The sequence below is a fragment of the Diabrotica undecimpunctata genome, chromosome 3, assembly GCF_040954645.1.
Source record: "Diabrotica undecimpunctata isolate CICGRU chromosome 3, icDiaUnde3, whole genome shotgun sequence".
In the NCBI taxonomy this organism is placed as follows: Eukaryota; Metazoa; Arthropoda; class Insecta; order Coleoptera; family Chrysomelidae; genus Diabrotica; species Diabrotica undecimpunctata.
This window is the reverse complement of record NC_092805.1, coordinates 171,090,649-171,230,028: the sequence shown is the minus strand read 5'-3', so window position 1 is coordinate 171,230,028 and position 139,380 is coordinate 171,090,649. Positions and strand designations below refer to the sequence as shown.

The 139,380-nt window shown below is 33.9% G+C and overlaps 4 protein-coding genes across 9 annotated transcripts in view; 2 read left to right on the top strand and 2 right to left on the bottom strand.

Moving 5' to 3' along the window:
- Window positions 1–23,099, bottom strand: part of LOC140437825 (TBC1 domain family member 20) — a 32,944-nt gene extending 9,845 nt beyond the window's left edge. The window contains exons 1-8 of one of the 2 annotated variants that reach the window (XM_072527587.1): window positions 22,836–23,099; window positions 22,667–22,786; window positions 22,456–22,605; window positions 13,016–13,110; window positions 10,880–11,073; window positions 9,810–10,136; window positions 981–1,181; window positions 776–867 (exon numbers count right to left, since the gene is read on the bottom strand). In XM_072527587.1, coding sequence (XP_072383688.1) covers window positions 776–867; window positions 981–1,181; window positions 9,810–10,136; window positions 10,880–11,073; window positions 13,016–13,110; window positions 22,456–22,605; window positions 22,667–22,786; window positions 22,836–22,989 — 1,333 coding nt within the window. In that variant the 5' untranslated portion in view covers window positions 22,990–23,099. The remainder of the gene's footprint in view (window positions 1–775; window positions 868–980; window positions 1,182–9,809; window positions 10,137–10,879; window positions 11,074–13,015; window positions 13,111–22,455; window positions 22,606–22,666; window positions 22,787–22,835) is intronic. The other variant, XM_072527588.1, reaches the window with a different exon arrangement.
- A 19,301-nt stretch (window positions 23,100–42,400) lies between these two features.
- Window positions 42,401–74,182, top strand: PIG-Wa (Phosphatidylinositol glycan anchor biosynthesis class W a). Of its 4 annotated transcripts, none has more exons than XM_072527593.1 (2): window positions 42,401–42,643; window positions 71,206–74,182. In XM_072527593.1, coding segments are annotated over exons 1-2 (1,326 nt in total). In that variant the 5' UTR covers window positions 42,401–42,641; the 3' UTR covers window positions 72,530–74,182. The 4 variants fall into 4 exon arrangements, with proteins under 4 accessions (XP_072383694.1, XP_072383692.1, XP_072383693.1 ...); XM_072527591.1 differs by lacking the exon at window positions 42,401–42,643 and adding an exon at window positions 42,948–43,254; XM_072527592.1 differs by lacking the exon at window positions 42,401–42,643 and adding an exon at window positions 43,346–43,446.
- Window positions 74,183–75,828: 1,646 nt separating this feature from the next.
- Window positions 75,829–80,586, bottom strand: Eogt (EGF-domain O-GlcNAc transferase). 2 transcript variants are annotated; one of them, XM_072527586.1, is made up of 5 exons: window positions 79,773–80,586; window positions 79,163–79,493; window positions 77,932–78,207; window positions 77,777–77,879; window positions 75,829–77,527 (listed from the first exon to the last, which is right to left on the bottom strand). In XM_072527586.1, the coding sequence occupies exons 1-5, from the start codon at window positions 80,449–80,451 to the stop codon at window positions 77,330–77,332; spliced, it is 1,587 nt and encodes a 528-aa protein (XP_072383687.1). In that variant the 5' UTR covers window positions 80,452–80,586; the 3' UTR covers window positions 75,829–77,329. The 2 variants fall into 2 exon arrangements, with proteins under 2 accessions (XP_072383687.1, XP_072383686.1); XM_072527585.1 differs by having other exon boundaries at window positions 79,163–79,496; window positions 79,773–80,583.
- Window positions 80,587–80,730: 144 nt separating this feature from the next.
- Window positions 80,731–134,663, top strand: LOC140437823 (DNA-dependent protein kinase catalytic subunit-like). The gene is made up of 27 exons (XM_072527584.1): window positions 80,731–81,129; window positions 81,185–81,541; window positions 81,603–81,905; window positions 83,826–84,034; window positions 84,329–84,764; window positions 85,286–86,086; window positions 91,013–91,429; window positions 91,655–91,854; window positions 96,653–98,553; window positions 99,929–100,484; window positions 100,792–101,059; window positions 102,488–102,787; window positions 102,945–103,126; window positions 103,382–103,691; window positions 107,812–107,979; window positions 108,179–108,506; window positions 108,694–109,104; window positions 109,202–109,610; window positions 110,770–111,137; window positions 111,408–112,444; window positions 117,594–118,060; window positions 121,208–121,419; window positions 125,450–125,715; window positions 125,877–126,100; window positions 126,245–126,445; window positions 131,654–131,922; window positions 133,850–134,663. The coding sequence occupies exons 1-27, from the start codon at window positions 80,988–80,990 to the stop codon at window positions 134,556–134,558; spliced, it is 11,451 nt and encodes a 3,816-aa protein (XP_072383685.1). The 5' UTR covers window positions 80,731–80,987; the 3' UTR covers window positions 134,559–134,663.
- Window positions 134,664–139,380: the final 4,717 nt, after the last annotated feature.

Below are 139,380 nucleotides of genomic sequence, written 5' to 3'. Positions count from 1 at the left end.
AACTAAACAAGAACAAGTCCTGATTTTAGCCTCCTGTCTCCCTCTGTTTAAAATATTATACACTGAACACACATATAGACAAGCCGGTATGGTTAATTCTCTTTCCCTCGCCAATCTAACAGTGTAGATATTTAGAACACTCGTGGCTACCAACGTGACAAAGAAGATATGACAATAAACGAACTTCTTTGTGAGTTTACATAGCCTACTTAAAAATATCGTCCCAACTGCACCACAGCGTCTAATTTCGAAGAAAGCTTTATATGAAGCTAAGCTAAAATGATCTACCAAGCCCTCAAATTACCTTCAATTTGATGTTCTACAATTCTAATGATCTTTATTTTAATGATTACCCAATTTAAGCCTAATGTTAATTCATTGACGACAAGATTGAAATTCAACATATATTGGGCAAACACACCAATATATGCATAGAAGGGTCGTTGCACACAAACATAGTGTACAAACCAACAAATCAAACACAACAACCTTAGCCAATCATTCTACAGATTACAAAAATTATGCAATCTGTCTCTCTCTCTCTCTCTCTCTCTCTCTCTCTCTCTCTCTCTCTCTCTCTCTCTGTCTCGTAGTTTTTTAACACGCTACCTCTTCTTCCCTCTAGCAGAAAAATAAAGTAAATGCAGTGGGTGAATTCTGCAAAATATCTTAAAACTAATAGAAAAGCCATCTCATTTGCCCGATGCCCAATTTTCAAATTTCAAAGAAAGCCCTGCACGAAGCCAAGCTAAACCGACAATCACTCTTTAATTACCTTTAACGAAACGTTCTATGGATTGATGATGTTGTGTCACGAATTTCGGTATCCACTTATCGCAAAAACGTTCAAAAAACGACTTTTGCCACCTACAAGATACATTCTTTAATGCAAACGAATGGAAAATGTATTTTTCACTCGTTTCGACAATACGATATACAAATACTGATGATGTAAAGGAGTAAAAAAAAGTAATACTAACCTTTTGAATGGATGGCGTCCTTCGGTGAACCGCAAGTAATAAATATAGCCGAGCAGGACGGTGGCGGCGGCAAACAGCAATCCGTACTTTCCCTTGAATATACACCAAGCGGGCAGATTCCCGTTTATCCTATGCCAGATGCTTTTGTTCCTGTTCAGCCTCTTCCTCATCAGCTGTTCTTCTCGTTTTCGTTGTTCCAGCCTAAAACATACGGGCGTTTTCGGTCGTTTTAGTGAAATATTTTGTTAAGGGATTGAACTTACGAGGCTTTACTACTACACTTACGCTACAGAGCCATGCTTGAGAGCAAACTACGAGAGGAAGGTGCGATAGAGAAGAAGGCGGAAAGTCACTAAGCTAGCAAAGTATGAATGTAGATTTTTTACACTTAATGTATACATGTAACATAAAGGCATTCGTGATATCGTTGGTTTCATTCGAGGAGTACGAAAGTTTTAAATTCTGTTGTACCTTAATTATACAGAACTTCCACAAATTCTTGTCAACAGATGTCGACGAAAATCCTAAAAAAAAAGAGAGCTTGTATCGTCGCCGTTAACAATTGCTACTCAGTGGTATACAATTTGAATCTAGAAGTAAACATAGAAAAAACAGAATAGACAAAATCAAACATGATCGATGTAGAAGAAGCAATATTGGATAGAAAGACCAAAGAAGAAAAGCAATATCAATGTTGAAAGGAGTTTTATGACATATAATAGATTGATCACTGGAGGAAGCAGAGGGAAAGTCAGGACGGGAAAAGAAACATAGAAAATCATACATAGAATACAAACAAAAGTTAATATGGCTTAAACCTGTACAGAGAATGGCCAATCGGACTCCCAAAAAGTATAAGAGGGGAATGGAAGAAGGAGAGCATAATTAAAGGGCTGAAGAAAAGATATATTTTTTAAGAATTGAACAATAACCCTGTGAAACTTTCATTGATAGACTGAGTCCTTCACCTAATAGACTGTATCAATATCTCTTAATTTAAGAATATTTAACGACTTGCGCACTTTACGAATGAAACCGACGATATGTTGTGTACAAGTACCTGAACAAAATTTTAGCACCGACCATCAAGTTATTTTATACACATAACACATTGAATTTAGTAACTTTGAAAGTGTAATTTTTTATTTGTTCTGTACAAATCGAATTCGTATCCAATATTAATATGTATTTAAGCAGTTTATCAATATGATTTCACCTACAATATATACACAGCCATGAGAAAGTTCACCAACACCATTATATGTATATATAAGATATTTAGAATGTTCAAACGCAAGCAAACGCTAACTTGTCCTGAGATATGACTCACCTACTCTCTCTACAGTCTTCGATCTTTCGGCCAATAAATATGGGATCGAAAAGATAATCTGGTGTTAAAACATGTTGATGATTACGAGTGGTTTTTTCTTAGCAATGAATATATTATGGTTATACACTAATACGAGGAAAAACTAATAAGTTTTCGGCGAAATAATAAAAAAAATGAGTTTTTTTTAGTTGAAAAACTGCACCTAATTCCCAATGTGTTCTTGCTTTGCTTCAGTACAAGTTTTCTAATGTTACTGTCTCTGAAAGTTCCTAACTTTGACATCTCTAGAAAGTCTTTAAAATCCGCATTTACTTCGGTAATATTTCTGCATATAATTGAAAACGTTTTCCATTCGCAAATTTCTTCAAATTTTATAAATAAGGTGAATTTTTGTACAAATCGTACATCGAATAGCCCTAATTTCGAGGTGTGTCTTTTAAATAACCAGCCAAAATTGCTGCAAAAAAAAACACTTCTCTATTTGTAACCTTTTATTTCGAATGTAGTCACTCTCACTTCTATAAGTAAATATATATACAGCCATAGCATTCGATTTCGTTAGTTGTTTTTGTATTTCGCCGGAAATAGAGTAAGTATAAAAAGGGCAACTGATTGTTGTTTGATGTCACATAAAACTTGCAAAACCCGCTTTTAGTCCCATAATTTATTGAAGGAAGTATATGACAATGCATGCTTATGGTGTTCACTTGTTTTTGAATGGTTTAAGCCCTTTCAAGACGACACAGATGAAGGTGAAAGTAAATCACGACCATGTCGTGTTTGGTTCAGTTAAGACCGTCAATTTCGATTTCTTAAACTCCAGCTTTTCTTAGTAGACCAGTGTTGGACTGTCCGTCTTATTCGCTGGATCTGATATCGTGTGACTTCTATTTGTTTCTTAAGGTAAAATCTGGATTAATAGGGCACGAAACGGCACACGTCCTCAAGTAGCCGAGAAAAGCATTGTTAGCACTGTTTCAAACATCGAAAGATTAGCACTTAATCCTTAATATCTGGCAATATTCAATATACGTTATGACAAATATTGTTATTTTTCTTTATTTATTTAAAACGCTAAATAACGTAATCGAGGACCCGAAGTTAAACAGAAAATTGTAGTGGTGGACAGTCATCCAAGTTAGTATTCAAATTTCTTCATTCGTGAAGTCTTTTTCACAATTCTTTCCTTCTAATGCACTAGCATCGCTAGATAATCAGTGATCTGCTTAGGCAGTATTTTTTATGAATTAGACAAAAGAGCGACCTTAATCATTCAGCAACTTTTATCCTGATGTTAGGTGGAGAGATATCGAAGATAAAGTAGAGCATAGTGGTAGTTGTGTGTCTCAAACATTCAGTAAAGATTCTTTCTGATTCGTTACCAACTATGGCTATGTCTAGTATGTGCTGGTGCAGCGTATTCTTCTTCTTCACGTACCATAGCAGAAATATCGGACGTTATCGATCACCATTGCGAAAGCTTCCCGATCTTCTGCCAAATGCAATAATAATTGCCCTGCATTTGATATCTGAATTCATTAACGAATGTTTTTTAAACAAGAAATCAGGATCAGTTGTAGGATTCTATATCGATTTCCCCTCACTAAATGTCCCAAATAAGACAGTTCCGATGTTTAACGGTCTTTAGGAATTTTCTATTTTTGTTGACCCTCCTTAGTACTTCTTCGTTAGTTTTTCTTGCTGTCCCAGGTATCTGCAGCATTCGTATATGAATCCACATTTCCAATGCTTAAATTCTGTTCACATTTGATACTTTTAATGTCCATACTTCTGCTCTATACAAAAGTACAGATTAAATATATCACTTAATCATTCTTTGCCTTAGTTCTAAACTGAGATGATTATTGCAAAAAAATGCAAATGTGTGCTTATTCTTCTTTCTTCTCCAAAGGAGATGAAATACATGTGTTGTACTCCAACATACCAAACAACTGTTATTCTATGTATACTTAGAATAGTCCTAGATTACAGGATAGTCTAGTAGTAACTGGTAGAGTCGCTCTACAGCTAGCATAAGAGATAGTCGTTAGCTTCCTAAATCAAACAGCTGCGTAAAACAAAATATTTGCCTGAACAAATTCATATTTAGAATTTCCTTATACATAACTGTGCCAACCAACCTAGAGAAACATTTGTAAAAGTAAAATCTATAAAATATTCTGAAAATTGTTTAGCCAGATATTTTTTATTTACACTCTAAATTTAACTTCAAACATATTAAAGGAATCTCGCCTTTGTGGTGCTGAAATTTTGTTCATAGTTTACAAAAAAACGTTAAATACAAAGCTTCAATTTTTTAAATGTTTTTTGAAAAGATATTGTATTCAAAGAAGTATTTTGCGAAATAATATACACTATTTACACATTTATGATTTGATATAAACATTTTTTTACAAAATGTATTTTTTATTGATTGATTTTATTTACATTTGTACAATATATCTTCGGCTAATAAAAATTTCAGATGGAAACAAATTTACGAATAGCAAACGAAATGGAGTTTTTAGAAATATATACAAACAAGAATCTTTGAGATGCTTTTAAATGGATCAATTGAGACGAGATTACTAAATTTGTGAAAACAAAAAAAATCAAATAAATTAACAAAATAACTGAATGATGCACTTTACGAAAAGATAAACCAGCTTAATAGATAGAAAGGCGTAAAGAAATAGTTTTTGAAACTTGTAAAAATATATAAATTCCTAGACAAAATAAATACAAATGAAATTTTTTAATCTCTGCCTACGACCTAATACTTTGTTAGGATAGTTCCATAAACAGTCAATGGAGTTGAGGTCAGGTCTGTTAGGTGGCTACACCATTAACTAACTCTATACGAACGCTGAAGCAGTAGTCGTCTCTAAATACTGCACATTCCCCACCAAACCGAACACTTAAACAAATGTTGTTACTTAAAAATCTCTCTGCTGCGGTTTTTTGATGGATTTTTGCTTATAGAACAATGTCAAAAGAACTATGGTACTACTTTGAACAAAGTATTCTGATGCTACCTCGACGCTGGTCAGTGCGATACTTCAGAGTCCATTCAATGCCAGGATCGTCCGAGCGTGATTTTGAAACTAGTCTAAAATGACCAGAAGTTTTGTAAGTTTACAATTGACACTCCTGCTTTTAGAAATGGATTGTCTCAGAAACCAGCTGTCCTTTTCAACGGTACACCGCTTTTGCCCCTAAAGGGATTTTCCATTTTGGTTGGCGCTACAGCCCTTCGTGAGCTTTGGCCTGCCTCAAAACATTCTTTCTTCCTTCCCTGTCGAGTGTCAGTCTTCTCCATCTCCTGCATTAATAGTTTTTGAAAAAGGGTTACAAATGTTTGACCGCCACATTTACATATTTCTGCGGGTAGGTTATTTACTCCGGGTGACTTGTTTCTGGCTAGACACTGCATTGATTTATTCATTTCTTCTAAAGTTGACAAAGTTGGTAGCTCAGTTTCCTTCTGTTCTAGTTCTATACCATCTCTACCTTCAGCTCTACTTTCTCCAATAAGTAGAATACTAAAGTGTTCCTGCCACATTTTCATTACTTCTACTTTGTCGTCCAAAAGTATTCAATTATGAGCCTTGACTTGGGTTCGCTTGTGGCTCGAATGGTAATATTTCGTTAAATTGACGTCAATTGAGCTGGTATTTCTAGTCTGAGACTTCGCAGGAGAAAGTTCTCTTGCCCGACACAATAATAGGAAACGTTCTGAGAATATATAGGACAACTGTGAATAAGATATAACCAAAATATACACCAGCGGATCAACTGAGAACGTGACATAGCATATAAGGAACGTCTTAACGTTCCTGGGAACCGATGCAATCTCTTCTGGTTAGCTGCTTCCTACACTCTATGCCTATGACAGAATGCTTATCATTTATCTACTGAGAATACCTTAATCAGTTATCATTATTTCCTAATTAGTATAAAGTGGTAGCTTAGCTTCATCTAGAAGTTTGACTTAAAAAATCGATTAAATGATTAAGAAACACAGCATAAAAAATGTATGATACACATAAAAATAAAAACCACAAAAATATTATTTACCACCACCGCTAAGTGTTACACTACAATTATAAGTAGTCATCGAGCCATAAAAATTAAATATTCAATATTTGTTCCAATAAACCGTATAAAGGCACAAGAATTAGGTATATATAATACGCGCAGATATAGAGTGCAAGTTCCTGCACTTCGACTTTATTAAATTTACTTCTAAAAATTGTCTTTCACAACTTGCATTTGATTGAGGTAAAGCTAATACAGACAATGCAAAGTCACTCAAATTAGCCAATAGAGGATTATAGTCAAAATGTTTATTTGACCCACTTTAAAATATAATTCATCAACATTTTTGAATTCCATTAAAATAACCTGGTATTGTTGAAGTTTTCTCCAGTCGTCATCGATCTTTTGCATTGTCTGTAGGCCTTGAGGAATACAAATTCGAATCAATTTTGACATTAGTGGTAAAATATGTTGGCAACTGTTAAAGCTATTTTTTTTTAGAAGGTGTATCTTGCCCATGACTCAATCTGCAAAATCATTTCCCTTTTTAATTCCATACAAACTGTTATCAAGAAACGTCTGCATCGTTCAAGAAAAATCCTGTTTCAATTCATCGTCTAAATCATCAATATTTTGCGTCGCCCCAATTTCTAGAATTATGTTGTTAATGTTGACAAATGTTGTAATATCTTGCGGATAAATTGTTACAACATTAGTTTGTCTCACATATTGTGGGTCCAATGTTCAAGAAAGGAGATAAAGAAGACCCCAACAATTATAGAGGTATAAATCTACTGAATACCGCACTTAAGTTTACCACAAAAGTCCTAACCAACAAAATCAATAAACTAACAACTTTATCAGATGAACAACAAGGACTCAGATCCGGAAGATCCTGCGTAGACGCCGTATTTGTACTAAGACAAATCACATAAAAGGCCATCGCATTCAAGTCGAAGACGTCTTACACCTACTGTATAAAAGAAACATACCAATCAATATTATACAAACCATCGAAAACATCTGCTTCCATAATCGAATACAGGCAAAGATAAATGGAAAACTAACACAGTGTATATCAGTACAAAGTGGAGTCAGACAGGGTGACTCGTTGTCCATTTCTCTTTAATATAATAATGGACGAAATAATACAAGCAGTATGTAAAGGTCATGGCTACAGAATGGGGAAAAAAGAAATCCAAATATTATGTTTGCACACGACGCCGTATTAACCGCCGAGACAGAAGACGAGCTGCAAAAATTAACACACATCTTCAATACAACAGCCAAGAAATACAATATGATAATATGAGCAGAAAAAACCAAATGTATGACAACATCTAAATACCCACTATGATGTTAAATCGAAACTGATGGGAAAATAATAAAGCAGGAAGCAAGGTTTACATATCTTGAAATAGATATAACTAGTTACGGAGATGTTGAAGAATAAGCACGACAAAAAAGCTTAAAAGCAAGTAAAGCGGCGGGATCTCTTAATGACACAAGCTGGAAGAACAAACACCTAAGACAAGACACAAAAACAAGAATCTATAGAGCAACAATTAGACCTATATTAACATACACGGCGGAAACAAGACCTGAGACATAACGAGACGACTACTAGAAACAACAGAGATGAAAATACTCCGACGAATATCAGGGAAAAATCTGTTAGGGAGAGAAGCGAAAAGATAAGAAGAGCCTGCAATATAGAAGACATTAATGGCTGGAAAAAAGATGGTGCGATAATTTAAACAATTTAGGAGGCTAATATTGAAGAAGAAACAGGCTTGAAAGCCTACATACAAGAAGGAAGAAGAAGAACATATTGTGGGTCCATGTAAGTAAATAATAGATCTTTATACATTGTGATCACTTCGCTGTGCAAATTTGTGATAACTACTTTATCGCTTTGGAAAAATTTATTTAATTCCTCAAATTTTGGTAAAACCCATTCCAAAAATAGGCAAACAGTGCCCATTCTAAATCATCCATTAATTTTAATTTTATTTTGCTTAGGTTGCGTTAAAATGTTGAAGTTTAGCGTCCGAGAAATGTTTGTTTTCATTTCAACGTTTGTATATCTTACACGAGATACTTACTCGAGATAAAAACTTAAAAGAGAATGATCATAGAATCAACTGAAATTATCATATAATTCGAGCGGAAACATTCGGGTTTCAATCGGGAGACTAGGAAGAAATATACTTTTGATCTCTCTCTAATAAGTGGAAACAATGCTAATATATCTGTATCTCTTGCAAATTTTCTAATACTAGACCGATTAAGTAAGCGAAATAGATAAAACGAAAACAAACCACAAAACCGAATGAAATAGCTAACAATGAACTGAGAATATTGAGAAAAATTGAGTCTGGAACACAACGAATTTCAATTAGGATGCATGTAAAGAAATAAAAACACAGTCAGAAAAGAAGAGTCGAAGAAACGAAGAAAATAATTATTTGGCATTGTTTCAAAATGGCAAGTAAGAGAAACATATCTTAAGCTGACTCCCATTGAAAAAATAACTTTTTCAAGCTTCTAATAACATACTGACACAAGAGCTTTAAACAGACGTATCACATTTCGTCGATATAAAATATTACAACTAATCCTTAAAGGCAAAATAGAGGGCCGTAGAGGTGTAGGAAGAAAACGAGTTTCTTGGTTAAAAAACATTCGTGAATGGACTCAGATATCAAATGCAGGACAATTATTCCATATTGCATAAGATCGAGAAGCCTTCGCAATGGTGATCGCCAACGTCGGATAGTTCTGATATGGCATGCGAAGAAGAAGAATATCACATGTCGTATATTGTCATTTAAGAAAAATGTTAATGACGACATATATTTGACAGTTTGATCACTATAAATTGAACAAATAAATCCACCGTTTTCCATAAAAGTTGGGTACTACCAAATTATGAGGCGTAATGCATAATTCATACTTTTTTAGGCGCCATTTTGGAAAGACTCGATAGAATAAGCTGTCGAATAAAGCATTAGTTGCCATAAGAGGCCATTTACATTTTTTTAAATGTCTCCCATCGGTTATTTTAAATTCTTACGTCACTACAATATAATAACAATGTGGAGGTGCCTTTATAAGGTGGACTAAGACGGGCAAAATAAACTGTTGTAATGTTCTTACAATATATGTCTGCGAATATTGAATTATTACGGCTGATGAAGCGAAATAGGGCGAGGTTTAAAACAACGACAAGTTTTATAAAAATGTAACACGTTTATTAAGCTAAAATCATGGTAAAAGCAGTTAAATTAAGTAAAATCACTTTTTTCTCTAAATAATAAAAACTACACTACTTATATTTAGTCCTATGCTTGCGTAACAGCAATGTACTAAGCATCAGCAAGTAAAAGCGAATACTGAAAAGATTTTTAAAGAAGTACAAAACCTTCTCTACTATCAAAAATACTCCAAAGGGTACATACTCTTTTTCCACCCGTCTCTTCACCAACTGTTCCAACTTCTCCGGCGGGAACTTCCTGTAGTACTCTGAAGCCTTCTCCAGGATGGCTTCGAAGTTTAGATTGTCGGGTATCTGGGATAGCAGGCAGTGAATGCTCGCCATATCACAGCCTTCTGCGAACACTTCTTGTCTTCTGTAAATGACAAGAGATGCGGAGACGTAGAGTGACATGTCCTGGGGCGAGGCCAGGAAAAAGTCATATAATCGCACCACGTCTTTGTATTGGTTGAGGGAGTGGCCGAACCACGTCAGGTACCAAGGAAGCGCGAACATTGTACCTACTGAAGCACTAAAACAGAAGATATATATCATGATTGAAGCTCACAATAAAATTAGACAAGAAATCATCACAAAACTTCTTACTTCTGAAGCAGATCATAAATAAATATTAGGAAAATATTCAACAGTGTCTTACTTCTTTTCTATAACTATATAGGATCTTCGAGTAACTGTAGGTCAGAAAGTAGTATATATAGTAGTATATAGACATAAATTACATTAGCAATTGCCTGAGCATTTTTCCTTGTTATAAACATCTCTGTTTCTTCGTATAGAGGTCGCTACAGGCGTACACTGGTATATTGTGTTATAAGCCAATTAAGTTTAAGCTTTATGCTGCGATTTCATTAGTATAAATAATACAGTTGGAAATATAGTCTATTAAATATGCGATTTTCAAAAAGAAGAAGCATTGCTTGTTGCAGTATTGTTGGACGAAGAAAGACAGTTCAATCGAATTCGAAGATATATAACATGATTCGGATAAAAAAACACCAGCTATAAACGTAAATTACTGCGTTCTGAACGCTAAACTAATTATATCGCCGCGATTGCCATCAGAACCTTTCTTTTAATCGCCAGCAGGTGGCGACAAGTATGTACTGACTCCCTTGTTTGTTTCTGAGGCGTCCAATCGCGGTAGCCATCTTGAACGCGTATGTGTGTTTTCCGCATTACGACTACAATTTTTTTAACATAAAATTTCGTAAACACACAAATTATCTATACTAGTTATTAATTTTCAAGACTTACCTTTCTAAAAAATTATAGAGATCATGATCGACCTTCGACAAAAGGGCATAAATGTAATTTAACCTATAGGAAGTTTTCTCCATGGTGGGCTCCATACAATCTCTCAAATGAGTCGTGCTAAGGTTTTCCATGATTCTAAAAGCTACTACTTCCCCTACCACTAATAAAAATGTTATGGCGACGTCGTGATAACCCTAAAAGATATTTTTCGATAAGCAAACCTATAGAAACTAGATATAATGGCAAAAAAAAGTATGGATGAGGATTTACTAAATGAGTTGTAAAAATAAAGCTACTCTAGTTTGTGGAGAACACAACGCTGAGAACTATTATAGGCAATATGAAGAACTCTAAAAGAAATAATCTGGCTAATGTGGTAAATTCCAAGCGATCGAAATGGAAGAAATATCCGAACATACACAAATAATTGAGATAACAACCGGAGAGTTAAGCGATGCCCTCAAAAGATCGAAAAACGGTAAAGCAGCAGGACCTGGAGACATCCCAATTGAGTTGGTAAAGTATGGACCAAAAATATTACATGAGATGTTGGTTCAACTATTTAACAAATGCTTAAAAGGACAAAATATACCTGATGATCAGAATGTTGGATACATCAACTCAATATTCAAAAAAGGGGATAAACGCAAACGCTCTAATTTTAGGGGAATAACTGTTATCAGCTCAGTGGGGAGGTTGTATGGTCGAATAATAAAAGAACGAATAGAATCAGAGACATAAAAGAACAAAATGGATTTCGTGCAGGAAGATCGTGCACTAATGGTATATTCGTTCTGCAGCAGGTATATCTGTCTATCTACCTACCTATTGTTTGTAGATTTAGAGAAGGCATACGATACGGTACCTTTGAAGAAACTGTTCTAAACATTGACGAAAGTAGGTCTCAGTAGAGAGTATGTGGATGCTGTCGCAAATATATACAAAAATGCAAGAAGTGTCGTTAAAGAAGGAAAATTTATATCTGAATCATTTCCAATAACAAAGGGGCTTAAAGATTGTCTATCTCCGACCTTATTTAAAATGTATATTCAATCATCGCTAGAGCAGTGGAGGAAACAAATATCCGGAAAAATAAAGTCTAACAACTTTATTTTTCGCAGATGATCAGGTAGTCTTAGCGAATGATGAAGAAGAGATGGACTACATGTTTAGAAAACTAAAGAATGAATATGAAAAATGGGGCCTCAATATAAATATGTCAAAGACAGGGTATCTTAAAATAGGAGATGATGAAGAAGATCCAGAGTTAAAAATTAGAAATACAAAAACATGCAATGAATATAAATATCTCGGATCTATAATATCTAAAGAGGGCACTACCAAAAGAGACATCGAAAACAGAACGCAGCAGGGAAAAAAAGCGGTGAACATTCTAACCTCTCTACTATGGTTTAAACATATTAGACAAGAAACGAAATTGACAATCTATCGAAAAAACATAGAAAAATAATAGAAGTAGTATAAATGGATTTTCTAATGAGAGCGTGTGGTGTATCCAAAAAGATCATATCAGGAATGAAGATATTAGAAGGAGGACAAATATTGTATATTCCAGTGTAGACAGAATTGAAACGAGACAAGTAGTGTGGAATGGTCACGCGAAGCGAATGGCCAAAGTAAGCTTTAAATTACGTAAGACAACAAAGAAGAAGAAGAGGAAGGCCTTCAGTTACCTGGGAAGAACATGTACGGTACATAACGAGAGATAGAACAATCAAAGAAGACGAATGGATGGACAGAAAACGATGGCGGTCAAAATGCGAGAAGCGGCAGAGGCTGTAGCAACCTCACTGTGGGTAACTCACTCATATGTGAGTAAAATTGACATTATAAAGAGAATAAATAGTAAAAATTCACAAAAAAGTTATGGAATGGGAACTAATGATAAGAAGTGGTGTGAAAGACATGATAAACTTTGAAAGAGGCCGAGATAGAGGAAACTGCCCTTTAGAGACAAGAAGAGCCTCGAACTCTCTATGATACTGGTATATATTGTAAGTTTAACTGAGCTAGCGCAGTAAAAGCTTTATCAAATTCAGGACGCAGTAAAACTGCTAAAAAATTTTTATTATTTTTTTGTATCTCATAATTGTTTAAATGCGAAAATAAATTTACCTGGTAATATCGTAGATGTGGATATTTTATAATGACACGTAATATAAGAACTGTTAGTTGGTCTTGCAGAGCTAGCCTCTGCTTGTATGGAATGCCTGAAAGTAAAGTATACTTATAAAATCAAATTTCTATGTACTCCAGCCATCAAAAAACTCGATTTACCAAGAATCTGTACACCGTAGAAAAAAATATTGCAAATAAAAAATGTAGCTGAGATAATTTTAAACAAGAATGTTTATAAGCATTTTTTGTGTAAAATGAACCGTTCTCTTAAAAACAACGCTTGAAGAGACCGTCAATGTTCAATCTATAATATAAAACTGAATCGCAAAATGTGTTGGTAAGCGAATAACTCAACGACGCATGGACAAATCTTAACAATTATTTTTTTAAAATGTTCCTTGAAGTCTAAGGATGGTTTTTATGGCAAGAAAAATTCAAATAATTTCCGGGAAAACCCTAAAACAGCCCTTTTCTGTTTCCCATACAAATATTTTTTAACTAAATGTAGAGTCAATTTGAACTTTATTGCTATTCAATAAAGTTTATATTAAATTACAAGCACTCACTGTTGTCTAAACAATGTAGGTGTGTTACTAACGTCGAAGAGTCAATTTGCACTTTATTGTCGGTGCACAAAGTTCAAATTCAATCAAATGTATGTGTGTGCGCGTTCGTGTGTGTACGCTTTCCTTTGTGTGCGTGTTCGCGTTGGAGGATCTAATGCTTTCACACAAAAGTGATAATATCGTAAACCCGACCAAATTGAAAAGTCAAAAAATGTAAGAGCTATAGATTTGATTGGCCTCGCAATATTCTTTCTTTTGTTTTAGTTTCGGAACGCGACATACATTGCATCAGTTTTCACGTCGTTGCATCTGTCAAACAAACCGCGTTAAAAAGCGTTTATTATCTTTAATAATTAATTTATTAATAATTTAATACACTCTATACATATACAACATTGTTTTGGCTTAAAGAACTTGACTCCAAGTCATATCAAATTTAAAAAAAGTTGAAAAAAAACTAAAACGTAGTGTTATATCATCTTTGATTATATTCTCTTTCGCAGACAAAGAACAACCAAACAAACAACAACAACCTGTCAATTTGCCGGTGTACACACACGTGTTGATTTTCTGTTACCTTATCTACTGTTTTCTTTTGTCAACTTAATAAACGAAACAAATTCTCCAGTTTTCTTCGATTTATTTTTGATTGATTGTTTTATATCGTGTTTTGTGCCTTAGTGTTTTAATACCTGTGATTAATAATTATTAAGTATATTCGATATGCTTCCTATAAGACGAAGTAATTTAGGTAGAAGAACCCGAAATGCTACAAACCAAACAAATTACCGATCTAATCATACTGTACAAGAACGTGACGACCGAAATGAACGTGAAAGAATTCGTATAGCAAGAACGCGGGAAGCGAGAGCGAGAGATTCAATTAATAATCGCGCAAGTTTGAATCGAGCTGCTTTCAATTACGATTTAACAATTGACTACAGTAACTACCAATGTGTTACTATTGGATCTATGAACTTGGTTTGCCCTCATTGTAAGGCATTGAAATACAAAAATGAAGCCAATGGATTGTGTTGGGCAAATGGGAAAGTGAAATTGATACCATTGGATCCACCACCAGAGCCATTGTACTCATTGGTTTCAGGAATAGGACCAGATTCCATACACTTTTTGTCAAATATCCAACAATATAACAATTGCTTTCAAATGACGTCATTTAGTAAAATGAACGTAGTTCAGTAGAAAATTCCATGCCAACTTTTAAGGTATGTACCAATCTGGAGACATATTCTCTAAACAACTCATTGACATTGGTAATGGCAAATTTCCTATAGATACCTTGACTGGTTGCATTAATTATCCTCAAAGTTTTTGTCAGTTAACTCGATCAGAAGATGAAGTTATTCAAAAGGTGTTTCCAGATGTTGCTCAAAATTACAGAAACCATGATTGGTTTAGCGAACGGGCTATATTGGCTGAAAAAAACATAGCTTTAAATGAATTAAATTTCAAAATTCAAGAACAAATTACAGGCGAATTGAGAATATATAAATCAGTTGATTCGGTTACTAACCAAGATGATGTCGTCAACTATCCGCCTGAATTTTTAAACTCGCTGGATTTACCAGGATTGCCACCTCACAATCTTCAATTAAAGGTCGGATCGGTAGTTATAATGTTGAGAAATATCAACCAACCGCGTCTTTGCAACGGCACACGGTTAGCGATAAAAAAATTATTGAACAACGTGATAGAAGCAACTATACTGAAAGGAAAGTATAAAGGAGAAGACGTTTTGATACCACGCATCCCAATGATTACGACTGATGTACCATTTGAATTTAAACGACTACAGTTTCCGGTGCGGCTTGCTTTTGCTATGACCATTAATAAGTCCCAGGGGCAATCATTAGGTGTTTGTGGTATTAATCTAGAAAACCCATATTTCCCACATGATCAGTTGTATGTTACCTGTTCCCGTGTTGAAAAACAATCAAATTTGTTTGTATATTCACCAGGTAATCAAACAAAAAACATTGTATATCATAAAGCACTACAATAAAAATAAAACAGATTTTTATTAATAATTATGATTCACTTGATTTACAATAAAGCGATTACTGAAAATACTTATATACGTTTTATTTCATTATTCTTTATTACATGGGTTATTAACTCTATGTTAATAATACTAATAATAAATAATTAATTAGGTCGCTATGTTTTATAAATATTTGTCACCTTTCTTCCTTCTTCTTCCTTTGCCCTATCCGTTTCGGACGTTGGCTATTAACAAGGCTATTTTGACTTTGTTTACGGCACCTCTGAACAGTTCGGTCGATGTTAGTCCGAACCATTGTCGCAGGTTATGCATCCATGAGTGTCGTCTTCTTCCCGGTCCCCTCCTACTGTCGATTCTTCCTTGGACTATTAACTGTAGCAGCCGGTACTTAGTATGCCTCATGACATGTCCGAAATACTCAAGCTTCCGTTTCTTTACGGTGAAGATTATTTCTTTGCTTTTGCCTATTCTGTGCATTACTTCCACGTTAGTGATGTGGTCTGTCCAGGATATCCGAAGAATACGGCGATATATCCACAGCTCAAAGGAATCTAGTTTCTTCATGGTGGCTTCCGTTGTGGTCCATGCCTCTGCTCCATAGAACAAGACCGGGAAGACATAACACTTGACCAGTCTTAATTTTAGTTCCATTGAGATTTTGCTTGTGAACCACTTTTTCATATTGTTGAACGCGTTTCGCGCTTTTTCAATTCGTGATCTTATTTCTGTTGACTGGTCCCATTTTGTGTTGACTGTGGTTCCAAGGTATGTGTATGTCTCCACTTGTTCTATTTTTCGGTTGTTTAATGTCAATTGCATCGGAGGTTGTTGTGTTCTGCTGATGAGCATGCATTTAGTTTTGGTTGTATTGAGTTCTAAACCATATTCTGTCACCTTTAGGTTCCCACTACCACTTTAGATTATTTTTCTCTTAGTTTGAAGCCCTCTGGCAGACATCCGGGGGTTTTAGTGGGTCCAAAAGGGTGGCCAAAGTTCGTAGAAGCTAAGATACTTAGGTCACCCGAGCTGACCCTCACCCACCGCCCTATCATCATGGTGACGGTTCTGTTCAGGAGAATTAAAGAAATAAACTGTCACATTCCAAATCTATTTGACAAAACGAAGTCTGTCGGATTCGCTAGTGTTCAATAAAATTTGTATCAGCTCGACGGTAAAAATTCGATATCTTTTGATTCAAGTGACTTATCGACAAAAATCAAGATGCGTTTTAAAGGTAAAGAGTTCAGCTTTCGTACGCAGTTTTTTATTTTCGACTTTTTTGCGTTTTTACCTCCCTGCATTATTGCCAATATGATCGCCAATGTTCGATAATCGGACAGGGTACTGAAAGAAGAAGACCACCCTGCGAGTGGGGTGTGTTGGGGGGGAAGTCCGGGGGTAAACGTGGTAAACTTTTATGCATCTTTTTTGAGGTCCCAAAATTAATATTCTCTGCAAAATTCAGCTCGTTCGTATGATTTTTAGGGATCAACTCTCAGATGATTTGACTTTTCTTCGAGTAAAAAATCTTTATATCGCATTGTCAAATCTACCAAAATTTATTTTTATATATACGGACTAGAGTAAAATATGCAAGAACACTATCCCTCATTGTAGGGAATGAAATAATGTGAGAACTTCAGCATTTTTTTTAAATATAAATATGACTTTTTACTGTATTATATTTTATATACAGTCCATCCGCTAGATCTTTGCACAAGTATGACGATATTCACGAATTATTTTTTATATTACGTCTCTTTCCTACTCACAGAAACTTTGTCTTTTATGAGGGAGGTGGTCCAAATGTTCGAAACATACCTCGGTCCTAGAAGGTGGGCGCCTTCCAGATTCTAACAGTGAAGAAATCTTTAAATTTATGATTGTATAGGATGCTTAATTAAATATTTAAAATAAATTTTTTTACCCAGGTCAAAAGTGTTCTATTTTTTCAATTTATTATACATAGATTTCTTTATTTGTTTTGGTTTATTTCCTTTAATACGAATGATGACAATGTGCAAAGATACAGCAGATCTGTAGCAAAACTTGTTATCAGATGATGTTAAACTGCTCGATTAACTCAAATTTACACGAATTAAAATTTCAAAGTTACCCAACAACAATATTTATAGTTTTTATAAAAATATTTACAAAAAATAAATAGTAAAGTATTACATTACATAATTTCTCTCTTTTAATCTTAAACATATGGTTAAATTTTTTAAGAAAACATCTATACAGTACTGTTGATGTTTACTTTGCAAAAAGGCATCATGTTCTAATTTTAACTCTGTTATATCGAAAATCTTATCGGCTGCAACAATTTTGCACATGTTGATGTAAAAAATGTAGTATGTAATGTAAAAATTATCTAATAAAATATGTCGTTTATTAGACAAAATTCGTGATTTATGAGACAAAAACATCGATATGCCAAATTCCTTTAATCACATACATTAGATAACAATACAAACGAACTCTAAATAAAAGTAAAAGGACGGACCACGTCTTAATTTTTAAAGATTTAAATGCCCGTGCAGGCCATCAATCAATACCAGGAGTAGAACAACATTAAGAAAAAGGACAATTCGCTGCCTTTAACAACCTAAATCTAGCAAACACGTTTCTCCAAAACATATAAATAAAAACACTTGAAACACAATAGAACAACGATCTCTAATAAATCATATCATAAATAATAAATGATCCAAAACCTTATAAAAGATATAAATCTCTACCGAGGCATCTACTCAGACAATTTCTTTAGTATCTATAATGATATAAATAGCTAAATGGAAGAAAAATGCAAACAAAACAGTCCAAGTGGTGTATAAAGTGCACATGCTACAAATACGCAGCATAAGGGATCTATATTCAAATAGATAAGTCAACATCTATCAGAAGTTCCAAAAAACAATGATATTAACACAGAATTGGAAAGGAAGCAATAGAGAAAAACACAAACGAACAAAAAAACTATGACTGTAAAAAAAAGTACTACAAACAGCGATATATGGGAAACGGTTTCCTTACAGAACTACTACAGAATACCTAAAGACCTATACATATATTCGGTTTTTTATAACGTCTTACGACGTTGTCTGACTCCCAAACGCCACTGTATTCTGTCTTGAGTTAGGTCTTCGTCCAGATTTCGAGCGCTAATCGCTTTCCTAACTCCCAGGTTCCAGCTCTGTGGTGGTCTTCCTCGTTTCCTCTTCTCTGGGGGTTGCCACATCATCGTTTTTTTAGGCAAATTTTTCGTCCCCCATTCGGCTCACATGTCTATACCATATGAGCTGTTTTCTCTCAATATCCTCAACTATAGTGCCCTCTATACCCATTTGTTGTTTTATCACTTCATTCCGTATTCCTATGTCCTAAAGACATATACAATCAAAAGAGATATACTAGACAGGTAATATGACAAGCTCACCAAGAATCCTGAGGTAAGTTTATTACTGAAATCGTATATGATATACACAGAAGACAGACATTACCAAGTCATGACATAATATTTAAATCAGTCAGAAAAGAAAATCAAAGGATAAAACAATAAAAAGCAATCAGATTATGACACCAATAATGTAATTGAAGAAGTCCATGAAATACTGATAGATGAGCTACAAACCACACTTGAAAATATGAAACATAGAAAAGCTGCAGGGATAGATGGGATCAATACGGAATGAATTAAATATGAGGGCACTTTTTACCACTTACGACTTTTCCAACATTTTAATATGTGCTGGAAGTAATATGAAATTCCAGACCCATGGGAAACAATGGAGATAATCTCTTTATTCAAAAAGAATAAAAGATGCAACTGAAGAAACAATAAAGGCATTTGTTTACTAAATAAATAATAGTCTCCCATTTTATACCGCTTCGCGGCTTTGGGAGTATAGCAGGGTAGTCTGCTATATCTGCTATATGCTATGTAGTATGTTTACTAAATACTTACACAAAAAGTACAAAAATCTAAATGTATAAAACTGTGACTGTACCTTGATGCATGCAGAGATCTAATAAGAAATGAAGATATATATGTAATGAGCTAAATATATACTCTACAAATAATTATAGCTAATAAAGATAAATGGCCAAAAAAAAGGCCAAAAGGCAAAAGAGCGGAAGATCATGTACGTCAGCAGCTGAGTTTAAGGAGGTGCAATTGCACCCCCTGTCCGGAAAGCAAGTACCTAGCTATACATGTATAGTTCTATATTTTATATTGGTTAATAATATGTGTAGATGCAAATGCATCCCCCTGAAAAGCAGATGTACCACCCTGAAATTAGAAAACCTTGAAAAAGATGGTCATAATACCCTTGTGACAACAGAACTTCAATAATACCATGTATTGAAGAAAAGCACTTAATTTAAGTAGAGAGTTTTGTTCACCAGATCAATTTTTCTATTTTTTGAGATCCAAAATTATTGATAAATTCTTCAACACAGTCTTTAATACTTTTTAAATCCAGATTATATAACAATTCTTGGGTTCATCGTGTTTCTTCAAAAAGTTATATATATTTTTTTTTTGGCGGCTCTGTAGATGTTTTAGTTAAATATTATTAGAATTCCATGTTGTGCAATAATACAATAACAAAACCTCTTAATTAAACTGTATTTTTGCAGAAAAAAACACATGTAAAATACTTATATAACGAGTAACTTCAAAATAGCATCCTTGTCTGGTAATTGATAGTATGAGAATGATGACTGCCAACCTCTTTATTTATTTTACATTTTTCAATGCAGAAACTTCGTTTTTAAGACCTTTATTGTAATTAAAATGCAACTAATCATTCAATAAGTTAATACAAACAATATGTATGAAATCTAAACTAGAACTGATGTGTAAGTTCAACTTTTTAATGTCAGCATCATATTTTACAACTTTGAACTATTATGATATCGATTTTTTCCATTTATCTAAAACTATAATGTGTTTTGACATTGTTTAAATAAAACATCACAGTTCAGCATAAAGGCATAAAAAATTTAACCAATATGAACAATGTTTAATTTTGTAACTTATTCTTCAGCTCCATTCCCTCATAAAGAAGCTATTTCACTGTCAATAATTGTTTGTGTACAATCTAATAATTATTTTTTGTAAATGTAAACCATCTCGATAATGTTGTGTTAAAATTGTCCCTGAATAGGGTATATAGCAACTTTACTTTGGTCTGTCAATAGGAAAAATTGCATAATTGAATATAACACAGTCGGACGATTTTCACATTTGGTCCCATTGAAGATAGCTATAATAGAGCTGTCAATTAAAGTTCATAGAACGAAATGTTGGTTCTTGACTGTGTTGCCATGTTTGTTTAATAAATCGGAAAATAGCATGTGATTTATAATTAATAAAAATCCAATAGAATGTTAACAAACTAACAGTAAAAAAGAAATTCTTTCAAAAAATAATAAGAATAGTATTCAGGTACTTTCCACAGATATCTGGTGACTAGTGGTTTGAGGATTGCCAAATCTATTAGCTTATTATCAAAGGCAAATGCCAAAAAATGTTGTAATAATTAACTGCAATTTATATGAGAAGAAACGAGTATTTATTCGTTCGTGTTGTATATAAAAAAATAAAAAAAGTGCATAATTCATATAATAATATAATAAAAATGTATTTTTAAAAGCTTCTCTATTTGTAATTGAAGCCTACAACATATACATTATAAAGACATGACAACACAGTCAAACATCAAAAATTTGTTTTGTGAATTTAATTCACAGCTCCTTTGTAGCTATCTTCAATGGGACCAAATGTGAAAATCGTCCACACAGTCTTAAAGTCTAAACAACAAATATAAGAGATATAATTACATGTGCCTTACAGTCATTATTGATGGAGTCCTAACCTTAACAACCTTCCATATTCCAGTCATAGGCATATTTGTATTATATGTCTATGATTCCAGTAGAAATCATTGGCAGAAATCTTCATGCAAAATTTATGAGCCAAAAAAAGCATAATAATAAGTTTTCATCCACAAAAATCAATATTTACACAACATCTGAGGTAAAATGAATAAATGACTGTAGTTGAGTTGGAAAATATGTGAATATAACAAAATTATCAGTCTTAAATTCAATTAAAAAACAATCAAACAGTATTTAGATGATTATAAACATCAAAAATAACTAAGACATATCTACATGTGCCCTACAGTCACTATAGAAGGTATCCTAACCTCAACAACGTTCCATATTCCAGTAGAAAATAGAAAATATTGGCAAAAATCTTTATGCAAAAATTATGAGCCAAAAATGCATAATAATAAATCCGTAAAATAGTTTCATTTTATTCAGCATAATAATAAGTTTCCATCCACAAAAATCAATATTTATGAGGTAAAATGTGTAAATAGCTGGAGTAGAATTAGAAAATATGTGACTATATCAAAAGTATGTCTTAAATTTCAATAAAAGGTAATCAAATAATATACAGATGATATGAACTTAAAGTTGCATAAAAGAGAGAAACCCTGTAGTTGGAGAAACATCTTTGTGGATTTTTGTCTGGGTCTTATTAACTTAATCCCTAATATTTTCTACAGTAATAAAAAAGTTCAAAACATTGATTTGAATGTATTAATGATATCTACATAATTATCAAATCAGATCTAAAATATGCCTCATCATATTTAAAATTACTTATCTCTGTTATTATATTTATTATGTTTTTATAATGGCTGTTTTCAAAATATCTAATGTAATCTTACATTAAGATAGGTTATGTTGCATTATCTCTACACTGGACCAATGATTTATATCAAAGGTTGATAATATCAGACTTTGTACATTGAAATATATATGCTTACCTGGAGGAAATCTCTTTAAAGACCTATTAACGTCTAACACTACCTGCTGATATTCACTATGACTAGATAATTCTTCTAGAGAGGGTATTTTTTCATTAGAAGTTGGATCTACTTCCAGTAATAATGGCCATACTTTGCATCTCAAATCATCTAAAATAATCATTTTATAATTTCAATCACCAATTATTATTTCTGAATAAAAATATATTACCTGCTACTAAACCATATTGTGTTACAGCAAATTTCTTCCAAGTTTTTATTGTAGTGTATTCATTGTTTAAAGCTTCTTCTATTAACAATCTTTTTTCAGTTTCTTCTTCGGTTTCCAATGCTAAAAGACAACCTTTAGACTAATTTAATAAATTTAAAACTAATATTACCTCTGTCAAACTTTAATTCTGATCTTGTATCTTCCATATCATCATCCAAATCATGGTTATATTCGTCAGACTTCTTTTCAAAGGACGATTCATTATTGAACAAAGAAGTAGTTTCATCCTCTACACTGCTAATTTCATCTTCAAAGTGCTCCATTATTACTTTATTGTATACAAAATACACTCTAAAACATCCTGAAACCGATTCTAAACAATATTACTATTATAACCTCGTCCCGCACTAAACGTCAATAAATGCCAAAATTAAACAGCTGATTGTCAATGTCAATTTCTGCTTTCGCATTCATGAGATTTTCTTTAGGCAATTATTAATTGAAATTCTGTAATGTGTATATTTTTATAAAATTTATAAAAATAATCGGTAATATAATTTGATGGTAACGATGTTCAATGTTTACAAAGATAACTTATAATATTCAAATTATATTTATACTGGACTTGTGGATGATACTATTTACTATGCTAAATGATTATTTTTTTTTATGAAAAAATTAATATTTTCTGCAGGTGCGCCATGGATTACATCTATATTTTTATGTTCAATTTGGTTTGCATTAAATCAACAATTGAGAGTATTCAATTTTGACATGATGTGGTTGGCTTGAATTGAATACAAAGGCATGTTGAATATCATCGAGTTTCGCCAAATGTATGCAATTTACAATTCTTTTCTGCCTGGGTTACAAAGTTACAATACCACAGAATAAATATAATAAGATAATAATTAATAACAATCAAAATGCCCACTCTCAGATGCCGCCTTTGAAGTGTGTCAGCACGCGATCGCCATATTTTAAACGGAAACACAGATTCGGATAGAGAAATTTATGACAAACTACGACAAAACCATAATTTAATTTTTTAGAGATTATTAATTCAGTAAATTTGAAATAATTTAATCTATTCTTCAACTAAAAGTACGACATAAAATATTGCATATTATGTCTATGGTTGCCGTAAATCAACTAAACCGGGTTCATTTATCTATGCAGAAAAGGTAAACTTTCCCTGAACAGCACTGGTTCCGTTTAAAACATGGCTGATTCCGTCTACGCGAACGAGATGCGCGTACTTATCTTGACAAGCAGAGTGGGCTTCCAAACCAACATAAAAGTCAAACTACACATAATATATGTTTTATGTATATTGGATATTTATAACATTCAGATTTAAGTCCTATGACCAGAGTATATGATGAGTATATGACTCTCACTCCCTTTAAAGGAGACCCAGTTGTTTTATGTTCTCTAGAAAAATTATAGGATTCATTTTATATATATTTGTTTTACCCTTCCCCTGTATATTTGTATACGCTTCTGCTTTAGCTGTTAACTTTTAGCTGTTAGCTTTTGAAGATATGTACCCGCGCACTTTTCTTGTCACTGTAAATAGTTTTTCTTGTCATTTATATTTTTTTTCAAACTTTTCGAGGTTTTAAGTATTTCAAATGCAGTACATCTGATAATACTAGTTATATTTGTCCAAATTGTATTAGGATACTCTTTGTGTGCTCATAAGTGCTACACGAATTCGTCAAGAACTCTGAAATATACAATATAAACGTTATTATTGTGACGTCATGTCCAAACATTTTAAACGGCCTACCTACAGACATCCCGATCCCGACAAGGCCACCCAACTGTCGTGACCAACAACGTTGGGTCCGACGGTTGGTGTGTGTGTAGGCTTGTTCCCTTGTTCGTTGTTCGACCAACAAAAATAGCATAGCACACTACCACCTAGCATTGAAACTTCCGTGTTAAGGAATAAAACAATGATTGGCGCATCACCTAGTGATCGGGCGCATAACTATATATACATGGCGCTAAATTCAAAAGTTTAGTAATATTACCTATACTAAAATCACAATCAAGATGCACTAGAAATAAACAAACCAAGACACGTTAAATGTTACAAGGAACACTCTCAAAGACTGATTTCCAATGTATATACATTGTATAAATCCCAAATCATGATTTACAATGTTTATACATTGTAAATCATTATTCGGGAGTGTTCCTCGTAACATTCAAGTGTCTTGGTTTGTTTATTTCTAATGCATCTTGATTGTGATTTTAGTATAGGATTGTGAACTCATTTTAAAGTAAAGGAAAATCGATATAATCCTAAAATAACAAGAAAAATCCTTATCCTATACGATAATAAATATTTTTCGTATACTTTTTGGGTTTTCTTGTTATGTTGGGACTATATTTATTTTCCATTACATTAAAATGCCAAAGTGGTTAAAAAAATTACAGAATAAAATATAGAATAAAATCTTTACTTATAAAAATGTTACAAGAAATGTTATATGTGTTACAAGAAATATTAATAATACAAGCCATGTGTAGTATAATTTAGTTTTCTTAATGTTGTGACAAGAACGGGTCAGTATTTAAATAATTGTTTTGTCATTCTTATCAAGTTTTATGTGAATAAAAGCCTAATTCTGCAAAAGACATTTTACTACAATTTTATTCGCATAAATTTACAATGGGGAAGTACTTTAGACCAGATAAACTAGAGGCTGGTCCAAACTGTCAAACTTCCACCAAAGAATTCAAACATTAGTAAGTATATAACATTCAAGAATTTTTTAGAAAGCAATGAATCTAAAGATAAATCCCTAGAAGGTAAAGATAAGTACATGCTTTTAAAAAATTAATCTACGATTACATAAGCGAAGCAATCAATCTGGAAAACCAATTGCTTTTTTCACACATACCCTCACAGATTCTGAATAAAAACATTATGCAATTGAAAAAAAAGCAAATGAGTTGAAGTATTTAAAAAAATGCAGACATTATCTGGTAGAAAAGCAATTCTAACCAATTACAGATTAAATCACTATTTGGTTTATATAGAATGACGGTATATATCAAATCTAACAAGGAGAACTAGCTTTACTTCACAAGAATTTATTAATTATCTACACTCTAAAGGAATATATTCAAGTAGAACAACACCATATAATCATGAAGAAAATGGTTAAGTCGAAAAATACAATGAGTTATATGGAAATTGGTGAATCTAGCATAGAAAACCAAAAATTTAGAATTCACTTAATGGAAAACTGCTTTACCATGTGCTCTGCACTATATAAGAAGTTTACTGTTGAATTGTTATATTATTGAATGAAGATAATGATGAAGGTCCAAATAACACACTAGAGAATTCCACTACTAAATAAATACCAGATGAGACAGAAAATTTACCTGTTCAAAAACCTGATGATAATGATGAACCAAGATTGGAAAATTCAGATTTTCATTCTAGCTGTAAATCAGCTGGAGCTAAAAATAAACCAAAATAGTTGCAATATTTTGTTCAAAAATAGGGACGGGTGAATGTAGTATAATTTAGTGTTCTAAATGTGACAGGAACTTATCAGTATTTAAATATTTTTTTTGTAATTCTAATGTCAAATTAAAGCCTAATAAGCAACAGACAGCCATCAGACATTCTGAGTTTTTTGTAGTACTTTCATCCTAATGCAATAACACACACTATCAGTGGTCAGTGAAAACTCTTACAGTCTGGCGTTCTACTCACAGAAAGAGAGAACTCAAGGACCCTGCTAAGTTGGAAACAGAACAATTAAATGATTTAGTTCTAGAAAGAAGTTTATATACATTTATACTCATACTATATGTTATATATTTATATGATAATACTTTTATTCTTATAATCAGAATCATAATATGAGTTCCAGAAAAATATTCTGGTTATCAACAAAATTATGATTTTGATTAGATTAGCAAAATATTGCTTCTTGCAAAAAGAAAACCCAAGAATGAGGAATAACCGAATGATAGCAAATAGAAAAAACGAACAAAAAAAAAGAACAATGGATAAGGTAAATAATTTATTTCTAAGGTATGCTTAAAGTTTTCACCCAGAATGTAAGCTTTGCTAAAACCTGATATAGTAACTTTATTTGCTCAGTATAAACTCCAAACAACAGAGGATAATAATGTTTTTATGCCTGAAATGACAAACACAATTACAATCAACAGATTTTTTCACCAGTATGTCATCTTAAGATCAGACATCCCATCCCTGTCATCAACAGAATAGGAAAGATCCCTGTCAACACATTCAAATTTATTTATTCATAACTCTGAACGCCTTACCGCTGTCTATGTGGATGCAGGCTAATATACGGGACAAGCCTATTAAGTGTTACAACTTAGTGGTTAAGTACACAGTATTTTAAGATAATAAAATTAAATAATGTGAAATAAAAATATATTATGTACACAAACACATGCATGTACACATACATATATATATATATATTGTTATGATGTGTTTTTTTTTTGTTTGAATGATGAGCAATGAGTATTTTTAATAATATATAGGGTTTTTATCGCGGTTCTCAAAGAATTAGCTTGTAAGTACTTTTTTAAATTATCTTTATTATAACTATTATGAAACACACATATATATCTAACTTAGCCAATGTAAATTTAAAATAAACTATCTTTAAATTGATATTCTTATAAAACTAATTAAATTCTATAGACAATGTAAAATTTAAACAAACTATCTTCAAAATTGAAATTGTTATGACACTAACTAAATTATATTAACAAAATTTTGTACCTTTCTTTCACTGAATGCCTAAATGAACTGTTTTCTACTATATATATATTCTAATCACCACTGAATGTCTTCGTACTTCAGTTATCCTTGTTTTTGTGAAATTATTTTTTTTCAATTATCAGCTTCTACCAATTTAAGATATAGTTTTCTTCACCAGCATTTATACACCACCAACCAAACACCATTTATATTTATTCTTCTTTTCAATATACCAATATCCAATTATTATAAGTTGATTTATACTAATCTCCAACCATAATATAAGTTAATTTCTTCCAATATACTTTTTTTAATCTTCAATAATTATTTGTGTATAATTATAAATGTGCATTAAATTATATGCATAATTTTTAATCTTCATTTAACTCACTATATTAAACAATTTGACTATTTGTACCTGATTCACTGACTCCAACTAACTTTCATATTTCTTACTAAACTTTTCTGACTGACTTCTTGAAAATTCTGAACAATTTACTTCACTAAATGTGTCTAATAACTTTCATAATAAACTGGCCTGACTTCTGACTAAAAACTTCCAAAAACTGCCAAAAACTCTTCTGACTGCACTATCTACAACTTTTCTGACTAAAAACTTTCAAAAACTGCCAAAAACTCTTCTGACTGCACTATCTACAACTTTTCTGACTAAAAACTTTCAAAAACTCCTTTTCTGAATAAAAAACTGCCAAAAACTCTTCTGACTGCACTATCTAAAACTTTTCTGACTAAAAACTTCCAAAAACTGCCAAAAACTCTTCTGACTGCACTATCTACAACTTTTCTGACTAAAAACTTTCAAAAACTGCCAAAAACTCTTCTGACTGCACTATCTACAACTTTTCTGACTAAAAACTTTCAAAAACTGCCATCTTGAATCCAAATCACGGGTATTTATATCTTTTGGACATTCTAGAACCATCTCGTAAGAGATCATGTTCCAATTTGTTCTATTTCATACTTGTATGAATTTTCTGGAACAAACCATTTCGCAAACATGGCCATCTCCGGAGATCCAGAGAATTCCATTCTTTTCTATTAATAATTTTGTTTACATTTAGGCTTTTCAGATCAGAATATATAATTAAATTAGTAACTTAACATTCTAATTTAATAAAATACACATTTCAAACAATATATTATTATAACCCACTTTATATTCGTAAATATTTTTAAACGTCACTTCAGAGTATAAATATCTGTCAATCTCCGAGAGTATTTTTGGTTGCCTAAGCACATGGCTCACTTATATATATTTACAATATTAAAATACAACTTTTTACAATTATTATGCTAATTTATTAAAAATGCCCTCACATAAATATATTTTTATTAAATTCTCTAGTATATAACTTATTTAAAACAACCAAATATCTAATATTATGTAGTATATAACGTATAAATTATTTTCTATAAACCCTAATCGTCACAATACCCCAAAAATAATATTTAAAATAAATAATTTACTTATTATTTTTTCAAATATTAATTTTCTCATACCTTATTAAATTTAATAAATCAAATTTTTTTTTATTTATTTAAAATGTGTTAAATACATCCCTGTTCGCTGTCTATGTCAAAACAGAGAACAACGGATCACAGTTCGGCTATTCTATAGTCAAACTGTCATGTCAAATGGAGAATGGATTTTATCAGAGAATAAAATATAACCTTAATTAAAAATATAATGGATATTGTGTTCTGTTTATTTATAGACAAAATCTAGGAATTGTTTCCATTCAAAAGGCTTTCATCCATATAAATTGGTAAGTTTTACACTTTTTATACAGACATTTACACAATCAATTCTGTATCTAACCCCAAATTATGATTTTTAGGGTACCAAACAATTTCCATATGTACACAATTCAACAAGTATGATGTCAAATTTATTCACAACAATGAAATCTACCATCTATTTAACAAATCAAGTCTATTGAATAAAATGGATATATCAGTAATCTGTTATAGTAACAGTAAGTATTTGTATATTAGTGTTAAAAGGTATAGAAAAAATTATTCAATCTCTTCATGATACTTAAAGATGTCATTGATATGAAACAGGCCTCTTAGTCTGTTCTCTGCATCTATTAACACATAACTATTTAGTCCATTCTGATTTTCAATTGTATATGGACCTTCAAACATTGGTTGTAATTTCTTACAACGGTTTTCTTTAACATTACTTTTTCTAAGTGAACGAATTAACACTAGGTCTCCTTTTTGAAATGTGATTGGTTTTTTTATATTTCGATTTTGTCTTCTGATATATTTTTCAGCTTTCCTCCTAATTCGGTTATTCACTTTCTGCATTACTTGTTCTAACATATCCTGATTATATTCACTAATCCACTTTCTGTTTCCTATATGGCCAAACATTAAATATTCTGGTACTTCTTCTGTATTCAACTTATGTGTATTATTTAAAAAATACTCTACTTGTGGTATATGTTGCTGCCAAGTTTCATGTTGGTTTTGGCACAGTATCCTTAAATATTTTATAACTTCTTTAATATATCTTTCTGCAGGATTTGCCTGAGGATGTCTGATACTTGTAAAATGAATGTTGATTCCCTTTTTCTCACAAAATGTCCGAAATTTTTGGTTGTTAAAATATGTAGCATTATCTATTATGCAATTTCTAAATGGTCCTATTTCTTCGAAAAATTGATTAATATATAATTTTAATGTTTTAACATTTGTTCTGGAGCAGGGATATAGTTTAATAAATTTTGTATATAAATCAACTATCACTAGTATATGCTTTTTTCCTGTTGGACTGAGAACTAAATTTGAAATAAAATCCATGGAAACTGTATTTAATTTTTCATATACAACATTAGATTTATATGTGTTCTGGTTTTTGAAATTCTTTTCTTTGTTTAGTTGACATATTGGGCATTGGGTAGTAATTTCTTTTGCTATACTTATGTCATTCTTTGCAAAATAATTGTCCCTAAATAGCATCCATAGCTTTCTTGAACCAATATGCATATAATCGTTATGTAAATTTTTCAATATTTTCTTTGCTAAAGTTCTAGTTATTACATATACTTCTATGCCATTTATTATTTTATAATATACTCCATCTTTCCTAAGGACTTTTTGTTTTTCACTCAAATTGATCTGATCTCTTATAATTTCTTCTTTAGAATATAATCCAGTACTTTCTACTAATTGATTTAGTCCAATTTTTATTGTTCGCTGCCCTTTTTGTGGTGTATTTTCTAACCTTGATAAAGCATCTGCCACTATATTGGATTTTCCAGAAATGTATTTGATTTCAAAGCAGTATTCACTAAGTATTAGACTCCACCGATGTATTCTACTGTTTCCATATTTGTTATTTAATATAGACGTTAAAGCTTGGTGATCTGTTTCTATTGTAAATTCATTACCCAACAAATAAAATCTTAATTTTGTGACACAGTGTATTATACTTGCTAGTTCTAATTCTGAAACTGAGTAACCCTTTTCATGTGGCTTTGTGATTCTTGAAATGAATTGTATTGGGTATTCGACCCCATCATGTATTTGTAATAATACCCCTGATAATCTCTCTATTGATGCATCTGTTCTTAATATGAATGGCTGTGTGTAGTCAGGATAGTATATTTTCAAATTTGACAGAAAAATGTTTTTAATTTCTTGGAATGCTAGTTCTCTTCTCTGATCCCATCTCCATTTTACACCTTTTCTCAGTAGTTCAAGTAATGGAATTTCTTTTATACTTAGATCTGGTATCATCCTTTTATAATAATTAATTATTCCAATAAATCCTCTTAAAGTTCTTAAATTGTGTGGTGTTTTATATTCCTGAATGACTTGTGTCCGTTCTGGATCCATTTCGATTCCCTTAGTGTTAAGTTTATAACCTAGATATATGACTTCTTTTTGAAAAAATGTACATTTTTCTTGATTTATTTTTAGTCCAACTTTGTCTAATCTATTTATTATAATTTTTAGGTGTTGCTCATGATCTTCAGCCGTTTTAGAAAAAATTAATATATCATCAATGTAGTGAATTACAAAATGTTCATATTGATCCAAAATATCATGAAGACATCTACATAGAGCACTGCAAGATGATTGAAGTCCAAATGGTACTACTTTGAATTGATATACTACTCCATCTATCTGAAATCCTGTATACTGTCTACTTTTTCTTTCTAGAGGTATTAACCAAAAGCTATGCTGTAAATCAATTTTAGTGAAAAATGACATTCCTGTAATTCTTCCTAATATTCCATCTATACTCATTGGTGCTTCAAATTGCTTTTCAGTAATCTTGTTAATATTCCTTGCATCCAAACATAACCTGATTTCACCTGATCTTTTTCGTACTACTACTATGGGGTTGATAAAACATGTGTCTGCCTTCTCAATGATCCCATCTTCTAACATATTATTAATTGTTTTGTTTACTTCTTCTTTGTATTTATATGGTATTGGGTATGATTTTGTTTTAAAATCTTTTTCTTCTTTAACTTTTATACTATGGATATAATTTTGTGCAATTCTATTTTCTTTATTGACAAGTCCCTTGTGTTGCTGCAATATGGAAATGACTATTGATTTATATTCTTCAGGGCAATTTAAAACTTTCATCATATCTTCTTCTTTACAAATAACATTATTCTTCAATATGTACTCATTATTCCTTGCTTCCAATTTTACGCACTCCGCCTCGTAGGCATCCATCTGCTTAAAACTTCCATTCCTTAAATATTCACTACAATAATTATTCTTTACATTCTTTTGGGACATTTCCCTATCATCAAAATACATTTCTTCTTCATAAACATCATTATTTTCTTTTAATAATATCCTATCAACTCTTATTCCTTCTTCCACCTCATCTTTCTGCATAAATTTAATTATTTGCCCTTCCAAAGTTACCATTTTTTTTTCAAAATCTATCTTTACTTTCTTCTTTTCTAATTCATCATTTCCCATTAATATATCAACACATAAATCCTTGACAATAAATCCTTGCATATTAATTTCTTTATTAAGAATATTAATTTTAAAATTGGCTAGTTTATCAATTTCACCCAACTTCTTATTATTTGCACCAATAATTTTAATTTTTGGAATCTTTATTATATCGGATAGTTTTAATGTATTAAAAATAAAATTCTCCGAGACTAAAGTACTTTCTGAACCAGTATCTATCATAATTTTAATTATTTTATTTTTGGCCAAAGCATTTATATAAATTAAATTAATAGATTCAATAATTTTCTCTTCATCTAAAGAAATAAATTCAGAAGGTTTTTCATAATAGCAATGGCCTAACTTGTAATTCAGAAAGTTTACTGCACAAAATTTTGATTATTAGAATTGTCAGATTGTATCTGACCACTTGGATCTGATGTACTATGTCTTTCCCTACTATGACTTCTACTCACATTTTCTTGCCTTGTACGATTTCGTTCCCTGTCTTCGCAGCTCCTATTCCTTCGAACACAATTTACCTGTCTGTTATAGTTAGGTCCTCTGTATTTCTTCCTATTGTTAAAATCTTGTCTATTATTATTAGTACTGTTATTAAAATGTTGTCTATTATAATTAGTATTATTAAAATTTTGTCTATTATAACTAGTATTATTATTAAAGTTCTGTCTATTTGGATTAGTGTAGTATTATTAAAATTTTGTAAATTATCAACATACTAGTATTATTGTTATATGATTGTCTATATTGTTGATTATCATTTTTATTATATTGAAAAGTATTGTTGTTTTTTCTGTTGTTATTATTACTTGTCATATTGCCTCTTTGTATTCTTTGAATAAAATTAATAAAACTATCTATTGTTTGAATATTTTGTACAGTTTACGGTTTGCACAACATCAGCATCAAAATGTCTAGATACATTTAAGACTGTTTCATCCTCTCTAAGTGGTGGTTCTAAATATTTTGCAACTGTTATCAATTTCAATGCATAATCTACCATAGTTTATTTAAATTTACATTGACTAGGTTAGATATATATGTGTGTTTCATAATAGTTATAATAAAGATAATTTAAAAAAGTACTTACAAGCTAATTCTTTGAGAACCGCGATAAAAACCCTATATATATTATATTATTAAAAATACTCATTGCTCATCATTCAAACAAAAACACATCATAACAATTTTGGCGCCCAACGCGGTGGCTCTCTATTTAAAGAATTAGTTTGGGAAGATAAGTGCTCTCATATAATTAAATTAATTATCAGTAGAAGGAAAAATTATAGAATTTATTTTAATTATATTTGAACAAGTAAAGTCTCAAATGTCTCAAGGAAAGAAAGGTACAAGAAGCAAAAAGAATGAAGAAGATGTGGAAGTAGAAACACAACCTATACAAGAGGAGAGTTTAGTTCAAGTTCCACAAGATACTGCAGAAATGAATCCAGAAAGAGAGGAAAATGTCAATATGGCAGCTTTGATGTCATTAATGATGCAGATGAACAAGACAATGGAAGAGAATTCAAAGAAATCAAAGAAGACATGAAAAAAATGGAACAGAAAATGAAGAGAATACGAAAAAATTGGAAGAGAATTCAAAAGAAGTCAAAGAAGACATGAAAAAAATGGAACAGAAATTGGAAGAGAATTATAGAAATTAGAAAAGAAAATAGAAGATAATAATAATAAAATTGTAAAACAAATGGATAAAAACTTGAAGCTGCAGAGAAAAAAGTAGCAAATGAAATAAAAAGTATACGGAATGACTACAAGAAAAGGATAGACAATGAGAGGACAGAAGTAAAGAGGATTATTCAAGATAATAAGATAGATATAGAACAGAAAATAGAGTTACAGAAATGTAACTTAGAAGTAAAAATTAACGAAGACAGGAGAAACACAGAAGAAAAATTAGACGATATACAACAAAATATCCAAATAAATTGTAATCAAATAAGAAATGTGGAACAGAGAATAGATGATATTTCACAAATGAGAGACATAGGGAGACCTTACTTAAATTTAACAAATGAGACTGGGATTAAATTCTCTGGTAATATAAAAAATTTGCATCCTAGAGTATACATAAATAGTTTAAAACATAAATTAAGATTTGTGAATAATATTAATGATATTAAAGATTATATTAGAGTGACATTAAATGACAATGCAGCAACTTGGTTTGCTAGTATTGAAAATGATTTAGATAACTTTCAAACATTTGAAAATAAATTTTTAAATTATTATTGGGGGTGAATTAGAGCAAGCAAAGTTTAGAGAAATTCTATATTTTGGAAAGTATAATCAAAATTTAAAATCAAATATGGTAGATTATGCATTGAAATTGATAACAGTTGCAAAATATTTAGAACCACCACTTAGAGAGGATGAAACAGTCTTAAATGTATCTAGACATTTTGATGCTGATGTTGTGCAAACCGTAACTGTACAAAATATTCAAACAATAGATAGTTTTATTAATTTTATTCAAAGAATACAAAGAGGCAATATGACAAGTAATAATAACAACAGAAAAAACAACAATACTTTTCAATATAATAAAATGATAATCAACAATATAGACAATCATATAACAATAATACTAGGTATGTTGATAATTTACAAAATTTTAATAATACTAACACTAATCCAAATAGACAGAACTTTAATAATAATACTAGTTATAATAGACAAAATTTTAATAATACTAATTATAATAGACAACATTTTAATAACAGTACTAATAATAATAGACAAGATTTTAACAATAGAAGAAATACAGAGCGACCTAACTATAACAGACAGGTAAATTGTGTTCGAAGGAATAGGAGCTGCGAAGACAGGGAACGAAATCGTACAAGGCAAGAAAATGTGAGTAGAAGTCATAGTAGGGAAAGACATAGTACATCAGATCCAAGTGGTCAGATACAATCTGACAATTCTAATAATCAAAATTTTGTGCAGTAAACTTTCTGAATTACAAGTTAGGCCATTGCTATTATGAAAAACCTTCTGAATTTATTTCTTTAGATGAAGAGAAAATTATTGAATCTATTAATTTAATTTATATAAATGCTTTGGCCAAAAATAAAATAATTAAAATTATGATAGATACTGGTTCAGAAAGTACTTTAGTCTCGGAGAATTTTATTTTTAATACATTAAAACTATCAGATATAATAAAGATTCCAAAAATTAAAATATTGGTGCAAATAATAAGAAGTTGGGTGAAATTGATAAACTAGCCAATTTTAAAATTAATATTCTTAATAAAGAAATTAATATGCAAGGATTTATTGTCAAGGATTTATGTGTTGATATATTAATGGGAAATGATGAATTAGAAAAGAAGAAAGTAAAGATAGATTTTGAAAAAAAAATGGTAACTTTGGAAGGGCAAATAATTAAATTTATGCAGAAAGATGAGGTGGAAGAAGGAATAAGAGTTGATAGGATATTATTAAAAGAAAATAATGATGTTTATGAAGAAGAAATGTATTTTGATGATAGGGAAATGTCCCAAAAGAATGTAAAGAATAATTATTGTAGTGAATATTTAAGGAATGGAAGTTTTAAGCAGATGGATGCCTACGAGGCGGAGTGCGTAAAATTGGAAGCAAGGAATAATGAGTACATATTGAAGAATAATGTTATTTGTAAAGAAGAAGATATGATGAAAGTTTTAAATTGCCCTGAAGAATATAAATCAATAGTCATTTCCATATTGCAGCAACACAAGGGACTTGTCAATAAAGAAAATAGAATTGCACAAAATTATATCCATAGTATAAAAGTTAAAGAAGAAAAAGATTTTAAAACAAAATCATACCCAATACCATATAAATACAAAGAAGAAGTAAACAAAACAATTAATAATATGTTAGAAGATGGGATCATTGAGAAGGCAGACACATGTTTTATCAACCCCATAGTAGTAGTACGAAAAAGATCAGGTGAAATCAGGTTATGTTTGGATGCAAGGAATATTAACAAGATTACTGAAAAGCAATTTGAAGCACCAATGAGTATAGATGGAATATTAGGAAGAATTACAGGAATGTCATTTTTCACTAAAATTGATTTACAGCATAGCTTTATACCTCTAGAAAGAAAAAGTAGACAGTATACAGGATTTCAGATAGATGGAGTAGTATATCAATTCAAAGTAGTACCATTTGGACTTCAATCATCTTGCAGTGCTCTATGTAGATGTCTGTCATGATATTTTGGATCAATATGAACATTTTGTAATTCACTACATTGATGATATATTAATTTTTTCTAAACGGCTGAAGATCATGAGCAACACCTAAAAATTATAATAAATAGATTAGACAAAGTTGGACTAAAAATCAAATCAAGAAAAATGTACATTTTTTCAAAAAGAAGTCATATATCTAGGTTATAAACTTAACACTAAGGAATCGAAATGGATCCAGAACGGACACAAGTCATTCAGGAATATAAAACACCACACAATTTAAGAACTTTAAGAGGATTATATTGGAATAATTAATTATTATAAAAGGATGATACCAGATCTAAGTATAAAAGAAATTCCATTACTTGAACTACTGAGAAAAGGTGTAAAATGGAGATGGGATCAGAGAAGAGAACTAGCATTCCAAGAAATTAAAAACATTTTTCTGTCAAATTTGAAAATATACTATCCTGACTACACACAGCCATTCATATTAAGAACAGATGCATCAATAGAGAGATTATCAGGGGTATTATTACAAATACATGATGGGGTCGAATACCCAATACAATTCATTTCAAGAATCACAAAGCCACATGAAAAGGGTTACTCAGTTTCAGAATTAGAACTAGCAAGTATAATACACTGTGTCACAAAATTAAGATTTTATTTGTTGGGTAATGAATTTACAATAGAAACAGATCACCAAGCTTTAACGTCTATATTAAATAACAAATATGAGAAACAGTAGAATACATCGGTGGAGTCTAATACTTAGTGAATACTGCTTTGAATCAAATACATTTCTGGAAAATCCAATATAGTGGCAGATGCTTTATCAAGGTTAGAAAATACACCACAAAAAGGGCAGCGAACAATAAAAATTGGACTAAATCAATTAGTAAGAAAGTACTCTGGATTATATTCTAAAGAAGAAATTATAAGAGATCAGATCAATTTGAGTGAAAAACAAAAAGTCCTTAGGAAAGATGGAGTATATTATAAAATAATAAATGGCATAGAAGTATATGTAATAACTAGAACTTTAGCAAAGAAAATATTGAAAAATTTACATAACGATTATATGCATATTGGTTCAAGAAAGCTATGGATGCTATTTAGGGACAATTATTTTGCAAAGAATGACATAAGTATAGCAAAAGAATTACTACCCAATGCCCAATATGTCAACTAAACAAAGAAAAGAATTTCAAAAACCAGAACACATATAAATCTAATGTTGTATATGAAAAATTAAATACAGTTTCCATGGATTTTATTTCAAATTTAGTTCTCAGTCCAACAGGAAAAAAGCATAATACTAGTGATAGTTGATTTATATACAAAATTTATTAACTATATCCCTGCCTCCAGAACAAATGTTAAAACATTAAAATTATATATTATATCAATTTTTCGAAGAAATAGGACCATTTAGAAATTGCATAATAGATAATGCTACATATTTTAACAACCAAAAATTTCGGACATTTTGTGAGAAAAAGCGGAATCAACATTCATTTTACAAGTATCAGACATCCTCAGGCAAATCCTGCAGAAAGATATATTAAAGAAGTTATAAAATATTTAAGGATACTGTGCCAAAACCAACATGAAACTTGGCAGCAACATATACCACAAGTAGAGTATTTTTTAAATAATACACATAAGTTGAATACAGAAGAAGTACCAGAATATTTAATGTTTGGCCATATAGGAAACAGAAAGTGGATTAGTGAATATAATCAGGATATGTTAGAACAAGTAATGCAGAAAGTGAATAACCGAATTAGGAGGAAAGCTGAAAAATATATCAGAAGACAAAATCGAAATATAAAAAAACCAATCACATTTCAAAAAGGAGACCTAGTGTTAATTCGTTCACTTAGAAAAAGTAATGTTAAAGAAAACCGTTGTAAGAAATTACAACCAATGTTTGAAGGTCCATATACAATTGAAAATCAGAATGGACTAAATAGTTATGTGTTAATAGATGCAGAGAACAGACTAAGAGGCCTGTTTCATATCAATGACATCTTTAAGAATCATGAAGAGATTGAATAATTTTTTCTATACCTTTTAACACTAATATACAAATACTTACTGTTACTATAACAGATTACTGATATATCCATTTTATTCAATAGACTTGATTTGTTAAATAGATGGTAGATTTCATTGTTGTGAATAAATTTGACATCATACTTGTTGAATTGTGTACATATGGAAATTGTTTGGTACCCTAAAAATCATAATTTGGGGTTAGATACAGAATTGATTGTGTAAATGTCTGTATAAAAAGTGTAAAACTTACCAATTTATATGGATGAAAGCCTTTTGAATGGAAACAATTCCTAGATTTTGTCTATAAATAAACAGAACACAATATCCATTATATTTTTAATTAAGGTTATATTTTATTCTCTGATAAAATCCATTCTCCATTTGACATGACAGTTTGACTATAGAATAGCCGAACTGTGATCCGTTGTTCTCTGTTTTGACATAGACAGCGAACAGGGATGTATTTAACACATTTTAAATAAATAAAAAAAAATTTGATTTATTAAATTTAATAAGGTATGAGAAAATTAATATTTGAAAAAATAATAAGTAAATTATTTATTTTAAATATTATTTTTGGGGTATTGTGACGATTAGGGTTTATAGAAAATAATTTATACGTTATATACTACATAATATTAGATATTTGGTTGTTTTAAATAAGTTATATACTAGAGAATTTAATAAAAATATATTTATGTGAGGGCATTTTTAATAAATTAGCATAATAATTGTAAAAAGTTGTATTTTAATATTGTAAATATATATAAGTGAGCCATGTGCTTAGGCAACCAAAAATACTCTCGGAGATTGACAGATATTTATACTCTGAAGTGACGTTTAAAAATATTTACGAATATAAAGTGGGTTATAATAATATATTGTTTGAAATGTGTATTTTATTAAATTAGAATGTTAAGTTACTAATTTAATTATATATTCTGATCTGAAAAGCCTAAATGTAAACAAAATTATTAATAGAAAAGAATGGAATTCTCTGGATCTCCGGAGATGGCCATGTTTGCGAAATGGTTTGTTCCAGAAAATTCATACAAGTATGAAATAGAACAAATTGGAACATGATCTCTTACGAGATGGTTCTAGAATGTCCAAAAGATATAAATACCCGTGATTTGGATTCAAGATGGCAGTTTTTGAAAGTTTTTAGTCAGAAAAGTTGTAGATAGTGCAGTCAGAAGAGTTTTTGGCAGTTTTTGAAAGTTTTTAGTCAGAAAAGTTGTAGATAGTGCAGTCAGAAGAGTTTTTGGCAGTTTTTGGAAGTTTTTAGTCAGAAAAGTTTTAGATAGTGCAGTCAGAAGAGTTTTTGGCAGTTTTTTATTCAGAAAAGGAGTTTTTGAAAGTTTTTAGTCAGAAAAGTTGTAGATAGTGCAGTCAGAAGAGTTTTTGGCAGTTTTTGAAAGTTTTTAGTCAGAAAAGTTGTAGATAGTGCAGTCAGAAGAGTTTTTGGCAGTTTTTGGAAGTTTTTAGTCAGAAGTCAGGCCAGTTTATTATGAAAGTTATTAGACACATTTAGTGAAGTAAATTGTTCAGAATTTTCAAGAAGTCAGTCAGAAAAGTTTAGTAAGAAATATGAAAGTTAGTTGGAGTCAGTGAATCAGGTACAAATAGTCAAATTGTTTAATATAGTGAGTTAAATGAAGATTAAAAATTATGCATATAATTTAATGCACATTTATAATTATACACAAATAATTATTGAAGATTAAAAAAAGTATATTGGAAGAAATTAACTTATATTATGGTTGGAGATTAGTATAAATCAACTTATAATAATTGGATATTGGTATATTGAAAAGAAGAATAAATATAAATGGTGTTTGGTTGGTGGTGTATAAATGCTGGTGAAGAAAACTATATCTTAAATTGGTAGAAGCTGATAATTGAAAAAAAATAATTTCACAAAAACAAGGATAACTGAAGTACGAAGACATTCAGTGGTGATTAGAATATATATATAGTAGAAAACAGTTCATTTAGGCATTCAGTGAAAGAAAGGTACAAAATTTTGTTAATATAATTTAGTTAGTGTCATAACAATTTCAATTTTGAAGATAGTTTGTTTAAATTTTACATTGTCTATAGAATTTAATTAGTTTTATAAGAATATCAATTTAAAGATAGTTTATTTTAAATTTACATTGGCTAAGTTAGATATATATGTGTGTTTCATAATAGTTATAATAAAGATAATTTAAAAAAGTACTTACAAGCTAATTCTTTGAGAACCGCGATAAAAACCCTATATATTATTAAAAATACTCATTGCTCATCATTCAAACAAAAAAAAAACACATCATAACAATATATATATATATATATATATATATATATATATATATATATATATATATATATATATATATATATATATATATATAATTAAAGATGTAATGACATTTTAAAACCTATAAACCCAACAGTTAGTTCTATGATTCTAAAATCCAGCACAAACAATAAAGATGGAAAAATAACATAACAAAAATAAAAAAATATGTAAAGTATTACCTAGTTACAATAAAAACATGAAGTATTTTACACAGTTAAGTTTCCAAACTCTATGGTACCAGTAACTCTTCTACTAATATTTATATATTTATTGAGGGACATATTAAATACATTTACATTTAGGTTGTTTAACAAAGATAAGTATCTATTCAGTGGGCTATTAGCACCATAGGTTGTTTTACAAAATGGAACATTAAAAGTACATAGATGAGGCAAACCATGGTAGGTATTATAATATGGTACTCTAAGACCAATCTCACTCACAAGAGAGGGACAGATCCCTCCTCATACTTAAAGCAGGCAAGCTCATAGACCTCTCCATGATAGTGTAGTCATGGTCTGCTAATCTAATCCAACTTTGAAAGGCGCACACCTGTAGAAATTTATGCCGAACCCTCTCTAAGGTGATGCTTTTTAAGATAGTTGTTGAACCACCACCTACAAATAATTCAAATACTAAGCTAAGTAAGACTGGTTTTATAATATATAATTTTAGGTTAAATTTATAAACTAATTTTATAGTAAAAGGTCAGATATAATGTGAATAAGAATATAGGTCAGTGGTATAATAGTTCTTACCTGGTCCTGGTAAAAACAAACTCGGAACGGCTGTTCTCGTAATACCGCTATTTCCAACATTGACTATATCTTCCTCTTTAAAATGACTAGCGCATACACGAAAATTGTTATAAACAGTTTCTTTTGCAGCATTCTCTAATTAGGGCTCTTAACAGCATTCACCCATTTATCAAACATATCCATATAATGTCCTGGACTTAAAAAAGTAGTATCAAAGAATATAGACGCTTAAGCGTCTATATTCTTTGGTAGTATCCATGCAATCTGGAACACATCTTTTTTGTTCAGTTCTTCGTCTCTACATTGTTATTCCATGTAATGTGTTCGATTCCATAATAAAAAATCGTCGAAAATTGTACGATTTTGCACTATTTATACAAAAAATTTTAAATTATAAAATAAATTATAAAAAATAAAACAAATACAAATATGGCGCCGTATTTGTCTAAACTCAACTTTGACTTGATCACAGCACACTCACTCCGTGCAGGAACGAGACTAGCAGCGCCACCAAGCGAATGGGCGCCTAATCCGAACATGATTTGACCTTGGCTATCCCTGTTACCAATCTAGGTGTAATTTATCTATGCAAAAATAGTTTCACGTTCCGACTCGACAGGTTGGTTCCATAATTAGTGTTTTGTGGCGTTAAAATAGTTTTTTTACGTCAAATGAGTCACAACAATATTTGTTAACATAACCCCACTAAACATTTTAATTTTTAATGTATGAGAACTGATATGCCACATTCAACAAAATATGAATTTCCGAAAATAAGATGATGTCTTGAAAATTCGAACAGAATATATTTTTGAGGCAGCAAACCTTGAGTTTGAATACTGGAAAGTAATATGTAAGTGACTACTAGGCTAATATGTTTGCAACAGTTCAATATTTTGTGTAAAGTTTAGTGGATGATCTAAACGATGTTATTTATATACGTTAGGTAGCCGTGTAGATAATTACGGTAATAATTATGAAATATTGATTCCCCTCCAAGTAATAAAAACCGAATTTGAACTTTGATCTTCTTAATAAAGTAACGGTCGGAATAATCATCAAAAATTTTATGCAAATTATGAATTAAATCACAAAATTAATAACTACACTTTATCAACAACATTTATTTTATTTATACCAATGAAAATCTTGTACATTAATAATTATAATATGCACTGCCTTATCAGTTACTGTATATTTAGTTATAGGTATATGAAATATATCCATATCCTGTTTACCTGTACCTAACAGTATGTTGTCATTCTTGCTGTTGATCAGTACAAGACAGTTGAACACTTGAAATTTCACATTAATTTATAAATAGATAATAATGACAAAATCCACTTTTACTTACAATTATCTCATAAGAGGATGGTATTGATATACTTAATATTTAATATTTAAAAAAAATCTTTTTGTATTTGGAATAAAGGGAGCCAAAATGAGACTTCCTGAGTTTTTTTGGTAAGTTATAAAACTGTTATACAATTTGTGCTTCAAACTTTTGTCACATTATTTTACATATCTTTATGTCAATTCAAAAATTGTAGTTTAAATGTCAAAATAGGGTAAGAGTTTTTGAAAATAATTTAAATGTAACAATATTTAATTCTGGTTTGAATGATGTGGAGTGAAAATGCACATAAAACGATCCCGGTATGAAATAGAAAGGGTAAAATTTTTGCAATTCAAAAAATATTTTGTAGAGGTTTCAATGCAAATGTGTTTTCTTTAAGTAAGTGTTTTTAAAGTAATGAGTACAATAGATATCTCTTTATATTTTGTAATTTATTTTGTATATTTTTAATGTAATTTATAGTGTTTGTCGGTCAAAATTTCAGTCCTTAAACACAAGCATTAAGACCAAAGTTGAAGAAAAATGTAGTTATTTTTGGTGATTTTTTTTAAAACTTTAACATCCTATAAAATTATCGGCAACAATGTAATTTTTAACGAATTTATTAATGTTTAAAGGGTTTTCACCCATGTATTTATTAGTTTAACCCCTTAATGTATGATTCTGTCACAAGCACACCTTACTGGTCATTTTGTACACTGTACTGGCTGGGAGATTCCTGCTTATATTTGAACGAAGGATCCTGAGAAGAATATTTGGTGGCATCTGTGAAATTGATGTTTGGAGCATCTGGAACATCTAGCAAGATCACAGCAGAACAACCCTCCTAGAAGAATCCTTATGTCACAACCTGTGGGAAGTAGAAAAAGGGGTAGACCAAAACTCAGATGGAGGGATGGTGTAGATGAGGATGGTAGACAAATAGGCACAGCAAACTGGCAACAGTTGGCAATGGATAGAACTGACTGGCGTAATAGACTTGGGAAGGTCGAGGCTCTTTTATAGGGCTGTAGCACCAATGATGATGATGATGACTGGCTGGGAGATGGGTGACTTTAAATTTTTCAAGTCCCTGTGAATCTGTTATTTGATTAGAAACATATAAATAACTAAATAGCGGTACCTAAATACCTTTTTATCCAGCCAGTGTTGAGTCAGCAAAAGAATATTTATTGTCCAATAACTTGCAGTTGGAACCATTGATAATTTATATGGATTCAAAAAAAAACAGTGAACAACAGTCAAAATTTTACCTTATGTAACCTAAAAAACATTTTTGACTGAAACTTCAAAGTTAATGTCTCATAAGTGGTTAAACATATGTACTTAGTAGCAGCACTGATGGTGGAATATTGATTCCGAACGTGTTCTGTGATGTAGCCCAAAAAGGTTTTTTTAAATAAATATACCTTTTTATAAAGGATTTTATTAGATAAATTATTCATTGTATAAAAATAGATTTTTTCATGCAATTACTATTTTTGTTGTAAAAATAGTAATATAAAATTTTTCATGTATAAATTCTAAAAACAGTGGAACTTGGTTATAGCGTCATTGATGGGTAAAAAAATTACGCTATATCAGAGTAACGTTATAAAAAAGGTAAAAAATGAAGTATTAACGAGGTAAACTTTTATTGCAGCATTATTTATTATTACAGCTGCAGCGGATAAAAAAATTAAGAAACAAAACAGATCATGTATATGAAACCTTCATTTTTCAAAAAGTCAGTTATTTTCTTCTGCACAACCCTTTCGAAAAAATAAAGTTTTTCTGTAGTTTAAAGTTTTCTTTAATAACCTATAATAGCCATATTAAAAAAATAAAAAGTTAATTGCTAAATTAAACACAATTTCACGGTAGCGAAAATTTCTTAAACTGGCTGTTCTGAAACAGAAAATTGGACTGTTCAGATGGCACTGATAAATGAAAAATTGTAGAACTGTCAAGGTCACAACTGTACACAGAAGGGATAATCGGGCTTTCTCGCATTCTTAGAAGGAACAATGCCACAAAGCCGGAAACGCATTGCACTTTATTTTTCATAAAATAAAAAGTGACAACCTACTGTACAATTTTATGACGCTATAGACGAGGCTTACTTTATTTTTAACCGATAAAACCTGGTTTTTAATAATATTATCGAATAGTTTTTGGCCGGACCTCTTAAAAATTGACGTTACAATCGAGATGACGTAACTACCGACGCCGTTATATGCAAGTTCCACTGTAATACTTTTGATTAAAAAAAATTAAAAAATGGCTATTTTCAAACGCATAAATATATCTCAGTCAATTTTTTACGTAAAACCTTTTATTAACTGTTTTAATATAAATTATATAAGTTTTGACGTGACAACGTCTTAAATTAGGTTGTGGCTCGGAGTCATTCATGAAAAAGTGTAACGCCCGCTCACGTCTGTTACGATGAGTCACCGAACGAGAGAGAGGCCCGCCGGACCGGCGAATGCCTTGCGTCTCTCTCCCACTCAAACATGATCGGTCCGCAGCGCGCGCAGCACTAGAGAATTAGACGCGTTGAATCGGTGCGTGGTTGTGTCTCTGTCTTTCTCGAGCGTTCTTGGCATTCAAGACACATTACAGCAGAAACACTTCCTTTCATTTCATATTTCTCCTATCATCGTCCTATCCTCAACAAAATCACTCAAATAGAAATTAGTTAAGTTTAAGTTTACATGTACAATGTTTTAGTAAACAAAATATATTTCTATAGTTTGCGAAAAGTTTTAAAATTTGTGCAATTCTTATTTTCATTCAATTCCTTGTTCCTATTGTGCAATTTAATAATATTCATATCAATAAATATTCTACCGAGAAAAAGACGTTGTCACGTAAAATCTTCGCCCGTAAAACCGACTTTACAGGCAACCGATTTTTTTTGAAAGCAATGTCTTTATCTATAGTCCAGTCATCAGATATTTTATCCTAAAAAAGAGACAAACAAGCTGGATTTAGCTTTGGATATCAATTTTGTGACCTAAAAAATATGCAAAAAAGTTTGTCACTTCTATACCCGAGCTTCCCCCTAAATTCCATCCCCGTAGGGGGAAAGACGGAAAATATCGATTTCCCAGGAATTTGGACGCTGTAAAAAAAATTTTTTCAAATAAGAACTATAGCTGAGATACTTTTGAACAGAGATGTTTGTTAGCCATTTTTGTGTAGAATTAAACGTTCTCTCGGAAGAAACACTTGAAGTAACCGGCGATTTTGAATGTCAGTTACGCGCGTGAAATCAATTTTTTTTAATAAAATTTGTGTCAACCCGACTTTAAAAATTCCATATCTTTTGATCAGAGTGTCCTATCCACAAAAATCGAAATGCCTTTTACAAGCGAAGAGTGCAGCTTTCGTATGCAATTTTTGCATTTTGTCGCAAATGAAGTCAGTTTATATAAAGCAGTATTTTCCATTTTTAGAGCCTAATCTTCAAAACTTTTAGCATTATTACTTTATTTATTACAACTTTATTACTAGTAGACCAAGTAAGCGAAGATATATTTTACATCTTTATGTATAATATTTTACTGCTCAGCTCTGTTAATCGGAATATAATATAATATATGGTATTTATACAGTGAATTTATTAACAAACATGTTTTAATGATTTTTGTTTAATTTTTTGTGACATAAGTTTACCAAATAATCAAAGTTACGCCTTTGCAGGCACATATTATATTGTTATTAGAAAAATAAGGTTCCATCTACACATTATATCATTGAAAAATGATTCATATTATCTAAACACTGTTATCGACAAAGAAATTATGTAGTTACTTGGTCGGCGATATCTGTGAATACGATCAAATACATACTTGTCATCTTATATTACATATTTGTTGATAGTTAAAAATTAAATGATCTGGTATTATTTAATATCTTAGTAGGAATTACATTAAGGTAAATGGTCTTGGAATGCTCTTCCTTTTAGTCTGTTTATTACTGGTTTCAGGTTGTTATCTTCTTAATTAGTCTTCTATATTCTCCTTGTTCTGTCTTTATTGGGCTGTGTATTCTCATAATTTTTCTTTCAATAGTTCTTAGTTTTTCTTCATCTTTTTCGTAAGACACATTACTTCCGTTCTGTATGCTATCACCAGCCTAATTGTTGCTCTATATTTTCTGATATTTCCAAAACACACCGTTCTTATTCCTCCTTGTGTGCGTGGTAGTCATGCGTTGGATGTATGATTTGGGGTGGTTCATGCAAATTACGATATATTACCTCCGATTGTCAGCGTTATTGCAGTCCAATAGTCCAGCCGATCAGCAGTTTCGACACAAATTGCAGACAGGTCGTCATCAATTAACTTCTTATAAATACTGTAAATTTCAGTTTTAAAGTCAGTTGTAATTTAATTAAATAAAGTGCTGTTACTCTATTAGTTGTACCTTGAAAAGGGCCTTTTTAATAAGTACCTTCGGTAGTGACAAACCTTAAGTGGCGCATTCAGTAGATTAGTGGGATAGTCTCCAGGATTTTTAAAAAGTTTACCCGCTACCGAACCAAAATCTAGGGAAAACTGCAGCCCTTTAACCCACGGATTCCATGCAATTTGACATAGAAACATATTTATGAAGAAAGCCGAAAAGAAACTTAAAGAAGAAAGGAAATTTGTACCAAAAAGGAAAGCATCCAAGCATCTTCTTATACCTATAAGCAAATTTCATCTTATTTCTAATTCTAATATTATTTCGCAAGTATCATGTTTTAGAATAAGCGATTCTCTTTCAACAATTTTTGAATCTAGCATAGAATCTAGTGAAAATATCAAACCAGATTTACATTTAGTTGACAATAATCATATTCTTAAGTCCACAAATTCGTTTGAAATACCTTCTATAATTATGACACCAGCATCCAGTTCAAATAATTCTAATATGGCACGCATTTTTTATGCTAACAAATATTTTTCTATGTACCAGTGCACGACGGCAATCCAAATGAACTTCAAAATTTTATTGATATTGTTTCCATGTTTCTAAAACATTTCTGGGATCATACCGAAAATTCTGAAAATTTTTAAAATCATATGCTTACACGAGAAATTATGAACAAAGCTAAAGAAAGAGCCAGAGAAATTATTTCTGTATACGTTGTTGTTTTGAGAGAACGATTCTTCCTACACAAAAAGTGGTAATTAACATTTTTGTTAAAAAATATCTCAAAATTTACACTTTTTGGTTGAAATGTTTTTTTTTCTTTTCTTCTTGTAGCACTACAACCCGGGGTGGGTTTTGGCTAACTGCACAACTTGCTTCCTTCTTGAACGGTCGTCCATAATAGTTGGGTCAGTGTGTAACCCCATTGTTCTTAGATGTGACCATATATTGTCTCTCCATCGCATTCGTGGACGTCCTAAGGGCCTTCTTCCTGTGGGGTTTCCTCCCATATTAACTTGGCAAGGCGGTCATTAGGGAGTCTATGGACATGGCCAGCCCATCTTAGACGGGATTTAATTTAATCTCTTGGACTATATCGCTCGCTCTATACATCTGCTTGACCTCAGCATTTGTTCTCATTCGGTATTGGTTGGTATTAATGTCGTGATAAGGCCCAAAGATTCTTCTGAGAATTTTCTTCTCAAAACATCTAAGTTTTCTTTCAGTTTCTTTGGTCAGGATCCACGTTTCACACCCATACATGAGCACCGGTCTAATCACCGTTTTATATATTCTAATCTTTGATGTTCGTGTTAGGCTTTTAGATTTAATAGTATTGTGGAGGCTGCATATACATCCGTTTTCTGCCTGAATTCTTCCTTTAATCTCTTCCGCGATATCGTTATCTGCAGTGATTGTTGCTCCGAGATATTTAAAACTCTCCACTCTTTCAAAGTTATATGAGTCTATTGTAACATTTTACGCTATTCTATCTCGTCCCTTTTGTCTGTTGATGTACATGCATTTGGTTTTCTCTTCGTTTACCCTTAAACCAGTTTTCTTTGCCTCTACCTCCAATTTATTAAAAGTCTCCTTCACATTGGTGACTATGTTTCCCACAATGTCAATGCCATCTGCGTATGCTAGTAGTAATTTTGGTCCATTTACTGTCAGTAATTCTGTTTTAAATTTGGCTGCTCTTACTACTTTTTCCAGGATGATATTAAAGAGGAGAGGTGACAGCGCATCTCCTTGTTTCAGACCACTGCTTATTTCGAAAGATTCTGAGAGTTTGTTACCTATCCGTACTCTGGATCTACAGCTATTCACACATAACTTAACAAGCTGGATAAGTTTTTTTGGAACTGAAAGTTCTGCCATTGCATTCCACATCTGATCCCTTTTAATGCTGTCGTACGCTTTGCCGGAAATCTATGAAGAGATTATGGATAGTTCTATTGAATTCCTATCCTTTTTCAAGCAGCTGTCTTAGAGTAAAGATTTGATCTATGGTCGATCTATGTTTTCTGAAGCCGGCTTGGTATTCCCCCATGAAATTTTCTAGAAACCGTGTCAACCTACTTAATAGGATGTTTGATAAGATTTTATATGCCGCATTAAGTAGGGAGATGTCTCTATAATTAGAGCACTTGGTTTTGTCTCCCTTTTTATGGATGGGGATTATTACACTTTCGTGCCATTTGTTGGTATTTTCTCTTCGTTCCATATAAGTGTGTATTTGTCTATATAGAGTTTCTCCTCCGTACTTAAGGAATTCAGCCAGTATATTGTCAGATCTTGGAGCTTTTCCGTTCTTCAATTTGTTAATTGCTTGCAATGTGTCATCTATTTTGAGGTCCTCTATCGGTAGGTCCACCGCAAAATATATTCCTAGTTGCCTATTCCTTTCCATTTCTTCATATTTCCATTGTTCGTACTTCCCTTTTTTCTCTCTAATTAATTTTCTTGTTTCTCGGTGTGAAGTTGCATAGTTTTCTTTACTTTCTGCTGTTCCTTGTTGAAGCATAATGTTTCGCTTTATCTGTCTGTCGTGTAATTTTTCTTGACATTCTCTATCAAACCATTGCCTTGTTCTCTTCCCGCTTTTTCCTATTATTAGTTCCGCTGGCTCCATAATTGATTTTTCCATTTGTTGCCACAGCCTTTCGACATCATTGCTCTGGTCTACTGTATTTAGATGCTGTTTAATTTCTTGCTTGTAATTTTCTCGGATTTCTTCATTTTGCATTTTCTCGATGTTACACTGTCCCAATGCTTCGTTGGCCTTAGGTTTCTCTGAAGATATTCTCAACCTGATTTTTGCTCTTACTAGGCTCTGAGGCTTCTTACATCCAGCACATTACTTCATGTCTAGCATCGATAATTACGTGGTCAATTTGGTTTCTCTTGGAGTGGTCATTAGAGACCCAAGTCTGTTTATGAATGTTTTTATGTTGGAACATAGACTTTACAAGCATATTGTTAGCCGATGCTAGCACTACGAGCCTTTGTCCATTGTCGTTTGAGATATTGTGGAGGTTGTGTTGTCCTATTGTCGGTTTTAGGTTAAGTTCTTTGCCAATTTTTGCGTTGAAGTCTCCACAGATTATCTGCATGTCTTGTTTGGGGATTTTCTCAAGCGTTCTTTCGAGTTGTTCATAGAAGTAATCTTTAATATGTTCGTCTTTATCTTTATATTTTCCTTTCAGTCTAATATAACAAAGTCTTTCACTAATGAGAGTGAAACTTATAATACTGTTCAGGTATTCTTCTCGTACTACGAACCTGTGCCAAATTCGTGTTTGCCTGTCTGGTTTCCTTTAAAATATTTTTTTTTTCGACGGCGTATAATAGATTCTTGGTAAATTGATGTTTTTTCCCTACGAAGGGGGTTTAGGGAAGAATTGAAATTTTCAGCAAAATTCAGCTTATGATTTTTAGAAATCAAATCCCTGACTACTGGACCATTCTTAGTTTCAAATTTTTAATATAGCCCATTCTTTAGTGTTTTTTATAATGTATAATCAAAGAATTGAATATTGATGTGACCTATTTTCAAATATTTGGCTCTTATCTATTGAGATAAAAGAGATTTGGTACTTCATGTTAGCTCTTGCTATATTTTTAACATTCAAATTTGGTTTACTTTTGGAGATTATGTTCTGATTTGATTAATTCTTTATCAATAAAATGTTTTATTTGAACAATACGAGCCTAATTCAACTGAAATCAACACAAATAAAAACTTTACGTTTCCTGTGTCCTCTTACCGTCGTATTTTATCTAGAAATGCTAATATTCATAGAAATCTGTATTTGTAAAAATTTACGTCAGTAATAGTCGACAAACAAGTAATGTAACACTGAACAAATTAACATCATTTACATATCAAGATATTGACCTGTATTATTAGCTTCTAGCTAAACTAACAAATACCTGATTTCCTTATTAAGTTTATTTATTTAAGATTATATATCCTCGGGCAATTTATTAAATAATTTTGCGCGTATACAATTCATTTTTATTTTCATTTACGAGTAGTCACTGAAGGTGAAAATTAGTGTACCAGCCATCGAGCAAAAAGACAAAAGAGGGAATCTAATCGTTATGAAAAGGCGACCAAAAAAATCGGTTGCCTGTAAAGTCGGTTTAACGGGCGAAGATTTTACGTGGCAACGTCTTTTTCTCGGTAGAATATTTATTGATATGAATATTATTAAATTGCACAATAGTTGTTTGCAGTTGAAACGCGCTGTTTCTTCTCAATCGACTGAATTACGATTGATTGCAGAGTGATTTAAACTAATAATTTACTTAACACTATCAACATTTGTCAATAGTATGACATAACCTATAAACTCAGTTTCTCAACTTTTGTGTCAATCTAACAATTAATCAATCAATCATAGTTTACGATAATGAAATATTAGTGTACAATTATTTACCTTTATTGTTGTAGTTGTTGTAAATGACGAATCTAAGCACTCCACATTTTCACTACAGACACAGCTGACGATACTTTAACCACACCTGTGAACTTGTATTATGACGCTTTCTCGGTTTTCCAACGCCAAGAACGCTCGAGAAAGACAGAGACACAAGCACGCACCGATTCAACGCGCCTAATTCTCTAGTGCTGCGCGCGCAGCGGACCGATCATGTTTGAGTGGGAGAGAGACGCAAGGCATTCGCCGGTCCGGCGGGCCTCTCTCTCGTTCGGTGACTCATCGTAACAGACGTGAGCGGGCGTTACACTTTTTCATGAGTGACTCCGAGCCACAACCTAATTTAAGACGTTGTCACGTCAAAAAGTGGCCTCTGATGGCGGATATATCCGGAAATCCGAATGCGCCAAATTTAAATTTTCCGACACGCAACAGTAGCTATAAAATAGTTTTCAGAATGTGTCTTAGACGAGAAAATTTTAATTAAATATTAACGATAACAGTCTAAAATGTGAAACAATTGTTAAAAAACTTCAATATAAATAAGATTTCATGTGACAGTTGGGACAAATAATAACATAACCCAACTAAATTTGATTTCTTAAACAAAGAAAGACTCTCTTTCCTTGTTTAATTTGGCCTCTCAAGATGGTACTTCCTGTCTAACAATATTTTTGCCCCCACTACCTTTACATTCCCTCTTTTATCTTTTTGCTCGATGGTACCAGCTCTCAGTGTCGCTAAACTTCAAAGGTTATCTAGTATCGAAGTGTGCTTTTTGCTATTTTGGGGTAAACACCACCCTTATATGAAAAAATTATTAAAGTCCAAATTTACGTGTTTTCAAAATTCCATTCATGTTTAAATATGTTGGATAAAGTTCCTTTCAAGTGTTTTAATATAATTGATGCAATTAAATTATTTGTCCACCCTTATAATCCTTAAAAACTGCCCCTTTACGTCCGGAAAAATAGAGAAAAAAATTTTTAACAGCTTAAAATGATCTTTTGGTGCATTCACAATGTATTAAACTTCACAAAACTTCAATTAAACGACGTCCAAGTTGAGAAAGTTCACAAAATGACATATTTGGGAACTGTGATAACGGACCAACTAGATCCAGACATAGAAATAAATACTTTTATGAAAATGAAGTCATTTCTTTGCAATAATCATCTTAGTTTAGAACTAAGACAAAGAATGGTTAAGTGCTATATTTGGTCCGTACTTTTGTATAGTGCAGAAGTGTGGACGCTAAAAGTATCGATCATGAACAAAATTAAAGTATTGGAAATGTGGGTTGCTAGACGAATGCTGAAGATACCTTGGACAGCAAGGAAAACTAATGAAAAGGTACTAAGGAGCGTCAACAAAGATAGAGAACTGCTAAAGACTGTTAAACATCGAAAAATGTCTTATCTGGGACATATAGTAAGGGCAAGTCGATATAAAATATTACAACTGATCTTTAAAGGCAAGATAGAGGGCCGTAGAGGTGTAGGAAGAAAACAAGTTTCTTGGTTAAAAAACATTTGTGAATGGACTCAGATATCAAATACAGGACAATTATTCCATATTGCAGAAGATAGAGAAGCCTTCGCAATGGGGATCGCCAACGTTGTATAATTCTGATATGGCACGCGAAGAAGAAGATCACTCATTAAGAAACTGCATCTCCTATAGGACAAGGCCATTAATTTTTGAGACCAAAAAAATAGTAACAAGATGGAACCCATTGTAAAAGGAAAAAAATGTAACAAAAATTAAAGGAAATATAATTCACAGGCGATCTGATAAAGTGGAAGGAAGTTTTTAAGGGTAAAAACGGTTTATCAAGATTTCCGGAAAACTACAAGTTCTGTGGAAACAATTTGAATAGCAAAGTCATAGGTAATAAAAAGATCTAAAACTTTCGTGTTTACACTTTTTTCACACAACCCTCAAAATGTATGCGAAAAAATTGAAATAACCGAGTTTTTGGTTTTTTTTTACAAAAAAAAATTACATGTCTCGTTCCATTACCATTACATTCTTCATGTATGGTATGAGGTCCTATGCTTGGTTTGTACGTCATTTCTTGTCCAACCTCAGCATTTTGTGCCTAATAATCAACTCGTCATTATTGGGACATTGTTTGTTTTAATTTTTCATAGAATTCTTCTTTTTCTGTGTCTGTTTTATCCTCCGTGGGAGCATATCCATTTATGAGACTGTAGTTAAAGAATGTTTTGCGTATTTTTAACAAAGGTCTCGAAACACACGTAGGGCGTCCATACCTCTTGATGTACAATGGAAAATGAATAGAATAGATAATGTAAGTCTTTTTAGAAAAAAATATTTAAATAGATAAACGTACCGACTTGACATTTTCTGGATGTTTGGAATAGGCACAACTTAACTTGCCCTAAAGGGATATTGTTCGGTAAATTCTTTAAACGGATCGTGCGGAGTGTTTGAAGGCATTAGTTTGAATATTTGCAAGCAAAAACTATAATGGCCAAGTTAGTCAAAACAGACACCTGGGTCGTCGAAGTAAACAGAATTCTCCTACACCTAAAGGGATATTTTTTGATACTTATACGGTAGAATATTTAAAGGGATTATATAGAATAAACAGAGCGTAACGGCATTTCATGATATCACCTAAGCGGTAACTTTAGCGGCTTATGTAAAAGATATTATAACGGGTACGTTAACCTCTCTGCGTGGTATAACGAGAATTTTATTAACATGGCCAAAAATTAGTGCTTTTAAATAAAAGTCTTTTGAAAATCGGGACAAAACCGTGTACTCATTTATTCACTTCATCATCATTAATCTGGCTTTACAACATTGTGTGGGTCCTAGCCTCCTGAAGAATTTCTCCAGTCGTCCCTATCCATCACCTTTCTCCGCCAAGCACGTATTCCCATATTTCTCATGTCTTCATCGATGTTATCAAGGAACCTTGTTCTGGGTCCTCCTCTTCTTCTCTGACCAATGTGTCTATCAAGGAGCGTTTTTCTAGCTGGGTCATTTTATTCCATTCCCAATACATGCCCTATCCACCTCAGACGGTCTATCTTAATATGTTTTACGATATCAGGTTCCTGGTATATTCTATAAAGTTCGAAGTCGAATCGTCTTCTCCACACTCCATTGTCATTCACACTGCTCCATAGATTCGCCTTAGTACTTTTCTTTCGAAACATCCTAACACGTTTTCATTATTTTTTGTTAAAGTCCAGGTCTCTGAACCATATTATGTTAGGACTGGGCGTATTAATATTTTGCAGAGTTTTATTTTTGTATTTCTCGATATAATTGTGGATTTAACTCCAGGTGTGTTGACTGCCAAGGCGTTGTCAAGGAAACGGATCCAGGAAGCCACGATATGAAAATTAAAGTAATGAATCAAATATGCTGAAAAACTTTATTTTTAACATTTTCACGTGCTTTCCACTCATTGTTTTTTGTAAAAAATTGTTTCGAGATATCTTGTGGTCGGGCGTCCCCGATCAGAATGGGTATTTTGACGCTCAACCACGAGATATCTCAAAACAATTTTTACATGCGCTTTAGAGATTCCGGTAGTTTTCGGCCGTTGTCGCCGTCGAACCTCTGGTAGGATAGCCGAGTCTGCAGAACCAGGTGTTTAGTATCTCTGTTGAGTTGGCTACGATACAGCTGTGCGTCTTTTGTGTGTTTTATTGGTGAATTCGTTTTAGTTTTCGCGTTTTTTTATAAATAATGTCCAGAAAACTAGGCTTAACCTCAGAGGAACTCGAGAACTATGCGAACATAAATGAGTCTGAATGGGAAGAGTTCCTGAAGGATAATTCAGATGATGACTCGGACTATGAACTATCAAATGAGCAAGGTTCAACAAGTTCAATAAGTTTAACAGCAAGCGACGAGAGCACTTTGTCACAATTACAATTGGAACAACCTACTCTAGAGCCAACTGCTGAAATATCCAAGGAAGAAGAATGGTGTAATGTTGAGAATCACCCACCAACTTTTGATTTTTTTACACAAGATGTCGCGCTAAAACATCAAGGTGAACTGACTATGGACAATCTGGTTAACTTATTTTTTTTTCTGATGCATTTTTGAACATGTTGGTTCAACAAACAAATTTGTATGCATATCCCACGAGTAATCTCGTGCTCGGCGTCACGAAAAACATCTACAAAAACGAGATAACTCGTGGTTGGCGTTTAAGAACAGACAGCCAACCACGAGTTATCTCGTGCTTGGCAGTCAACGAGTTAAGGAAGAGATTGAGCCCAAAATAGCATCTCTTGGCCGTACAAATTCTGCGGTTTATCTCTGCGATAGTTATTTTATTTTCAGTGTTAAGGAGCGCTCCCAGGTATACAAATTCGTTCACTGCTTCGATGACGTTGTTTTCTATAACAAGTGGTCGTAGGATTTGGTGTTGCGTGCTTATTATCATATACTTCGTTTTGTTGGTGTTTATTATTAAACCCATTTTAATAGCTGATTCTTTTAATGTTACATAAGCCTCTCGTACAGCGTTTTCTGTTCTCCCAACAATATTGATATTATCAGCATAGGCCAGGATTTGCACTGATTTATTATACACTACCGAACATAAAATTAGGGTCACCCCGTAATTTGAATTTATTTTAGAAATTATTATTCTGTTTTAACTATTTTCGGTTGTAACATAGTTTACTAATGGATTTCTTGAAAAAAAATTGTTGTCGTTGTTGTTTCGACAAGCGTTTGAGATAAAAAGGGCCCCTTAGCCTAATTCCTAAAAACCGTTATTAGCACAGTTTTTGTTTCTATGGTTTTAACGTCAATGGTAAATTGTGTGTGTATTGTTATTATTGTCAGTGTATTGCAATGAGCATAAATTCTGTTGTGGGGCAAGAATTGTCTTCTTCTTCTTCCTATGCCGTCCCCATTAACGGAGGTTGGCGACCACATTTTTAAAAGCTTCTCTGTCTTTTGCAACGTGGAATAATTTGTCTACAGTCATGTTTGTCCAGTCTCGAATATTTCGCAGCCATGACTTCCTCTTTCTATCTATTCCCTTTTTGCCATCGACTCTACCCTGCATGATGACCTGCAGAAGGCTATATTTATTATTTCTTAGTATGTGTCCAAGGTACATGTGTCCATGCGTACTTTTATCAAGACAAGAATTGTGGCGGCAAGAATTGTGCGTTAGAAGATGGCCACGGTCAGCGCGAAACTGCGAGAAACGTTGGTGTAAGTCTCTCGAGTGTGCAACGAGTATGGCAACGGTACGAAGAGACCGATCTGCTTACCTGGTTCAGGTCGAGGCAGGATTACAACAGCTAGAGATGACCGCTTTGTCGTTTCTAGTGCTTTGAGAAACCGAACGGTCACAGCAGTTTCTCTTCGAAATCATCTGCAAGAAGTGAGAAATATAAACATAAGTGAATGGACAGTTAGGAGACGACTTCATTCTGCTGGTTTATCTTCTCGAACTAGAGTAACTGGACCGCCGTTTTCCCGTGAACACCGAATTGCTAGATTGAATTTTGCACGAGAACACTTGGCTTGGACAATGCAGGATTGGAGTCGTGTATTGTTTTCCGATGAATCGAGATTCTGTCTTACGGGCTCAGACAAACGTGTAAGAGTGTGGCAACGTCCAGGAGAGATATGCTAAAGCATGTGTTGCCGAGCGTCTTCCATTTGGTGGAGGGTCAGTTATGGCATAGGGAGGCATATCGTTTGATGCTTGCACGGAGTTAGTCTTTATCGACAATGAGACATTGACAGCGAATAGGTACCTGACACAGATTCTGGAAGACCATGTTTTACGGTTTATGGTTATTCTTTGAGACGACGCAACATTTATGCATGATAATGCACGGCCCCACACTGCTAGGATAGTTACTGAGTATCTTGACGAGGTTCAAATCACACGATTTATTTGGCCTGCTCGCAGTCCAGATATCAATCCCATAGAACATGTTTGGGATAAGATGAAGAGACGTTTACGGAGTCATGTCCCGGCCCCCAGAAATTCGAGAGAGCTTCGCGACATATTGGTGCAAGAATGGAATAATCTTCCGCATAATGTGATCCAAAATCTGATCCAAAGCATGCCTCGTCGTTTGCAAGCTGTTATCACTGCTAGAGGAGGGAATTCTCGCTACTGAAGTTCTTAAAATTTCTTTTTTTCAACAAAAAGCACTTCAAATTAAAATTGTTTCTTTTGAATATTTAGTATATCAAAGGAAACTTCTTCATTTCCATTATTTTTAATAAACTTTAAACGACAAAAACGTTGTTTTCTTTAAGCAATCCGTTAGTAAACTATGTTACAACCGAAAATAGTTAAAACAGAATAATAATTTCTAAAATAAATTCAAATTACGGGGTGACCCTAATTTTATGCTCGGTATTGTATATTGAACCAGTGGTTGTGATTTGTGACATACGTATTACTTTTTCTAGAGCCAGATTGAACAGTATACAGGAGAGAGGGTCTCCCTGGCGCAGCCCGTAGACAGTTCCTTTAACTGAAATTCACAGAAAACGTGCTCATTTAATAAAGCACTCTGATGTCCATGTTCACAATACGCGAAACTGTCACTACCTACGAACAAATCGCTGTAGATTAAGTCTTTCAGAAAAAAATAGTCTTAATTATAATTATTACAATATTTTACCAAAAAGTATAAAACAGCTAAGCTGTAATAGTTTCGATAAAGTTATAAAAAAATATCTACTAAAACATTTTTTTTACTGCTCAGAAGAATATATGACTCATTGCAGAACATCGACTGAACTGCTTACCGTAACTTTGCCATAAATGTTTTTCTGTTTTTTTTACCAAAAAGTATAAAACAGCTAAGCTGTAATAGTTTCGATAAAGTTATAAAAAAATATCTACTAAAACATTGTTTTTACTGCTCAGAAGAATATATGACTCATTGCAGAACATCGACTGAACTGCTTACCGTAACTTTGCCATAAATGTTTTTCTGTTTATTATATGTTCTTGTTTGTATATATTATTTAAGTTACGTTTTATATTCGTTTTTTTTAATACTATGTATGTTATTTTTGACCTGCTACAAACAATATTTGTATTGTTATGTAGTTAAATCTCTACTCTACTATTCCTCCTGAATTCGTACTCTACATTCAACTTTTTCAAGAGTTAGTTTTGTTCATTTATTCACTTCTTTATCAACAATAATGACGACTCCATATCTACGCTGGTTGTCAGTGCTTCCAGAGTAGTTTAACGTACCGATGTTTCTCAGAAAGCATCCTGAGTTAGGCCATCATGTTTCACTTACTCCTAATATATTTACTTTTAATCTCCTCATTTCAAAACATGAATTTTACCAGATTGATACATACTTTTCACGTTCCACGTACCAATTTTCATATACTCTTATATGAAGAGTTAAAATAAATTCTTGTACATAACTGAGACAAAAAAATTTCGATATTTATAATTTTTCTGCTCTGTATAAAAACCGTTGTAATATTTTGCCATAAAAATTGTACTATCATATATTTCCCAATCGAGATAAATTTTTTGCCTAAAATGGTTATTTTATTAGTTAGGCCTGTGACTTATTGCGTGAAATATTTAAGTGGGTTTATTATTGTTTATATTGTTTTGTAAATTGTAAAATAAATTTATAGTTTACGTTACTTCAGTTATTCATTACCCACATTTTTATGGTAGTACTTATCATTCAGAATGACCCGATAAATGATATGCGTTTAATAAGTACCTTGTTCAAGGTTTCAACAATGCCTCATTAAAAATTTAATATAAATATACAGTAAAAAACATACGAGTAGTTTACCGGTTTAAAAACGAAATTATACGAAATATACAGGGGTTAAGATAATTAAAAAATATTTTATTTATTACAAAAGCGTTATTTTGATCAGGGGCGTCGTTAAACGCACAGAATGCACATTAAAAAAAGTACCATGATAATATTGAAATTAATTTAGCTTTGGAAGTTATTGGATGTCAAGAAAGTCCCATAAAATTTCATAGAGTCGGTAATCCGAAATAAATTCAAAGTTCCAAAATTAATTTAATGCGAAATCCTCGCATTAAATTAATAATAATAGCTTCCGAACTAATATTAGAAATATTTTTCGTAACAAAAATACCTGTGCAGTAACTTCGCTTAAAGAAACCTCGTACTGATGTAAAATTAAAGACAAATATGTGAATGATTGTCCAAAGAAATTCCGTTCATATTTTTCTTCTAACTGGTTAGTTAGAACTCACGCAATAATACAAAAACTTAATTCGAAAGTCCCCCGGCTTTTATTTTATAACAAGTAAAATTATGAAACAACTACCTAGGAAAGAAATTGTGTACCTGATTAAATTAATGCTCTCACTGGAAAATTGCAAAAATTATTCTAATTTCCAAACCAGGTAAACCACCAGATGTTAAAATTATACTGACCCATTAGCTTGCAGCCAATAATATCAAAAATTTTATAAAATCTGATACTGTCAAAAATATAATCACTCATATCAGATCGTGAACTAATCTCGGCTCACCAGTTTGGGTTCAGACACCAACACACAACCATAGAATAGGTTTATCGAATATACAGAACTATGATTGGAAGACGAAATGTACTGCTCTGTCGCCTTCCCATTTTTATTTCGTAAGCTTTCGATAAAGTTTGGCACTCCGGCGTCCTATACAAGTTAAAAAAAAAGCTTCCCCTCACTTTGGCAGTGCTTTGGAGCCAGTGTTATACTTATTGTACACAGTGGACTTATCAAGAATCATACCATGACAGCCACCTGCGCAAGCGACGCAACTGTGATGTCAGTTTCAACTACTGCTTCAAGAACAGCTTCAACTACTGCAGACCTTCTTCTCTTCTTTGCGTGCTGTGCTTCTTTTCAAGCGTTGGCTATCGTCGTATTAACAAGCTGATGAAATTTTTCTCGGTCGGGAGCCAGATGAAACACTTCCTCGATCGTTTGGGGCAGGACAGTTGTTTTCTTCAGCGTTTTCCTTCAATTTTGCGTTGAACCGGAGTAAACGATATTTAGATCCTCTCATTATATTACCGAATTATTGGTCCTTTCTAGTTTTGGTGATCCTGCATACCAATCTCAACAAAATGCAAATTTGGTTAAAGCGATGGCGTTTTAATACAAACGAATCAAAAAGGTATGTTAAAACATTTGCGGTTTGTTAAAATCTTGTCTTCGCGTTCGTATTTGTTTGCCCGTCAGTATTTTTCGCCAGTCATCAGCTTCCGCAGCAAGAAACTGTCATATACCTTGAACCAAAATTAAATTGGAAGACACACATTTTATTGAAACGCAAACGATCATTCTGGCTATGACTTTGTTGTTTGCTATACGGAATAGCTGTGTTGAGGTCTTTCTATATCATGCTCTCAGGTTAGCAAGCCAGGATGTTCTACTTCGTCCTGGGGCCCTTTTCCCTTCAATTTTACCTTGCAAAATGCATTGGAATAGCTCATATCTACCTTAATTTTTCATGATATGTCCCAAGTACTGCTGCTTACGGCCCTTCACGATGTTGATCAAATCCGCGGTTGTGTTCATCTTCCGTAATACTTATTCATTGGTGACTTTGTCTGTCTATGGTATTTTCAGGATCCTTCTGTATAGCCATAGCCCAAAATCCTGAAGTTTTGGTAAAGCTTCCGCCTTCAATGTCCACGTTTCTACTCTATACAGAAGCACTGAGTACGCGTAACATTTAAGGAGCTTTATTTTTGTTTCTAGTGTGAGGTCATGGCTCTTGAACACAGAGCTCGTATTCAAGAATGCACTTCAAGAAGGGCTATCTATGGTATTGGAAAACACTATTTTATCATCTACATATCGCAGGTTATTGAGCTTGACTCCATTTATTGAGATGCCTTCATCAATATCTTTTAGAGCCTCTTCAAAAATGTGCTCCGAGTACAGATGGTATATCAGTGGTGAAATTATGCATCCCTGTCTCACTCCCCTTAAGATTTTGACCTGATCTGTATATTCTCCATCTATTCGGAGCACCGCTGATTGATTCCAATACAGGTTAGCTATTATTTTTAGGTCTCTTCTGTCAATCCCTGTCCTCTTCAGCACTTCCATCAGTTGTCCATGCCTGACTCTATCGAAAGCCTTCTTGTAGTCAATCAGGCATGCAAAAACATCACAGTTGACATCTCTACATTTCTCAAACAATACCTGCACGCTCAATAAAGCTTCCCTCGTACCAACGGCGTTCACAAATGGGCGCAATTTGTTCCTCGCATTTCCGGTAATTGTATATTTTCCTGCCTTGTATATTTCATTAAATATTTCAGTTATTATTTTTATTTGTTCTGCACCTTATAGCTTCAGCAGTTCTGCAAGAATTTCATCAAGTCCCAGGGCCTTTCCATCCTTTATTTCTAAGGTCGTGGAAAAGTTTCTCCAAGTATTCTTCCCATACTTTCTTTTTATCTTCTTTGGTTATGGCAAGATTGCCTTCATCATCTGTTATTTTTCCGCTCTTGCGTTTTCGGAACTTTCCAGCTATTTCCTTCACCTTTCGATGGACATTGAAGTTATCATATCGACTCTGATACTCCTCTTTTTCTTGACATTGTTCCGTCTTTTGTTTGTCTTTGGCTTCTCTTATCTTTTTTTGACGATGGTATGTATTCTCTTATATTCTTGGAGATTTTCTTTGTTTTTTTTCTCTGATCCATAAGTTCAAGTATTTCATCGGTCATCCACGATTTCTCTGTATCTTTCTTCAAACTGTTTCTTGTATGATGGTCAGACTTTCCTCTATAATTCCTGCATTTCTGCATTTTAGCATCTTTGTATTGAGGTTTTCACTCACCTTCAGTCGAACATTGGGATCTTTCAGTTTTCTAACATCATACTTCTTCATCGACTTACTTCTACTACTAACCTTCTTCATTCTGACTTTGAAATTACCTACAACTGGTACATGATCAGAATTTATGTCTGCCCCTACCTTTTATTTACTAGCATGTAATCAATCTGATTTCTTACAATCCTTCCCACATAATCCTGTGGAGATTTTGAGGTGTACAATTTCCTGGGATGTAGCTTAAGCCAGGTGTTCATTATTATTAATTGATTTGCTTCCGCAAAAATCTCCAATGGATCTCCCCGATCGTTCCGGTTTTCTAGTCCAAATGGTCCAACTGCAGATGATGTTTTGCTGGCCCCAACTTTGGCGTTGAAGTCACCCAAGACAGTTGTTAGGTCTTGCTTTTTTAACCTTTTCACGGCTTGATTCAAATTACACAAGGTCTCTTGTTCTCAAATTACGCAAGCTATACTGGCTGATTGACCACAAATCATCACTTTCTTTAAATAATAAAACCCTTGTCTACAAAGTATTGAACTCCACCATCATATATCATATCGTGGTATCATACCAATGGTAAAAGAAGAAATTAGTAAATTCGCTCAAAAATATAAAGACAGATTAACAGAACACTCCAACATGTTAGTGAAAAACTTAATGCGACAACTAGTTAGACGCCGGCTGAGACGAAATATACCCAGTGATCTACCAGCAAGATTTTAAATACTATGCTCTAGTTAAAACTGCTCATTTTCTCCAAGACACCTACTTAAGTAATCACATTTACTTATTGTAATCTTTACAGATTTAATAAATTGGGAAGTCAAAATAAAAAAAATGTTCATAGACTTTTGTTCTTTCTAAAAATTTCATCATAAGTCAAAATAAATATAACTTGTAACTGAATCTACAAGGTTTAGAATCAACAATCATCCTTTAATTCTATACCTAGTTTTCACGAATGACCATCATTTAATTCTCTCATGTAGCTATTTCTGATCATTCCCATCGTCCTTTGCCAACTCTCTCTATTCTTCTCGTAGATTTCGGTCATTCATCGCTCTTCGTATGTTCTTATTCCATGATCTGCGTCGCCTACCCCGTTTTTTCTTTATTGTGGTCTTTAATGAAATATTCTTATAGATCATCGTTCGTCAAGCATTCCTAATAAATACCAGTACCACTTAAATCACTGTTTTTCTGTTTTCATTCGAGTTCTCACTTTCTCGTTATTTCTCCTTTTTATCTTTGATATTCTTTGCCTTTTTTTATATAATCAATTTCTACCGTTAACGTAGCTTTTACCTTTCAATTTCTCCACTTGATTTACGTTTATGTCATCCTCAATCAGCACTTGAGAGACGAAAATGCCACTGAACCTCTAAAAATCATACAAGCTACAAATCTGAACAAGCTAAATTTTGCTGAGAATATCAGTTTTTGGACCCCAAAAAAGATGCAAAAAATTTTGCCACTCGTATCCCGGGTTTTCCCCTAAAACGAAAAATTGGATCCATACCGCACAATATTGTGCACTCTAAATACAAACAGGGAAGGCTTATGTCCTGCAGTGGACTTAAAACGTGCTGATGATGACTATCTTGGTTTAGGAGAAATATTTTAGGTATACTTCTTTCATTATCTACAGAAATATTATGTTGTTTAGTTTTTGTGGCAGTATTCTGAAATAGTTAGATCAGTTTGGATTTAAATAATTAGCTCCCCTTTGACTTTTGTCAGTCTTGTGGTGTAGCTGTTAATTTTTGTCTTGGTCTATGATTGATTTTCGGTCTAAAGTGGGTCAAATATATTACAAACCGAAAGGAAGTAGAAGTTTGATACCGAAACTGGTAACAAATGTGTAACACATGAAATGAATAACAAAATTACTCTTAATTACAATTTTTTTGAAGGCTCCGTATCTGTCGTAAATAAATCCCACCGTATGTAATAGATAAAATGATTTCGGATAAATCAATTTCATAATTTCCGTAATAATAGTCATCTACACGTAAAGTAAACAATAAACAATTAACTATATCCCGGAAAGTATGACATAGCAAAAAATGATTTAAAACACACTATTATCTAATCTTTTCTTTGAACAGCATTATTTCAATATTGACGGTTCGTTTAATGTAAAACGGTACCTGCCTACCTAAAATTTCGACACTGGTTGCAGAATATACACGGCAAGGTATAATATACAGGTTGAACGAATTTAAAACGGAACATACGAAATCAATGTATTTCGGCTCAACTCCGCTCTAGGTGGTTGGCCAACAAAAGGTTGTCAAATAATTATATTATAAAAATCCAATACTTCAGCGGGCTGCTGGATTCTGAATTCTTTCAAGAACAAGTCAAAACTCCACCCAAATAGGTTGCCTAGAATCACTGAAAAAACTAGACTACACAAGCAGTTATTATGCTGTCAAACCACTTATCGCTTCCTTATAGTCCAAGAGATAGAGCCGAAATTTTGAACTGATCAGTAATATGACATTTCTCTATTGGAATATGTTCATTGTAACTGGGTTAAGACTTTGCCTTACAGGCGGACGCCCCTCGTGGTACAGGGGGTGGCTATACAGGGATAAAGTTGTCATTTTTTTCGGAAAAATTAACGATCGATAATATGGCTGAAAATTTGCCCAGAGGTATATTTAAGAAAAAAATGTGATTTGTAAAGTGAATATGACTTTAGTTTGAAAAAAAAAACATTATCATAATATCATTTTAAATCTACAAAATATTCTATAAAAGATTCAGACGATGACGTAGAGTTTTATCAAATGTTTTAGAAAAGTTTTTCTAATTTTTTTTTCTTATCGGAAAAATCGTTTGAAAATTTTTGGAAAAAAATCATGGTATAACTGACAGAAAATCGAAAGGATTCTACAAATTAGATTTTACCTCAAAAAATTACGAAAATTTTCATTTACGGAAATTTTTTTGGAAAATTTTGAGGAAAACTCTACTTGACGCTTTTCAGAATAGTAACAGAGGTGAGTATACAAATTTTCAAATCAATCGGTATAAAAATATCATAATAAAATCAGTTTGAAAATTCTTACCGAGACCTAAAATGCGCAGGCAAGTGGTACATTTGACCCCGTTTTATGGCTCTCTGTACCAACCCAGCTGTCCGCTCTTTTGGATTTAGAATTTTTAGGCGCTTAATAATGAGCCATAAAAATGGCGGACATATTACTTATCGTTAATTTTTCCCCAAAAAATTGCAATTTCACCCCTGTCCGCCACCCCTTATGTATCCACTCTCGCGTCCGCCCTTTGTGATTTCGTCTAGTTATACCAAGATCTTACTCTGGGCAAATTTTCAGCCATATTATCGATCGTTAATTTTTCCGAAAAAAATTACAACTTCATCCCTGTCCACCACCTGTACCATGAGAGGCGTCCGCCTGTAAGGCAAAGTCTTAACCCAGTTACAATGAATATATTCCAATAGAGAAATGTCATATTACTGATCAGTTCAAAATTTCGGCTCTATCTCTCCGACTATTAGGCAAGCTCCTCTTTCCTTTAAAGGAGACAGATAGTTGAACGATATTTTATACAATGTCTATCACCTGGTATGATGGATTTATTTTTGTCCAAGTTTTATATTGGTCCACTATTTCAAATGCAGTTCAAACAGACATATATTAAATTGTATGTTCCGTTTTAAATTCGTTCAATCTGTATGTACCATTATGAATGTACGATGTAAATTTTTTTCTATAAGTTGGAAACTAACCTTAAATATTGACCACAATTGAAATTTATATCTAAAAGCTGTCAGAGGTTACCGTCAAAAAATAAAATGTATGATATTAGCAATCAAACATAATGAAGAGATGAAGTCGTGTAAAACATTTTGAATTTAAAATGTCCTATCTCCTAAGTTGGACCAACAAATCTGCACCATATGTAAATAAGTCGATAAATCAAAAATGTAAACTTTACAGTATGGCCATTTTAAACATTTTAATAGTTTTGAAGAATAAAAAATTTAAGTTCAATTTCGTTTTCATAGAAATTGGGAAGGTAATCATACAACGAATAATGTACATAATTATGAGCTGTGAGTATATAACTTAAGCTTAAAAAAATTTAACTTACCCACTTATTCACGATTCACGATAAATTTCTGTGTTGTTATTGAGTTACCGACATATTGTACTTACTGTACATAAATTCTAGGACAAAAAATTAAACATTTTTTTATACTTACGCGGATGGATTAATATAAAACTAGCCTTTGATAGAAAAAACAAGTTTTTTTGGAATTAAATCGATTTAATTCTCAACATAGTCCCCTTTTAGCTCGATACACTTAGTAAAACGATGTTTCAATTGTTTTATCCCATCCGAATAGTACTTTTGCTCGAGCTCTTCAAAATAAGCCGACGTTTCAGCGACGACTTCATCATTTGTTGCGAAACGGCGTCCTCCGAACCATTTTTTTAGGTTTGGAAACAGGAAAAAATCGCTGGCGGCAAGATCTGGGAATACGGTGGGTGTTCAACTAATTCATAGCCCAATTCGTGTAATTTTGCCATGGCGACATCCGATCAGTGAGCCGGTGCATTGTCTTGGTGAAAGAAGGGCAAACCGGGACGTTTTCGACGCAATTCGGCATCGAATCGATCCAATAATGCTGCGCAGTATTCACCATTGATTGTTTTTCCTTTTTCCAAGTAGTCGATGTGGATGATGCCCTTCGCATCCCAGAAAACAGTCGCCATCACTTTGCCAGCCAAATGTGCACTCTTTGCCTTCTTCGGCGGCCCTTCGCCGCGTTTGCGCCACTGTTTCGACTGTTCTTTGGTTTCCGGTGTGTAATAATGCACCCAGGTTTCATCAACGGTGATAAATCGGCGAAAAAAATCCTTCGGATCGCGCCATATCATCGCCAAAAGCGTCCCCGAAGTGGTCACACGTTTTTGCATTTGATCGATCGTCAGCAAACGTGGCACCCATCGCGCGGATAGCTTTTTCATGTCCAAATTATGGTGAATGATGTTGTGTACGCGTTCGTAGGAAATGTTTAGGACCTCTAATAACTCGCGGAGCTTAATTCGACGATCTGCCATAATCATGTCATGGACTTTGTTGATCATTTCCGGCGTTCTGACTTCATTTGGCCACGAACAAATTCAGCTTTCCAAAAGTTTAGTGTTGCTAACGAAGGTGTGAATTTCACCATAAACTTCGTCCAGGTCGGCTTTGGTTTGAACATTCGTATTACCCTTGTTGTGGAGGAATTTTCACCGAACGATACTCGACTTTTTCCATTTCTCCGAAAACACAAAATTTGCTTGCTTTTGACGGCTGTAAAAACCAAACTAATTGTTTTTAAAGGCTACTTTAATATCAATCTATCCTCGTGTTACTGATTATCTGCATCAAACTCTTCCAAATCGGGGTCCAAGTCTTGCATATCTGCAGTGGGCAAATTTCGGTAAAAATTATGAAAAACTTCATCGATGAGTGGCAAAAGATCAAGTAGATCTTTCTTTTTCTCCTTACTAATTGGAAGAAGCTTTTCTGTAATTTGGGGCAATGTGCTTGGTACAACGTGTTTTCCTCTTCTTCGGAAATTTACAGATTTAAAAGGATTGAAGACGTCTAAACTATGTTTATATTTCACTATTCCAATATTACTAGTATATTGGAACCACTGCACTGGCTGCCACAGGAACTTTTCTCCATCAGTGTTAACTTTTTTATTGATTAATGCTCCTTTTCTTGTTTCATGATCACTAATTTGAATGGTTTCTTCCTGTTGCAGGATCTTACCATCTGATACCAGTCATTAGAGTGATTGATCTTAATGTGTGTTCTCTCTTTTCTTTCTCTATAAGAGCATGATTTGTATCACACTCCATGTAAGTATGCCCACTGACCAAAAACTTGTGATTTATAATTTTGAAATTTGGTAGTTTTGTGAAAGCGAAAGTGAACATGAAAGCTACTTGCTGGTTCTTATTTTGGCCTCTGCAAGTATCTGAGTAGAAAGTTACCTCTTCCACATCAAGATGGTCCGATAAAAGGTGGTAAAAACGCTTATAAAAGACAGTGTTTGCTGTTAAAAACTGGGTTGGAAGGCACTGTTGAAGATCAAACTCTTTTTGCTCTTTGCTCTTGCTCTTTTTTTAGTGTCTGAAGACGCAACCTCCTTATCCACCTGTTTCGACTTGTAGGCATTGTCTGCGATCTGATGGTGTTTATCCCTCTCTTTACTCAAATTCTCTTTCTCCTCTTCCTCCTCAAGAACTTTTAATTGTGTTTCGAAAATAAAACATTTAGAATAAGTATCCTGTTTAGGTTTTTTAAATGAAAGGTTTAAACTGTAGAAGCAATTCTTGTACAAGGTTAATGAAACGGGTTTGTCTACTGTTTTTTTTTGTACATGTCATAAATTTTAGCAATATATATAACACTAGACAAGTACTTTTTAGATGTCCTATTTCTGCAATAGTTGCTTTCATATTTAGGAAACGACGAAATGTGATCTTTGGCGTTTTGAATTTCTTCCGCAGAGCGTTTATTACCTGAAGGCGCAATTCCACTTCTATCAAGGGAAATTATTCCAGAAAATGCATTTTTTTTTCTTTTCGCCCCCTATCTCAATCAATCCTTTAGTTTCGCCAATGGTTGCAATGAAGCAAGTTTTACAAATTGGCTTTTGTATGCCAGCAATAATGATGCTGTATTTATTGGAATATTCTCTGTTTTTTTCTTGGTCCTAGCTTTTCTGTTTTCTATGGATTTATGTTAACTAGAGAACCAATATAGAACTTTGATTAGACCCGTAGTAACCTATGGTTGTGAAACCTGGGTAATGACGAAAAAAGAGGAAGCCCAATTCAAGACATTCGAGAGAAAGATACTGAGAAAACAAGAGAGACAAGAAGACACGAAAACGACAAAGAAGATGTTACAGTGGAAGCCGGTAGGAATGCGGAAAAAAGGAAGGCCCCGGACGAGATGGTTGGATGACGTAGAAGACGACCTGAAAACCATGAATATAAGACAATGGAGGAGAAGAGCCCAAGAGAGATCTGAATGGAAGGACATAGCCAGACCCATCCAGGGTTATAATGCCAAAAGAAGAAGAAGAAGAGAAGCAATATAGTTGGCCCTTCTATCCGGACTTCCCAAGTTCCAATAATTTTGAAAACATTTACCCCGGTCTTCGTCTGAAAACCTTTCATTACATCTCACACTACATAATTTTAATGGCCTCATATTTGTAGGCTTTACTACCTTTTCTTTTTCAGTAGTGTAACTTTTACCAGCATTTCTGAGTTCTTTACTTTCTTGTCTCTGCTTTCGTGTCCTTCCTTGTTTCTTCTTTTTTTTTCTGTACTATTTGGCTCGTTTTCCACTGAATTAATTTTTCCATTTTTTTTAATTTCTACAAACTTGGAGGTAACACCTTGGAGTTGCACCTGAAGCGTCCGCGAACATTTTTTCTCCATTTACGTGTGCATAATTAACTCCCTGACGTACCTTCCAGCAAGTCAGCCAACCTTCACTTGCAATAAATTCGCCTCCGTCTATAATTTTGCTGTGAGTACATAAAGCATTTTCCCTTAGAATCGGGCCCCTTCGGCGTTCTTGAAGGAATCACAACCAAGGAGCGTCATCTACTATCTTGAATTTCGTTTTTTTAGTGCATCTAGTTTTTAGATTTTTATCTGATTCCGTTTGGGCGCAAAAATCCTCGATTGATTGCCGATCCCTTCGCCAGCCATTAACTGTACACCCCACATTCAACTCTTAACAAATTTTCTTTACCGATTCACCTTTGCCGATCCGTTTAAGCACACTTAGACGTTTTTCCATCATGACAACCACACGTTTACGCTTCTCACTCATTTTCGCACAAGACGAATTCAATCTTCTTCGAAAGCAAAAACAGAACTGACATGACAACCGGGGGCGAGAGACGATCATCAAGCGATCGTCTCGTACACAAAACAATAGGAAGGGGGAGTGACCGGTTAATACGACGGCCGGTTAATGAGGGACCGGTTAAGAGAGAGTCTACTGTACCTAGTTATTTACCGACTGAATATTATGTACACAGATGGTCAAGTTCAAATATTCACGGGCTCCTACCAAGTAAGCTCTTGCAAATTTGAATTGAGATTGAGATATCTTGTTTTTACGAAAATTTGACTTATCCACTTATTCACGGATGGTACAGAAATACACTTTCACAAAATTTTATTGCAATCGGTTCAGTGGTTTTTGAATATTAGCTTCATGAAAAAAAAAGTTTATTTTTTGGATGATGCTTTATTACTTCACAAGAAGTCTTACATGATTAAAATATGTTTTTCTCTTTCAGGAACACAACTATTCCACAAACACTATCCAGTGGTACCATTCCGATACGAAATAGAGCCGGCTTTGAGACCATAGCTGTGATATTACCATCGTTTTTCTATGCATTAATAATCGTAGTATTGGAAACGTTTTTCTCGCTGAAGACATCATCTAAATTTGTCTTAGAATTAGCTACCATAATTTTACCAATAACATTAGGAATGACGCTCTTATCAGAATATTCAAATGTAATGATAGGAGTGCTGAGTATTTTGAGTGTCCTGTTGTTAGGTGTCTCTTACAAAAAAAGAACGAACACCAAGAAGTCTGATACATTCCATACGAGTTTTATTACCAATTCTAGATCTACTATTAACATTTTATCTGTGATAGCTATATTAGCCGTTGATTTCGACATATTTCCGTCTAGATTTACAAAAATGGACACCCTGGGATACAGCCTGATGGATACCGGCGTTGGCCTGTACGTCTTCGCTAACGGCATTGTGTCACCGGAGTCTCAAGGGGTAAAAAACCCCATTTCCAAGTCGATAAAAGGTTCCTTACCGCTGTTTTTAATAGGCAGTGCCCGATTCGTACTCACCAAACTCTTCCACTACCACGTCCCCGAAGGAGAGTACGGAGTACACTGGAATTTTTTTATAACTTTAGCTGTTACCAAACTGTTCACTTCTTTCCTTCTCAACGTTTTTAGTATTAAGAGTATTTACGTGAATGCTACAATGCTAACGTTAGCACACCAGATATTATTAGTGTGCGGACTTCAACAATTCGTCTTTGAAGATTTTGAAAGAGACAACTTTGTTAAGGCTAACAAAGAAGGGTTGGTCTCTTCCATTGGCTTTATTTCTTTGTATCTCTTTTCCGTTCATTTTGGTTATGTACTAGATTTAAAAAATAAAAACCAAAAATTCTTTACGGTGTTTAAAAAATTTGTGATAGCTATTTTACTATTCCTAACGTTATCTGTGTTGTTTCAACAAACTTTTGGAATATCGAGACGTGTAGCTAATGCCGCTTACGTCTTTTGGATTCTATTTATAGGTATATTTATGACAGGATTGTTTTACATCCTTCAAACCGTCCAAATCGCTATTTTTGGACCGACTAGGGTAGTACTTGTCTCGTATATTTTCGAAGCAGTCAACCATAACGGTTTAATATTTTTTCTGATCGCCAATGTGTTGACTGGTCTTATTAATATGTCTATGAATACTAGGAAAGTTGATATGTTTCCCTCCTTGTTAATTGTTATGGGTTATATGACTATCAATTGTCTAGTTGTCTCGGGTTTGTATTCCAAAGGATTTAAATTGAAACTTTGACAGATGCCGCAAGTAAAACAGAAATTTGGATAAAGTGAATTGATGAAACGACGTGCCTTGAAATCGCTGTAATAAACTTCTCCACAAAATTAATGCATCGTTAGCAATTAATTCGTTATTAAGTTTTTGTGTAGAATGTCTTTCATCTTTACCTACCTTATCCGTAATCTGCTTGACAGGTGACAGATTACGACTGTTGAACAGTTATTTGAAGATCTCATATACCACCCGTATAAAAAACTAGATATTTTTTCCCAAGATTAGTAATGGTCCATAACCAAACGAGGCTCCTGCAAATCAATCAGTTTATTAACCATTAGCTTTAAGCTTTACACAAGTTCCTGTTTCGTCGTTCGTTCGTTAATGATATCTGGCAGTTAAAGGCTTTATCTCGATCTCCTGATGTCTAATTCAGCTTCATTTAAACGTCATTATTTAAGTTAAATCATTTTTCCTGCGAGACTAAACCTCCAAGTTATCTGTGAGTAACTTCATGGTATACTTTATTGCAAAAATTCGTTATAATTCTTGGCTTTCACAGAGTTAAACATGTTATTTTCTTGAGGATGGTTTTCCTAGGCGGTTCTTTTGCGGTTATTCATGAAATTTTTCATTTAAAGATCTCGGTTTGGATTTTTTAGAGCCATAAAAGAAAATTGGTGTATGTTATATATGTATACATTCAATTTGGTTAAAATATAAAAATTTTAATTACCTAAGAGGATTTTCCTTAGTAACTTCTTTTCATATCATCAATCAGCTATTGATTGGCACTAATGTACAGTGCTAGTTAAAAGTCATGAAAATACCTATTCAATCATACCAATTTTTCTACTGATTTTGACGAATAAATTAAATAAATAATTTCGTTGAAATGTGTCGGGGGAAATTGCCCTACATTCATCAGCAATTTGTTGTTTCAAAATGTCATTACTGTCGGGTGCTGCAACGTAAACCTGAGATTTTAAGTATCCCCACAAAAAAATCTAACGGTGTGAGGTCCGGTGACCGAGCTGGCCATTCTATCGTACCTTGTCATCCAATCCATCTGTCCCAATTATCCTCATCTAGTTATATCTAATTCGGAACACTGCTTTTGCACAAGACTGCTTTTTTATATCTGTATAAAAATGATCAAAGGCTTCCTGATGGAACAAATCTTTCAAACATTTCATTTATTTCGGGAATAACAAATGCTTCTAGCTCTTTTAATACTGTTTGAAAACTACCCTTTTGTGCATCTGTAAGTTTCAAAGTGTTTATAACCTCAACTTCTTCTTCATCTATTAAATTAAAAACATAGCAACTTTCATTTTGTCTTACTTTGTGTTATTTTTAGAAGCAATCAAGTAATTTTCTAAGTTTTACTTAATTTTCTGAATTGTTCGGCTATATTATCCTCAAATTTGTATTTTATATTTTACTTGTATTTTTATGTCCCACTAATATTATTTGACTTCATAAGGAAACATTGTAACACAACAAGTGTGATTTTTATTTTACGATTGACTGCGCCATGTTGTATTATTAATAAACGTAGATATTATATTTTTATTAAATCTTTTATTTAAGAACTTCTACATTCTGTCAGTCATGCCACGAAAGTATCATTATTACTATTACCTCCAACAAAGTGTACATCAAACACAAATCTCAGAAAAATACTTAAAGCTAAATACAAATTTAATAATAACAATATAATATGTTATAAAATAGTTTTCTTCATAAAATTTATTTTTCGCTTCCTTAAGGGGCCAGATGAAAAGCTGTGCGTCGTAATATGATAAATAATATCCTTTGTGCAAAAACCCAACCAGGAAATGATATATCTTTCCAGTCATGGGTATAATGTGGTGATAGACTCACATTTCAAATGTGTTCGTACATTTACTCTCTACTCTTTTCAGTGTCCACGAAAAAAACTACTTCCTAGATCTTGAATTTGAAGGACTTTTTGAAGAAACCGAGTGTAATATCTCATATTAACTGTTTACTTTTTCCTCGTTGTTCCTAGTATTTTAAGATCACACAATTTGTATACATTTTCTTTATGTTCCTATAAAGTTTATAAAAACATTGGACTGTCTTCGAAACAGGGTAAACGGTAATTTATATTAGATATTTAAAACAACTTTGGTTTGTCAATTAAAACAAAATTGCAATTATGCACTTACCACGATGTTATTGTAAGTTTATTCTTCTTTTTTCAACAACCTTCATCGAAACATGTTAATTATTAATAATTTATTTATAAAACAATGTACTGACGAGTTAATGATTAAAAATAAGTGTTTTTTTATTGTATTATTTTGTATTTTTGTTAGTAATATTGTTATTTATTAAAAAAATGTAAAAATAGACAAAAATGTTAATAAATCACTTTCATACTAGCTTTTTAGTTTTATTCTTTAGTGCATCGATTCCAAAGTGATCTATGTGGACCCTCAAGGGTCGATTTCTACTTGCAGGGGATCAACGACGACAAAAAAGGACGTGAAAAGGCCATTAAAATTCATAAGTGGCATTTATTGCGTATATATTATTACGTATTATTGCTTATTAGCATGCATCGGGGGATAAATGGACAAGTAAGTAAAATAAGTCATCAGAGGAGGTACTTCATCTTCTTCCTTCATTTCTACATGTCCCGTCCAACGAATGTTATGATATCCAGATCGTGGAATGCTTTGTATGTCTTTTTTCTTTCAAAAGTAACTAATTGTTGGCCTGTTTGATATTTCGTCCTAAAATAACAAGTATAACTTTGCAGTTACACGTAGCTATCACGTTACAAAGGCGTCCAACGTGGGGATGAACTATTTAATACAGTTCAGTCGAGAGAAAGATACTTATCGATATATCAATTTTAAACGAATGCAATCTTTTAAGTCTTGTATCTTACTTATGGAACGTCCTTTATAAGTATGGTCTGTTATTATTATCGATTGTTTTGTATTGATGTAAAACATAATACAAAAACTCTAACGGAGCGTTTTTTATCAGCAATACGTCCTAGAATTGACTAGCAATGTAGTTCTTCCAATTTCTCCCTCTGATTTTCCGGATAAGAGCATAATAGTAATGTTTTTATGAAACAACCAAGAACAACACGTCTACCAATGAAACAGTCGAGTTCAGTGGCCGTTTGGAATTTTGTACATCCAGAACAGGTGCATTTGGTGTCCAACGTGGATCTGAACTATATTCAAACGTTTCCTGTGATATTAAACCAATAAAAGTGTTGTGAAGTGGTAAAACACGCCCTTATTTTTTCGTAACATCAGAAAATAAAACAAACGTTATATATATTTTGTATTCTTATATTTTTGTTAACAAATATAAAATTGTTATGTATATAAAAATAAAAACGTCAAAATATCAAAAAGAAAAATGTCAATTAATCACATTTTTAGAGATTACGTGGTTATTTCAGGTCTTGTTTACACAAAGTGATGGAATGTTTAAAAATATGGCAAAACTACGAAAAAAGAAATAAAAACCAAACATTAGAACAACAAATTGTTAAAGTACTACTTCGGAGGTACTCTTTGTTAGGTTGGTCGTTCAAGAACAACTAAGAAAGCGATTTGTTTGAGCTAACAACCACCTTACGCGTGATTTTAAATTGTTCGACATTTCTTGGGGTAAATTTATAAAGAAAACCCTTCATTTTTTACAAGATACTGCTTGGTTTTAATATTTCTTTTAAAATATGGCAAACCACTGAGATAAAATACTGTGGCACGTTTCAAAATCAACCAAGTACGAGGGCGGTCCGATAAGAACTTTCTGCATAGATTTCGCCACTATCGTAAGACAAATTTGCGTTTACTAGCTTGTACATTCTCGTAGACAGCTAATGTCAAAATTTTAGACAAATCAGACTTATAGTTTTGTTTTGACTGCTTGTAGAAGCGATCGTGTCCGAGAATTTTAGAAAAATGGAAAAGAGCAATATCAATTAGTCCAATTGGACGACCAACTGCTACTCCTTCCCATTATATTAGCCAGATTTGGTCCCGTGCGACCTCTTTTTGTTTCCAAACTTAAAAGTCATTCACTGGACAGCAAATTGGAGTTGAATGAGGAAGCCATTGCAGCTACGGACACCTAATGTGCAGACTTCGAGAAAACAGTCTCCAGAAAGGAGACTATGTTGCGAAATCGTCACTTTTCCAAAATTTTTGTTTTTCTTTTGTAGGCTAGGTACTTATCAGACCGCCCTCGTATTTGTAATATGTCAATTTGATTTCATCTCGTTTAATACCGTTAAAAGTGTTACGACATCTAAAATACTTTGAATGCTTCTGCAGCAATCAATATCACTATTAATGAGCAATTATGACAAAAATAAAGTACTTCATACAGAAATTGTTTAGTGGGCTGAACTATAAGTAAAGAAGCTATTAGGGATGATTAAGGCAATATTTAAATTCGTTGTGAAGAAGTTGACTCCTATGCTGAGCTTTGTAGTTATTTATTCATGAACAAGTTGCTTAATGTGATGAACTTGAAGATAAAATTCTTCACGTTCTTCTTAAGCTTCATAATAACGACGAAAATTAGGTTAAAATCCTTCATGTAGAAATTCAACTGTCAGATGAATGTGAAGTTACAGTTCTTAGTAAAAAAGTTGCCTAGTGAGCTGACCTTGATTTTCATGAATAATCTGATAATAAAAGGGAGTTAAAATATGTGGTGAACTTTCAACTGAACTTGCTCTTGAAGAGGTTCGTTAGAATGAAGAATCTTGGGTTAAAAATCTTCAGGAACAAGTCAAACAACTGGGTGCACATTATGTTAAAGTTCTTCATGAAGTTTGTCAGTATCTGTAACATTTGAAAGATCTTCGGCATCTGCTGGACTATTCTCAAGGTGCTCTTGATACTTTGGATGACTTCTAACATGTTCAGCAGCTTTGTTTATAATTCTGACAAATTCTGTCTTGTCCATTTTATAATTAACAAACTTTGCAGGCGAACCTCCAGAATAAGAACCCTGGAAATGAACTTATTGTTTAAACTGAAAACAAAATAATGTTTTCTATGCAGAATTATATAAATATTGATGTTACTAAATAAGTTTTTGATTGTTTTGTCAAATTACACAATAAAATTTTTAAATGAAGTTTTGTTGACAAGTTTTTTAATGATTTCTTTACCAAAGCAAGATTTTAATTGGATAAATATGAATACTATGAAAAACATTTTCAAATGTGGATAAAGATTAAAGAGTTCTTGGTCTTACCTCAGTTATACTAGTCAATTTACTAGTGTTCTCCCAAGTGAAGTACTTAACACCTTTCAATCTGGCCAAATCAAAATAGCAATTACTGTCCTGGCAGTTATATCTGAAAACAAATTAATAACCGAAGGTACAAGCACAAAATTATAATCACTTACACCTCAAACACAGAGGCCCACTCTGGCAAGAACAGCAAATGGGTCAAACCAGCCCCATGGATTCCCACAAAGACATCCGAATTCCTAGCAATTTCCAACTGCTTCTTAAAAGGCACATCTCTGCTAAACACTACTAACTGCACATCATAATTTTCGTTTTGTTTTAAGGCATCTACTAGTTCTCTCTCATTTAATATTCTTCTAAATTTTGTTTCTCTTGATAAAAATGTAATACGAATTTTTTTGTTGGTTCTTGTGTACTCAGGTATTCTTAACCTGAAAAATTAAATATATTACAGTAAAAACTGTGTAAAGCAAAATTGACTGGTAGTGAAATACCATTCAAGCTTAGACAAGATTCTGTGACTGAAAATATACATGGATACTAGCAGACATAGTGTTAGCACAGGTGATACATTGGTTGAGCATTTCAAAGAATTACTTTCCACTGAAGTGGAATATGATTTATCTCCCCAAAGGAAAGGGCAAGAAACCACATCCACATGAAACATCCTTCAAAGATGGAAGTAATGGATGAATTCAAATTTCTTGCAGATATTTATAAGGGAATGTTAAAGGTTGTACTTCACAACATAGATATTTTTAAAATGATTCTTAGAAATAAAAGTAATATTAATATACCTGAAATTAACCTTTGCAGATCAAACCAAAAGCCAAAGAGATTATGTCTCTTTGCATTTTGTTGTATAAATGAAAATGGTTCAAGCAGTGGATATGGGCTAGAAGCTACTTATAAAGAAAATAAAGGTAATTTTGTCAGCTGAACAAGTTTCGGCATGTTTTGAAAATTTGCACAGGATATTTTTTAATTGAGTTTTTGCCAAAGAGTCTACAAAAATTGGGGAATATTACAGGCATTAGCTTGGCCAGCTATACAAAAATTCAGCTAGAAAACATATTTTGGAATACAAAAATATTTTTTAACAAGACAATATCTAAATCCAAAAAATCTCCATTAATGGGAAAAATTGAGTGTTTTATGTACAAATTGTTAAAATACTTTCCCTAATCTTCAACTGTGGCTCCCTCTTCAATTTACATAAACTAAATATAAAATATGTGAGTGAAAAATGATTTCGTGTAGCATAGGACCTGAACATAAAAATTTTAAACAACTTTCAAGTATTTTTTCACTACATGCTAAATAAAAAATGTCTACTTTATTGTATACAGTTAATCTATTAAGTAATTGATATTATTTGACACTTACCTGTGTAAAACATGCTTAGAAAAAGCATCAACTAGTCCACTCTTTTCACAGCCATAAATGATAGGGGTGTTATAATACAACCCATAAATCATCCTTGGTAGAAGAGGGAATACAACATTCTTAAAACAGACTGTTTTACCTTTGAATGTTTTTAAATCCCATAGCTGATGATCTGTGAATGCCTCCCAAGTATCCTGAAATGCTGATCTGTAAGTAAAGCTCTCCCATATCAAGATATGGACGTTTGTAGAAAATGCATCCTCTTGTGTAGCATTTAAATGCAAAGAAGCATACAAATTGAAGAAATCACAGAAGTGATGATACATATTTACTGCTAAAAATAAATTGGATTATTGTTGCTAAATCAAACATTAATATTTCTAAAAAATTACTGGACTTACGATTGTTTCATATTTATATTATATATAGATATTAATCAAATGGTAGTTAGAAAAAGATTGTTGCTAATGCTAAGTAAGGTCATAAATAATTAATAATAATGAAGATATATATCAGAAGTTATCAGAATCAATTTCTGTATAGTAGTTTTGGTTAGGTGAGGTTAAGTTCGTCCAATAATCCTCCAAAATCAGCATTTTTGTTTACTTACTTGCATCTATTTTTAAAATAAAAGTTGGTTTCTCTATAACTACATCACAGTCTCCTTCGTTAATTGGTCTATGGTCCAACTGTTTAAAATACCTTAACTCAGGTCCCCAACTCTGCAAAGGGCTAATCTGATCAGCTTGTTCATCTAACCAAGCTTGCCTCAAATTACAGTAGCCCCCGATATCACCTTCACCCAGAACATCCATTTTATACCTAATTGGTTCTTCCCTATTAGCCAACTTTGTAAAATTTATCATTAAATTTCTGCCTCTACAGAACCGCAGATGTTCTGAACATTCCAAAGAACTATCATCTTGGAAAAGGGGTTCACAAACCAACTTCATTTCTCGTAGTTGTTGTTTAACATAGCCAAAATCAGCTTGGGCATGAAATGTAGTCTCTTGTGCATGTTTTGTTTTCACCCAACCCTTATGATCCCCTGGACAATATGGTTTTAAATACTGTTTGCTCCAGTCACAATCATACTCATATCCCCAACAAACATCCTTATTTAAATACTTCTTAAACGAACAACTGTTACTTCGGGAACATTGTTCAGCTACCTTAGGAAAGTTTCGAAAGTAGTAGGCTAGATGTTCTTCAGGTAAATTGATATTATTAAAGTTAGTATCACAGTAAACTTGTACAAATAATACTGCTAAAAGAAAGATTGTACTCATTATTAAGCTAGTTAGAATAGTTATATTATTTTCACTAATCTAGTTCTATTAACTACAAACTGTGCTAAAATTGTACAGTTAAAAAACTAATGTTTTTGTGTAGACATTGATTGTTTAAATGGTGTCTAAAATGCAACTATATAAAAGGCCATCGCTACAGACCACTATGTACAGGGGTCATAAATTCTATAGGATTCTATATAATCATAAGTCAAAAGGAATATATTTAATTATTATAATTGATTAGATACTGTTTTTACTTTCTTTTTATTAAGGTTTTATTAATTTTCGAAAAATCTTTGATACTAGTCGTGAACCTTGTCAAGAAATATAAAACAAATTATCAGTCTAACCCTGGTATTATCAGGTAAATCAAGGAATAAGGAAAGCTGAGGGTAAAACAAACAATCATAAAAAAGAAGACGTCAGTGTTTGGGGTTATATTTTGAATTTAAATGTTAAGAGCGGGGAGTTGATTTGTTTTTTTTGCTTTCGCCAAAAAGTTTTTTTATTTATTAGAAAAAACAACATAGGAGATGATGGAGTTTGAGCCCCGGGAATTCTTCCCGGTTTTATTAGACAACCTGAATGATACATCTAAGGGTACGGAATCGTACAAACTTTTGGAAGCTTTTAACAGAAATTTAATTGAAGAACAAATTGATTCTGCCTTGATTGGTTTGTAAAATTCAGAACATAGTTATTTCGTTTATATTACACGATTTTTTTGTAGACTCCTGTATGCCTCACTTTTTCCACACAAAAAATTCGCTTCTAAAATTCATTGATGAAGCTTCAAAAATTAAAAATTTCAAGAAAGCCTGTGAATTAGCTTGCGATATTATATATACGATTTTGAATAATTTTTATAATAGAATTCAAGAAAAAGACATATTTGCACTATATAAAGTAGCTTGTAGAATATTTAAGTCTGCAAATACAGAATCATCTATTAAAGTAAAGGTGTTCAATATAGTTTTAAAAAACTTGGAAAAAGACAGCGGCGAGTATGATGCCACTGTCTTACCAGTGTATAAGGAGCTTTTGGAAGCTGTTTTATTTTGTTCAATGTTAAAATCTGGTGATCAAGGTAAATGTATATGTGAATATAAAACAACAGTATGAAAATATTTCAGTAAGTGTTTTTTTAGTAAAGGGTAAGGAAATGGAACTACTAGGCTACATAGTGAATAAATTTCCATACATAGCAGATGATTCTACCAAAATCAAGATTAAACAAAGTATGGTGTTGAACTTTGATAAAATGTGCCCATTGATTCTCAGAAAAGTGTCACATAATGTTGTACAGGGTTTATTTACTGGATTTTTATATTATTTAGAAAGTACACCTTTTAATTTAGAGAAGACAGAAGACAAGAGGGTTGTTACTAACATGTATAAGATATTGAAACACCTGGTGGTTTTAAAAGATAGGATAAAAACAGGCAATAGAGGTATAAATATAATTATTTTATTAATGTTTTTAAAATTTTGAAAAATTAGATAACAAAACTACAATTGTTTCAGTGGTAAGCCAAGTTTTTCAAGGAATCTATTTCAACATATTTTCTAATAATGTGGAATTATTGGTTAACATAGTCAGGCAGGTTGAATTATTTAATTTAGATATTTATAAAGAACAGATAATTTAGTGTGCAAAGTAAATCACAATCAGGACAGCAATTTAGGGCTATTTAGAACTGAAATATTGTAACAAGTTTAAAACTGCTTTTTCAAATTTCACCAAATAGAATGTTGTTCAATAAGTTTGACATTTGATAAGAAAAACATGATTTCATGATTTGAAATACATTTTATTGCCCAATATAATCTCACTGAACTTTATCACACCTGTTCAAGTAATCTTCTACTATATGAATTAGATATTTGAATTCAGAACCCTAAAGACTGTCAAAACAAGTTTCTAGGGCTGCTATTAGCTATTCATTCAATGATATCTTTTCTCATACATAAAATTTTGAGAGGATATTACAATCAGAAGTCAAAAAGCACTAATTGTGATATGTTAAAAGTGTTATCTTCATGAAAAATAATATTTTTTGTATAAACTAGCACTTTTATCAGGAATTTTGACATTGAGCTGCCCCAAGGTGTTATAGTATTAATTTCAATTCATCATTGTGCCAGTTTTGAAACAATTAACAATCAAAATTACATTTTCTTTAAAAAACACTGTAGGTAACACTTTTTTTACCAATTTTTGGGTCCTAACTTGTTTGGGGCAAGACTGACCAAGAATCCCTGGATAAGTTTATTACTAATATTGAATATGATACATATGAAAGACATTAGTATATTAAGTCATGGGAGATTTAAATCTGGCAAAAATAAGAAACAGTCGGAAGTAAAATTTTGAAAAAGCCTCTTGACCGTGTTTATTAAAATAATATTTGGGAAATAATGAATGACACTAGCTATCCCCCACATCTTGCCAAGGCAATAAAATCTGCGCTAGCAGACAAAAATAGTAAACACTGGTGTGAAAAGAGCAGAAAAAATTGAAATCAACCAAGGAGTGAGAAAGGGCTAAAAAACTGAAAATCTCAAAATATCTTTAACAAATAAAAAATGAGTCGACAATAACCAACAGATTAAGACTAAGTTTTATAAAACTATGAACAGAAAAAACATGAGAACTGAAGAGAAAAGGTTACACAAGCAAAGATTTATGATAGAAATATCGCTATTCACTGTCTACAAAATTGTTTGTCAAAAAAATGCTGTGGCAATGTTCAGATCATACACAAACATGTACAGGGATGAAAAACAATCAAATTTATGGATCATAGTAAGAATTGTATAAGACACACAGTTCACTATTTTCATTTTAAGAAGGAAATTTCCACTGTGGAAAATATACTACCCTGCTATATACTCTACTGCCAAACTATACTAGCTGTATAAAAGGAAATTATTATTATGGATTACTTATTTTAATATGAATGGAAACATATTTTTTAAGCTCTGAATGTAAGATGTATTATTAGAGTGTAGAGTGACCAACAACAAAAAATTTTCTTACACACTTCTAATGACTGAAATCACATTTTCCAAAAGTAGATCAGTCTCTGCTTAATCAGCACATGACTTAAGTTACATTTGGCCAGCTTAGCCGCCTAATTTTGAAAGACTCATTCCAATTTTTGTTTGTGAGAATTTTGTAACATCAACAATGAGTCGACATATCTACATTATATTTCATACATGTTCATGAAACAGTGGTACCATACCAGTGGGAATATCATCGTGTCATCTTTTATCAAATGATAAAATTTATTGAAAAACCAACAGTAGTTTGCAACATTTTATCTCTCAGAATCATAATGAAATCATTATATGTACTTATTTTCTAGCGGCTATGAAGTTCCTTGGTGTTAACACCTTCTTATTCAAAGAGGAATTAGTCAAAGACTATAAGTTCTGGCATGACAATCTGCTAATATGGCTGGCCTGTGGCTCTGAAGAACAAAAAGTAGGTTTAACGACTTTAAAGGCCATTTATCAGTGTATTTCTAAAAGTACGGAAGACTGCAATGATGCTACATGCATACCAATTATACAGGTATGTATAGACAAGTAAAGCAAAATAATTGTACATCTATTCACGCAACATTTTTTTGAGTATAGCTTTATTAAAAGCAGCTTTTAATATATACTAAGGGCATCATCTAACTGACAAGATGAATCCGCAGGCCGAGGAATGAGTCTCAATAGATCGCATGTGTTTGAATAATTAGGTTTAAATTTGAATGGCCTTGTTTATGAATTTTGTTACATTACTGACAAATAACTCCAAAATTATCATTAATATTCAAATTGAAATATCGAATCTTTAATTTTGAATATTCAATTTTAGTATTTCCTGAACTACTGCAAAACCGTTCTGAACACAAAAGAAGCTTCGACCTTAGAGAAGCGTCTATCAGTTTTCTGTCTACGGGAATTTTCTCAATCTTTCCACAAGCACTTAGATGCGACAGAAGTTAAAGACCTATTTCTTTTCATAATGCAAGTTTTCGAAAAAACTTTTGTCCAGGACTACAAAGAAGACAACAACGAATGGGACTACCTTCCCGATTATATACAAACTATCGCCAATTTTATGCGATTTAAGCAGTTTGCGGCCAGCGAGTTTTTTTGCCTACAAAAAGGTGCTATTTCTATGGTGAAATCGTTCCACAGGTTGCCTATTCTGCAACATTATATTGTGACTGATGCCTTACTTCTCACCATATTTTATTTGAAGAATACTCAGCATTTTGATACGTTTATTGAAAATATCGTTTATCAAGGTAAGTAAAAGGTTTATTTTACATTTAAAAGAAATATTAAATGAAATAGGTTTGGGAGGTAAAAAAGTTTTTTCATTTAAAAAATGCATAAATAGCTATGGATTTGACTGTTACTGGATGGAAGTTCATTTTATCTAAGAACAAAACATTGAAAACTTGTTTTCTACACTTCCACAAAATATATTACAGTTTATTTTCACTACAGCTATTTCAGCAGACTGCCTTTTAGATTTAACTCTAATATTTAACTTATAAAGTTCTTTTAGTATCAATAATTCTAAAAATAACAAAAGTAATTACAAAAGCTATTCGACATCAGTTATCAATGTAAGCATGCGGTACGAGGAAGGGTCCCTGTAAGATGAAATTGAAATAAAAAATGGCCAAAAGCAAGTGAAGCCTTAAATTAGATTTTATTGCGCATTTTTTTTGCTAGTGGAAATTTGTCTTTCTAGATTTTTAAAGAAGAAAATTGTTGCAAATTTGGAAATTCCTTGCGTTTATATATTTCTGTATTTTAGGCGTTGTGTGGTGCTGTTCCCACCAACATACGTCGTTTGAGGCATTTTCGGAAGATTCCCCACAAAAAATTATAACCGTAAAAAACTACTACCCCTTATGGACCAACATCTTAAAGCTACATTCCTATAGACATTACGACAAATACGAATTCCACATGCAAGACAGGAAATACGTTTTGGAGAGGATCATTCAAGAATTGGTCAAGGCGTTAATGATTCTTGTAAATAAACTGAATGTATCTGTTAAGTTAAAGGATGAAGACAGCGCCTTAACTGATATGGAAAAAATATACCAACTTGAAGAAAGAAACGACTATTCCATATTTTTGAACGTCGTGGACTTTTATAAATTCATTTTTGATAACGTTAGAGCAGATTACATGAAAAATTCCGTTTGTAAGATGATAGACCACCTTGTAGCGAAGTGTTTAAAGCATCCCTTAAACAGTGGGTTTTACAAACTTCTTTCCTACTGCTTGAAGATATCAAGGCAACTGTCACTGTTCGATGCTAGCACAGATTCCCAAGACGTAATCAACTGCAAAGAGACTTTGATGACTTTTCTGCCTGTACTTCTTCACAAAATGGTCGAGTTCAAAGACGATTTGCTAATTTCTTCGCTACAAGTGCTGCTGGAGACTCCTGTTAGTATCATCACTCATACTCTTCCCTTATGCGTCACTCCATTTGTAAACGTCTTTGAGGTGGGTAGGAGTTATTTGCCTTTGGCGGAGATGGGTGTAGAAACATTGGAACACTGGCAGAAAACGTTACCAGTTGAAGACTTCGAGCAGTTTTTAGGTAAGTACTTCATGTAAATTAATTACTGTATTCCAAAGGACTTTTTTCGTCTTCACGCATTGAGGAGTTACATTTTTCAACCCGCATTAATAGGTCTTCGATAACAGTCTTCGATAACATAGAATTAAAAGTTATTATGTTCGCTATTACTCATTGAAAATTTCTTTTCGCCGGCATTTTTTTTAATAATATGATACATTTCACTAGTATTGCTGAGTAGCTGAGGTTTTATTAAGGACTATAGTTTTCCTTGGCATACAATTACAAATAATATTCTTCGCAGCACTCATTGACAATTATACTCTTCGTCGCGTTTTTATTTTAATTCTATTCTTCGAATATTCGAGTTAAGAACTGTCGTTACGTGAGCCAACTCGTACAGCTCAGGATTTATAGGTGTGATAATAATATATATATTTTTTATTATTGTTACCTTCTTCTTCTTCTTGTAGTTCCTTCTCTTATCGGAGATTGGCTATCATTACAGCTATCCGTACCTTATTGGCGGCTACTCTGAAAAGATCTACTGAGCTGCAACTATACCACTCTCTTAGGTTTCTTAGCCAGGAAATTCTTCGTCTTCCTATGGATCTTTTACCCTCGATTTTACCTTGCATTATGAGCCATCCGCACTTGGATCCGCAACAAAACAAAAGTGACCGATATATTAACGCAGATAGCAAAACTTAAGTGGAAGTTCGCTGGACATACCATAAGACAGAAAGACGACAGATGGAATAAGATGATTATACACTGGAGACCATATAGTTACAAACGAAAAAGAGGAAGGCCACAAATGCGATGGTAAGATGACTTGAAGAAACACGCAGGCCCGAAGTGGATACAAACTGCCTACAATAGAGAGACGTGGAAGAAGGAAGAGGATTTGGACAGCAATGGCTGTATAGATAGATAGATATATAGATAGATTATGAGCCATGTGTGGTCTAAATATTCCAGCTTTCTTGTTTTGATGTGTTTTATGACCACGCGATCATTTTGTAGCCTTCTTAACACTTCTGCGTTTGTAACTCGTTAGGTCTATGGTATTTTCAAAATCCTTCTATAGCACCACATCTCAATTCCAACTTCTTTATATTATCCACTTTTATTGTCCAGTTTTCCATTACATACAACAAAATTGAGAACACGTAGCGTCTTAAGGCTCTTATCCTCAGCTCCTGAGGAAGGTCTCGATTAACAAACATTGTGTTAATTTTTATAAATGCTTGTCTTGCAATTTTAATGCGTGCCCTCATTTCTCTACCTTGGTCATTGTTTTCATTTACCTATGTTCCCAGATATTTGTAGTCATTCACTCTTTCTCCTTGTTTTCCCTCGATATGGTGTCTGACCATTGTACGTTACTTATGCCCATTATATTTATTTCCATTCTGGTCATTTCTTGTATTAAATTGTCTAATTTTCCTGGTACAAGCTTCTTACATTCCATGTTACAAGTCTTATTGGTCTACATTTGTGTATTCTTAGACGTGGAATTTTATTATCTAAACGAGGATTTTGTTTGCTAACGACCTGGAAGGCCTCGTCTTTTATATGATCTTTTCCTTTCCTGTTGGATCTTAGTTTCCGGATTCTATTATCAGTAACGGTTTGACGTTTTTGCGTATTTGCCATGATGAATGACTAGGGATGTTCTGTTGAACCTTTAATTCAGTGCTTTCCCCTTGCCTTGTGCATTCTTCTGAAGTTGATCAATTTATTGGTTCTTCCGCCTTTGGAGTCGATTTCTCAGCTCCAAAACAAAAGATTGTCCTACTACCTACCGACTCATCCGCCCGAAATCGTTGGTCGGTAAGCAGGGGATTCCTTATACCGACAATCACTCGGTCGCTATCTGCGTTAGCCATCAACATTGATGTTGCCCACCTTCTACCACGTGGAGGTGCAGATTCGGATTTTTTCTTCATTAAGAGCTTTCGGCATCTCCTAATCTCTCCAGAGCTTTAGAAAGTATTGTTACATTGCATGTTTACAATCTACTCTATACACATCATTCAATCTTCGCTTATCCACTGCTGGACATAGATCTCCCTCATAATTTTCCATCTATTTCGATCTTGTGCCTTTTGCATCCAATTCCTATGACAACGTTTTAGATCGTCAGTCCAACGTGTTGGTGGACGACCTCTGCTTCGGTAGGCATCATCTTTTGGTCTCCATTCCAGTATCCGCTTTGTCCATCTATTATCTGTCATTCGAGCCACGTGACCTGCCCAGTTCCATTTTAGTGTTGCTACTCTCTCTACTGCATCAGCCACTCCTGTTCTTTATCGTAGCTGGCGATTTGGGATCTTGTCTCGTAGTGAAACGCCCAACATAGCACGCTCCATCGCCCTTTGACACACACGAATCTTTTGAACTGTTCTCCTTGTCATGGTCAACGTTTCCGCACCGTAAGTTAACACTGGCAAAACACACTGATTAAACGTTTTTCTTTTAAGGCATATTGGTATATCAGACGATTTGAAAATATGGTTCAGGTTGCCGAAGGCTGCCCAAGTCAGTCTTATACGATGGAGAAGCTCAACGGTTTGGTTATCTTTTCCTATGCGAATCTCATGACCTAGGTATTTATAGGCCATTACCTGGTCTATGGATCTTGTTCCTACGCATATATCTTCGCTGACTACAAGATTTGTCATCATGTGGGTTTTAGATATATTTATTTTCAATCCCCCTTCTAGCGAGGAAAGGTAGAGCTGATTTAAAAGTTCTTTGGCCTCATCTATCCTATCAGCTATTAGTACAATATCATCTGCAAACCTTAGATGGCTAAGCCTTTCTCCGTTTATGTTTATGCCCTTGTCGGTCAGTTTTGCCCTTTTACATATATATTCCAAAAGCGTAGTGAACAGTTTCGGCGATATGGTGTCCCCCTGGCGTACTCCACGTTGTATCGGGAATTTCTGGGTTTGACGATCACCCACTCTAACACTGGCTGTTGCGTTTTGGTATATGTGTTTAATTATATTTATATACCGATAGTCAATTCGGCATTCTGTCAAGGCTTCCAACATTTTTTGTTGATTTACGGTGTCGAATGCCTTTTCATAGTCGACAAATATTAAAGCTAGTGGTTTATTATATTCAGTGCATTTTTCTATAAGATTTTTTTAAGAACTCTATACACAGTATAGTAATAATATAATCGAGCACCTCGATTCAATATAATTTGAAATGAGATGTTTAGGTGGACTGTAGACTGATGCTACACTGAGAGAGGCGTTTATTTTGATTTTAATGAATGCTGCTTGGATTTTTTCCGTAATATAAGGTTGGACTGTATAGTGTTTAACTTTTGATTTAATAATAACGGCAGAGTCTGCAGGTGCTCCTCCGTCTGGATGGTTTGCACAATACACAGTATAGTAAGGTATCTTAATAACCGTTCTTTATGTGGCATAGCTTTCAGATATTAATATTAAATGGTAAAAGAAATAATAAATTAGACTTACTCACAATCAATTTAATTTAACTATCCAGACGACCGGTTTCGCTTTCTACAATATGCAAAGCACCTTCAGGTCTCGATACAAAGTTAGGGTGTTGTCTAATAAAGATAAACAAAGATAGATGATATAAATTATATAAATTACAGTAATTATGCCAATATTACATGTCTGTGGTTTTTCAAAATGAATAAAATGTTTAAGCAGACAAGGTAAGACCCACAAATTGGTAAAATAGTCTATTAAACTGTAATAAATTAATGAATGAACAATAAAAGAACTTTGATCAAATAAAAGGCATATATCGAGCACAGTTTAATTTATTCTTGCCCAAGTACTTTCGATCCCTAGATCATCTTCAGGGGCATTTCGTCAATTGCGGCATATCTGACAAGAAAAAAATGTCATAAACATATAATTAATGTTCACTATGACATTTTGTTCTTGTCAGATAGGCCGCAATTGACGAAATGCCCCTGAAGATGATCTAGGGATCGAAAGTACTTAAATTAAACTGTGCTCGATATATGCCTTTTATTTGATCAAAGTTCATTTATTCGAGCATTCAACCTTATATTTAAATAAATAAAACATTACTTACATGCCGGTACTCTATTAATTGATGGTTGAAAGAACGTGGTTCAAACTATCCTGTATTGTTGATTGGAGAACTCAAGTCTGCTATTGTAATTGTTTGACAGTAAACGGGGAAGTTCTTGAGGAGACAGATTTTATTCAATGAAGTAGAGATAGGTGTAATGTAATTGTTTGTTTGATGAAAGTAATGTTCTATACCATTAAGTTATTTATATTTATTCTAGAGATATATTTATGAAATGTGTGTTATTTATTGAAATTTTTATTTTTGAAGGTGACAGTTGTGAGACAATGAATGAGAATAGATGTACATGAAATAGATTATTTCAGCATTTATTTAACTTTGTATCGAGACCTGAAGATGCTTTGCATATTGTAGAAAGCGAAACCGGTCGTCTGGATAGTTAAATTAAATTGATTGTGAGTAAGTCTAATTTATTATTTCTTTTACCTTTTGAAATGGACTCACACAAGCAACACATTCATGATATTAATATTACTTAATTATTGATTTTTAAAAACAATGATATCTCTAGTACATGGATTAAAATGCTATTAGAATTCCACGATGCAATTTTGAACTATTTTGTTAGTTTATTAATGACTGTAGTTAACATGGTTAAAATCGAGCTATTTTGGTTTGAGTTGAGAGAACATATTTTTTATTCCTTTAGGAAATTTAATAGTTTATCTACTAATTCATTGTTGTTATTTTTGTTATCTGCATTTATGTTTTTATTTTTGTTATCTGCATTTTATACACTTGTAACGAAAAAAGACTTATTTTTTATAAACTTGCTTAGTGTAGTAATTAAATTACACGTATAATACAGGACGGATTGTTTTTTCGTTATAGGTAAAATAATCCACAGTTTGGACAGCTTTTTGCGTAGCAAATCTCTCAAAGGCTACAGCACTCAACCTGTCCAAAAACGACGTAAAACCATGAAAGCCTTAAAGAAACGAACGGTTCTAGAGGAAACCGAACCCGAACTAGTGAAACTCCAGAGAAAAATACTATCCTTCATCGGTCGTCAGAGCTTCAAAACTTGTCAAAATTTCGTCTTTTCCGATAGTACGTTCGTTAAAAATTTAATCGGCGGACAAAGTTCGCATTTGAAAGTATCTTTGCCTTACGATATTCAACTGGATGTGTGTTTGGATACGTTTTTACCGAGAATAATAGATTTGGCTCTTTATAGTAGCGATAGAAAAACGAGAATTACATCGTGCGAATTGCTGCAGGCTTGTGCGATGGTTTTTTTAGGCAGAGGTAAGTAAGTTATAATTTATTTTTATAAATTTACTTTACAATATAATATTTCCTACATTAGATTTTCCTGTACAGCACCTAGTATATTTAGTATAGCTGGAAACTAGAATTATGCTCATATATGAATACTATTAATTATTTTGACACAGATATATCATGATATCGCCATTTTACATTTTTTTGATGCAATTTATTACATTGATTGACTATTGACTTTATTTTTAGCCAAACAAATGTCCACGGCAGGTTTAGAAGAGTTAAACGACATGTTAAAAACTATCGCTACGCCACTGCTCTTGTTGAGCTGTGACATCGACCAGGTCGTTAGACAAATATTCCAGCCGTTGTTCCTGCAGATAGTTCACTGGTATACCTCTCCTAAGGCCCGTGGAAAGCATACTAGTATCATCATCGATACGCTTCTGGTATGTGTACAAGTAAATCAATAATACACTGCTCCAAGAAATTAACGCCACACTTACCATACTACAACCCATATTACCATACTCCAACTTACCATATAATAGGAAAATATAAACTGAAATGAAAAGCATTTTAGATCGTATTACTTTACTTTGTAAAACAAACATATTTAGTGATGTTGTCGCTAACCATCCTCAATATTCATAAACTTAACACAATCTTAAAACAATTAACAACAAAATCTCTAATTCTAAAAATAGAAATTGTTTCTTGAATAATAAGACGTATTTCCACCCCTGCTACGAATGACAGCTTGGCATCGACGATTCGTACTTAAAATAAACGGTCTTAAAGTATTCTGATTCAGTTCATTCCAAATTTGGACAAGACGTTGTTCCAGTTCCTGCAGAGTGGCCATTTCGCCGTTCGCTGGCCATTCCATAACATTGATTCCAATTTCCTCTAGATAATTTTGCACTGTATTTGCAACGTGCGGTCGTGCATTATCGTGCATTGGAACAAAATTTTCGCTAATATAAGGAGCAAATGGCACAACGTGGTCTTGAAGAACGTCAACGATATATCGGTGAGCGTTGATGATACCGTTATTCAACACCACCAAGTCTGTACGACCCGTTAAAGAAACGCCACCCCAGACCATAAGCGACCCTCCCAGAATCTGCTCTCATCTGTAAACAGAATTCTATTCCAATCAGCCTCCAACCAATGGATATGATTTCGTGCAAATTCTAAAAGCGCTCTGCGATGAGCTACGGTCAAAGCTGGCCGTCTGGCACGTATACGATTTACCAACTTACCATCCTTGAGACGTTGGCGAATAGTTTATAGCTGATTCGAACATTATGAACATCTTCAAGTTGGGATTGTAAGCTTCTGGTAGTTACAAATCGTTCGTCATAGGATGCGAAGTCGTAAAAAACGGTCTTGAACACAGAGCTCATAGTCAAGAATGCACTTTTTGCCTTTCCGATCCGACATTTAATCTCTTGGGTATTGTCCCACTACTCATTGATTATACTTCGCAAGTAGTTGTATTGTGAGACACGTTCAATTCTCATTTGGTTCACTTACAGATTTGCTCCAGTTATGTTTTCTTTGATTATGCAGATTAGCTATTATTTTCAGGTCTTCCGTCAATCCCTGTCCTGTTCAGCACTTCCATCATTTGTTCATGCCTGACTCTATCGTCAGGCATGAACTTCTTCTAATCAAAGCCTTCTTCTAGTCAATCAGGCATGCAAAAACATCACAGGTGATATCTCTACATTTCTGAAACAATACATGCACGCTAAATAAAGCTTCCCTCGTACCAACGGCGTTAACAAATCCAAACTGATTGGGTGCAATTTGTTCCTCGCATTTCCGGTAAATTCTTTTGTGTCTGACTTTTAAAAACAGCTTCAGCAGATGGTTCATTAGGCTTATGGTCCTATAACCTTCACAAACTTTTGCTAACTGTAACTTTTGTACGATACAACAAATCTGAGTTGATCCGCGAAGGTCAAATAGATGTCAGCAAGAAAGAAATGATGAAGGAGGACGACAAATGACGTTTGTAATTCAAAGGACCCCGCACATGTCCTCGACGCATCAAGGAATTTGGATATCCGTTAAAATACTTGGGAATTCCAAGGTTGGCCAAATCCAAATTTCTAATTGATTCGATGCAGGGAAATTCCACTTTCGCTACGTAAAACAAAGGATTTGTTTTACATAAAAGCAGGTAGATTTTCTCTCATCAGTCAGTCGAGCTTGCCTCTTCTACTGTAGACCTAGTCGGTGCTATTATTGTTCCTACTAAGTTATTGTTTTATTTCTGATTTCTTATATACCATTTTTATTTTAGCATTATTGTATATTCAGACCTTTTCAGGTTAGAATATTACTTTGATCTATATTTGTTCATATACTGATTGTTTGATATTTTAATTGGTTATTTTGATTGTTTATTTTTCTTGTATTTTGTGTCTAAGTTGTTCTTCCGTAAGTTAAGAACACTTAGAAATATTTATCTTGCTTTTTATATTTTATATTTTGATTTGTACTTTGTCTAAGTAGTTCTTTCCGGTAAGTCAAAGAACTCTTAGAAATATTTCTCTGAATATTTGACTTGTTATTTTAATTGTTTGTCTAAGCCGTTCTTTTCCGGTAAGTCAAAGAACTCTTAGAAATATTTTCATAATCATTGTTGCATTATTATTTCCGATATTTTATCTAAGATATTTTTCTTAAGTTAAGAAAATACTTAATACATTTGTTTCTTTCATTTTCTATTTTATGCTAAGTTGTTTCTTCCGTAAGTCAAGAAACACTTAGCAATATTTTCACATCTTTTCTATATTTGATTTTTCTTATTTTCTTTTATAAGTCGTTTCTTCCGTAAGTCAAGAAACACTTATAAATATTTGTGCATTTATTTTACTATATTTGATTCTCTTGTTTATTTTCTATTCTAAGTTGTTTCTTCCGTAAGTCAAGAAACACTTAGACATATTTCTATAATCTGTTTCATTTTTGCATTTCTCGTTTTATATTTTGAGTATTTTATTTTTCCACTCTAAGTCGTTTCTTCCGTAAGTTAAGAAACACTTAGAAATATTTCCATATTTTACTCTCACATTTACATATTTCATTTATCTATATTTCTGTCCTAAGTTGTTTCTTCCGTAAGTCAAGAAACACTTAGAAACATTTTTTTCTTTGCATTATATTTTTATACCATTTAATTTAATTGTTTACTAAGTTATTCCTTCCGTAAGCCAAGGAATACTTAGATAATTTTTACCTATCTGTTTTCCATTTTTTGCTCTGTTACTTTGTAACTGTTCCTTGGAACCGTTACCTATAACAGATATTTGTCACTGGAACTGTTATTTATAACAGCGGTAGTATTTAACCTTTCTACCAGCGACAAACCAAAGATGGTGAATACCCGATCCAATTCCGGGGATAGGAAGAAGCCCGAAGAGCTGGCGATGGGTCCTACAGGCCCAAACGCCCCCTCTCGGCAACACACAAACCTTATGGGAAAATGCCCTCGGTTAAATCTGTCCAAACTATGCCATGTTGTAGTATTAAATGTGTCGAACAAAAGTCTCAATGGACACAGGACCCAAAAACCAAAATTTGAGGGCGCTGAAGGTCATCAAAGTTGGTATTTACTGCAAGAATTTAATGGCGTTAGCTTGTTCTTGCGGATGATGTTACTTAGTCCATAGCGCCCTGACAAAGATCACCCTTACGAATTTAATTGGATTTTGAAAATGTAATCAGCAAGAGGTATTTGCTCTGTCTTTGAGAATATTTATAAAGGTCATTTAGAGGTCAAAATGGCTTTTTCATGAAAATCAACAATAATTTCTTCATAACAGAGGTCTACATTTTTGCAAAGATGTATCACAAGATTTGGTAAAGGCATAAAAGTATTTTTCGGGCCGCTGTTTCCGAATTAGTGGTCATTAGTTAGAAATCTTCGGATTTTTACTTTTTGCTTTATTTTTAGATATCGCGGTATGCTTTCTTAGGAAGTTATTTTATTATCACTTCCCTTGACGGAAAAGATTTGATTTCACGTTTAGGGCTTCCTATTGAGGCGCTCTGATAAGTCCTAAATAGAACGAAAATTTGAAATCAAATCTTAAATGTCTTTTCTATAATCTGATTTCTATTTATTCTAATGTTACTTTTGTATTCTGCTAAATGATAAATGCTAAAGAGAGATGGCGGTAAATCTATCGATGAATCTACAACCTCTTGTATCTCATGATAGAGATACAACCTACTTCAATTGATTATACAAGGCAAAATCCAGGGCAAGAGAAGTGTAGGAAGAAGAAGAATCTTATGGTTGCGTAACTTGAGGGAATGGTACGGATGCACATCAATTGAACTATTCAGAGCAGCAGCATCTAAGATCAGAATAGCCATGATGATTGCCAACCTCCGTCGCGGAGATGGCACGTGAAGAAGAAGGCTAGAAATACGTCGAAAAATTGGGTATAGAAGATCCAACATTAAATACGACGGTCAGGTTAGGTGACGGTCAATTTATTGGTGGCTCAAGGTCGCATTCCAATTCCTTTATCATATAATACATCATTTATAGAATGAATTTGACTGCAAAAACCTTAGTAAGATATATAAACCGATAAAATAAGTAGTAAACCAGAAAAAATTTAATACTTTCTGGAGGAAAGTTGCAAGCTTTTCGCAAGAGCTCAGATTTTCATGATGTAAGTTTAATAAAAGGACAGTTTGGTAAAAAGGTCTCACGACCAATTGCCAGAGATAAAAAGTGCTTTCACTAAATCAAAAATAAAGAGATATACATTATTACAGTTTTCCAAGCGACAGTTAAGCTCATCTGTATGCAGTAGTCAATATTTTGTTAGAAATATTTAAATACCTGAAAAATAGGGATTTGTAAAAACAGATACACTTAAAAATTGATTTTATACAACAAATAGAACTTTTATTATAATATTTCACTTCTTACTTCACTTTAATGTACATAAATACGTAAATACTCGCCGTGCGAGCTACAAACCGTGGCGAGTTTTTGGTCTTTCTGATAATTCGCCTCTAGCCTGCTTTCCTCTTCGTCATATCTCCCCTCTGCGAGATCTGCATGGCTCCCCAATCTTCCTATTCGACCGGCAATTGTTGCTACCTTAATTTACTTCTTCCATATGCGGACATAATTTTATTGTACTATTTAAAATGCTGTGTGCCATCAAACGTGTCATCAAAAACTAATAATTAATAAAGTTATATTTTTAGGAAGGAATAACACACCCCACCAACTCGAACCTTAAAGACTTTTCCGGCAAATGCTTGAGTGAATTCGTCAAATGGACCACAAAACACGAGAATCTGGATCCCACATCCAGCATAAAAGTTCTTATAAAAAATATGCGCTTCTTCAGCAGTCATCCCGATTCAGTAAAAAAGCTAGGTGCCGCTCTCATCTTCAACAGCACCTATAGAGAGCTCAGAGAAGAAGAACGTATAGTGAACGTATTTTGGTTGGAAATTTTACATATTTTTGTTCTGAGTTTGGATTCTGTACTGGATCTTGAAGAGACATCCACCGTTGTTCAGTTAAAACCTTCTCTTGCTCACCTGCAACGCGTGATCATGGAAAAACCTGGGATTTTCCGTAGAGAAGATAAAAAACGTCGAGTACCGAATGATTTGGGCCAAGGTGTGCTTACAGACGTCTCTCTATGGCTGCTGAACCAAACAGGAAGTCGAAGCATACACTGCAGAGAAGCCTGTATGGGATTATTCATAAACATAGCTCCGTTATCGAGTGAAAGTAAAATAAACTTGCACGAATTTATAGAGGAACATTTAGACACTACTGTAGCGAATCTGTATGACGTGAAGGTGATCAAGTTTTCCTCTCTAAGCGAGCAATCATACTGCGACTGCTCCAATTTCCTGAACTACCTTCGTAATCTATTGTGCTGCTTGGATGGCTACAAGTTTATTGTCAAAAACAACTTAGAAACAGTTAATTTTGACGAAGGTGTATTTAGCGAAACGCAGAAGTTTTTGGAAAAACTACAAACAGCAGATTTGAGTACGTGTTTGAGTTTAATCGCGAGAAAATCTTGGACATTTACTACTTTGGACAAAGATATGTTTGTGACGTTGAAATCGGCGTGTATATTATCGATTCTAAAGTTGTATAACGCTATAATTCACAATGAACTTCTTTGTCGTAAATCAAACTCTATATGGACAAAAGAATTTTATAAATTAGTGGCTTATTTAGTGTTAACTCCACAAGAGCTGGGTCTAGTAAACCTTACCAGTACGGAATACACAGATATACTAGTGATCTTGTTAAATACGTTACCAAGTAAACTCCCAAAAACTTCTGTAGCTGCTTTAAAATCGACATTGATGGACATTATACAAAATTACAAATATTCTTCTATCGATCTAGAAAAGAACATGTCCTTAAAACAGAGGAACTTACTAAAGGGTGTGGTTTTGCTTCATAGTACCACAATTGGACAAGACATGCAACTGTTTCCACATGTTAACTCCTTATTAGAGACTTACTTTAGAAATTTTGGGGAAAGGGCTTCTAATGGAACGATTTTTATAAATAATTTGCAAGATACATCGTTGAGTTACACTGTTGCTCTTCTGAAGTTTGTTTTGACTGAAAATAATAGTACGAAGAAACTTATTGATCCAGTTCATTCCGATTTGTCGGTTCACAGTGTTGAGATGGGGAAGGAACTTCCGTTTGGCTTGTATTTTTTGAATATTTTCGCTGAAGCCGTTATTCCAGCGGTTGTACGAGATTTTGAAACGTTTTTGAAGCTTTCATTGGACAAAAATAATATCAAACTTACTGTAGACATTATTATGCTTGTTTTAAACAATGTTGTCAAAGATAAACAGTATAAACAGTCATTTAATGAGATTGCGAACTGTGTATTGAAGTCTTGGAGTCGCTTTGCAGAGTATTTCAGTGTTAGTAAGGAAAGTATTATTCTTGGTATGGAGTTTTTAGCACTTTTTGTCCAAATATGCGACTCTGGGTCTTCGGATATGCAAGATTGGTTGGTGGATTGTATGATTAGAGAGAATGGAGTCAATTGTATAGACATATTTGAACTTCTGGCGAAGATAACGAAGAGTGATGTATCAGAAGAGCAAAGGTGAGTTTTTATATTGTTTTGCTGGATTTGCCTTTACCTAATTCTGTATCTTTGATTTATTCATTACGAGGTCTGTCTATTAAATATCGAGACTGCTTATGAAAAAGAGTTTTATTTTAAAAATTATTTTACAATCGAATGCTCTCCTTCAATATATTCCCCTTCCCTCGCCACACACCGTTCCATTCGTTTTTTCCATTGGTCAAAGCAATGCTGGAAGTCTTCTTTTGGTAGAGCTTTTAAGGGCTCCGCCGTTTTTCGCTTCACCTCTTCCATCGACTCGAACCAGATTCCTTTTAAGGTAGACTTGATCTTCGGAAACAGGAAAAAGTCACAGGGTGCTAAATCAGGCGAGTACTGCGGGTGTTCGAGCACTGGAATGCCTCTAGCGGCTAAATAACGCTTCACAGACAGCGCGTTATGGGCAGGTGCGTTGTCCTGGTGCAAGATCCACGGCTTGTTGTCAAAAATTTCAAATACTTAGTTTGGTTTACAGTTTGACCCCCTGGAATCCATTCAGTCATCACGATGCCGTTAATGTTGAAAAAAACGATTAGCATGGCTTTAAATTTTGATTTCGACATCCTTGTTTTTTCATTCTTGGCGATGCAGGAGTTTTCCAGTACATGGATTGTCGCTTAGTTTCAACATCGTATTTGAATATCCAGGTTTCATCGCAAGTGATGATATTTTCCATTAATTCAAGCTCTTCGTGTAACCTCTCAAGAAAATCTGAGCAGATATGTTGACGGACGAGCTTTTGGTCAGGGGTCAAATTTTTTGGGACCAACTTCGCACGGACTTTCTTCATGTTCAATTCGTCATGTAAATTTTTTCTGACAGTTTCTTTATCGGCGTTTACAGTCTCAGCAATCATTCGAATGCTCATACGACGATATCCGCGCACAATTTCATTTATTTTGGTCACTGTTTGCGGAGTTAAAACAGACAGGTCGACCTGGACGTTGGTCATCTTTAGCGCTCTCTCGGCCTTCAGAAAACCGTTTATACTATTCGAAAACACGCGCACGAGATAGTCAATTCTCACCATAGGCCTCTTTCAACAAACTACAGCACTCAGTTGGAGTTTTTTTTTTAATTTAACGAGAAATTTCACAATAATCCGTTGCTCATGTTTTTCGTCACACATTGTTATCGGAATGAGAAAAAACACGTTATTTTCTAACCTCTACAGAAAAAATACTACTACAGCAACAAAAACGTGTTTTCGTACTGAAAGAATAGACACTTCCAGCTATCCAATGCTGCTTTCGTTTCCCACTCTTTCCCTCTAGGACGCCTTCTTCGCGCGCTGTCTCGTTATTTAATAGTCAGACCTCTTATATATTATAAAATACTAAATCTTCTATTTTAGTTCCAGTTTGAAAACTTCATTGATGCTATTGAACGAAAAAATCTCATCCCAATCATCAAATCAAGAAATTGTCACTAACAGTTTCAACAAACTACTTACATTCTTCCCTGTGATAAAATCACCGATAATTTTCAAATATTTAACAGAAATCTACGTGAAAATACCCCCAAGTGTAGATATAAACACACTACTAAGAAAATTCATGTACCAACTGGATCCAAGTGTCCACCCTTTATTCTTAGAACACATATACACCATGGTTATGAAGAAACCTCAGCATTGGTACACGATTGCGAAAGATGTACTTTCTGTGGTGTTTCAGACCTGTAACATCGACTCCTTCGAGCAATTTTTCATCAATAACATTAAGAATATGCTCGCAATTTTGGAAGGAAACGATTTAGAAGACTCCATTGTTATTTTCATACTTGTGGAAATTCTGTTCTTGAGGATTGCTATCGGAACGGAAGAACGGAAGGACTGTGACATTTGCGCAGCTGCAGAAGAACCCAAATTACTTCAAAAGTTATTGGGGTTTGCGTTTAACGCTTTTAAGGTCAGTATAAAAAATGTATCAGTAAAATCAGCTGTTTTTGATAGAAATTCTCGTTAACTATGTGCTTAAATGTAAGACAAATATTATTATTTGTGATTTTCACAGTTTTTATTTGCCATCTAGATGCGTTTTGCTGAATATTTGTTTCCTCAGAACCTAACAATATGTTCAGTATTGTTATATCTCGAGAAATATGTATTTGTATCGAAATAAAGTAATTTTAAAGTCATCTCTGCCCCGTATGTCAACATTCCTCTCAAAGCAAACCTCTTACTTAATATAAACTATATTTTTCATTCGCCATCAGGTATCTGATACTCGAGGAGACCTTCTGAGACAGTATAAATGCCACGCCTATAACGCCTCAGCATCGATCATTAGCAATTCTGTAAAAAAGGAAGCGTTTTACAATAAATTATTTAAGAGAGAAGACAAAAACGTGGATATCTTATGGAATGCTATCGTTAATACTGAAATTAACTATGATTTTCCGAAAAATTTTGATTCGTTGCCCACACAGAAGAAGATTTTGGTGAATATTCGAGATGAACTTAGGAAAAGTCGACATAACGCTGGTAAGTTGTGATTTTTTATCTATTTTTAGTACTCAATATCTAAAATTACCTATTGCACAAAAGCTGCTTGTTTTCATCGTTATTTTGACATCACCAACCAATATATAAGGAAGACTAAAATGGGCAGGACATCTGGCAAGATCACAGCAGAACAACCCTCCTAGAAGAATCCTTATGTCACAACCTGTGGGAAGTAGAAGTAGGGATAGGTCAAAACTCAGATGGAGGGATGGTGTAGATGAGAATGGTAGAAAAATAGGCGCAGTAAACTGGCAACAGTTGGCAATGGATAGAACTGACTGGCGTAATAGACTTGGGAAGGTCGAGACTCTTTTATAGGGCTGTAGCACCAATGATGATGATGAACCAATATATAACTGTTTTTTTTTTTAATTTTGACCGACATCACTCATCTGATGACATATGTCAAAATAATAAGGTTGTCGAATGGCAGGTATGAAAATCCCAAGGAAAAACTCTTTTTTTAGTTTAAGACAATGTCTCGTTTTTTTCTTTTTAAAGTTGCAGCTCAAGTTGGGATTCCTATGTCCAACTTTCATACCAGCTTTTGGGAGATCTTCCGGGTGGTCTTCTAGTGATCAGTTTCTCTTCCTTTGCGAGTCTCTTATCACCCATTCTATCAACGTGGTCTCTCCATGCTCTCTTTTTCTGTCTCTAAACAATTTTTCAACACCTTGAATGTTACACTGGGTCCTGATATCGCTGCTCCTCATTCTAACTCTCAGTGCTTTGCTATTAATTGATCTTAGGGTCTTTATTTAATAGTAGTGGTTGTTTCCGCTCGTGGTGAAAAGGAAAAACTTGTTTATATTAATAGACAAAATTCTTCAGGCCGCAGGGAGAAAAAAACATCAGTAATAGCGCTGAAAACATTACGTTACAATCTACATGAATGCTTCATGGCGACTAGTGGATTAGGTGTAATGACAGAATCCTGGAGTCCACTTACAGCAAACATAAGTATGTTAAACTTAGAGATATTCAAAGTTCAACAGAAAAAGGCAAACAACGGAGAACAGGCAAAAATAAGTTAACCGGTGTGGTGTTTCATGAAGAACATAAGTTGTTCAAATGTACAGTTTCTAAGTCTAACAATAGGTGAACGAAACAAAATTTTAAAGTAAAAATAATGGTAAATAAGTCATTGTTAGACATAATAGGATTTCTGAAAACAGAATAGAGCCAACTATAATGGGAGCAGAGATGACAACAGTTACAACGAAGGATTGTCACGAAGATGAGGGAAACCCATGAGCGGTTTGAAGCATCGGAATGAAGAGGAAACTATCAACTAATGAGAGTGTCGATCGAAAAAGACTCGCAGTCGAGCAAGTCTGCCAAAGTCTCGGAATAAGTAGAAAGGGTCTAAACTTACTGTAGACTGTCATTAATAAATCACTTTTTCAGGTAACATGTCCAAAAGCTTACAGTACATCGAATCTCAAAGACTTTTTAACAGTTCTTTGAGCGAAGACGTCACTAAATTCGACTTCACAAACAGCGTACTACGTACCGAAAGCGCCGCATTAAAAAAGATGCAAGATAATAGACGATTGCAGGTCGAGTTGTTTTTAGATTCGACCGAAATAAACGAACATGAGTGCATGGGTACTGTTTGTAGTCTCATCCAACATATGTTTGATACTGGAGTGTGTCAGATGCCCTTCGATGACGAAGAAAATATAGTTTTACCAGAGTGGATGAAAGGTGAGTGTATATATCTTATTGTGTTATACTGAAAATTATATATATCCTGAAATATTACAATTTCAAATCGTATTAGCAATATTTTTGAGAAGCGTTCTTGGGACGCACGAACGCTCGGTATGCTTGTACATATATTTCTATTTGTTTCTCTTTGTAGGACTAAGATCTATTCTTCTAAGCGACACCACTCACAAAAACGTGAAAATTTTCTTGGTCAAAGTCATCGATAATATGATAGACATCTTCAACCGCTACGCAAAATTCTTCTTGGAACCTTTAATAAAGTTCATCGTTGATCTCTCTGCCGGAAATACTATTAACTACTTCGTTACGGATATGGTAAGTCATCGTCACTATAATTATTTCTTAATTAAGTGCAACACTGTAGTAAACGTGTGAAGAAAAATGTCATCAACAAAAAATAGGTCACGGAGGGAGAGAGAGGGAGGGTACAAAACGATTGTGACTGATCTTGCTGGAAGTTGAAGTTGTCTTGCATTCTTACAAGTACTTAAATATTTCCAATGACGAAAATGGTTTTCATTCTTTATAATAATGTGTATCTAATCTTTATTAATAATCGATACCTTCTAGCTTGTAATTATTTCCAAATGGGCCTCTATGATACCAAATCTCTCCGATCAAGAAGCAGTTTTGGCTTCCAAGCTTCTAGAATTCTTAATAAAAAATCTCGAAAGAGACCGCCAAGACGTCTTTAAATACAACATCGAGTTGCTAAAACTAATCGTCGAAGCTTGGAAGAAACACCTCAGAGTACCGACACAAATCATCGAAGATTTCTTTTCTACAGAAGAGACGTCAGAGATCGGTATATACGTTTCATCTGTACTGTTGGTTAATGGTCTGGAGCCTTGGGAGAGGGGTGAGGAACATCGATTTTTAGGTAAGTATTAAGCATTTTTCTTACTTTTATATAAATTTTATAGTTACTATTGAACTCAAATTGATTAATTTGGAAAGAGATATGCTGGGAATAAGTTTAAGATGTGAAGAAACGCGAAGAACCCCAGTAACGGACGTTCTTGAACTAGTGGAGTTAAACTTAACTGACAATGACATGTTCGGACTTAATTCAACCTTGCAACAGCGCTCCTACCTCTTACCCTTCGCTGCAACACTGCGCTGTCCAAAATTTGACTCTGCGAAAGATTGCACACAAAAAGGTCTCTCTTACGTTTCAACTGCCGAGCGAAGTAGCCACACCGGTGAATCATCCGATCACGTATTGTAAGTTGTAATATTTCTTATACAAAAGCAGAGAGCAAATAAGTGGTAATTGTATTATCTATCGAACAATTTAAAAATATACTGTTTATAATTGCAATACATTTCTACTGAGTAAGAAGTAGTTTATTTAAATTCATACAATAAAAAGAACCACCATTTAATGGAAATACACCAAAAGTCGAAGGGATAATCTGAAGTAATTATACCTAATTACTTGTACCCAGCCGAAATATTTATTTAGCTACACTTGGACGGTGTTAAAGAAACCCTTCCGTTCCAGCTGTTATCATAGTTCTCTGATAATAGGTGGACATGTGAAGTTTTTGTTTGGCGCATTAAAAAACATGTAGGAAGGCTCTAGAAGAAACGGCGACACGATATTCAAAATATCGTTGGAAAAAATTGGATTCATACCACCTTAAATAGAAATTGACTTGAAATTGAATTGCTGAGAAGATATAATATGCAGAAAGTATAGAAGAATAAACAACTCACCTCAAATGTTACATAAAGTTTTTATTGAGTTGCTGAGAAAAATAATTAGTTTCTATTTATATTCGAAAATAACGATTTTGGTAGTGATACAACAAACAAATTCGTCTTAAGACACGACACCTTAGCTACTATAAAGTCTTAGTCATACCTACCAGCTATAATATGCAAAAAGTATGGGAAAATGATTAACTCGCCGCAAATGTTTCGTAAATATTTTGTTGGATTGCTGAGTAGAATTTATTTCTGTTTATATTCCATCAGAGTGATCGGTTTTGGTAGTGATTCAACAAACAAATTTGTGTTAAGATACACGATACCTTACCCTAAACAGTTTTATTGCCATCAATACCGATTATGATATGAAAATGGTTGTGGAGATGTAAGTGGATTGCTAAAGAGGTGGGGTGTGTGGTGTGGACGATATGGAGAAGCGCACAAGAAGAATTGTTGGTGGAGAAGGCCAAACAAATCGAAGGAGGTACTTCAGGGGTTACCAGCCATACTAGAAATGGCACTTAATGCCTGTTAAGTGATGCGTGGACGCATGCCTTGTATTCGATTAGCGGTCTTATATAGGTTTTGTAGGTGTGCAATAATGTTTTAGATAACGTTCTGCCCATTTTACCGGACAGCGCTGCCAGGAGTTTAAACCTCTTTCTCACCCTGTCTAGGGTATCTTGAATGTCAGTTTTCCAGTTGAGAGTCCTGCTAAAATGAACTCCTAAATAGGAAACCGAGTTTCTGAGAATAAGGTCCTCTCCTAACAAGGTTATCCGGCCATGAACATCGCGACAATTGGATAATTTGAATAAAATAAGTTTTGGAGGCGTTTATGGTCACTCCATTTATTGCACCACCTAATGACTCGATCTTAGTAGTTTTGTGCTATTTCGAATACACACAATTGCCCTCGCTCCCTATGTGGCCCTGACGTGAGGAGTGCAGTGTCTTCCGCATACAGAAGAAGGGTTTCCGATCTATACTGCGGGCGGGGGATGTCACTATTGTAGACTGTGTCTGTCACTAAACATAAAGAAAACAAAATTCATGGTTATATCAAAGAAAAATATTAAGCTCAATATATAAGCTCAACTGAACTCTTTCGGGCTATAGTGTCAAAAGTTAGAATAGCAGTGATGATTGCCAACCTTCGTCGCGGAGATGGCACGTAAAGAAAAAGAAGCTTAACGAAAGGTGTGGGCAATCCAGCAAGGTGGAGTTTTTCAATCAGGTCTGTGTGCCAGATCTGATCGAATGCCTTCTGGACGTCTAGGAATATGCCAACGACGTGTTTCCTTTCGTTAATGGATTGTGAAATGAAAGTTGTTTCAACCAATGCATTTTGCGTGGAATGTCCAGCCCTGAATCCGAATTGGTAGCTTGGAATGGCGAGGTGAGTGTCTAGGAATTCTACGAGTCTTTTCTTAAGGATCCTCTCGTAGACTTTACCTAGGGTGCTCAGTAGAGAAATGGGTCTATACGATTCAAGGTTGGTTAGGGGTTTCTCTTATTTGGGAATCATAACTGTGCTGGCCACTTTGCATGGAATTGGAAAATAGCTCAGCGTAAGATATGCATTGATTATGTTGGTGAGCACCGGGATAATATTCTCTGGAAGATTTTTAAAGCATCTTCTGTGAATGTCATCTGGGCCAGGACATGTGTTTTTCCCAATGTTATATATCTGCCTGACGGTGTTCTCAGTCACAGGGGCCACCATCGGGTGAGGATGGGGCACCAAATGCGCCTGAGGGTAATAGAATATATTTTCACTTTCACTCTCCGTTCGGCTTCCCTTTTTAATCTTTCATTGAAATTGGGATTATTGGGGGAAATGAGTGCGGCCTGGAGTGTATTTTGAACGTGGCTGACTTTTTTGCTTAGTTAGGACTTTGAATTGGTTCTAGAATCTAGTAGTCGAAGTTGGTCGTGACACGCGTCCACTGTAATTGTTTCAGTCTGTTCACTTCCAACCTTATCGACGCCGTGAGCCTGTTATACTCTGCTTTGATGAGGGGGTCTCGAAATCTTTTATACTCTCTCATTTTACGTTTTGTTTTGATTTGTGCGATGATTTTGGGTAGGAGAGCTGGAGTATATAGATTATATCGTGTTATTGGAATAGCAAGGGATGAGGCTTCTTGAAGAAGCTTCTCAATTTTGGAAATCCCTGAGTCAACTTGGTTATGTGTTGACATATTGCCTAACTTTTGGAGGTTTTGGTTGATGTGTTCTTGAAAAAGTTCCCAATTTGCTTTACGATAATCTTGCCTGTAGATAGCAGATCTTATGGCTGGAGGAGAATTGAAATCAGTTTTGACTAGAAGCTGGAGGTGGTCAGAGCTTATTGAATCTCCAATGAAACATTCATCGTCGAACCTATCTAACAATCTGTTCGTGCAAAAGATTTGGTCGACTATGGACATTCCACGGTGATTGAAGACGTGACTTCTGTATTGGTGATTCTAGAAATGGGCAAGTCTAGGAGAAGGTCTGAGAGCATTCTGCCGGAAACGTTTGTGAAGGTATCACCAAATTGAGTGTGTCTGCTATTCAGATCGCCCATAAAAACAGCCTTGTCAAGTGTGGAAAAGTACTCAACAAGAGGTACGGAAAGGGAGGCTTGTAGTAGGAGATTATCGTAATATTGTTGTTACTTGGTAGGTGTATGTCAACTGCCAGGTAGTCGATGTCACGGAGCTGGTTATGGATATGTGGAGGAGGGATGTGAGGTGAGGTAGGTATGTTTTGGTGTATTAAAAGACCATTACCATGACTGGCCTGGCTTTTAGGTATGTGATATATAGTATATCCAGTAAAATTCACCACAAATCTTACATCAAGTTTTGTTGGATTGCTGAGAAAAATTGGTTTTGGTTTATTTTCAAAAAGATCGGCTTTGTTAGTGATCTAACAAATCAATTTGTGTTATGATATCCGATACCTAACTCTAAACAGTTATATAGCCATAAATACCAATTATAATATGAAAAAGTATGGAAAAATGATCAACTCACCACAAATGTTACATAAAGTTTTTGTTTTGTTGGATTTGATAAATTTTGTTGCATTGTCGAGAAGAATTAGCTTTTGTTTGTATTTAAATGGATAAAATATTCAACAAATTCTGCAGTGTTTTGTGAAATTATAATTTAAAGAACAATAATAGAGTAATTTGTAAATTATAACATAATTTGTGATAGTTTTATGCTACTTTAAGTTTTAAAGCACTTAATCGCAATTCCAAAAAACTATCTCGTCAACGTTTCGTTTCTGTTTAGCACTGATGTTAAAACCACTGAATTCTGCAACGAGAAGAATCTACAGAGCGTGCGCAGAAACTTTGGGGCCAATGTTGAACGTTCTAAAAGCGGAGGAATACGTCGAAAAAGTCAGTGACGTTCTGAAAGGGATGTGGCCAATTGAAAAGTACGTCTCTTGTATGGAAGGTAAGGATTTACAGAATATTTAGTAAAATAATATAATAAATTGTCATCGTTTTAACGCATTCACATCTTTGAGACCTTAACGTCAACAATTTTGGAACTATTGTTACGTACACGTACGTCATTACACTATACTTTCTGAAATTTGTTATAACACGAACAAATTTCATCCTGTAAGTATATTAACTATAACTTTGTTCAGGTGTAGCAATCAAGTACCCTCTCATAGTAGACACGCATCACGTTGTTCGTATAATAAGCACACTGAACCAAACCACATCATCCGCCAGAGCCATCTGTTTGAAAATCCTCCTTAAAAGACTGGAGGTGTCTTTAGACATCCTGGAACAATTGACCGACTTTCAGATAGTGAACTGGAACGAACATATCGAAGATTCCGACTTGGATATTCAGATTGTTACTTTAGAATTGATCAAGAGATGTTTAACGCACTTTGTGACTTACCCCGGCTTTGAAAGGGTTGTGACGGCACTGGCTAGAAATATTTACCATCCAAATGTTGTGTTCAGGTAAGTAGGAAAAATTTGATTACTGTTCCTTTTGTGGTAATTTCAGTTTTTTACAATAAACTACTTTTTATAATTAACTTTCATTTCAAACTATAATTTTAGCGTCTTTTTCCAACCACTAGTAATGAAGTTTCTATACATCGAGAATTCCTAATATGCTCTAAAAAATTCTAAAATAATTTTTTAGGTCGAGTTTGTTCGATGTGGCCATTGCTATGTACAACACTAAAAGTGATCATACCAACACGTGTAAAAGTATCTTAATACTCGGTCTTGTAGACCCCGATATCGACAACCAGAAAAAAATCTTTGACTTCTGGGAGGATAACGGAGTCCTACCGCAAAAGATCATCGATCGATTTTCATTTTTACTATCCGAATTGTACAAATCGAAAATTGAAGACAAGTTGTTGGGTCTGTCTTCGTATTTTCTCGTGAATATGCTGGCTACCAGCGACAAATACGATGCTATGATTTTCGAACATCCGTTAGAAGATTGTAACTTCGAGGATTATAATTTGGAGACCAACTGGAAGCTGCAGCATCCCTCAGTGGTGCCTATGTTTGCTGAAACGTTAGATATAAACACTTTAGGAAGGTGAGTACGAAAAAACTCTGCCAATAGAATTCCAATACCTAAAAGATCAACAGAAATGAATTTTAAAAAAGTTGAGTTCACTAAATCTTTATTTTAGCATGACGTTTTCGGGAGAGAGAGATATTTTTGCTTTGCGACAGACACAATCAACATTCCAATTCGCTCCAACACAGTCGTTCCACGAACAACAACTATCTACACACACCAGCCTGCAAAGTACATTAGGCATTGACCTGGACACGACGTTCAAGAATCCTAATACTGTAAACATATCCCAGAAGTACCGAGTCAACCGACGACGTTTCCTCAAAGATAGGTCGAAGATTTCTTACATGATGGCCAATTTCGAAACTCAAAAGAAGGAAACTACGGAGAAAAAGAGAAAAGAAGCTGCCATTGAAAGGGAGAAAAAGGTTACTATTTACAGAAGTTACAGGAAAGGCGACTTTCCCGATGTTCAGATAGCTTTGTCGGCTCTTTTGAAACCTCTGCAGGCGTTGGCTTTGGTAAGTACGCTACAAATTCTTCAAGACGATACTTGTTTTTTATATTATATTAAAAAAATATCGTGATTTTTAAATAAAGTGAATTTTTTAGAAGTTATTTTGGAACAAATACTTCTACTATCCTACCGGCTGTGCCAATTAAGTTTTATTTCACTTTTTAATTTTATTATATGATTTTTATTATATGATTTTCAATCAATAGAACAGAGAGGGGGAAATCAGAGAGAGAGATAGACAAGACAAGGAGGAAGTGATTATAGTGGAAGAAGAAAATACAGAGGGAGAAAAGACAGACAAAAAGAGAGCATAAAGGGGAGGTGAAACGACAGTAGAGAATAAGAAACAAGAGCAAAATAATGTGGGTGAAAAGAGGGAAATTAAGAGAGAGAGAGAGAGAGAGAGAGAGAGAGAGAGAGAGAGAGAGAGAGAGAGAAGAGAGAGAGAGAGAGAGAAATAAACGGAGATTGAGTGAGAAGATTGTGGAAGACACTGAGAAACGGGAAAATATGTAAAGGGGCGGAGAGAATCTAAGAAGAGGGCAAAAATATAGGGGAGGGGGAGAAATAAAACAGAAAGAAAGAAGACAGAGGAATTAGGATAGCGTAGGGCAAAAAAGGAAATAGTGAAAACAGAATGAAAGGCGGAGAAGAAATCTAATCGGAGATAAAAAAGGAGAATGGAGCGAGATCAGCAGAGACAATTTAGATAGAGAGAATAGAGAGTGAACGAGGGTGGGATAGGGAGGTAGAGAGAGGGAGAGGAAGATAGAGTGTGAGAGGGAGGTAAAGAATGGAGTGAAAGAGAGAGATGAAGTGAGTGAGGGAGAAAGTGTGAGGGAGTGACGGAGATAGGAGCGAGAGAGAGAGAGAGAGAGGGAGAACCATGAGAGAAGTAGGGAGAGTATCCGAGAGCCCCTATTAAAAGAAAAAGAAGTGCAACTCCCAATGTACGTAATGGAGCTGTATATAAACACAAATAAAGGAAATATACAAATTATAACCCTATAAAGATATTTATAAGTCTAGTTTATCGCTAGACAATCACAAAGCACACAAATCACAATCATAACCATTTTTTCGTGAATTTTGGTCACGCTAAGTGTAGTAACTGACTAACGTACTGATCTGGGTAGTTTTACTAATATATTCCTCACTTTCAGCACGATAGCGAGATGTCAAAGATACTCTTCTTAGAAATATTTAAAGGCCTCGCTAACAAAATAGAAAACAATCAACAATTCCTGTCTTCTGTGTCAGATAGCATCAAAAATATCTTTCAATCATCAGTGCAATTCAACCGGTATCTATTTGCTGCCCTATTGGACATTTTGTTGAAAAACAAAGAGAAGATGGTATTTGATACAAAACTTATTTCTTATGTCGCACAAGAAAGTGGTTTAGCCTCCACAGGGGCACTTTTAATCGAAGAATATCTTATATCTGGTGTAGGGGATGACATGCCCAGTACCAGTAAGCGGAAATTTAGAGAAGATGATAGGGAAACTGTAAGCTGGATTAAATTGGCAGAGTAAGTAGATACTTTTTAAGCTAAGATTAATATTATTAAAAAATAGTCAAAGTAATCAAGTTATCCGGTGGAATCGAGTTGGTTCCGGCTACGACGAATTTGAGGTGTCTCAGTCTGCTGACTTTGCTGTAGTTTGGAGGTAATTCACAATGGGTCTCCATATTGAAAGTACTTGGATGGTGTTTTGTCATTTTCTGAAACACTTGTGACGTTTTTTCATCTCATTGACATATCGTATAATGTTGAGCTACAAACTCTTTTTTTTTGTAGGTTATATAAAGAACTGGAAGAGTGGGATACCGTTCGAGCGATCTTCTTGGAAAAAATGGACTGTAAACGATCCCTTCAAAAAGCCATAACATTTGAGTCGAAGTATTTGTACAAAGATGCTGCTGACCTTTATAAAAAGTTAATCGTATCTGATCAATCACACAACAGGAGAGATTTCTACTACGACGCCTATTTCAAATGCTTTGCCAATCTGGGCCAATGGGAAACTATCCCGAATGCTGTAGCGACTGTTGTAGGCAGTGAAGACACGTGGAAGAACCTTTGGCAAGACGAGTGGTTCCAACAGAAGCTTCTGCCTTGGTACATAACGTCCCACGTGAAAAATCAGTTATTTACACAAGAAACCGACGTAGAGTTTTTGACTAATTTGAACAGTTGTCTGTCAGATTCCAAAAGTGAAGAGTATCTCAATACTCATTTTTCAGAAGAATTGTGCATGTTGTGGTTATGTGAGAAGGACATGCATACAGCTAAACATTATTTAAGAATTTCGGAGAAGAATTTCTTGGAAGACTGGCAAATTTTGAATCCAATGTTCCAGTCGCAGCGTTTCCAAAAGCTGTTGAAGCTCCAAAATATCGTTGAAATATCAGATTTTATTGAAATCTTTAAGTCTATAGACGATATCGACAGAGTTTTGCAAACGCTGAAGAACAGATGGTCAAGTATTCCAATTGAAGCATCTGCCTCTTTAATACTGAGTGAAACCAAATTGCTGTATAGAAAACAATTTATTACCAATATATTGGATAAAATATCGACAATGTCAGGTTTGGATACGCGACTATTTAGGAAGGAGCTGTACAAGTCGAAAGTTAAGATGGATATTGATTTGATCACAACGGCAACCGAGAGAGGGAACTTTAACATGACTAAAAAGTATCTGGTATTCTACGAAGACAAAGAACACCCGAAGTTAAATGTTGCCACGGGTGTTCTGTGGTTACAAAAATCTAAAATGGTGACTGAATTAAATGAGAAGATGAAGTATCATGTAAAGGCCGTCGAAATTTTCAGTAAGTGATATTTTTTTCTTTTGTAGCATTTTAGGTAGATTTTATATTTTAGGCATATATTGAAATCGATCTTGCTTAATATGGTTCTGAAAGTATTATCTTGTGGTTTTTCTAAATTATCTGCTGTATTTTTTTTTTGTTAAATATTTCAATTTTCACTTAATTGTTCTTAAAGAAGTGAAAAGAAAAGTGGCAAATGAAAAAAATGAAAGATGGGAAAAAACATGCACAGAGATAGAACAGCACATAGGAGGAACGAGCAATTCAGAATCATGGCCCATCTTAAAGTCGCTCCAAAGAAATAAGACAGAGAAAATCAAGATCGGTCAAATCAAAGAAAACGAATGGCAAGAATACTATAAAAAATTGCTAACCGAAGACCGCCCCGAATTCAAAGAATCAGAAATAGACGGAATAGAAATCTACACACATGACGAAATCGAATTAAGCCTAGCTGAGGTAAAAAGAACGATCAAAACTCTAAAGAACAAAAAAGCAGAAGGTCCCGGCGGAATACCAAATGAATTGATAAAAAACGGATCGGAAAAGTTATTCCGTATGATACATAAAATGTTTGAGAGAGCACTGAATGGAGAAGACTTACCGGCAGAATGGACCCAAGCATATATGACATCAATATATAAGAAAGGAAATAGAAAAAACTGCGAAAACTATCGGGGAATCAGCATTATATCGTCTATATGCAGACTGTATGAAAAGACCATAAAGGAAAAATTAGAAATATATATACAAGATAAAATCGGAGAAGACCAGGCAGGTTTCACAGCGGGGAAAGCATGCTTAGATCACATTTACACGGTCGAACAACTAATAGAAAAAAGAATGGCCAAAAATAGATCCGTCCATCTGGCTTTTGTTGATCTTAAGAAGGCATATGACTCAATACCTAGAACCAAGCTATGGGAAGCAATGGAGGACATCGAAGTTCCACGAAGATTAAACGCGGTAAAAGCACTCTACAAGAATAACGAAGTAGCTATCAAAACGGGCAATAGAATATGCAGTCCATTTAAGACGACAAAGGGACTACTACAGGGTTGCTCCACATCCCCCACCCTGTTTAATATTCCTGGAAAAAACCCTGAAACCATGGAAAAGAAAGTGCGAAGGAATGGGTATACCAGTAAGGAAGGAATATCTATATACGCTAAGTTTTGCCGACGACCAAATAGTGATCGCACAAGACGAGGATGACCTCAGTTTTATGATGAGAAAACTGGAACAGGAATATACAAAGAATGGGATGGAAATAAACCTAAAGAAAACTGAATACCTAACAACGGAGAATACAGAAATAAAACAGCTGGAAATAGACGAAGGTAAACAAATCAAAGGAACAGACAAGTATAAGTATTTAGGCTTCATAATATCAAACAAAGGAACAACGGAGGAAGATATAAAAAATAGACTAGGACAAACAAGAGACTGCATACGAAAATTGAACCCGGTACTATGGGATAAGAACATCAGCATGAAAACAAAGAAAAAAATATATAATACCATGACAAGAAGTATCCTCACTTATGGGTGTGAAAATTGGACAATAAATAAGAAAACCAAAAACAAAATAAGAGCAACAGAGATGGAATTCCTAAGGAGAAGCTGCAGAGTAACAAGAAGAGATAGAATAAATAACATTGAAATTAAGAGGAGAATGGGAATGAACTCCGACATAATAGACTACATCGAACAGAAGAGGTTAACCTGGTACGGACATGTCAGAAGAGCAGACCAAAATCGGTGGATAAATAGAAACAGAGTGGAGCCCGATAGAAAGAAGAAAGAGAGGCAGACCCCGAAGATCTTTCAGAGATGAAGTGGACGAAGCAATGAGTAGAAGAAACCTACAGGAAGGGGACTGGCTAAACAGAAAAAATTGGAGAAAACGGTTGAGTGAAGGAATACAGTGAAAACTTTGGAAATCCTTGTATATATATATATATATATATATATATATATATATATATATATATATATATGTTCTTAATATATAGATTAGTTATTACAATTTATTAAAGACTCAGAGAGAAAAGCAGGTTTGCTACTTGTTTCTATATGTTCCACAGTACCTAATCTAGCCCTGACAGAGTGCATTGTCAGGTACTTCACGAGATATACTAAATAGGGAGAAATTCATGACGCAGGAAATTCGTGACTATAATTATGAAGAAAATACAATATCTCTTCAATGTGCTTGTATAGTCAAATAATTTCTATAAATTGGAATAACTAACCATAATTTTTCTGCACAAAAAAGATTATCGTTAAATTTGTCCATTTAATCATCTATGTATACAAACTATACACCAGAATAATAATCAATCGATTCTTGATTGAAAAATCTATAGAATACAATAGACCACTAGTTCTAACTTTTGTTGACTTCCATAAAGCGTTGGATCCTATCAAACTACCCGCACTTTGAAGATACTGGAAGAGTGGAATTGATCATAGCTCCACCATTATAGAAAGTATATGTAGCAATGCTACAACTATAAATCTACAAGGTTCTACCACTAATAAATATCACCAGAGGTGTTCGACAGGGAGATACTGTGTCACCAATTTTGTTCATTACTGTACTGAAATCACTGGAACGGGAAAATAAGGGAATAAATATCGATGGCAAGATGCTTAGTCATCTACGATTTGTAGATGACATTATCCTTATTTCAGATGGCCTACAAATTGCCAGTGACATTTTAAATGAATTCAGCGATCCAGCACGTAAAGTAGATCTGAGTATTACGAGGATAGATTGATATTAAACTAGCCTTTGATAGATGGCGCTACTTAATACCGAATTGGTTTCGGTGTTGACATTTGCCATTCATGACATGACGTCTGTCAAAATTTTAAGTTTTAAAAACAATTATTTTGGTTTTTACAGCCGTCAAAAGCAAGCAAATTTGGCGTTTTCGGAGAAATGGAAAAAGCCGAGTATCGTTCGGTGATTAAGTTCCTCCACAAAAAGGGTAAAACTAATGTGCAAATCAAAGCCGACCTGGACGAAGTTTATGGCGAGGTTGTACCTTCGTTAGCAACAGTAAAATTTTGGAAAGCTGAAATTGTTCGTGGTCGTACGAGTGTTTTGATGATGATCGTCCCGGGAGGCCAAATGAAGTCACCACGCCGGAAATGATCAACAAAGTCCATGACATGATTATGGCAGATCGTCGAATTAAGCCCCGCGAGTTAATAGAGGTCCTAAACATTTCCTACGAACGCGTACACAACATCATTCACCATCATTTGAACATGATCCGCGCGATCTACAATCGATCAAATGCAAAAACGTGTGACCACTTCGGAGACGCTTTTGGCGATGATACGGCGCGATACGAGGGATTTTTTTTTGCCGATTTATCACCGTTGATGAAACCTGAGTGCATTATTACACACCGGAAACCAAAGAACAGTCGAAACAGTGGAGCAAACGCGGCGAAGGGCCGCGAATGAGTGCACATTCTGCCGGCAAAGTGATGGCGACTGTTTTCTGGGATGCGAAGGGCATTATCCACATCGACTACTTGGAAAAAGGAAAAACAATCAATGGTGAGTACTACGCAGCATTATTGGATCGATTCGATGCCGAATTGCATCGAAAACGCCCCGGTTTGGAACGGAAAAAAGTTCCCTTTTTTCCGTTCCCCAGATCTTGCCGCCAGCGATTTTTTCCTGTTTCCAAACCTAAAAAAATGGCTCGTAGGACGCCGTTTCGCAACAAATAATGAAGCCGTCGCTGAAACTTCGGCCTATTTTGAAGAGCTCGAGCAAAAGTACTATTCGGATGGGATAAAAAAATTGGAACATCGTCTTACTAAGTGTATGGAGCTAAAAGGGGACTATGTTGAGAAATAAATCGATTTAATTCCAAAAAACTTGTTTTTTCTATCAAAAACTAGTTTTATATCAATCCATCCTCGTAATTACCAAAAGATAAAAAAGGTTGAATTTCGTTCCGAGCCGATAGTACGTAGGGAGAAAATATGTTTATATAGTTCTCCTGTCTTACTGTAATTTAGATGAAAATAATGTGTTGGAGGGAAAATGTCCCTACTTATATGTATTGACTATGGCGACGATAGTACTAGAGTCTTGAGATATGGTATATACGTTCCTCTTGATGTAATAAGACCTCTATTGAATTGAGTTTGGAATCAATGTGTTCTTCATCTTTTCATATTCTTAAGCTTTTTGTTTTTCTTGAAGTAAAAATCCCAGGCCAAATCCTATGATTTGACGTTTGTTTTCATTATTTTCTTCAAATCATTGTTGGTGTTGATGACAGTTCCAGCAATTTTTGAGGCTGATATTGTGCTGTAAAACAATTAAAAAATGTTATGATTTTTTTCTTATCTCTTCTATCTTGGTCTTCTGTATTCTTTTCGTCCAACATTGGCAATCATATCCAAAATCTGATGTTGATCAGATTTCTGCCACTTCATTGTCACATCTTTTCTGTTGTATTCTGTACACATTTTATTGTCTAGGCCTCTTTTTGGCAAAGAAAGTCTAACGACTGCTGATGTAGGTATTTCTTTGAACATTTTCTTTGATAGGTCTAAAGAATTTTTATTTCAGCATTAAAAGGTTTGCACTAAAATATAAGTTTCACGATTTGAAAATAATTCCAATTTTATAACAATCCATAAAAACTTTTGAGACTCTTAGTGACAGGCATATTTAGAGAAATCACATACGCGATGGAAAATGATAGTCATATGTCATGAGAGGTAACAGGTATGTAGAAAAATAGGTCTTACAGCTGAATTAATAATCGTCCGTACGAAACTGTAAAATATGCGTCAAGATCGCTGAAATATATTATACAAGAAGAGAGATTTGACTTTGAACGACCTTGTTTATGAATTTTATTACATTACTGACAAATATCTCTCCATATAGGATTTTAAACGCATTGTATGTTATTTTATTTACATTTCTTATAAATTCTTTGTGTAGGATTAAGATTAACTAACCGTACAAAAGAAGGAAGAGCTGTTCGTTGCTTACCTCAATTATGTTTTTTTTTTTTTCGATGACTTAAACATGATTTGATTCTCGATACACAAACAACTACACAACCTTCCAATTTACAGTTGTTTGACAGTTAATTGGTTTTTAGGAGATAATCTGAAACGTCCCGAAGACGAGTCAATAAAACTAACCACCAACAGTAAACTTTTCGACGCGCTTATTGATATGTCTGAATTAATGTCATCTAATACAAATCTCTTAACATTTAGTGAACAAATTTCTTCAGTATTGGGCATCTCTGTCAATACAGTCGCAGACATAGAAACGTATGCTTGGAATACTTTAAAATGTTCGGTAGAAAAATGCAACACCGAGGAAATGGACAGCGATGTGGATAGAAATGATTCGTCTGATAAGTTTAAAAGGATTGCTGATACCTATATCAAACTGGCACATTTTATTAGGAACAAAAACGATAATAGTTTGGAGGGTGAGTTTATGTTGTTCGTGTTGAGAGCGATGAAGCTGAACTGTTCGGAAGCCAGGCAGCTATTTCCGTGTATTTTAATGCTGGAGAATTTGGCCACTACGCACAAGGAATTGTTTTTGAAAGAGGTATGTATTTTTATGTATTATTTTAACCCAGCATCAATGTCGTTAATTTTATTACACCATCACTGTCGTGTTAGATTTTATCTAACATTAGTGTTTTTTTCAATAAAACAATTTTAGTTTCCCAATAACTCATTTTAATAAGCAAAAACTGAAACTAAATTATTTAACACATTCAATCTTAACATAATTATGGCAACAAAACCGAAAAGGGTAAGTTAAAAGATAAGAAAAAGTAAGTTTTGGTAAGCAAAGTATTCCCTGTTTCGCTTAGACTCTGCGAACAATTGCTTAACGTTATTCTGTCTCACTGCCTAAAAAAACCGCAAAAAGGTAATAAGTAAGCTAAAAAGGTAAGTAAACAAAAAACTTACAATGATTTAATTTTCATCATTATCGTCATCTGTGCATTCTGTGTGTGTTTATTTGTTCTCTGCGTGTTCTCTTTACAAATTGGGCTTGTGCAAATATTGCAACGATGTTGGGTAAAGCAGTTTTTTCTTACTGGGCAGTAAAGGCATCTTGGTTTTTCATTATTTGCTGTTGACGTTGCCGGTTGAGGTTTGATTCCAGCTACGTTATGTATTTTTTGACGAAGACTTGTAGATAACCTTGGTATAGATGCTCGACGAGTTACATGGGGTAGTGCAAGTTATTTTGCTAAATCAGTAATGAAAGCTCTTCGTTTTAAAATTACATTAGTATTGCTTCTAAAAATTATCTGGCTATTTACAGTGGCAATATTGAGCAGAGTACAAAAGACAGTAAGGGGCCAACAGTTACTTATTGTGCTCACAGAATACTCTGATTTTAGCCGATCAACGACATCTACACCTCCCTTCGTACTGTTGTAAAAGGTAATGACCTCAGGTTTCAGATCTTGGGATGAAGGATCTATGGAATCATCGTCATGCAATGTTGATAACATTAGTACGTTTTTGTTCTTTTTTGGTACGTAAGAAGCTAATATACAATGGTTTTTCGTATTTCCTTCTTTGTCACCATACAAAAATATGGAACTTTTTATTAGCCGATTTTTAACATCCAGTAGCATTGGAGGAATTTGGGCTTTAATTTTTCGTATTGTACCTACTATAGTTAATCTGTGGTTTTCGTATAAATCATTGGCTAGAGGAACCGATGTAAAATAGTTGTCCATAGTAACATTTCTTCCTGAGTTATTAATTGGTTGAATAAGTCGTTTTACTACACTACTCGCATCATTGGGCTTTTGGAAAGGCCCATCGGGTTATCTGCCAGCATAAATTTCCATATTAGATGTATAGAACATTCTAGCATCACAAAGCGCATATATTTTAATCCCGTATTTTGCCGGTTTATTAGCAATATACTGTCTAAATTTGCATCTACCCCGAAATGCTTCCAACATTTCATCAATTGTTGCGTATTCACTAATTGTGTAATTATTCAAGCATTGTTGAACAAAGGCATCAAAAATGTGACGTATAGGGGCTAAATTATCAAATTTTGCTCGTTCCTTCCTTGAATTGCTGTCGTCAAATTTTATAGCTTGAACCAGAATATGATACCGATATTTTGATAATGTAGCCGCAAAAAAGTCCGGTGCGGTTCCATCGGTGCTCCATAACTCTGCGGTATTCAAATGCTGAGCTTTTTTGACTCCGGCCAGATAAAGCAAACCCAAGAATGCACTAATTTCTATAAAATCGGTTGGCGTGCAGTTTTTTGAATTATTGTATGATGGCCTCATTTTATCTAATTTTTGATTGGTGCAATCAACAATATAAGAAATTATCTCATCGGGGAAAAACAATTTCCAACAATCTAGAGCTGTTTTATGTCGTTTCGCTACATTTTTTACGCCTGGCAACTTCGTAATTATATTTTGCCGGGAAGTTTTATTTCTGAGATCAGTTCTTTTGTGATGAAGCCACTCTGTTTTGTCTTTTCCTCTAGAGATTGGCACATCAATTGGCAAAATAGTTATATTTGAAGCACTTGTGGATGGAACCGGCTCACTTTCAATTATTTCCTCACTCTCACTCAACCCAGATTGTTCTGTATCGGAACAGTGTTCACTATGCCCAGATGGAGCATCTGAATCCGAGTTATTATCCATTTCCACATCACTCTCACACTCCTCGAACCATTTTATCAATTGTTCTTGTGTTTTCTCATCCATTTTAGATAATAAGTGTAAAAGACGAGCGTAAATAATCTCGACAGACTACACGAAATAAACAACAACCTTACTCGACAGCGAGTACGCGATCACTGTCGTGTTAGATTTTATCCAACGTGCACCGCGCAGTCCACACCTCCCACTCCAACCCATTGTTTCGCTTTAAAATGCGATATATCCAAAGCATCACCAGGCATATCTAGAAGCTTTAAATCATAACTACTCGAAAATAAAAAATATAAGGGTAAATTCGAATTTGTTAGATTTTTTCTAACATCGACAGTGATCGCGGGTTAAATAAAATTGTCGAAGGCGTTAAAACTGTCTATACTTATGTTAGAAGTAATATAGTTATAGTATTAAATCTACTTTGGAATCAGACGAAATTATCATAACACAGGAAGAACTAGCGCACATCGATGGAGGAGGGACTTCTGGTGGGGATGCGTGTGTAATAAGCGCTGACAGTAACGAGGCGATGCAAATCGTTACAACCGGTACATTAAGAAAAGTGTTGATTTTATAAGAAACATTTTAATAGGCAACGAAAGATAGTAGACATAACATAAGAATTTGTTGCGTTTTGAAAGTGACAGGGCAACGGTGCTTCTTGTAGTATTTAATTGTATATTTTATTTGAAGAAGCGACGACGACGATGGAACCAAACAACCATGTTTCCGCAAAATAGTTGATGGAATGGATTGAATAAATGTTAACATTTAGAATCTTTAAAGGAGTAACATTGTTATTATTTGCTCCGGTTTTCTAGATTTTAAAGTCTTCCTCTAAATTATGGGGTGTAAATGAGCCTCTATACCTTATTACTCATCCATCGACCAACTCAACTCACTAGCGAATTCAAATTCAAAACCACAGATCCATTTTTAATTTTATGAACTGTTTTTATTTTGAACCGGTCCGTTTGAAATATTTTTCTGGATAGCGTGTGGCTCCAAACATGACTATTACAAGATTTGTTTTTTAGACCGAACAAATTCCCACTTGGATGTTTCTGGGCTGGATACCACAATTGCTGGTCAACGTTGACTCCCCAAAAGTATTTGTCGTGTCGAAACTGATCCAAAGAATCGCTGATACTTATCCACAAGCTATAATGTATCCTTATAGGTTGAGTAAAGAGAATTATAATTTTAAGGATGATGGGGTTCAAAGCGAAGCTAAGATACTCATAGAAAGGTAAGTACATTAGTAAGTACAAAGGTAAGTAGTTTTTTTATGTCGTTCCGTGAACTCAAGTCAAATCGATCGATATTTTATGTATCTAGGTTACCTGTGTTACCTGTGATATATATTTTGGCAACATCCATTGATACCATAATGATAAAAAATATAATGGTTTTACCTACTGAGGTCAAAATGTCTGTTTAGTTCAATCTGCCTACTCCTCAGTGTCGAGTGACAACCGGTCTTACCCTGTGTGGCTGCTTTTATACTCGCTGTATGCGCGGGAACGGTATGCGCTGACGTGGTCTGAACTGACGTGGCCTGAGCGGTGTGGGCGGGAGGTCGCTGAAGCAGGGGTCGCCATGTTGCCGGCAATCGTTTTGCGTCATCGCGCGTGTTCAAGCTGTTAGGCCGTTTTTCGATTTCGATAGCTTCACGAATGATTCTCGCTTTTAATGAGCGGATGGGAGCGATGGTTTTTGCTTTTTCGAAATCTATTTTATGGCCTGTCTGAATATGATGTTGGACTAGGGCTGAAGTGGTATCGGAATGTTTGACTGATAGAGAATGTTCGTAAATACGGTTATGGATTCGTCGGTTTGTCTGTCCTACGTATGTACGTGGGCAACTGGAACAAGGTATCTCGTAGACACCATGGTCTTCATTGGGGATTTGGTCTTTTACGGATCTGACGAGATTGGACAATTTGGAGTGAGTGGTGAAGATGGTTTTGATATTAAGAGGGATAAGAGTTCTACTGATCTTGTCAGTGACACCTTTAATGAAAGGTAGAAAGATTTTGGGTTGATCCGGCGGCAAGGTTTCTTTTTTGGATGGAATGGGGTTTAGAAGTTTTTGAATGCTTCTATTGATTTAGGTTTTGTGGTAGCCGTTTTGTGGAGTGTTTGTCGTATTGAATTGATTTCGGATGACCTGTGATTGTTGTCGCTAAGTCTTATGGAACGGGAAATAAGAGTGTTGATGACTGAATAAAGTTGGGCGGGGTGATGATGTGACTGGGCATTGAGATAGCTGTTTGTATGAGTGGGTTTCCGGTACACGGAATAGGAAAAACTGTGAGGTGGATTTTTCTGAATAAGAACATCGAGGACTGGCAAAGACGCTTCAGACTCAACTTCCATCGTGAATTGAATGCTGGGATGTATTCCATTCAGGTGGGAGAGGAAGAGATCTAATGTGTCTTTACCATGGGACCAAATGACAAAGGTGTCATCAACGTACCGTAACCAGCAGGTGGGTTTGAGATTTGATGAGGACAAGGCTACTGTTTCGAAATGTTCCATGTATATATCTGCTATTACGGGAGAGAGGGGCGATCCCATTGGGGCACCTTTGATTTGACGATAGAAATGATTTTGGAACGTGAAATATGTATTAGACATGCAGTGTTTTATAAGAGATAATGTGTCTTGGGGAATTTGATGTTTAGAGTCCAAGATGGAAATGGTTTCATCGATGGGAATGTTGGTGAATAAAGAAACAATGTCAAAACTGACGCTCATTAAAAGCGAGAATCATTCATGAAGCTATCGAAATCGAAAAACGGCCTAACAGCTTGAACACGCGCGATGACGCGAAACGATTGCCGGCAACATGGCGACCCCTGCTTCAGCGACCTCCCGCCCACACCGCTCAGGCCACGTCAGTTCAGAGCACGTCAGCGCATACCGTTCCCGCACATACAGCGAGTATAAAAGCAGCCACACAGGGTAAGACCGGTTGTCACTCGACACTGGGGAGTAGGCACATGGAGACCTCAGTGCCGAGAGACAGTTCTTGCAATATAGAACACGATACTGGTACGTCTCGAGTAAGGGGAGTAGGCAGATTGAGACCCCGAACTCGAACCGAACCGTATCACTCTTGATAATGGCTCCAAAATGGCTCCAGTAATTTTCATATATATATATATATATATATATATATATATATATATATATATATATATATATATATATATATATATATATATATATATATATTTATATATATATATATATATATATATATATATATATATATATATATATATATATATATATATATATATGTATATATGTAGTCCCCAGTCTTAGAGTACACACGTTGTCACATGCAAAGATAAATCTCTTAATCTACTAAAGTCTGTTATCATTGATAACTCGTATCCCATTTCAATCATCAATAAATATCTATGCAGAAGCACTCAATGGTGTAATATTAGCGTCCATTTCTAACAACATACAGATGAACAACTCAACATTCATCCCAGAACGAGCCACTAAATATGCTTCTCTTCCGTACTTCCCACAAATCACGAATAAGCTTACTAAACTCTTAATAACTTACCAGTTAAAATAGCGTTAATAATCGCGAGAACTGTACAAAAGTTATTTTCGAAGACCAAAATTCCATTGTCACCTTTAGAATAAACTAATGTTGTACCTTTATAACCTGTGCAGAGTGCAGCTCCTGCTACATTGGACAGACCAGCCACTCTGTTCAAGGTCGACTAACGTTTCACAAAAGTGGCACTAGGATTTCCAAACTCCCGTGTGCCCTTGCACAACATGCCATTTCAACCAAACACCTAATCGACTCTACAAACGTCATAATACTTTGCAAACAACAAAATTATCATAATAGATCCGTCCTAGAAATGTGAAAAAGTCTAAAACATCCATCAACATCCTTCTAAGTAAAAGAACTGACATTGACAACTTGAACCAGATCTATCACTTTCTCATCATAGATGACAAATAGACTTCATATCCCATATATCTATTTTTTTAAACTGCTTTAACCACAAGGGTTATTAGCAATGGTCGATTTTACAGATAACATAGATATAAAAAAAAAACAAAGAATACAATTAGATTTTGTTGATTAGTCCTGAGGAAACCAAAAAAAGCATGGTACGGTTGTGGTCACGATATTCACTTAGAATGTCTTTTATTGTTGTAGGTAACTGTTCAGGTTGTCTTTCAAATGCTTACAACGGATACTCCACTAATAAGTGATGCACTGTTAGATCACTATCACACGCGTAACACAAAGGTTTATGTTGCTTCTGTAGTAGGAAATCATGTGTGATCTTGGTGTGTCCTAATCGTAGTCTGGAGATGATAACTTGATCTCTTCTTTTCATAGGTAGCCTCCATGGCAGGGCAGTTTGTTTTATGGATCTATATCCCATATTCCTTAAACAAATAGTCAAGAACTGGTTCAGCTTACATTCGAACAAATTATTCCACGAGCCACATACATTCTATCTTTAATGCCTCTTCCACAAAAGTGCAGCTCTCCCACGGAGGAATAAAATAGACGCGCACATTGCATGATGCCTGTACATTAACAGAAAATTCACCAGACAATTGCATGAACTGTTAGTCTCATTGTATGAATGAGACTAACGAATGAAGATTAGTGCTCTGGTTTAGTTTTTTTTTTTTCGTTGTGTTTTGTTTTTAATCTAAGTAACCATACACTTTTTCTTCTTCTTCTTCTTCGGCTTTTCCCATTATGAGTTCGCCGTTTTCGTCCTCCACAGCACTCTATTCTCCCAGTCACCTTCTCTGAGGTCTCTATCTATCATAGCATTTCCGACGTATGTTTTCCATCTTGTAGCAGGTCTTCCTCTCCGTCTTCTTCCCGGCTGGTCCCAGTTTAATATTCTTTTCGGCCACCTATGCTCTGGCATTCTTTGTACATGCCCGTACCACTGCAGGGCTCTGTTACAGACATTTTTTAACATCTAAAAAAAAAACCTTCAGTGTTTGTAAGTATGGACTTCACCGTTGTTGTTTTTTACTTATAAAGTTACATCATTATATTTTATAGTGAACTGAGGAAGCTTTTAAAAGCTTCCCTGAAAAATTCACTTTCAAATTCATTCATTCAAATTCATGATTATATCAATTATAAATAACAATACACTGGCTGACAGCTTCAAACTTATTACAATCTTTTTACTTTACGTAAAAGGCAGTCACTGTTCCAAGTTTTTTAATTATTTTTTTTTTCGTTTATAACACCATTTTAGGTTAGATGAACAACTGCTGAAAGACGAAAAAATAAATAAATTCTTAAAAGCTTTATCGTACGCAAGTATTCCGGCAAATATCCTTATATATAACGTAAGAAAAATTAAGGATTCTGATGACATTAATAGTATCAAAAAATATATAAAGTGTGTTCAAGAGGACGTTTTTAACCAAGCTTATGGTACCAATAACGTGAATAATATGCAGGGAAATATGTTTAAGTCGATAAGAAGAAGATTCGAAAACATTTTTACCCGAATGTCAGGTAAGCAATATTTTTGTATTTTTTTCTTGATACGTAAATATTGAATCTTACCCTCAGGCAAACGTCAAAAAATCACGTGCGCCAATATGCTATAGTTTAAATTTATTCTCCGTCTAATTTTGGGTAGCCCAGTTTTTTACAATATAATTTTAAATTTTCAGACATGCCAATTAATGAGATCAAAACTTATGCCCAAGTGATATTATCAGAATCGGACAAAATATCGAACGACGAACCCTCGTTATTATTAAAAGATTATTGTCCTTGGTTAGCGAACTTTTCGGCTAACAAACTTAACATGGAATTAGAAATACCCGGTCAGTACGATGGACAGAAGCTACCGGTACCTCAGCATCACGTGAAGATATCAGGCTTTCATCCAGAGGTGAGTTATGTTTTATTTAGTTGGTCGACAATCTCATCTTTTTCATCAAACTAAAGATAACCACCTTTTTATTATTTTCGATACTTGTGGTAGTTTTTTTATTCTATGCTAGCTTCTGTTAAACTGGAAAACAAATATTTTTAGGTTGCTGTAATGTCATCTCTGCGAAAACCCATAAAAATTAGAATGATTGGTATGAACACCAAAGAATATCCATTCTTGATCAAGTTTGGAGAAGATATAAGGCAAGATCAACGAATACAACAACTTTTCGGTCTTATGAACAACATTTTAAGAAATGACACTTCTTGTTCTAATAACGGATTAGATATTCTAACTTACCAGGTATGTTATTTGCTCGATTTTATTGATTTCTGTACCATTTTCAAATAAAAATGATAAATACAACCAATTATCGTGAAGTTTCGTCGCGCAGTTCATTTTAGCGACAATAATTAATTAACACTTGCCAATAATTCGCAGATACGCCACTGAATCAATGCCAAGTATAGGCCTTTTCATATGTGATGAGCGCAAGCGCAATTCAATAATTTTGTACTGTTTTGACCAACAATGGCTGAGAATGCAGTGTTACCTTCACAATTAAATCAATCAATCAGGAAAAATCTAATTAATACAAAATATAATTTTGTTGAAGCCCATTATTGTACTTACTTTACTTTATTTAGCCTTTTCTTATCTTAATTGTGTGTTCATAGGTCTAGTATTTATAAAGTCAGTTGAAACACCTAAAAAAAAAACTGATAGCCGGCAAACATTAAAAAATATATCATATTACGAGACATGGGTGCATCATTTATTTTTATATTCATCACCATCATTCTGACTTCACAACCCTGCGTCCTAGCCTTCTCTCCAGTCATCCCTATTAATCGCCTTCCTGCGCCAAGCACGTATTCCCATATTTCTCATGTCTTCATCGATGTTATCAAGGAATCTTGTTCTGTGTCTTCCTTTTCTTCTCTGACCAATGGATATATCAAGGAACGTTTTTCTAGCTGGGTCATTTTGTTCCATCCACATTACATGCCCTATCCACCTCAGATCTTAATATTATTTACGATATCTGGTTCCTGGTATATTTTGTAAGGTTCGGAAGTTGTATCGTTTTCTTTACACTCCATTGTCGTGTACTGCTCCATAGATTCGCCTTAGGACTTTTCTTTCGAAACATCCTAACATGTTTTCATTACATTTTATTAGAGTCCAGGTCCCTGAACCATATGTTAGGACTGGGCGTATTCTTGTTTTGTAGAGTTTTATTTTTGTATTTCTCGATATAATTGTGGATTTAAGGAGATTGAGCTTTTTTTGGAGATTGTGGATTTAAGGAGACGCTAGCAGTGCCCCATAGCTGAATTCCGTAAGTCCATATGGGCTTGGGGATGGACTTGTAGACTAAAATTTTGTTATCCAAAGAGATTGAGCTCAAAATAGCATCTGTTGGCGTGCAAATTCTGCGATTTATCTCTGCGGTAGTATTATTTTCAGTGTTAAGAAGCGCTTCCAGGTATACAAATTCATTCACAGCTTCTCTAATAATAAATAAAAATATATTGGGGGTGAAGACGCCGCTGTCACCATTCTAACAACATTGGGGGGGTTAAGCGTGATAATTTAGGATTGAAGCTGTAGATGAATCGACTAACCCCCTCTAATGAATTGTCTCGACTCTGATAAAGGCTGTCACCATTGTAGAAGACGTCTGTCTCAATGTCCTTATCAATGTCTCTACAAATTTTTTTAGGAGATACTTATCCCTGCGAGCGGGGCAAGGCTTACTGGTTCCACTAGTCTGGACTGGCTGGTTTCGCCCTCGCGGATTTACAAGAGGGTAGGAAAATCTTTCTGGAAAGGAAGGGAATAAGGACTTCTCGGTCTCAGGTCCTGCAAAGAGTGAGAGGCTATGGGCTTACGTTAGAAGCCGGAGCACTGCATAAGCGAAATGTGTATCTCTTCTAGTCTCGACCTGTAACGGCTAGGAATAACAAAAACAAATTTCGAGTTTACAATGTAATAACTAGACTGTAGTAGTCAGCGAAGATATATGCGTAGGAACAAGATCCATAGACCAGGTAACGGCCTATAAATACCTAGGTCATGAGATTCGCATAGGAAAAGATAACCAAACCGTTGAGCTTCTCCGTCGTATAAGACTGACTTGGGCAGCCTTCGGCAAGCTGAACCATATTTTCAAATCGTCTAATATACCAATATGCCTTAAAAGAAAAACGTTTAATCAGTGTGTTTTGCCAGTGTTAACTTACGGTGCCGAAACGTTGACCATGACAAGGAGAACAGTTCAAAAGATCCGTGTGTGTCAAAGGGCGATGGAGCGTGCTATGTTGGGCGTTTCACTACGAGACAAGATCCCAAATCGCCAGCTACGACAAAGAACAGGAGTGGCTGATGCAGTAGAGAGAGTAGCAACACTGAAATGGAACTGGGCAGGTCACGTGGCTCGAATGACAGATAATAGATGGACAAAGCGGATACTGGAATGGAGACCAAGAGATGATGCCTACCGAAGCAGAGGTCGTCCACCAACACGTTGGACTGACGATCTAAAACGTTGTCATAGGAATTGGATGCAAGAGGCACAAGATCGAAATAGATGGAAAATTATGAGGGAGATCTATGTCCAGCAGTGGATAAGCGAAGATTGAATGATGATGAACTAGACTGTACACTACAAAATATCAGTTATGACCAAAATGTTCGATCAGGCGCGAAGGGAAACGAGAAGAGACAAGCAAGGAATTAAAGGTCGGACAATTCCGTATCATTAGATATACCTTGGGTTAGTATATAGATCTTAGTTGCCTTCGCGTATCTAGGCTCTAGCTAGGGAATACGCCTCCAGTCTACAGGGATTTGAGATTGCGAACCTTCGAATCTCCAGTTGCCGACACTTATGCGTCCACTATCCCGTCGAGTTAATTAACGCGTCCACTGTCTGCGTATCGTCCGATCTCCACACTATGGCGTGGAGCGTCTGGCGTGACCACTTCCCACTAACTCCCGCTGGCGTCGGGCCACTCTCGGCGCCGCGCTCTTACTGAACGTTTGACCAACTTCTGCTTGTTTTTTATGTATTCGCTGATTATGCCATCTATTCCATGTGTTAAACTGGATCACGCTATGTAAAAACTTCTTAGTCAGCTCAATTCTTCTCACTTGTTTAACAATTCGTACCTTGTATTAATTTCCAACAAGGTCTAAGTGTCGTAATTTTTTAAACATTCAGGCTTGTGTTAAACTGAGTCAATTGTTTTGTTTTTAATTTGAAATGTATACGTAAAACTGTGTCGGATTTATTCTTTATTAATTTGGAATATATAATAAATACTTAAATAATTATTACTCTTTACTAGGCTAATTGTCCCTTAATTTTTCCTTCTTTATTTCCTTGCTGTTTACGTTACACTTCGATGACGTCGTATTCTATAACTAGTGGTCGTAGGATTTGTGGTTGCGTGCTTATTTTTATATACTTCGTTTTGTTGGTGTGTATTATTAAACCCAGTTTTGTAAGTTAACTTATTCTATTTACAATATTTCTGTCAGACTTTCATTCATTTTCTTTTTATATAGCACTCATATATGTTCAACACAATACGTTGACACTGCACCTGTAGGTCTTTGTTTTTAAATTCTAAAGTACTTTCAACACAATTCGATTCTGGGTTAATATTGTCCTCTTTTTCAAATGGTCGCCAAAAGACCACATTGACAGTATAATGACAGCACTGTACTACAGAATAAGAAACAATCAGAATGCCCACTCTCCATGAAACAATAAGTACGCGCATCTCGTTCGCGCAGACATTCAGCCATGTTTTAATCGGAACCAGTGCTGTTCAGTAAAAATTATTTTGTTTGTAGTTGTCATTTTGTGGACCAAGATAGGAAAAATGAACCTATAATTTTTGAGCATAACATAAAGAAAAAGTTTCTGTTCTCCACTCCAGAAAAATGGTAAGCTTAAAATCGGATTTAAATGAATATCTTAATATGTATATAATGTATATTAAATTTATTTTTTAAATTCATCCTGTTTTTTTCACAATGTAAACCCTTATAAATACTTAATGAAACACTACTTACTTTTTGAAAAGTTTATTAATGTTATAAAATTTATGTATAAAAATAAATTTATTTTCTGACAACTTATCAATAGAAATCAAAATAAGCAACAAAAGAAATAATTTTCGCAGCAGTAATGTCCACACAACTATACATTTATTTTTAAATAAAAAAAATGTGACAGACAATGGACCAGCCAGTTGATTCTGTTGATCAAAATTTACATTTAATAATATTGATAGAAAGGTTTACACATAATGTTATATTACAACTAAAAGTCCTTATTCACTACTTAAACGGAGAAAACGAATATCTTTAGTCTTTTACAGAATAAAATCAGGGACACCTAAAAAGAATAAAATATTACAGAATGACGGTATTAGATTTTTGTTTTGATACAGTGCAGCAACAACCGCTGATACGTATTTCGACCTCCTTAAGTCTCTTCAGAACGGTATAGCCACTGCTCTGAACCAAAACAAAAATCTTTCCCGTCCTAGACAATAGTTATTAAAATAACTATATACGGACGTAACTACGCCATCTAAAAACAAAAAGAGAAATCAAACGATTTCTACTTAGCCAGCTATTTTATCCAGCTGTTTGTTTCGCAAATTTTAGGAAACACAGTGGTTAAGATTTGAATTCGGTTTCGCTAAGTAGAAATCGTTTGATTTCTCTTTTTGTTAATAAAATATTAATTTAAATATTTTTCAACTTCATAACTAATTTCAATGATTTATTGATTTGCATTAAAATAACCCTGATAAAAACAACAACAAAATTCTTTGAAATAAAGAAAAAATAAGTATAAAAGTATAAGTTGTAAAAGTTTTAATCTAACACAATATAACCTAAAAATATGAACTTTGACAGTAAAATTACACCAAATGTGATTCTCAATCCAAGTCTGTGTTCTGTGTTTCCGTCTAAAACATGGCGATCGCGTGCTGAAAAACTTCAAAGGCGGCATCTGAGAGTGGGCATTCTGATTGTTTCTTATTCGGTGTCTGTACACCCTCGCCGGCGGTAGCGAATTTCCAAGTAGAATATAAAATATTGGTGATTTTGAATAACATTATCTATGTCCAATATTTATTTGATGGGATGTACCTTTCATTCTCTGTTTCTTCCATCTCTATCTTACGAAGTACGGAGATTGTTCAAAGACGTGTTATTTATAATTTAACTTAATTACCGGTAAATGTAATATTGAACTGTCCTTATAAATTGTGTCGGAGTGAAATGTTTCAACTGACTATAAATATTATACTTTAACATGCTTGTTTACAAAAACAGTACGATAAAAATGGCTGATACTGACGCATGCGCACAAAATAAATTGTAATGAAAAGACCTATTTAAACGTTTCATCAATGGCTAGATTGGTGACTTTTAATAAGCGTTTAGTGTGTTAATATTTGGAACATATTTCCGTTTTTTTAGGTCATTCCATTAAATTCCAATTTGGGTCTAATTCAATGGGTTAACGATATTAAATCTTTACGAAATTTTCTAATAAAAGCACTAAAAACTGAATCACAACTTGACGATTTTTCGAAAAAGATTAGGGAGGAATATGATAATTTCATATCAAAAGGCAACAAGGGCAACCATTTTCACATCTACGGAAAAGCTGCTGTAGCGATTAGAAAGGATAGAGTTGTCCATAATTTTAACAGCTTGGTTAAGAAGATTCCATGGGATATCATGAGGTAAATAATGTTTCGTTATTCTTGTTTATTCGTCATTTTCTTCATCTTCTTCTTCATGTGCCCTCTACTCATTGGAGGTTGGCTACCATCAACTGGAATTTTTCTTTATCTTCTTAACTTTTATCAATAGGTCATTATTTTTATTAATTCTTTCCAATACTCGATAATTTAATACTTTCTTGATCCATGGTATTTTTAATAACCACGGGTAAAACCACATCTCAAAAGAATCCAGACGTGACATGGTTTAACGTCCAGCCCTCAACTCCATACAACAGTAGACAGTTTTCGCCTTCCTCAGCTCTCTGTCAAATCCTCTGCCACACAGTCCTTTCATCTTCTAGTTCTCATTTCTACGTCAGGATCCTGATCACAGATCTCGAAATCTTTTCTATATAAAACTTGATTTTAGGTATCATCTGGAAATTTTCGTACCAAATTTTACCTTTTCGTACCAATACTTGGAAATTTTTGTACCAAAATGTTGTTTTGTTTTATTGTCTTTGTGTGTTTTTAAAGCCTTTTCATGAAAATAACATTTTTTGGTGAGATAGAATGACCATCTTGAGGTTATGTACCACCACCTTAAATGTACCATAAGTTTGAATCTATTTTTCTTCTAAACCGTTGATTGGATTTCGATGATTTTTTTTTTCACATTATAGGTCTATTTCTAAAGAATTACTGTACCAATGTTTTCTGAAAAATGTCAACGTTACACCCGAATACGTAAAAATAAAATTGTGTTTTTTCATCAAATTTTGCAACACCCTGTGGAATTTATTAGAAACAAATGCTACATCTTATTAACATTGCGAGATATAATTTTTTTTCTCAATATTTTAGTTATAAAATGATCATGATCGCTCGTTATTAAATATTGTTCAAAACTTTAAATATAACAAGTTTCTATGGACATTTAAAACAAATAAAAGCAAAGAAAACACTACTTACATAACTTTTATTAACATTAAAAACAACTAAAGCTTAAAAAACAAAATTTTAATAATATTTAACGAGTGCTCGTCTCTCAAAAACACTTAATAACGAGTATTCTCGCCGCTATTTCTAATTACTTCTTCACAGTGACTAAGCATACTTAAAATCAAGCGTCCTATTTGGTCTTGATCAATTGCATCCCAAAATTCTCTCAACATAACTTCCATATCATCAAGACCTGAGTTGACGATCAATAACATCCTACAAATTCTCTATGGGATTTAGATCATGGCTGCAGAGTGGCCAGTTCATGTTTTTTTTTATCAATTTTGTCCAAATAATCCCGGATCACACGTACTACATGTGGTCGTGCATTATCATGCACTAAAAGAGTTTTTTCATATTTAAGGAGCAAAAGGAACTACATAGTTTGACAAAATGTCTGTAATGTATCTTTCACTTATTAAGTTATCTCTTCTTAAAGTAACAGTCTTAAGAGTATTAGAGATAAATTGTAAGAGATATTCTTCCCCAAACCATTGCAGATCCTCCATTGAATAAAGTCAATAGGTCGTATGTTGTACTGTGCATAGCGTTCTCGTGATCGTCGAATAACTCTTACTGAGCCATAAAAGTAATACCTCTATTCGTCTATAAACTCCAACACTGGTGTTCTGAAAGTACTTTTCTTTTTTGATAATAGTGATATTAAGATCATTCTTTTACGAAAATATTGAGAAAAGATAAAGCTACCTCTCAATATGAATAAGATGTAGCGTTTGTTTTTAATAAATTCCACGGGATGTTGCAAAATAACATGAAAAAACACTACTTTATTTTTATACCTTTATTTTTAAAACGTTGACATTTCTCGGAAAGTGTTGTTACAGTAATTCTTTACAAATAGACCTATAATGTGAAAGAAAAATCATCTAAATCCAATTAACGGTTTTATTAATAACGGTAATTATAATATATTTGTTTTTAGAACTTCGTTTTGGGTTTTAAGTACCAGTACCGAAAACTACATAGCGTTACGCAACAACTTTGTAAAGACATACTCAGTAATGTGCGCAGCTCACTGGATCTTGGGCATCGGCGACCGCCATTTGGAAAACAGCTCGATATGTCTAAGAAACGGTAAGGTCCTGGGCATCGACTTTGGCCACTCCTTCGGCACCGCCACCCAAATACTGCCAGTACCCGAACTAGTACCATTCCGACTGACACCTCACATAGTAAGCCTCATGGAACCGCTAAAGGAGAGAGGCCCTTTCAGGGAATACATGATACATTGTTTGAAATGCTTAAGAGCTAACAGTTCATCTCTGTTGGCGACTATGAACGTCTTTATACAAGAGCCGTCGCTAGATTGGTTAGAACATGCCGAAGCCGGCGAAGACTGCCAGAGTAACACTTGGTACCCGTTAGTGAAGCTGGAACAAGCCAAACGAAAACTTAATGGTGCGAACTGCGTTGACATCATGGTAGAGGAGTTAAAGGCTGGGATGAGAATCCAGGAATATACTGATGCGTATGTGAAACTAGTTTTGGGAGAGGCAAATGAAAATTTGCGGACAAAGTTTGTTGGAAAAGAAAGTTTAACTGTTGAGGATCAGGTAGATTGTTTAATAGATCATGCTACTGATAGCAATTTATTAGGACGAATGTGGAGGGGATGGTGTCCATGGGTGTAAGATAATGCATTGGAGATATAAAAAAATGTTTATGTTTTTGTAACGTTAATTAGTCAAGTTTTTTTATGTTTGTTTTTGAATATTTAAATAAAATCAATTTTTTAAGTGTATTTTTTAAATATCCTAAAATTCTTAATGGTCTTCTAATAAAAAGGAGGATTTGGATCGAAATAAAAATGAGCAAAGTCCATTTGGGGATGAGTAAAATCAAAACTGCAACAGATAGATAGTCTGTGATTGTTATTTCTGAAAGTATTTTAAAATGTCTTAAACTGTGACGTCTGTGGTGGTATAATAATGGGCATTAAAGTGACGAACCAATCAAATCTACTAGTCAACTGACAGATAGAACTGTCAAAAAAAACCTAACCTACATTTTCAATTTCTGATGATGCCAAATACATGCTCAAACATTTTTTAAGATCTCTTTTCTGGACTTTCTAAATCAGAAATAAATTATGAAAACATACTTTAACGAAGGTGCCAAAATCGACCGTTTATTCGGCCATAATAGAAACATCTGACGATACAACAGAAAGAAGATGATAGTGTCAAGTTAAAAAAAATCTAACATTACTTTATTGAACATACTACCAGAATAATATTCAAAATATATGATGAAATGAATTGCTTCTAAAAGACATTCTTTTTTGTTCAACAACAATGATTATTTCTTAATGCTAATAATTGTATTGATTAGGTACATTCAGATTGATTATATTCTTATCCTCAAAATATTCTACGAAGTAACTATAGTCCATCTAATTTACTTACCGTTGCCAGGGTTGCCAGATGATTTTTTTAATTCCCTAGAATTTTTGCCAAAATTTCCCTAGATTTCCCAACAACTTGACAACCATATTTAGCCTAGAATCCTAGAATGACCTACCTAAGTCTGACGTCAGAATGAGCGGGGGTTTTAAAAATCTTTCCAAACATTTCTGATTTGTGTGTATTTGTCACATAAGAAGTTGGAAATATTGGTTTTTTTAATTTTTTGAAGAATAAATAAGGGCTTTTAGCTTTTAATTATCAAATTATAACTATATCAAAGTATTAAGATATTTTAGCCCGGTGGATCCCCGTCGTAATTCGCCGTTCGTGAAATACCACCACTCTAGTCACCGACAGGGAATCACATGAACAGTTAAAGAAAGAGAAACTAAAAACCAAAAATCGCCCGAGGTCAATATATACTTTAGCTCAGGTGGATCCCCGACGTAATTCGCAGTTCGTGAAATTCCACCACTATAGTCTCCGACGAGGAATCACATGAACAGAACTCAGTGATTCACCGAATAATACGATTTCCAAGCAGGTGATATTCGCTCCGTGCGTTACTGACGCGACACCTACCGTCTTCATCTGACAGTTTTGGACCTCCCAATTTGAGGTTAAACATATGTTTACATAATGTACAAAATAAATGTAGTATTAAAAACTGGGTTTCTAAAAATTCATCATAATTTATCTTTTCAACCCCAAACGGAAAAGAAAGGGAAAAATCTAGTACTGGCAAATCAAGTTTTTCACGTGGAAGAGCATGTAATTAAAAATAATAATAGTAAAAGTTATGATATAAAAGCTAAAGTCATCAGGCAGGCTGCAGATGCAGCTTGAAGCCTTATGAAATATCATTTAAGGTAAATTATTTAAATTTTTCCCATTTCAACTGCATAAAAATGAAGTTATGTGATATTTACTTTTTCATATTAATAGCACGAATCCGTCTTTTTCTTTTCTCCAATTTATATATAATTTTTGGAAACCTATAAAAACTACACTCACTATTTTTGCTAGTATTAATACAATTAAATACGCAACATGTATTTGCACCCATTTTTGATCAAATTTATGCGTAAAAAGATAGGTCAGGTCCAATTTTGTCATATTTCGCTGCTATGCACGCTGGCATCGTTTCAAGGTACCCCTACCATGGTTACGCACGGAGAGAATGAATATGTACATTTTTGGAAAGTTTATTAAATCCATCAGATGTTTTAAAATAGTCTTACAAATATTAAGAATTCCCTAGATTTTTCAAAAGATTGAATAAAAATCCCTTTTTCCCTAAGCTGGCTCAAAATTCCCTAAGCATAGAGAAAATTCCCTAGGTCTGGTAACACTGACCGTTGCACATCATTATTATTGACAGCGATCGAAGTTGACATAGTTGCCAAAGTATAAAAAAATCCTTAATCCATTTTAAATCAAATAGGTCACATAATTATTGCAAAAGTGGATTATACAACAAAACAAATTAATATTTAATGTAAATAAATAGAAACAAAACAAGAGTTAAAAAATAATCTTGTTAAAAACAAGTTGAGCCGCTTGTATGCGTCGTATAAAGATGTAAAATGGAATACTTAAACAAAAATGACACTTTTTTCATTACTTATTAACATTAGTCAACACCGCAACTGTCAAATAAGTGTTACCAATTTATGCCAAAATATCACCTTCGTTCGATTACAGTTACATTGTGTTCCGAACAAATGTTCTTCATAAAAACGCTTTATAATGCATTTATACAAATTAAATGAAACATATTGTGTATTTCTTAAGTTAACATTAATAGAAATCTTTAAATATCATTTCTACGCGTATATAATAAAATATGTCTAGTGGCTGTAATGCCAGTATACTCGGCAAAGTTATTCTAAAAAAGAACACACCTACCGCCTAAATATTTCTTGTTGGTATCATGTGACCTCACGGGCTATGACGTGCAACGGTAAGTAAATTAGATGAAGTGTAACTGTTACCAAACAATCTCCAGTGAGAAGGTCACGTGGTCGATAAAATTTCAGTTTGCAAAATGCAACCAATGAAAGAAAAGAGAAGTATAAAAACGTCCATTGTAATACTAGCAATTTTTTAATTCTTCTAACCGACCATCGATATAATATACTATATTATATCGATGTAACCGACTTAAGTTTGTGTTTGGCTCACATGTTTTGGTTTTATTTCTTATAATATGAATGATGACAATGTGCAAAGATCCAGCGGATCTACTGTATGGCTGTTAACACAATAGGAAAGCTCGGAAGAAGGAAAATCTGTGATACTCAAGCTAAATTCTTCTCGTAGTATTACAAACTGGGATGGGTCTTGGCTGTCGTGGCCTTAGACAAGGAAGGTGACGCGTAATCGTATGGAATTGACTGATTGGACAAAATTAACGCACCACTCATATTTTTCTCAATAATCTTTATTGATAATTTACTGTACGACAAGTTGCCTATTGTCCTTGTTTGACAGTGACAGTTGTTATGTAAGCTAATAATAGTCTTGTTTTAACAATAATTTGTATTAAACTTCATTTTATACTAAAAGTGAGTTAAAATTTTCATAAAAAGTGTCGATTAAAACAAAGTGCTTGTGAGAAACAAGCTTTTTATGGTGATATTTTTCATTACATGCATGTTTGGAAGTTCATTTGCATAAAAATCAAATAAAAAAATGAACCGCCGAAGAAATTTGTCAATGGAGGAGGCAGTGCGGGCATCGACTCTCCTAGATGAAGGATATTTAATGCGATACGTTGCAGGTTTGTTAGGAAGACATCATTGCAGCATCAGTCGCAAGGTGAGGCGATATAATGAAACAGGGTCGTACCATCGAAGACTAGGGCAAGGGCAAAAACGTTGAACTAATCAAATTGATGATCGATTTTTGAGACAACGTGCTCTCAAAGATAGGAGAGTCACCAGCAATTTGCTAAAAAATGAACTAGCAAATGTTCGAAATCTCGCGATATCGTCTCGAACAGTTAGAAGACGTTTAGATGAAGCAGAATTGAGCAACAGGAAACCGGTCAAAAAACCCTTGCTTACCAGAGAAGACAGGGTTCAGAGATTGAATTTTTCAAGATTGCATCAAAATTGGACCATCGATGATTGGAATCGAGTTCTTTTCTCCGATGGGACTAGAGTAAGCCTAAAAGCTCCAGATGGTCGTGAGCGTGTCTGGCGAAGGTGAGGAGAAAGATTTGCCAGCTGCAATATCTCTCCTAAAGTACCTTTTGGTGGTGGCTCTAAAATGTTTTTGGGGAGGGGGGAATTTGTTTTGAAGCTCGTACGGAGTTGATCTCCATACGTATGAGGTCTATGAATGCCCATTATTAGTTACACAACATTATTGTCGAACATATAATGCCTTTTGCTCCGTTTCTTGGACCTAATTTTTTTATTTATGCAAGACAACGCTCGTCCTCATGTGGCTCGATAGGTTATTGGCTACCTAAATGTTCTTGATACTCCATTATTAGAGTGGCCACCTAACAGTCCGGACATGAATCCTATAGAGCATCTATGGGACTATCTCAAAAAAAAAAGATTCGAAAAGTCGTAATCCCCTATTGCCAATCACAACCATCTCATTGAGGCCGTTATTGAAGAATAGGAGAATATTCCGTAACCTTTTGTTGAACATTTGATATCAAGCATACCTCGACACATAAATGCAGTCATAAGTAGAGGAGGGCCTACACGGTATTAGTGTTGACCCAGATGTATTTTATTGTGTTACTTGACTGATTTTTTTTTGCAGTTTGGATTTTTTTTTATTATAGTTTGATGGCCTTGGCCGAGCCAATTAGCCAGACAAATTTAAAGACAAACAATTTTTACAATCAGAGCAATAAACATACAATTTAACGTACAATTTTTAATAAATTACAATTTTTTTTCCTGCGCTAAGACATAACCCGATTGAACATCTCGGAGGTTGACATCTTCCTTTTAATTTTTTTTTTTTTAAGTTTCAAGTTTTTTTTGGAGTTATGCTAGCTTATTTAGGCATTTCCGGCAAAAGT

Coding starts and splice junctions, on each gene's coding strand:
- Eogt (XM_072527585.1), bottom strand. CDS start 80,451: ATGAGTACAATCTTTCTTTTAGCAGTATTATTTGTACAAGTTTACTGT. Junction 79,497..79,772: donor TATTTTAAAAATAGATGCAA/GTAAGTAAACAA, acceptor ATTTATTTTTAG/CAGTAAATATGTATCATCAC. Junction 77,528..77,776: donor AATTGACTAGTATAACTGAG/GTAAGACCAAGA, acceptor GTTCATTTCCAG/GGTTCTTATTCTGGAGGTTC.
- PIG-Wa (XM_072527591.1), top strand. CDS start 43,232: ATGAGACTTCCTGAGTTTTTTTG. Junction 43,255..71,205: donor AGACTTCCTGAGTTTTTTTG/GTAAGTTATAAA, acceptor TTTCTCTTTCAG/GAACACAACTATTCCACAAA.
- LOC140437823 (XM_072527584.1), top strand. CDS start 80,988: ATGATGGAGTTTGAGCCCCGGGAATTCTTCCCGGTTTTATTAGACAAC. Junction 84,035..84,328: donor CATGCATACCAATTATACAG/GTATGTATAGAC, acceptor ATTCAATTTTAG/TATTTCCTGAACTACTGCAA. Junction 103,692..107,811: donor TGAGGAACATCGATTTTTAG/GTAAGTATTAAG, acceptor GTTTCTGTTTAG/CACTGATGTTAAAACCACTG.